General features: G+C 38.6%; 6 protein-coding genes and 1 pseudogene across 11 annotated transcripts in view; 4 read left to right on the plus strand and 3 right to left on the minus strand.

The window, feature by feature from the left end:
- Positions 1-7,205: 7,205 nt before the first annotated feature.
- LOC145503187 (venom prothrombin activator pseutarin-C catalytic subunit-like) lies at positions 7,206-8,642 on the plus strand. Its single transcript, XM_081482646.1, has 4 exons — positions 7,206-7,493; positions 7,641-7,755; positions 8,078-8,200; positions 8,347-8,642. Exons 1-4 carry the CDS (start codon positions 7,356-7,358, stop codon positions 8,508-8,510), a joined length of 540 nt encoding a protein of 179 aa, XP_081338772.1. The 5' UTR covers positions 7,206-7,355; the 3' UTR covers positions 8,511-8,642.
- A 591-nt stretch (positions 8,643-9,233) lies between these two features.
- Positions 9,234-13,002, plus strand: LOC145502140 (uncharacterized). The gene is made up of 3 exons (XM_081481414.1): positions 9,234-9,321; positions 10,744-11,325; positions 12,562-13,002. Exons 1-3 carry the CDS (start codon positions 9,234-9,236, stop codon positions 12,897-12,899), a joined length of 1,008 nt encoding a protein of 335 aa, XP_081337540.1. The 3' UTR covers positions 12,900-13,002.
- A 10,275-nt stretch (positions 13,003-23,277) lies between these two features.
- On the minus strand, positions 23,278-64,176 carry LOC145460654 (sugar phosphate exchanger 3-like). 4 transcript variants are annotated; one of them, XM_081445537.1, is made up of 26 exons: positions 64,010-64,176; positions 58,700-58,799; positions 51,595-51,627; positions 49,691-49,750; positions 48,549-48,580; positions 47,775-47,826; positions 46,007-46,085; positions 45,417-45,483; positions 44,591-44,657; positions 44,014-44,043; positions 43,607-43,691; positions 42,750-42,797; positions 39,712-39,765; positions 36,477-36,532; positions 33,840-33,929; positions 32,688-32,763; positions 31,797-31,862; positions 30,689-30,714; positions 30,315-30,390; positions 29,851-29,898; positions 28,924-28,988; positions 28,575-28,661; positions 27,727-27,792; positions 26,184-26,236; positions 25,452-25,546; positions 23,278-25,072 (listed from the first exon to the last, which is right to left on the minus strand). In XM_081445537.1, the coding sequence occupies exons 1-26, from the start codon at positions 64,153-64,155 to the stop codon at positions 25,065-25,067; spliced, it is 1,665 nt and encodes a 554-aa protein (XP_081301663.1). In that variant the 5' UTR covers positions 64,156-64,176; the 3' UTR covers positions 23,278-25,064. The 4 variants fall into 4 exon arrangements, 3 of the variants coding, with proteins under 3 accessions (XP_081301663.1, XP_081301662.1, XP_081301660.1); XM_081445536.1 differs by having other exon boundaries at positions 63,944-64,170; XM_081445534.1 differs by lacking the exon at positions 39,712-39,765 and having other exon boundaries at positions 64,010-64,169.
- A 13,695-nt stretch (positions 64,177-77,871) lies between these two features.
- LOC145502664 (uncharacterized) lies at positions 77,872-85,370 on the plus strand. The gene is made up of 4 exons (XM_081482009.1): positions 77,872-78,770; positions 78,988-79,127; positions 80,403-80,465; positions 82,082-85,370. Exons 2-4 carry the CDS (start codon positions 79,031-79,033, stop codon positions 82,549-82,551), a joined length of 630 nt encoding a protein of 209 aa, XP_081338135.1. The 5' UTR covers positions 77,872-78,770; positions 78,988-79,030; the 3' UTR covers positions 82,552-85,370.
- A 3,735-nt stretch (positions 85,371-89,105) lies between these two features.
- LOC145460660 (3-galactosyl-N-acetylglucosaminide 4-alpha-L-fucosyltransferase FUT3-like) lies at positions 89,106-93,734 on the minus strand. Its single transcript, XM_081445543.1, has 2 exons — positions 93,524-93,734; positions 89,106-91,471 (listed from the first exon to the last, which is right to left on the minus strand). Exon 2 carries the CDS (start codon positions 91,435-91,437, stop codon positions 90,238-90,240), a length of 1,200 nt encoding a protein of 399 aa, XP_081301669.1. The 5' UTR covers positions 91,438-91,471; positions 93,524-93,734; the 3' UTR covers positions 89,106-90,237.
- A 6,658-nt stretch (positions 93,735-100,392) lies between these two features.
- The window catches only part of LOC145460650 (neuropilin-2-like), an 80,426-nt gene continuing 36,639 nt past the window's right edge, over positions 100,393-144,179 (plus strand). For 2 of the 3 annotated variants that reach the window (XM_081445529.1, XM_081445530.1), the window contains exons 1-5: positions 100,393-100,762; positions 107,053-107,249; positions 107,568-107,741; positions 126,623-126,779; positions 133,965-134,299. In XM_081445529.1, the coding sequence (XP_081301655.1) occupies positions 100,684-100,762; positions 107,053-107,249; positions 107,568-107,741; positions 126,623-126,779; positions 133,965-134,299 (942 nt within the window). In that variant the 5' untranslated portion in view covers positions 100,393-100,683. Of the gene's footprint in view, positions 100,763-107,052; positions 107,250-107,567; positions 108,021-126,622; positions 126,780-133,964; positions 134,300-144,179 lie in introns of those variants that run through there. The other variant, XM_081445531.1, reaches the window with a different exon arrangement.
- Positions 128,213-131,895, minus strand: LOC145460666 (uncharacterized; annotated as a pseudogene).

Here is a 144,179-nt window from a genome sequence, read left to right on the forward strand (position 1 = left end):
AAAATAAACAAGATGATATTCTTATGGGTGATTCAGTAATTTGGGTATCTCGTGTTTTTTCTCCAGTTATAATCTGATTTATTTTACCCTTTCAACAGTGTTGAGTGTCAGCGACACTATAAGGTTTCAATACCCCTCCGGATCTCATGAGGTCAAGCATGCATGCACCTTTCATTTCTTCGATTCCTTTCATTTGCCTTGTTTGCTGACCAAGTTCCTTGTCTTTTAATCCCTATCATAATTGCAGCTTATTTTGAAAGGTTACTCATACATTTTGCCTTATTTTGAATGTGCTTTCTCTATACAAGCTTACATCAAGACATTTCAGTCCCAGGGAACGAGAGAACACTAGCAATTCTGTCTTACAGAGTTCAATTATTTTGATTCATCACTCTTTCAATGTGTGATCTTAACAAGCTGTTTGCAAACAGTAATGAAATATCATGCCCCAACACCCATCCACAAAAGGAAGTCTGGGAACAGGTAATAGCAACAATGACACTGCCAGGCTGGTGAATGTTACAAACTATTATGAACTCATGTCTGACAATGGTGAGTGACCATGAAACATGGTGCGGTGGAACTGAACAACCAGACTGCGAGTGACATTGTTAGTGTTAGTGGTGTGAAAGTGATTGCTAGCTGGTAGTGTCTGTGAACTTGGACCAGACCAGAAAAGAAAAGGTTCCATACTAGAAGTTGACTGAGAGTAACAAGTTTGTACTCAAAAACTGAAGAAGCTGCCTGTTCAGACCAGTCTTACAGCCAGCTTCATCACTACTTGTAAAGAGTTCCTGAATTGTGTATGTGGGAGGACTCCTTGTAACGACATATATGGGGAAGCTCTGCTCAAAAGTTTTCAGGCCTCAGATATAACTATTTAAGGGTAAGGGATTTCTGACAAGTTGAATTCAGGTGTACGAAAGAGTACAGAAATCTTTCTTTCAGGGATTTCCTTTCTTCTGGTTCTAAAATGTTGTTGATAATCTCTCATTTACTCTCCTGAGCCAGAATGAGGGGATTCTGATATATTGTTCAAAAAGATATTTTAACACTTCTTTCTAAGGGTTAAGAAAAGGGATACAGTATTAAGGAGTTGGACCTTGAGATGGAGCTTTCCCATTTAAAACTATGTAGAATACCTCCCAACCCACCTCCCTCCCCCCCCCCCCCCCCCCCTCTTTGCGTAACAAGATGTTCAAATTGTTTTCTGGAAAAAAAGCAATTAAAAAACAAAACAGTGCCAAGGGATTGTGTGATTATCAATGCGAGTTCCCATTTGAATTTTGAATTAAAATGGGCCTAATGTTATCCACAACAGTATAAAATAATAACCATACTTTGCAGCTTCATAGAGAGACTCAATCTGATAATGAAAACATAACTTTTATTTTCCCTCCTTCCTTTATACCTTGTGATATTTTTAGGGAAATTCTCAAAAAGTCCCTCTTCAAAGAAAAGAAAATATATAATATATATTTTATATTTTCCTAATAAGCAGTTTCTTCACAACACATTTTAAGATGATAAATAACCATAAAAATGACATTTTATCTCTGAGATCATTTTCAAGATTAAAAAAAGTTATTTTTATATATTATGACTTTTTTAATCTTGAAAATGATCTCAGAGATGAAAATGTCATTTTTATGGCTATTTATCATCTTAAAATGTGCTGTGAAGAAACTGGTTATTAGGAAAATATAAAATATATATTATATATATATCGATAGATCATACCTTTTCAGACTGTCTTTTTACTAAAGATTTCTTGTCAAAAGTGGTGCAATGGTTCAACAACTGTAATAACTCTTCGTTCAAACCGTCAAATCAAGAATTTTTATTTGGGATTTTTTCCAATCCTGCCAATAAAGAACTACTGAAAAAAATTTAATTACACCATGCTTTTTGCTCGCTACTTTATCTATACTAATAAGTTAAACAATAATTTTCTTCACATCACAGATTTTGTCAACAAAATCTCCTCTAAGTACAGGCTAGAAAATTTAGATTAAAATTTACATGCAATGATGCTCCAGATTTGGTCTACTCTGGTTAAGTCTTATGCTTATTATTAAATCTCTCTTTATTTTTATTTACTATAGCTTATAAATGTATTAATTTTGCAACTGTTAAAATTGTAGTTTATTGCATTGTACTGTATATAGGTTTATGTGTATCAATAAAGAATGTATTTTCACACACAAAAAAAAAAAAACACCACAATGAAGGATTTTTTATTTTTTCGAACATTGACCGGCTTGTTCTCGCTTCAATTCGCAAAGCGCTACGCTAAATTATTATTAAATAAAATCGAGAAGCGTGTACTTCAATGAGTTGATTTTTTTTTCTTTTGTATCGTACGACATCCATTCTTTTATTTTCAGCTCTGGCTTCTATCGCCGTGCGAGTCAAAAACTTCAAATGCCGGATGTATATTTTTGGCTCAAACCAAACTCCAACTGCGAGAGCGTTGACAATGGCAATCAAGATCAAGTTTCTCTACGCTCTACGATTGGCTTAAACGATGAAATCAATTAATTAGATTTTGAAACATTTAATTAGATCGATGTTAGCGTCTATAACAACTATGGCTTCAAGCGGCGAGCCAAAAAATACTCTATGCGGGTCCTCATGGTGCTGAACGGTCATGTAAAATGGGGTTGACAAGCCTTCGATTCACGACTCCTACGATTTGTGACATTTCAAAAAAAAAGCTCAGAAAAAAAAAATTACCCTCGACCCTCGACCCTCGACCCTCGACAAAAAGATAGACTCTTCAGCTAGAGTTTTCTGAAATCTGCCTGCCCCACCCCCCAAGCACTACGGTGCCTTTGATGTTTTGGCCGATTTTCGAAGTTTTTGCCAACTGGAAAAGTTGGGATCGCACTTGGCAATGTCCCCCGATGACAGATTTTGGCCGCAAAGTAAACAAATTCTAGCAAAAATTTGCCACGTTCGACCCACGCCAAAAATTGAAGGCTACTTAGAAAACACGGCAAAGTGTTATTACAATTTACGACAGCTGGCATTATTAGGAGACATTAAGACAACATATGACGTAACATTACAATCTGCGATAGGTGTATTAAAACAAAGCTTCTACAAGTAACAATCGGTATTGCCTATAACTTCCGACGGGGCATACCGTCTGCAAGCCGAAGTGTCACAACACTGCTCGCAGATGCAGTCGGCTCTCGCCTCCTCCACACATTACAGGTGTTAGCAAGACAACTTCCTTCTTGAATTGCCTTTGAGACGATAGAACTAAAAACGTCCAGCGCGGAGTAACCATGAGTTTTTCTGTGCTGTTTGTGTTGGTGTTATGAATTTCAATGATACCTCATCAATGTTATTCAGCGCTTTCGGAGGGTGAGTTCGAAAAATGTTCTCTATGCTCATCAATGTGCTTATTTTTTTATCGCGTGGCTACCAGATATACTCTCACATCCGGTATTTTTAAGGGAATTAGAATTTAAGAAAGAAAATTTTGGCATATTAAGAGTTTGTTTCTATAGAAGCGTTCCCAAGTCCCTCAAAATTCCAAATAAAAAAAAAACTGAAAGTCGTGTTCGTTTTCGTTTTTTGTTTGGCGAATGATCTTTATTCTAAAAAAAGTGAAAAAACCAGATTTGTTTTAGCTCTCCGCTTTAGATTACATTACTTTGGCGAGAGCGAAAAATGAATTTAAATGATGGTTGCTCGCATTTAATCGAGGTATCTTAACAAGAGGAAGCATTTTCATAATTATTCAGAATTCAACGGGACGTTTATCAAACAAACCGACATTTCCACAAATAGCTTTAAATGTATTCTGTCCGTTAACTTGTATTACCTAACGGTCTCTTTTTCATTAAAATCATAATTTTATATGCTACCGATTTTGGATAGTAAGTTTTTCAAGTAAGTTTTTAATAAAGAAAATTCATATAATGAGTCCCCAGAAACAAAAAACGAAATAAAATATAAACAAATTTGTCGAGCTTTGGAAAAAGACCAAGCATTCGTTTTGCACGGTTAATGTATAATAGTTTTAGTTTTAAGTATTTCAGTGTTGTAACCCGTTCTGCTGCAACTTACAGTTTTCTGTATAGAATTCCAGAAGCCCTTAACATTGTTTCACAGCATTCTGATGAGTTATGCTTTATTTCATTAATCAATAATAATGTTGTGTAGAGGGCCCCTTTCTCAAACAGTAGCCAGTAGTCCGGCGAAGATGACAAGGCAAGAACAAGCAGAATTAACGCAGGGTCGTCAGGAGCAATGAGTTAAGACACTATATGACAAGAGAAATAGCTGTCAAGAAACCTAGCTCGCTTAATACTAAAACACCTGCTCTAATGAACTGTAGAAGTCATATCAACGCCTGGAACCACCCGGACAAGTTTAAATTAAGCTAACACAGGATTAGCGGAAATTTTTCTTTCAGTTTTGGACCTTTTCGGTAAGGTTTTCTGTTTCTTTTGTTTTCTTTCAGTTTTTAGCCTGAACAATGTCAAAGTACACTAAACGTACGCAGTGGAAAACATTTTTATACAAGAAAAATTAATACTTCGGTTAGCTTTAAATTCTGGGTTAGCGTCAACCGGCTTTCGAAAAACCTGGCCCCGGAAGGTTATTTGAGGTGCCTCAAAACAGTTTCCAGCACTTACATTTTTACGGATGGTTATAACCACACTTGATGCTACAATCATGGTATCAAAAAACTGCCTAATCATTGGGGAACACGTTGTTATCATTTTCGTGACGAAATAGGTTACCATAAGAACAGTATGACCTGCTAAAAACACACTTAATTACAGCTTTAGGGGCTTATAATTCAAACACGGCACGGTGAATTTTTTTTATATTATCAAATTTTAATAAGTATAATAAGAAGCAACTTTTGGCAAAGTTTTTCGAAACGTTTTTTATACCCAATTGCATGCCACTGGAGTCGATTAAATTAAATTTTAGCACACGGACGACGGGGCGACAAATTTACTTGCCTAGGATTTTAGGCACAAAAGAATTGAAAAGAGTTATGCGTACTGCTATAACCAAATGTTGCTTCCGCTGAAAAAGAAAACATATGAACTGTTTCGTACGCCGCTTAGCACTAAAATAGCTTTTGAGCGCGACATCTTCAACTGTTATTTGATGAAAAACAAACTTTCTCGAAAACTGTAAACCCTTAATTGAAGGCTAGTTAGAAAACACGGCAAGGTGTTATTACAATTTACGACAGCTGGCATTATTAGGAGACATTAAGACAACATATGACGTAGCAACAGTATGACCTGTTAAACCACACTTAATTACAGCTTTAGGGCTTATAATTCAAAAACGGCACGGTCAAACTTTTTTAAATTATCAAACTTTAATAAGCATGATAAGACGCAACTTTTAGCAAAGTTTGAAAAAATCTGTGCATAGAGTTTAGAGCCACCTTAAAGTTTTGAAAATGTAAGGTGGCTCTAAACCCTGTGTACAGAATGTTTTTTTTTTAAGTGGTACTATGACGAAAATCGCATCTTTCCTATCTAAGCCATTTTAAAACATAAACAAGTAGTCTGTATGAGAAGAAAAATGCTGTTTACTATTTTCAAATATCTCTTTTCGTTCCAGAGATATTTAAGTTTTTAAAATATGCAGATTGGCTTAGTGATGATGTCATACACTCAACCAAATTTTGATCAAATATGATGAAGAAAGATATTTCAGCCAATTTGTATCAGAAATGTTTGATTCTTTGCAGTAAGATTCTACTTAATGTGCTCAGCAATACGAACTTAACAGTTTTGTTACCATGGTAACATACTGGGTTCCAGACCTCCCCAATATTAAAGGCTTTTCTGGCCACCTTTGGCATTCCATTTTGATATTTGCTAATGGTGCCTCATATACATGATCCAGCAAGCATATATATCTATTAGCTCGAGTTCCTCGTTTCGTTTAACGTTTTTCGAGCTGAAAATCACTAACATATTGAAATCAAGTGGGTGGGGACTGGAAAAGAGTGAGTTGCCATGGGAACAGAATTTTATATAACCGTAAACGTGTTTCCTGTAGAACTATTAGCCTACCAAGTTTCAATGATCCGTGTTGCAAATTGGCCAAGATAGCTCTATTTATATACTTGATATAATATTGGGTTGAGTGTATGACATCATCAGTCATCTCATTTGCATATTTTACACATTTTTCAAACTTAAATATCTTCGGAACTAATGCAGTATTTGCAAATGGTAAACAGCGTTTTTATTCTTTCATGGTATTCTTTGTGATACACCTAAAAAATCAAGGCGTAAAAATTTGATCATAGTACCACTTTAAATTTGCCAAAAGTTGCGTCTTATTCTGCTTATTACAATTTGATAATATAAATAAATTTCACCATGCCATTAATTATAAGCCCTTAAAGCTGTAATTAAGGGTGTTTTTAGCAGGTCATTATGTTGCTATGGTAACTCAATGTGTCACGAAAATGCTAACAACGTATTCACCACTTATTGGGCAGTTTTCTTGGTACCATGATTGTAGCATTGAGTGATAAAAGATTGGTTATAATAACCCACCAAAATCTAAGTGCTGGAAACCGTTTTGAGCCACCGTTAGCTCCAAAAATGAAAAATTTCCTTGGAAACGTAAACGAGAGCATTTCTTATTTTTCTTGTTATGAAGATTTTTAATCGGTTTTGATCGTATCGCATTTACTGCATTGTATAGTTTTCGAGTACTGCTGTGTTCTGACCTGCCGCCCTGCGCGCTCGACAAAACCGGCAAAACTCAAACAATATGTACACTGAAAAATGCAAATGCTCAATTAAACAGTGGATAAACATTGAAGTTACAAGCCTAGAGGAACATATCATTTACTTGTCGGAGGCATGACCAAAAGCCGTCGGTTTTCACAACTGTGCCCTAAATAACCTCTAATTTTTTTTTAAAAAAAAAAAGTAGTACTGAATCGAAATAAGGTTTCATTTAACCGTTACTCTCATTAGAGCAGTAATCAGCCACTGCTCTGGTCTTGCCTAAATGCGCTGCGCGAGTGGCTTAAAAAATTCGCGCCAATATACTTTGTCAACAAATTCGTAAAGTAAAAAGTAAAACCAAAAACCAATCGTGGCTCGCTCGCACGCGTTTTCCTGCGCCTTGCATGGCATCGACGACATTTTGGTTTTATGGTTTTACGACAATCAAATGGAAAATCGTTATGAATGTCTTCCTTATTATTTGCAGGTCTCTGCCGTCGTCTGAAATTCTCCACCAAGATTGATGGATATGCTCTTCAATTTCACGTCATAAAAAAATTTGATCTTTCCATTCATGTGGGACCATCAGTGCATAGTGCCTGTACTCATCGATGTATAATGGACCCCGTGTGTGTATCCGTCAACATCGGTCCACCAACTCACGAGAAGTTTATCTGCGAACTTAGCGATTCAGACCATATGAAACACCCTGAAGATCTTAAAAAGAGGGAAGGCTCTCTGTACATAGGCACTGAGGTGAAGACATTAATCTGAACATATGATATATTTTCGTGTTTTTTTTTAATTTTGACCCCAGAAACGCACGTAAATTTTAGGCATAGATGTAAAAACACTTCTGAAAAAGAATTAACAAACTGAATGGGAGTACTTTATTCTTATCAGAACCCGTGCTTCAGTAACCCATGTCTTCATGATTCAATTTGCCTGGACGGATATACGGACAAACAGTATCTCTGTGAATGCCAGTCTGGTTACACTGGGGAACAATGCGAAGAAGGTGAGGCTAACAGAACTAACGACTAATATTACTGCGTTTGCTGATTCACGCAAACTTTATGAACACTATAAATGTTTCATGAAGATAATTAGGACTTACTTTGCAAGACGCATATAACCCGAATAGTTAAAATTGATGACTTGAAATTTGTTTCAGGACTTTCAGAATCACCTTCTGTGTAAGCAGCGTGGACGAATCTGCGTTACAAAAATGTTGCTTGTTTGCTAATAGTTCTGCATCGGTTTTAACTGATATCTGAGGCTGGGTCCAGAGTTCATTGTTTATTTCCCAGTTGCCCAAGTAATTCATTATCTTTGTTCAGATATCAACGAGTGTGCCATCAAAACAGACAACTGCAGCCTCCATGCAATCTGTAAAAACACTGAGGGATCCTTCAACTGTAGCTGCAAGGATGGATTTAGTGGAGATGGCATCATTTGTACTGGTAACTATAAACTTCTTTTTGATAAATTTCTAAATACTGTCATTTGTTAAAATCATGACGAAAATGATAATGATAAAGAAGTATTTTGCGTAGAGTTGCAAATAAGACCTACTTAACTTCAGTTCACGTTACTTTTGTTTGTTTAGATATCAACGAGTGTGCCATCAAAACAGACAACTGCAGCCTCCATGCAATCTGTAAAAACACTGAAGGATCCTTCAACTGTAGCTGCAAGGACGGATTTGGCGGAGATGGCATCAATTGTGCTGGTAACTATAAATTTCGTTTCCATCTATTTGAGCACAACTGATTCATTTGTTAAATGATAACGAAATTGATAACGATAATGAAGTATTCTGTACCGAAGTAAATCGACCAGCTGGAAAATAGCAACTTAACTCTGGACTGAACCATCAATTAATTTGACCGTGAAGAGGTTATTTTTTGCTTGATCAATGAGCTGCATTGCCATTTCTTTTTTTATAGTCCAGAGAGATATATGTCGTCTAGAACAGTTTTTTCAAACAACAGGGTTCAGTGCACTTGGGTTGACGTTTCTCGTTTCAGCCTAAGCCGCGAAGGCATTTGTAATGGCGTCTGTCCATTTTGTGCCTGTTGCCCAGATTGCTGATGACGAAATTGATAACGATAAGGAAGCACATCTGTTCAGGAGTGCAAAATAACCTACGTTACCGGTGACCAAGACATACCTACATATTTTAAAACATTATTCCACGAGCGCGCGTTGGATATGAGATGGTAGATAGCCAACAAGCACGAGTGGAATAACTGTTTTGTTAAAAACGCCCCTAAAATATAGAAAAATAGACTAAAATAAAAATGAAAACGCCCCAAAAATCCACGCGTACGATTACCATATTTGTAGAGCATGGTATAATGGCTCATAGCCCATGATGGCTAAGCCAATGAAAACTCTCGAACTGCATTATTCAGTGACTCACGTTTTAATATTTTAAATTATCTGTAATGTCAACCTCAGACCGCGAATTCTTCCCCCCAATGAACAGTCGTGATGTACAAGTACCAATATGGAAAAGCAGCCTGTTCGCAGGTTAAAGTTACTCAGAGACTTGAGGATATGGTCGGTCGTAACCTTAATGGTACAGCTGATACCTGGTTGGCTCATTTTGCGAGGACTTTTATGAAGAGCTAGAAGTATCTAAATATATATTCCACTGAAAGCTAAGAATACCCACTACTTTTTTGTACAGCAAATATTTTGTCTTAACTATTGCGACAGCCTCTATTCCTAAGACAATTTTAAAAAACTTACGTCAGTTTTTCATGCGTCTGTCCTGTTATTAATCATGAATTTCGTCATAACACTGTCAGAGTAGCTGTGGATCCACGAGGCGATAGCGGAGCGGATCCGCAGCTATGAAAGATCATATATTTCAACTGCGGAGAAAGATATGAAGATATGATTGATAATCTCAGTTATATACACAACTTAAGCAGTTGTGAAATTAAAGCCTTCAGGCTTCAATTTCACAACTGCTTAACTAGTGTGTATAACTGCGATGATCAATCATATCTACAGATCTTTCTCCGCAGTTCAAATGTATGATCTTTCATATGTTCATTTGCATTCTTCATCATCTACGGGTATATTACGAACTCATGATCACAATGTGACCAGCTCCCAGTTGGCTTAAGGTGGCCGAACACAGTTTTCAAGAGCCTCTGCCTAATTCACCATTACTTTAAAGATATTTATGCTTTGGCGCCCGTTTTTTGCAAGAGTCAACGTTAACCACAGAAGGGTTTATTCTCACATTTTGGCTAAGGTGAGTGCTGTTGCCATGGCAACGGGGCTGGTTAAAAACAAGGCTTAAAAAATGGTTTTTGTTTATCTAAAAAAAATTCAGTCGTTAGATTTTTTTCATGATTTGCCCACTATGAATTGACATTAAATCCCTTCTGTCAACACTGTTCTAATAAAATTTTGACATAGGCGACTTTCGTAATTCGCCGTAAATCGTTTTCACTGCATGTTCTGTATTATTAAAAATTCCCTATGTCAAAATTCAGATTTTTTGCGATAGATCATTCGCGTGGTTTTTGAATTATTTTTTTTGCCAAATTTCTTGAAATTCTAACGACTGGATCGTTAGAAATCGGCAAGTTTCTGCAAAAGCAATCGGTCTCAATTTTTCGAGCAACTGCGCATGCGCTGCCTTTAACTGGGTTCTTTCGGTAACAAAGAAAAAGCTGAGAATTGCTGGGTTCTTTGCGTCGTTACCTTTTCTAACATAGCTTTGTAATAAAAGACTAAAGGCATCAGTACACTGCGTTCAATAATGGAGAAAAATAGCGCATATAGTGCGGGTGTTGAGTAACTGAATAAAATGATCGCTCTATTGAAGGCATGTTTTGCATCAGCAAAAGCGCGCGCGAAAACAGTGTTCGGCCACCTTAATAGCTCAGTTGGTAGAGTGCTGCACCAGCATCGCAGAGGTCATGGGTTCGAATCCCGTTCAGACCTTAATTTTTTTCAGGCTCTAATTTCACAACTGCCTAAGTTGTGTGTATAACTGTGAGGATCAATCATATCTTCATACTTTGCTCCCTTTATTACTTAGCTTTCAGTGCGATCTTTACAAATCTCGGTGCGAGTGGAAGAAATGGTCCAACAACACTTGGGAGTCACTACACAGGTCAGCATCATGACGGTCAAGTTACACTGTCTAGCGGTATTCAACAGTGGACTGTGCCGTACACTCGTGATTACAGAATAGAAGCAGTAGGAGCAGCAGGGGGGTACGATAGCTCTGAAAAGAGTGCTCAGTACCGCGGCAGAGGTGCAAGAATGAGCGGAACTTTCAGCCTCCCTAAAAGTGAAATCATTCAAATACTGGTTGGTCAAGAAGGAGGAATCAACAATAATAAGATTAGTTCTGGTGGCGGTGGTGGAACCTTTGTAGTGAGAGGAAGCAACTCGCCTTTGATAATAGCTGGAGGTGGTGGAGGTGTATCAAAGGTACGCTCAAGACATCCAGGGTGTGATGCCAGCACGAGCACAACAGGGAACCCTGGGTACAAGTCATGGTCAGGGGGGAGCAATGGACATGGAGCAAAAACCTCTGATGGTCAATATTATTCAGGTAAGAAAATATTATGTCATTAATTTTACTTAAGCAACATCAGTTTCAACAGGAATCTTATCGTTGAACTCATTAAAAGATAACGTTAAACACTTTTACTCCTTATAATCCATCTAGTCATGTATTAGGGTAAAATACCGTGGAATTCCGAAAGCACCGTCCCTTTAAAGAAGACACCAAAGGAGAAAGTCTCTGTTCTTAAGCGCAATGCAGATGGGGCAGCCTGACTGCAGGACTGACTGAACAACTTGAAGAGTTATTTGCGATTTTATTTCGCACTTAACTGAATTTTCTTGAACTATGATTACAAACCGTATTTGTCTAGCAGCAGACTCAAATGATGTACTGTAGTGTAATCAGTCGTACTGCGATATATTGCGACCATTATACTTTTGGCCTACAGTACCAACGTTTAGGGCCTTTTTTGTTGATACAGGCTGCTTTGATTATGTGGGTAGTTAGGAACATACATAAACGGAACTTTTAAATTCGTGTGTTACGCGTCCGCTTTGTCTGAAACGACGGTTACCGTACAAACGTTTTTTAACCATCCGAAAGTTACGGCTACCTGTAAGTAACAGCCCCTTTTGCCTGCTAAATTCGAAAATGGGGTCCGTTACTTTCGGAATTCTCCGGTAGTCGAAAACGTCAGCTCTGTTTCCAATATTTTATTGCTTTACATCCTCTCCAACGTTTAATATTTTGATTAATCTGAGGACAAGTATTATCATCTAACCTAACCTTTCAAAGCAAAGTCAAAATATTAACAAAGGAATGCAAGGGTAAAAATTTGTTGAGTGGGTGGGGGGGGGGGGGGGGAGGGGGAAGGAGGGGCTTTGCCCGAATCAAACTTGTTGGTCACAAAAGCAAGATGAGGATTTTTTTTGTGACGTCACGTTGCTTCGCCATACCGGGAGAGCACGAGTAATCAAAATATAGTGAAAATATTTTCGGTAAGTGGAGATCAACAATTCTAAAAGAATAATAAAAACAAACACGAGACTCCATTGGTCTTTATTTTACCATAGTTAGTTCAGATTCACTAATTCTACATTCTTTTCTACTTCTTTATTTATTGCACATTCAACTGTGAACCAATGACGTTATTTTTCAATTGTATAAAACGTTACAAAGAGATCATAACACGGTAATAGTACTCTAAAACGTATCAAAAACGTGCTTTCAAAGTATAATGCCTCATTAGATACAGGATGGAGTCTATTTTCCTTTTTTTAGGTGGCGGTGGTGGTGGCTTTTACTCCAGTGGAAGAAGTGGAATTAATTTTGGTGGTACCGAAGGAAATGGTGGAGAGGGAGGTAAGGGATTTCTCCGGGGAGGAGTGGGTGGAAGAGCCTATGGAAATGTCATGGGAGGATTTGGTGGTGGTGGTGGTGCGTATGGATTGGGAGGTGGTGGTGGAGGCGCTGGAGGGTACTCTGGTGGAAGCAGTGGAGATAATAAACGTGATTCCTGCGGGGGAGGGGGAGGATCCTATAACGCTGGAACAAATCAGGAAAATGATTGCTGCTACAAAACAGCTGGCCATGGTCAGGTCACCATTACATTACTGTAAAAAAATTTAAACTACTTATTACGACATACTGGTAATTAGACCAGATTTGGAGCGAAAGGAAAAATTCTTCATCAAACGACCTTAAATAGAGTCGAGCTTTAGTTGTCAGGCATTAGTAAGGCAGTCTAAATAGTTTGGAATTGGACTGACTTAATGTTAACGTTTTACCTCGTTTGATGTATTTTAAGTTTCGTAAATATAAATAAGATTTACATTTACATTTTTTAAATTTCAAAACATCAGATAGCTTTTCTCAACTTCTCCAAGGACAATTTACACTGTGGCTTTTAATACCGCTCTTTAATAATTGTAATTCGAGTTTTTTCCTAATGTTACGCTCCTGCTTAATAGCCGACTTTCAGCATTTTCAAAAGCCTCCCAAAATATACATGTATAGTCTGTATGAAACATACAGCAGAATACGGCATGAAGATATGAATTTATTTCCAAGCGGTAAAAACAATATTTTACGAACGAGCGTATCAAGTGAGTAAAATATTGTTTTTAACACGAGTAAAACTCGCATCTTCAAGACTCCATGTTATTTTCTTTTTATGATATAGACAAACCGACTGTTTTCGCAAAAAACCGTCAAAAAGCGGGAAAGACGTCATCAATTTGATTCTCACTAGCGAGGATATAATGCAATATGTTTGAAGAAGAGGAGTTTTATGTAGACACATTATGCTTATCATTCTTCATGGACTTAGAACAGTGTCGGAAGGCACGATGGCTTCATGGTTAGTGCGCTCGTCTTCGGATCGAGCGGTCCGGGTTCGAGCCTTGGCCGGGACACTGGGTTGTGTTCTTGGGCAAGACACTTTAATCTAACAGTGCCTCTCTCCACCCAGTTGCATAAATGGGTACCCTGCGATGGACCGGCATCCCATCCAGGGGGAAGTAGAAATACTCCTAGTCGCTTCGTGCAACAGAAACCGGGCTAAGCTCGGGCCTAATTGGCCACTTGGCTTGAATGCAGACTTTCAGCGACCAAACTTAACCCTAGTTAAGTTTGGTCGCCTGTGCTTTTAGCTAGCCTGTGCTTTTATAATTCCCTTGGTTGGGGGGAAAGGCGGGGGCTGGTCTCTTTGTACTTCTCCAAGTTTCTCCAAATGTTGCCATGCATTAAAACGTCTATTCACGTGACCTAAACAATTACCATACTAAAATGCTCCCGCATAAAATATATTTCGGCCAATGTTTAGCCATACTGACCAAGCAGGCTTGGTCAATAAAAGATTTTTATATAGCACACAGGTTTCCATATCTCGTTCAACGGCAAGGGATTTGGACGAGACGTGAAGCGTTTCACGGGTGCACAATCTTCCCACCCTACGGGAAAGACCAGCTGCCAGCATTGTATATGTGAACTTGGACGAAAACAGCTGTCCACAGTTGCGACCCTGCTCTATCGGTTCTTGTGATATTGGTGTCTCGAAACGTCTTTCACGTAGTATCAGCCTTGCAGTCTATTGTTTGTCATTATTTCTTTTGGCTGGTCAGATCTCTTGTAGATCCTACGTTGGCAGCGTTTTTCGTATGCGGTCCCTTGCAGTTTCTGGTTTCTCATTGTCTTCCGAGAAGAGCGAGTCTTGCCGAGACATTGAACAGGTACGACAAGCAGGAGGAAGAAAGATAAAGCCGTTTCTTAGAAAATGACTCAGAAAAAATACTCGAGCAGTCTCAGTGACAGTCGAGCGAGACTAAACCAAGCACAAAATTGGTCTTGGTAAGCCGAGAACCATTGCGGCTTATCTCGAATTTAACAAACCCAATGAACAAAATGTTTGCGAAATTAATTTATTTAAAAAATTCAACTTTTCTCAGTCTCAAAATAATTGTTGAAACACTGATTGATGTCAGGAATGACACATCAAAACATCACTTCTTAAAATCAGTTAAAGTAAACACATAACCTTGCTTTCCGATACGAATGTTCCAGTCCGTTTCAGGGCACAGCAGTGAGCACAGTAAAGCTCACTACAGCTCACGGCCAACTGTATCGCACCTAAAAGGTATCTCCGACACTATTTCAAACGGATTTGAGAATCACCAACCACGGAGGACACAAATTTCCACCGTCATTAACGCTCCTTTCATTCAAAACTAGAATCGAATGGCCTCCAGATTGGGGTAACCCGAAAACACTGATCCCCGGTCCGCGGACCCCCACTACGGACTGGGTCCGCGGACTACCTATGGACCGGTCCACGGACTGCCCCTACAGACCCCCTCTACGGGCCAACCCCCAAAAATATAATAAAAATTAGAAATAAATACTTCACTCATGGGTTGTCTAATAGATTACTCGTCTCGGCGAATTTTCGAGTATTACACTGTGCAAATGTAATTGACACCCTTCTTCCCCCCGCCCCCCCGAAAAAAAAGCCTATAAGCTTTATTCAGCGTAAGGAGATGCCGATGGCGAAAAGACGGAAAATTGTTACATTGCATTCGTGGCCCAATCTGACTATGGAAGATGAGTTTTTAGGTAGTTCAAGCTTGTTTGTATCCGTAACTGCGCTGAGCAAATTGTGAAGCCTGGAACGAGTTCACGAATCCACGTGAGAATGGGCTGAACAAAATGGTGGAGGGGAAAGAGCACAAATTCCGAGGCTTCCTGGAGGCTTCCTGGAGACTTTCACTGCCTTTCATATACAGTATGGCCACAGCAAAGGAAATGGCAATGTGCAATGATACAACTTGCGCCCGAGCTTGAACCCCACGAACGTTGAATTTGCAAAATGTAAAGTTTGAAATTTCAACCGACACAATCTATTAGACAACCCATAACTGAAATATTTCTTTCTTTTGTTTTTTTTGTTTTTTGTTTTTGTTTTTTCATTCTAACTTGGGGGTGGTCCGTAGAGGGGTCCGTAGGGGTAGTCCGTGGACCGGTCCATAGGTGGTCCGCGGACCGGGGGTCAGTGTTTTCGGGTTACCCCTCCAGATTGACCGCAACCCAGGGGCGGGCCCGCCCCTGCCGCAACCGCAAGTTTTCCCAGCGTATTTTTCAGCTCCTGCAATATTCAAGGCAACGTCCAAGCTTTCCGGCTCTCAGAGCTGCTCTGATGACAAAAACTGACTTGACTTTTCCAGCATTTTCTTTAAGATTTGTAGATTTCGCAGCTCAATTCTGCTTTCGCTGCAAGTTTTCATTCCATGAGAAGCGACGCTCGAGTCAAGTTTGACAGTGGCGCGATTTTCCTGGACCAATCACACTTTGCTACACATGGCAACCAATGAGATTGCTTCATTTTGTGTAGACAACAGATTACGTCAAATGGCTTTTTTCGTGTTCGCCAAAGTGGGCAAAGGCCTGTACGGGTCCGCAAATGATCCCAGGACCGCAAATGATCCCGGACCGCAAATGATCCCCAAATTGGGCCGCAAATGATCCCGGACCGGAAATGATCCCCGATAGAGACCGCAAATGATCCCGACTAAAAAATAAGGAATGGCATGGACGGTAGGATGGTGTAGATAGGGAATTGGCGTACGTGAATACCGATGTTTTTATTAAAGCCATCTTATAATTATAATGGCTTACAACTTGCCTTTTTTTTTTCATACTTTCGACTAAATTTTGTTGCTACCTACGATGTTATGAATATCTCCACTCAATCATCAAAACACGACTTGGCTTTCATTTCTTTGCAACTCTCAGTACAATTATGATCAGTGCAACATACGCTACATATCCTCCTTTGTTAGAGATTGATATTTCGGTGTTATAGTTAAATCACATTTTATGAGGGTGGTAAAGGAGAGTATAGATCACGTTTCACGGAATATCAAGTAGCCCTTTCACAATTCACGAAAACTACAACATTGGCATTTCACGCTTCACGGAAAATAAAAGAGAACGTTTTGGAAAATCACGGTTCACGGTGACTATGGCAATCACGATTCACGAGGGAAAAAATGGCTATTTCACATTTCACAGGAAATAAAAAGGGCCGATCACGGGTCACAAAAATACTCTTTACCACCCTCTTTTATCAGCCATTAACGCCACCCGTCTAAAGTTTTAAACTAAAATCTAACCATGAAGCAACTATTAAGAGTGAATGCCTATAAGAATGGACCTAAATCGCCTATCAATGGCACAAGTCGAAAAATTGGTTTCGCTTGTATTTTGTCCATAGATAGGTCCTAGTAAGAATAGAAACGGACCATAGTTAGTTTCTGCTAATACAGCTTTCTTTGGTAGAAATACGCCAAATACGATTTCGACCCGTCTGGGCTCAAAATCTACTTCCGGTTTTGCTGAATTTTCCGAATATTTGATTGCTTCGCGCTCCGCAGAACAGCTACTTGAGAATCTTTCAATAGATTTTATATTCAGTTCAGGTCTTCGTAGTATGTCTGAGCGAAAAATGAAATAAATCAAAGTTAGTTTTGGGCCCGAAAAGAGATAAAACTGACACGCAAAATTTTACAGTATGCCGCAGGAGAATTATTGCATAAAAACATCGCCATATTTTTCTATGGGCTACAACTTTAAATACCATAAAAACACTTTCTACGGGTTAAATATACACCCACCTGTTAGGATATCGAAAAATATCTCTGGGCAAATGGTTTCAAGTCGCCCGCCTTGGCCTGTGTTTCTCGTAGATTTTGCCCAAAATTCGCCGTTGGGATGTAAACAATTGCGTGACGCGGAGAGCCACTCTCGAGTAAAATATTCGTTTCCAGCAATCCGATGAAAGCAATTTTTGAAAAGTTGTGTGGATAAAATAATGGAAAATGTTTTTTTTTTTGTTTAAGTTAGTATAAATATATATGTTTTTTCATTTGCATTGGAACACCCACGACATCCCTAATAAAGAACGTTACTACAGTACTCCGAGAAATGATTTTAACACTTGTTTGTTTTATAGATTTCACTGATAACTTACAATACAGTGGCAGTTTTAGAGATATACTTAACCAGTCCTCTATGGTTTATGGCAATTGAATCATTGACTGACAAACAAGAGAAAATGACAGATAAAGTCAAGTGGAAATACCATAATTTCTATAAACTACTAACTGTGTGACGGCATCTCAGCTCTTCTAGCTGTGTAGAAAATTGTACCTACACAATATGCTCAAGCTAGAAAACCTGGAATTTCTTGAGTTGAATTGGCCGAGGAAGAAATTGCGTTTAAGTTTCAATCATACTGGGAAAAAAATCCATCTTTTCTACTTTGGTTGTTTGATCAATTACATGAAATTTGCAGATCATATCACTGGTAGACAAATCATGTAAACATTACAGTGGTCGATCTAGAATTAGGTTTACACTAAAGGAGTTTTTTTGGATTCGTAAAAGTTCCTGGATTCATCAATTTTAGAGTATTCAGATTAGTAGAGGTTTACAGTGAAAGGATATTCGGATTCTTAACCGTTTATACACGACGATAACTCCGGGAACATTCATGATGGAATGGTTAACAAGCAGTTTGTTGCCTCGACCACGAGAAACAAAATGCCTCCGAAAATAAGGCTAGGGGTAGGTTGAGACAGTCTGAAGCTTTCTTTCAACTCGCTGACCACGGTACTGTTATCCATCATGTCAGGTCCCTCCAGGTATTTATTCTGGTCTTTACTTAATATCTAGAACCGTCGAGGTTTTTCATCGTGCCATCGTCGTCATCTGCGCAGTAAAGTATAAATTGGATTTCTGAGGAGTATGGCATTACCCATTATAAAAGTGATTACCTACACCTGAAACAGCACGAGGTAATCGCCCAGCGACCGCCATCAAATGGCCATCAATATGACTACGACTCGACTACGACTGGATCATATAATCCGCCATTTTCGTTCCACCGCAAACTCAAAAGATCACAGACGAAAAAATATCCGGATTCGAGAGAAAATCGTTTACACGACAAAACTCTCCGGATTCAAAAGTTTTCGGATTCAAAGTTCCCACTTTAAATTCCGGATTCAAAAACTCCGGAGTCACGACCAAACCGGGGAGTTTTTATTTCGGATTCGTCCACTTTTGTGTAAACGGCAAAATCAATCCGGCACTAAAACGTTCCGGATTCATCACGAATCCAGAACAATTTCCTCTAGTGTAAACCTACAATCCTGGCCATAAGTTGTTGGGACACCTTCCCTTTTTGCGCGCTAAGACCCACGATTTCAACTACGTCCGTAACGTTTTAGAACAAAAGATGAATAGAAGCAAGTACAATTGACCCCCCTCCCCGCTAGCAATGTTGCATGAAAATGAAGCTATTCTGAAGACTAGATCGGATGTGGGAAAAAAGGAAAAAGGGACAATAGAAAGTGGTTAGATAGTCGTGTTGGAACCAAACGCGATTGCTAAAAAATCGCTATTATTGGAATAAGACGTGAATATCTATCTTATCGTCTCTTTAGTTCGACAATACTGTTCTAGGAGGCGAACAATTCTTGAAACGTGGCTATTCTGAAGCTATTATCAAGGATTTTTTTTTTCTTCAAGATTTTTATCAACATTGACAGGGGGGAGCGGGGTAGGCGGGCTTGCGCGGTTTTGGTCTTAAGAGAGGCTCCCTGTGAAGTCATCTGCCGTAACTGTCCCAACACTTTTGACCAGGATTGTAGTCTTAAATGAACAGCGAACATCCATCTTGTTTTGTTCGCGGAAGTCGGTCACAGAAGAGCGAACTTCAATGAAATATATATATAATTTGATTACGCAATTAACCAAAAATAGGTTGGCCGCCAAAACAGTTTTAGGGTTTAGCCTAAATCTAACCTTAAGTTTTAAGACTGAAGAAAAAAAGAAAAAAAGCATTGAGCATTTCAGTTGTTTGAAAGAGAAACATTCGCGCACAATGAACTATATGTATAGTACGTGCGTAACCTGGAAAGCAATGCGTCCAGCACAGTAATTGTTCAAATTAACAGCTTACCGAGACACTCGCACTGTCCATGCCTCTTATATATGATTTAAACTTTTAGGATTTGTTTACTTTACTTTTTCCGACTCTTAAGCAGGAGAAAAGGCACTAAATGTGCTGGTACAAATAAAAAGGTTTAACCGAAAATCGATCCGTCGTAATCAGCAAATACAAATTTAATCACTGTAGCGTTCCTTCAGATCACGTAAGGCTACAAACCAACAATATCAACTTGTCATTACGCTTAACAAATGAACTTAGAACGATTTTCTTTCTAGAACTCGTTCTTGTAATTAAAATGATCAAAGAAAGAACGACAGCCTAAAACGACATAGCAGTAACACCCGAACTCCAAGTAAATTGCTTTTAATTGGCGTTTTTAATTAACGAAATTTCCAAAGCGATGACTTTCAAAATATTAAAGTCAAAAGTGGTCCATTATGTTTTTCTTTTTTCACCCAAATGTTCTAAGACAGCCATCCGCGGTTTGTTGGAAGCGAATTATGTATTCAGGATGACCGCCAGCGTCACGCAATTGTTTACATTCTCACGGCGGTTCAGGGAAAATTTATGAGAAGCACAGGCCAAGGCGGGCGACTTAAAACCATTTGCCCAGAGATATTTTTTGATTTTCAAACAGGTGGGTGTACAGTTAACCCGTAGAAAGTATTTTTATGGCATTTAAAGTTATAGCCCATAGAAAAATATGGCGATATTTTAGTGCTATAATTCGTTTGAAACACATCGTAATATTTTGCGTTTCTGTTCGATCTCGTTTCGGGCTCAAACGAAACCTCGATTTATTTTTTTTTTCGCTCAGTCATACCATGAAGACCTGAGCTGAATGTAAAAACCATTGAAAGATTCTCAAGTAGCTGTTCTGCGGAGCGCGAAGCAATCAAATATTCGAAAAATTCAGCAAAACCGGAAGTAGATTTTGAGCCCAATCGGAAAAAAATAGTTTTTCGCAAATTTCTCCCTCAAAAGGCTGCATTAGCAGAAACTAACTATGGTCCGTTTGTTTACTAGCTAGGGCCAATTTATGGGCAAAAAATGAGCAAAATCGATTTTTCGACTTGTGCCGTTGTTTGGTCCATAGTTATGGGCACTGGCTCTTAAGGAAGACGCTGTCACCTGAGTAGACCCACAAGCTTACAACGCTTCATCACTCTGTGAAACCCCTAGTGTGTAGTACTGGAAATTTGAACAAATTTATTTTGTAATTTTTCCTTGGTCGTATTTTGGCTTTAATTCCTCGGAAATGACTACTTGAGTATTCTAAGAAGTCAAAATTCCAAGTTATAGCTATGAAGTTCAGCTCCATAACCAAGCAAGGGCAAGGCTTGCACTTCGTTTTGACGAGTTAGATGTTTGATAGATGTTTCATACTATCGCCACCGGGATTTCGAGAATGTTTACAAGAATGTGTTTATCTAAGACTTATAATTCAATAGATCGTCTTCACGTGACGTGTTTTTATCTTCATCAGGCATAAGAGGCGGTATATTTATATCTGTTTACAATTCGCGTGCTTCGTTTGGAAACAAGGGCATTTTGAATTTCAGGGTTATGGAGGTTGCGTGACAAAAGGCTACGATCGAGTTTGTTGAAAAATATATACTTGTACATGTTGTCACCTTCCTCTGATATAAATCCATGCCATTCCTTATTTTTTTTATCGGGATCATTTGCGGTCCAATATGGGGATCATTTCCGGTTCAATTTGGGGATCATTTGAGGTCCGGAATCATTTGCGGTCCTGGGATCATTTGCGGACCCGTACAGGCCCGCTTTCGAGTTATGTTGAAAGATTTTGAAATAAAAAAGCGCTTTATCCGTGGTAGTTTGTTGCGTTATTATATAAAACTAGCCGCTTTGCTGCGTGTACCCAGGCAGTCGTTATACTGAGAAGCACTAGCTATATTGCAATTGAGCTAAATGTTATACATTTGAAGTTGTATGAAATTCAATCGAATCGATGTGCTTAAGCTCTTCTGGTTTTGATTGCATTTCTTGGAATCGATTAATAGCTTATTACACGTTTGCAGGTCTTTAGGGCGTGAAAAGAGTCCAGGTCTTTATATCAGCCTATAACGTTTCAGTCTATTTTCCTCAGCCTTTGTCGTTGCTATTTGCGTTTCTCAAGCCTGCGAGACATTTTGAATTTCCGAGTTATGGCGGTGCGTGACATAGACCTACGAACGCGTTTGCCGAAAAACATATACTTATGTCGTGATTTTCAACCCAATCAGCAGTTAAAGTACTAGGAAAAGTGCTTACGTAAATGCTTGTTTGTTCAGTACAGTACAAACATTTCAGTCGCCTAGATAGCCAAAGTAGGCTCCAGATGTTTACACTATTTTCCGGCCGCAATGTTGGCGTACCGCGGAGGTACCGGTCTCTGTAAGTTTGTGCAAAATATTTCGACGAATATCTGAGCTTGGGAAAACGCACCGACTTAAAAATTAGCGAAGTGTCATCTTTATTAATCTCCCATAACATCCCAATTTCTTGATTTAATCCACTAAATGGTTGTCGAATAAATTTTTTATTGCGTCAGGATTGCGTGACAGTGCAAGCCAAGAATTGTTTTGCTTGGGTCAACATACATGTACATTAGTTTCTTTCAGCTTAAATGTACAATAATTCGCTTCATGAGTTTCACTCTTGTAAAGACACGTAACTCTGTTACAAGAAAATAACGAGAAAATATCGTTTAGTTCGAGACTTTATCTTTATTATACTTAACGAAGGTGTGCTCGGACAGATATATTCGTAAACAAATTTTCTAACCTTTCTGCTCTTGGTGCTCAGACGTTCTTGAGTTTGTGCTGGGATTCTACTTAGTTCACCATCATACGATGACGCTTCTGAAGATGCTTTTTATCAAGTTGAAGAGTTGATAGCTACGGTTGACGGCTCCTTTGGTATAACATGATTCTTGATAAATTCACTCAAAATGTTCGCTCGTAAATTGATCTCTCGTAAGGCTTGTAGACCGACCCGTTCCGAAAACGCTTAATGTCCTTTAGTGTTGGTCTATCTCGAACGGTGTGTTCGTTTGTATATGATTTCATCGCCCCAGAAATCATGGAATCCGTGCTAACTTTTCACGACGACAACTTCTGTAAATTCCATGTGCTGTACGCATGCACAGGTGACGCATGCGCTTTAGAGACCAAACGGCGATTTGTCACTGAACGAGGAAAAAACAAAAAAAAGAGAAGCCGAAATTTAAACCAAGGCCTCACTGCCTGGGTAAAAAATAGATTCCATGTTGCCGTGCGTCTGTTCAGTAATAGATCACAGAAGACGTCAAAATGTGGTAAGAACATTAGTGACACACTCGGCTATCGCCTCGTGTGTCACTTATTTGTTCTTACCACATTTTGAAGTCATCTGTGATCTATTACTGAACAGACGCACGGCAACATGGAATCTATTTGTTAATTAGATCACGACGTGTTCACACTTAGATGTAACTGACGGTGTAATCGGCTTGTAAAAATTTACTGTTTAATTTCAAGCAAAGAAACTACAAATAAAACCCTCAACAGTTTTAATACCTCCTAAAATAAATTATATAATAAGTCTGATATCGCATAATGTATATAGAAATGTAACGGCTACACACTGAAAAACGAAATAAATTAATAAAGATGTATTTTCAGTATAATCATAACAATTACAATTTCCTCAAATGTGATTGGTGCATAAACTGCTGTATTTTGCTCAAATTAATCTGCAAAGTTGTAATCGGACAGTGTAATCGGACAGTTGGCTGTAATCGGATACCTGTAATCGGACAGTTACATGACCCAATCATTTTACGTCCTCTCCACTAAATCCACCAATCACAACATTGATTACAGTCACAAAAGTAACCACTGACTGAGACTGACTTTGTGAAATTGTGGAGGTTTAGTCTCTGGTGACTGTTTTGAAAGAGACTTGACAGCAATTTTGCGAGCTGTTCTCCATATTTTATAATTATTATATTTAAAAAACCAATAAAAAGCTCTTTATCAAATGAAACTTTTACTTTTGTGGGAAATTGTAATTGTTATGATTAATTGGCAACAGGACATCGTGTCGTCCAATTCAGTCTGTAATCATACTCGTGATTAACAAATCGGACTCCCGCTTCGCGGTCGTCCGATTTTGTTAATCACTCGTATGATTACAGACCGAACTGGACTCCACTCAGTCCTATTACCATTATTAATTATCAAACATAAATTAAAAGTTTAGATGGAATGTATGCCGTCAGCTTTCAAACATGTGCCCTAGGTTTATTGTTTTCTATGGAGCGGACTCTTTTTTAAAGGTGTTTGCAGCTTTTCTATAATGTAAATATGGAAACAATTTCTTCACTCAACAACACACAGGTTTTAACCATTCACAGCGCTGTGACAGGGTTATTAAAAGAAGTTTCGTGCTAGGACTCAATACTTAATTTAACCAAGGCACACTTTCGAAAATTCACAGTATACCTAATAACAACTGAAAAAATAAAAAATAAATACAGGGAAAATATGTGTAAGAAAATCATTAAGTGTGTATCTACCACATAAATGAAACTAATCTTAAAATCTTAAATCTAAAAAGGAACTAAAACTGTTTAACCATGGAAAGATTTTAAAAACAGCAACAACGTCAATAAGCAGTTCCCTCAATCAATCAATGAATTTTAAAATTACAACTGAATTTTCCTGGACAAGAAAAGAATGAGGCAGTTCGAAATCTTTTTTTGCAAACAATTGCTTTTTCCCAGTTTAGTATTGTACATTACAACAAGATGTTTCGCTATAACCTGTTACGCCTAAAGATATTCTTCGCAGTGTTTGTTAAGTAATTTAACTACACGCAAAATTCTGTTATCTCATGTCAAGTCTTGGCTACTGGTTGACCACTTCAGGTGGTATTGGTATCTCTCATTCCAAGGTTAAACAAAAACGATATCCCTTTTTACCCTTCACTAGGAAAGAGTATTGAAGTAAAACAATCTACATAGTTTAAAAAATGTATTGGGGAAAATGTTAGCAATAAAAAATGACAAAACAGAAAAGTCATGTTCGTGAGCTATCATTTGTATGTTCACACGCAAAGATTTCAACAACAAACCGAAGAGACAGAATCAAGTTATTTAGCAAATTTCCTCAACCAAGAGCTGTGCTTTGTAATGTCGCTGTGAGGCCTACATTAACGACCACCCTTTCTTGGAGAAAATGAAAATACTACGATTCTCCAACTCAATGAAATTCAACTTTTTTGTCATTCAGGAATCTGCAAGAACATAAAACACGGGACAAAAAATGTTAACAAGGTCAAAAGAGCCAACAAATAATCTTGAGCCAACGAAAGCTGATAACCGAGTGAAATCTTTATCCTAGACAATCAAAATAGTTGTGTACCCTCCTTAATACCTTCACATGGTACATTGCAGTTGAGTAGCTGTTGGAAGATCAAGACAATTCGAATAATCGTTTTGCATTATTCTATCATTTCCTGCTTAGTATGTATCAATTGTAAACATATAATGAGCTGAAGGTCCACGTAACTAAAAATAATGCTGGGCTGGTTCAAAATTAACACGCAACGTGCAAAAGTTAACAACCATCACCTTTACAAACACCAAATCAAGACTTGCACCAATGTGACTTACTTGATATGGTGTTGTCAATGTATCTTTCAGGGGGGTACTCTGGGGCATCATTGGCAACTGTCACTTGATAGTAGGAGTATGGTGCCCGCCGTGCTCTAAAACAGAGAAAGAAACGTACAAGTTAACGATCGAATCTTCTGAATGGCAGCCGCCGGATCTTGACAATGCATTGCTTGAGATTGGCTTACATGGTAAATATGAAACCAAGGTGCAGTTTGCACAAGTAGTCGCTGTGATCCTTAAAAAAAGGTGTCTGAGAGAAAACCGCCAAATATCAAAGCAAACCCATAGAGTTTTATTCATATATTCCAACAAAAATGTACCCCAGTTCTCTCAACACGAGCTTCACAACAGATTCATTTAACTACCGCACAAATAAATGGCACTCAAAGTTTTCCTGTCACGCGCACAGTCTGCTAACGCAATCTTCACAAGATCAAATTCAGCCATGTGAAGTTGTAATGAGAAAAGGAAGGACTTGTCACGACGCTTGTACGAGCAAAAACAACTTAAGTCAGCTCGGGCACCTAAGGCTCATCAAAAAACGGGATGCCGAGACATAAACAGTTGAAGAAGGAAAATCACAAAACAGAAAGGGAATAGGAACTGGCCTGCTGTACTCAGGAGGCAACTCAAACTGGTCAGTGAATAGAAAGTTAAAATTATTTCATACTGAATGGCAGAGAATGAAGTCTCACTGCACTGAACAAATTCACAACAAGGATAGTTTACCTTACACACTTGATCACAATTGGTACAAGGAGACAAATAAAACTCAAGAAAGTCTGAAATAATAATAAGAAGAATAATAAGAAGAACAACAGTCAGAAGTAAGGTACAAAATATCTAAACAGAAGAGAGGAGACGGCAAAATCAAATACAATTAATATATTAAAACTAAGAGCTCAAGGTGAATTGCATGGGCAATAATGAACCAAGATTACATTACCTGTGACTCTAATTAAATTTAAGGTAAATCAATGTACAACCATAGGTATGAAAACAAGACAGAGTTGAAAATCGCTTTGGTCGAAATAGCAAAGTAGAAAATTCTGGACGGAACGGTAACTGAAACAGACAATAGATCGTTTTCACGTGACGTCATCACTTTCTAAAATCCAAAATTAAAGAGCCACCAAAGTTTTTATCCTCATCAGGCATAAGAGGCGGTATATTTGTATCTGTTTACAATTTTACAGCTCAATAGCGTGCTTCGTTTGGAATCCAGAGCATTTTGAATTTCAGGGTTGTGGAGGTGCGTGACACAAGGCTATGATCGAGTTTGTCGAAAAATATATACTTATCTCATGATTTTGAGCCTTTTTAGAAGTTAGAGCATTAGGAAAAGTGCTTAAGTAAATGCTTGTTTGATCAGTACTGATAATCAGTCGCCTAGATAGCCAGAGTAAGTTCCAGATGTTTACACTATTTTCCGGCCGCCATATTGGTGTACCACGGAGGTACACCAACATGGCGTTTTCATACTGGGCTCTGTAAATATCGATGAAACATTTCGACGAATATCTGAAGTTTGGGGAAACGCACAGGCCTAAAACTTGGAGAAGTGTCTTATTTAGCTGTCTTCTACAACATCATAACTTCATAGCTTTTTCCAATGGATGGTTTTTGATTTATTTTTTTTATTGCGTGACAGTGAAAACGATCTATTCCAATATACGCTGCAGTTGTATTTTCTACATGAAATATATTTTTTATTACACGACTAAGTCAGTTCAGAGGGCCAAAACCTAATTTCAACAAATCAGACTACTCAATATTCTCTAAATATTGGACGGGCGTTGTCCCGAAAGATCCCGCGTTACGATCACTCTTAAATATTTTCTTGTACTTTTATGGCTAAAGTTTTTGAAAGAACTTGCTTTCACGTAAAGAATCTTTTACTTTTTCTTCCAGCTCTCTTTCCCTTCTGTTTGGTTAACTTCGGAAGCGATGTTTTTACAGTCCGTGATATTCATGATCGTGGCATTTTTGAAACGTGTTTTGTAAACAACATGGTGTAATAAATTTCTTATTATCCAAGCTTGCTCGGGACCGTACTGGGAGAATATCAACCCTCCGCAGTTTTTGTACGGACCTCGCCGTCAAGACCACGGGTCGATATTCTCCCAGTATGGTCCTGGAGCTCTCTCAATAAGATACATGCACAATATGTGTGAGTCGAGGAATATGGCTTCACACTAGGCGGAAAGCTCTTTAATATTGCGTTTCATTCTGTTAAATTCTATCGATCAACAGACAAGAAAGCACTCCTTACCATCACCATCAAAAAGTAAAACACAGGCTTCCACCCACTGTGTGTATTTATTTCAGGAACAAGAAACTGAAATGAGACATAACATGTTACAATCATAACGACATTGACCAGTCCATTAGATCACAAGGTACTGGTTGTGGTTTTGTACAGTTCTTGCTGTGGCAGTGGCTGACTATTTAAAAATTAGAGGTGTCTATCACCAGATATAGTTGGTGAAAGGAAACGCCCTGGGTCAACTGTCAACGTCTGCAGAAACCGACAGCATTGAAATTGCTTTTTTTGGTATTGACGTTTATCTTTCAGCAACAATGTATGACAAGCACGGCCTCGCCAAAGGTAACTTAAAATTAAAAGCTAAAAGTCATTAAAAGATATGTGCCATGTACTCCAAAACCATCCACAATCCAAGACACAGTAGCTATTGTGTATTCTTAGGTTTTGTTACAGCAGATTCACTGTCCTCACCATATGCGACTCCTGTTGCTGCACTACAGGTTAATTCTTACACGCCTTATAGCATCTCCAATCCCTACTACAGCAGCTACAGTACATTTGCTGCTGTCCGATAACAGCCCACTGTTCTGTCCATCGGCAACCCCTGATACAGTAGCTAAGGTTCTTTCTTACCTGTCCTATACCAGTCCCCAACACTTTCTGTACCATCCACAATCCCTGTTACAGTGGCTAAGGTTCATTCTTACCTGTCCTATAGCAGCCCCCAACACTTTCTGTACCATCCACAATCCTTGTTACAGTAGATAAGGTTCATTCTTACCTGTCCTATAGCAGCCCCAACACATCTTGTACCATCCACAATCCCTGATACAGTAGCTAAGGTTCATTCTTACCTGTCCTATAGCAGCCCCAACACTTCCTGTACCATCCACAATCCCTGTTACAGTAGCTAATGCTTCACTGTTTGCGCTGAGAACACTCTGCCCAAAAAAAAGACACAAGTTTTACATTAGTAGGAAGTAACAACAACGACTGTTCAGACACTTTATGAACAAGGAACAACTTCATCCTGTGACATCAATTAATGATATTTCTGATATTTCTGACAATTTTTCTTTTGTTTTTCTAGGCATAAATGTTATAAAAATTTAGACTGAGAAAGTCCCCTAGCTAACAAAAAGGTAAAGAGAATATCCTGTAGAAAGGTCATCCAGAATGATGAATGCAGTAATGTTTTGTTACCTGTCTTCCAAGATCCGCTGATATGGCAGAACTTATCAGATTAGCAGGTCCACCAATCAGAAAACCTGTGCAGGAGTCAAGTAAAAGAAAGTCACAAAAGTACACTACAGAGTAATTAACAAAAGAAAAATTATATTACATTTGAAAGCGTGTGCAAGCCCATTCTACCTGTACAAATGTGGAAATAAATCAAATCTCTGAAAATAAGACTAAGGTAGAAATACACAAAAGAGATACTAATAACCCATAAAGGTAAGAGGATGGTTAAGGATACCTACCTACCTACCTACCTACCTACCTACCTACCTACCTACCTACCTACCTACCTACCTACCTACCTACCTACCTACCTACCTACCTACCTACCTACCTACCTACCTACATACATCCTTTATTATCTTTCCCCAAGGGGGTTTTTCGAAGACATTATGGTACAATACTACAATTACTACAATTAAATACTAATATACTAAAATTAATAATATTACACTCTAATTTAGATAATCACGAATTTAAAAACTCTACAATTAATTTACGTTTCAATGCTTTTTTAAAAATTGAAATAGTTCTACTGGGTTTTAAATTAAGGTCCAATGAGTTCCAGATGGTAGCTGTCCTATAATAAAATGTTCTTTGGCCAGTGGCAGTTCTGAATGGAGAAGGTTAACACAGATTTCAAACGACGATCTTGGAAAATTTAGGCCAAACTTTTCCAGATGCGCAAACCGTGACCTAGCTCCTTTAAGATCTATTTCCTCATTTAATCCTTTTAAATTTGGGTCTTGCCGGATTTTGTTCGATAATAGTTCTGCTGATAGTATAAATAGATATGGAAGAAATGGGCATCCTTGTTGTGCACCTCTTAAAGGCTTGAACCAGTTTGTAATAAAGCCACTGTTTGTCATTATAATTATAATTATTATTTACCAGTTAAACACATCAAGGCAGCATTCAGTGTGTAACCACCTCCAGTATCTGGAATAATTTATGATACAAACACACTGTAAGTAAATAACTAGTCATACTGTGTGTGATATGTGTGTATGAGATGGATTCACAATTGTCTTGCTACTGTCGCCCCAACCAAATCTCATATCTTCGATGGCTAACTGATCAGAAAGTTGATTGTCAAGTGGTATATCAAGTACGAGAGAGTGTTTCATCACAATTCCAGAGGGGGAATTTTAAGAGTTGAAAATATGATGTGTTACAGTATTTTTGACAATACTATTGAAGGCATTTGAAACATATCTATGTGATACAACACCGTTGCAAGAGTTTGATACATCTTTCTAATCTTGTGTGACAATATTGAACCACACATCATTGAAAAAGTCACAAATAAATCTTTAGTTTTCTTAATGTATTGTGAAAATACGCCTTTCACTTACTTCCATAAATAAAAAGCATGGGAACAGATAACACAAGCATTACTATGACCAAAGGAGAACGCTTTCCCATCAGATCCTGAGAGATAAAGTGAATCGTGATTTAAAAAAAACACTTAGCAACATCAAAATATAGCTCAAAACACGGAACTTCTAGCAAACAAAAGGAGTGCATTGAAAGATTAGGTTACTGTTTTTAGGTTAGATTAAATTTTATCGACCTTTTTATTCCTCTCGATTATCTTGGCTGTTTATGTGAGTCTTATTTAATCTCCACCGCCAAGGATTTACAATATCCTTTCTTTTCTTTTCCTGTTAATATTTATTTGTGATGCGCAAAGAAATAGTCACTATTTTCTTAATCATTTAATACTTACACTGATTAATCCTCCAATAATGCCACCTAAAAATAAAAAAAATTAAAACTTTTTAGTATATAAAATTGATGAATCCAAACTAAGCCAATTTACCAACATATAATGCTATCAAAAAGTACAATGGGAAAAAGACCTTCAGAGTATTACAACACAGGGCTTGCTGCACTCCTCTGTACAGATGAAGCAATTTGACTTTTCCATTGACAGTCCAATTTTCAAAGATGGCTTTGGTGAGAAAATCGTTTTACATCAATCTTGTCATTTGTGTTGGGTTCTCACGGTATAATTTGTATTTTTGTGACTGAAGACTGTGGATAAAGTTGATGTCCTCAAGGGGAGGTATAAAAAGCACCTTGTTCATGCAAGGAGTACAATGACAACTTCAAAGACAAAAGTTCATTACTTCACAAGAAAAACGCACATTATCCCAGGCAGCATGGGTGGCTGCATCAAATTATTTCTATTGGTTAAGCATTTTTCAGTGTCAATCAAAATTGTACATGTGCATTATCATTTAGCCAGTGAAGAGCCTCCGGCTGGAAGGGTCTGACCGTAGGTGGAAGGGCCAAGGAGGAACTGGCTGAGAATAAAGCGAGGAGGGGGGACGTGGTTGGGGTGGTGTGGTGTCCCCTCCTCTCTCTCCCCTTCTATCTCTTCTCTCCTCTTTCTTCTCACCCTCTCTTTGCCCTGTCCTCGACTACAGAGCTTGTTCACTGGCTAATTGTCGTGACACAAGCCCTTACCAGTAGGTTGCCTAAAAAAGTTGTCTATGATTTATAATATTTATCTTCATACACTTGATATCATAGAATCATCGTTGCATGTGTATAGAATATATGTAACTTGCAATTATTGACAGCTATCATAATTATCTCAATGAGTGTGCACTAATTTGGGGGGTTCAGTGGAGGGCAATTATGTTTACACAAGATAACATTTATTTGGGAAGGAAATGGATTTTATTTTAAATATGTCTTGGTTTCACATCCCTGCACTTGCCCAGACCAAAACACAGGTGTTCGTTATGTGCATGCAGTTTGGCTTACAGTATTATATACTGCTTGTATATAATACAAGTACTGGGCCACATTTGGATTATCATCATTACCAACAATTCCTCCAATGTCATAAAATGTTGAAACTTTGTCTGCAACTGTGTCCTTCCAGTGAAATTCTGAAACAAAAGTAAAAAAAATATTGTTATCATTGGTAGATGCTTAATATGTTCATCATGTATACGTCCAAGGGAGAATGTTACTTTTGACTCTGTACTTCAAGTACACAAAAGATTCTAATCTTGACTCTGTACTTTGAGGACACTGCGGGAGGCGCGGTGGCCTCATGGTTAGTGTGCTCATCTCTGGATCAAGTGGTCCAGGTTCGAGCCCTGGCCAGGGACACTGTGTTGTGTTCTTGGGCAAGACACTACTCTAGCAGTGCCTCTCTCCACCCAGGTGTATTTTATAAATGGGTACCAATGACCTTAATGCTGGGGGTAACCTTGCGATGGACTAGCATCCCATCCATGGGGGAGTAGAAATACTCCTAGTCACTTCATGCTACAGAAACCAGGATAAGCTCCAGCCTGATGGGCCACTTGGCTTGTATGCAGACGTAACCTTTACCTTACTTTAAGTGCATCCATCCGACAAATACCTATATACCATCTTACGTCTTAAAAGACACTGGACTATAAAGAAACTTTAGACTGTAGTGCAATTGTGAAATTAAGTATCAATCCTGTCATGCTCCAGGACTTGTTGTTGCTGACCAGTTGAATACAAGACTATCAATACAAGATTGGTGTAAGATGTGATAATTATTGTAAGGACAATGTGCTGTGTCCATGGGCCAGACACTTTACTCTCACAGTACTTCTCTTCGCCCAGGTGTATATGTAAATGGGTACTAGGTTTGAACTCAAACATTTCCCTTTTTACCAGCAATGTGATGCTACGTTACCAAGAAAATTAATACCAAAAACAAAACAAATACTTACTGTCTGATAAATAGAAAGGCAGCCAAAAGAAGAATGAGTAATTGACCAGTTTCAGACAGGCATACGAGAGTGAGTACTGTTGAAAAGGAATCCACATGAAACATTTAACTTTGTAAATAATGAATTTACAGTCAAAACAAGTGAAGCGTACCCCTCGAGATTACATTAATGCTAGTCATTTCAAGAATGCAATAATGAACTAATTATTGGAAAATTGAACCCACTGGTTGTTCCAAGAATACGGCTAATGGATTTAATGTAAAAAAAATCAATTTAATATTGATTTTTGAAATGACTAGCGAGTTCAATATCCAAATAATCAATACATTATTGCATTCTTGAAATGATTAGCGTGTTCAATATTCAAATAATCAATTCATTAATGTAATCTTGAGGGGTACGCTTCACTTGGTTTGACTATAAGCAAACTGCATGTGTGCTCTTCAATGTAAAATAATAACTGTTTGGCACTACTGGATTATTTAGGTCAGGGGCATCCCCAAACTCCAGCAGGAGTAAGATATTTTGCAGCATTTGTTTTTTTTCCTGGGTGCTTTCAGTTCAAATAGAGACTTCCTCAACATACCACATACCACAAACTGTACCTTTCAAATCGTATATTTTATGCATGTTCTCTAATTTTGCTAGGTCAAATAAATCCCCTGCACTTGGTATAGTATTACACCTCCTCCATGTTTTAAGCCCTTCCCACTTAATCTAGGAAATCTAGAAAAGAATCAGCCCCTTGGGGGTCTTGATATATGGAGCTTACTGATTTCATTGAAATTTATGAGCAGACTGTCAGATTGACAAAAGATGTACCTGTCCAGCTGATAACAGAAAACCACTTTTGTAATCAGGCCATAATAGAACAGCCAATCAAAATCGACCCTCCCTTAATTGTCAGTCAGCCCTCGCAACTGCTACCTCCATTGCTCATTTCCCATTATGAACAACCTGCTACAGTTATTGTACACAATGGCCAATTCCCTTTATGAGACATGCCTGCAAGGAATCATGGTAGTTGTATTCATCAAAACAAATATCCAGTCCAAGATGATGAATACAACTACCATGATTCCCTGCAGGCATGTTTCATAGAGGGAATTGCCCATTACACCATGCTAACAATCTCCATGATAGCTAACTTACAGGGATTACTCCTGGAAGTAACACAGCTTGACAAAAGCTCACAGCTTTCTTCTGTGGTTGTGTCACTGAGCGATATGATGCACTGGATGACTTCAGAAAACAAATACAACAAAGAGTTTTGAATAAATAAATCAATTAAACCATTTGAGAAGTAGTATAATCATCTGATATCCAACTAGTATGCCCCCAAAATATAGAAATCAAAAAATAAAATAAAAGTAAACACACCCTCAAAAACTATACAATCATATGCTTAACATATTTGTAGAGCATGGTGCTAAGCCAATGAAAATTCTTGAATTACATTATCAAATGATCCAGTTTCTAATTATTCCACATAAGATAGGATTGTTTTCAGTCATTGTCATCCATAGTTGGTCAATAACCATTTGCCAAATTAATTTTACATAATTAATTCTGGCCAATCTTGAACATAATTTTCAGTATGAACCATCCATATGTATGTATACAAATGTGATACAGAGCACATCTATTTGCATATTTTTTTTCTTCAGGTTACTGGTAGCCTTGTATACAGACTTTTGTATGGCTTGTCATGCACTGGGGAGGAAAAATTGCATGATGAACCCACAGAGTGTCTGCACAGGAGGCTATGTTACTGTAACATTCAGCAAAGTTAAATACTAAGGTACACTGTAACTTTCATAATTAACCAAAAAGTGATATGATCATTCAAACATAGATTGGACTATAATTAGCAATTAGACCATGCCACTGGCCCAAGTTTTCTATAAGCAAGTAGTTAATGACACATAGCCGAGTTGAGTATCACTCATAGAAAACAATGGCAAGTAGTCCAATTAATTAGTAAAATCTCCAAAGGAATACAGCACAAAGCCCATGATCTTGTGTATTTTAAAGCCTAAAATTATGAATAATTTTCAGTTTAGAGAGCAGCGAGTGCAATGATCATAGTCTATCAGCGGTTAAAAACTAGCGAGACAATCTCAGATAATGCAGAGTGTAATTTACGGCTCTGATGCAGTGGTCACACAGTTCCTCCTCACCCCTGTTGTTCTCTCCCTTGGTAGTCAACTAGGCTTTTCCCCTTTGCAGAATATGAAAGGACAAAAACTTGACAAGCCATACTCTTAGTAGTGTGTGTGTTTCATGTTTGTGTTTTGCCCAAAAATAACTTACAATTACCGTTTGTCAAGACAGTTTTAAATTTATTGTGGTATTTTATCTTGAGTTTCATTTATTTTAAATTCAATAATACGTAGAAGTAGCAAATGTTTGTAATTTGATACTTTTGTTTCCCTCACCAATGTATGCAACAAGATACCTTTGTTTCCACGAAAATATAAGAAAGATTTGTATTTTTTTAAACTCACTGCTGGGGATAAATGGAATATAAAAATTAAATATCTGCTGAAAAGTCGGAGAGGAACGATTTTGTTTTATTCAAAACATAAATTTTCATTTCACCAATAAATAAGAACTAATCGAATTATCAAATAGTCACGTCAAATAATGGAATGGTACACTCTAATTCTGTTGCCAGCCGAGTTGGTGTAAACAATAAAACCATATCAAACTAATACACAATGCTATCGAGTAATACAACTGAGGAGCATTTGAACAACAAGTATTGAAAGTAGAGATCTTTACTTGACTGAAATTATATCCCACATCGATAAGCGAGTCACCTCATCAACTGATGAAATTAATTGGAGGTTTCACTGAGTGCCACAGAGTCTGCGGCAATAATACCAAAGTTTCTTTTGTCACAAATTTACTAGTTTTACATGTAACTAACGCAGAAAAGTTTTGACTGAATATGACCTTTGGGCTCTCTTTCATAGAAGAGGAAACAAACAAGCTGCTAAGGAGAAGCATTATGTTTCCATTCTTTTTTTGAACCCTGGCAAACACACAATAGTTATAAAACAGCAGACAACATTTCTTGAATCGAGCTAAGGAAGATTCTAGAAGATACGCAGTCACAGTACCATTCTTTGTACTAAAAAAGGAGAACTGATATTACCTGAAATATAACTACTATCCCCAACCAAAATGAGAGTGTGATATCACTCATTACAAAAAATAAAAAAAGTGTGCATCTGAACTCGAGAATGGAGTTTATCACACTAGCAATGCTAGAACGTATGCGTCTTATATGTTATGTTTTACCACAAGGGAAAGCACTCAACATTCGTGGGTAGTCCCATATGAAATGTATCTTTCACCTAACGTATAGTCGACTTTGCCGCTAACTAATCTGTGCATGCGTTTGGAGCAAATTGCTTTTGTTCTTAAGAGAATGGCACCACAACGATGGAATGAGATTTGCAAAACCACATATATATTTTTGTCATGTTATCAAAGAAAGCAACGTAAGTATGACACGTTTTGCGTAATGCACTCAGGTACCTACTCCACCCAGCCCGCCTTCCCGCCAAGCTAATTGATTAATTGAAATTAATTAACTAAACAAACATTAAAGTTTACACCTTATGGCGTTAGTGTCTTAGCGAACAGCAGCCCCCTAAACCATCCCAATAGTGCACTCTGCACTAAAAAATGATGAAAGAACCAATCTGGTTGATTCAGGGATTTGCAACAGAACACAGCCAAGTGGCTACTAAAATATTGATATAATGTTATCATACTCACTTGTGAGAAACCTTTGTTGGCAAATACCTCCTGTTCAACTGCCTGCTCATCAAAAACTGAAATCATAATATTACTTGTTAATGGCATATTTGCAGCTACATTCCAGTACCATTCTGTTTATTATTCGCGTGTACTATTTTTTATATGATCAAAGACTGATGTTGCCTTTAAGATGGCTTGAGAACAGTTTTACACAGCTATGTTTTTTGTGCTGTTAACTCACACAGGTTGCACTATATACAATCATCTCTATCATATATTTTTTTTAATTTCTATCTTAATTATGCTAGTGTATATTATAGTGTACTGGGTTTTGAAATAAAGTAGCAGGAGGAAATCATAAAGTACATGAAGGTGGAGCACTATTGGGTTGCGAAAAAGCCGCCATGTGGGGGAAGAGTGCCAGAGTAGGTTATCCCCTCCTGCATGGGGGGCGGAGTGGAATGGGGTGCTGGCCCTGGAAAAATTTGAAAACATGTGTGCCTTTACGTGCATTCTGCTGCATTTTTAGCGCACAAAGTGATTTTGTTAAAGGCCATTGTGCAGTGTAGACACAGTTTCATGAAAACTTGTTCATTGCAAGATGAGTTTCTTTAAAATTTCACGTCTACAATGCTACTTAATCCTTTTCATCCATTGGTTCTTGTTATATTGTAGTATCATGTTTGGCTTTCAGTTCTATTTACTTGAACTGTAATAACATGAATCAACACGCAGCATTACAATTATTATTTCAATTAAGCAAGATCAAGAAAAAAGAAGTTTCAATATTAAGATCATTTTAGTTTTCATAATGAAAAAGAGCAGCAGATGAATCAGGTCCATTATGGTGAAAGAATTGAGGCGACTTCTGGTGATATCTTTATACATTATACATGACATATCACTTCAAAATCAGGGATCTCATTTCATTTCTGCTTCGATTTTTTGAGTTTTCATTTGTCTTAAATTCCAAACACTTGCATTGTTGAAGCTTCTTATTGTTAAGACACCTTTCAAACGGTCATTAGAATACATTTGGAGCACTTTTGACCTTAACAAAAAGGTGTAGAGGGCTGGATCAATTTGTTTTCACTTCAGCTCAATTATAAGTTGATTGTTTTATTATCATGTTCAAAACTGGAACAGCACATAATATTTGTTTTTAGCTATGTGACCGCTAAACATTGGCACTAAAAGACAACATAGTCTGTATGTTCCTTCTGCATCATCGTGGAAGATGCACACCTCCCTTCAGATCTGATGCATGCAAGTTTGAATGACAGCTCAGATTGCCCACCAAAATTTGCTCTTGATTTGAAGTTCAAAAGGTACCTGGAATACTCCATTTAGTTTGTCACCTGTTCACTTATTTTGTCAGAAAGATCGGATCATGATTAAGTTTGCAAAACAAACTTTGTATTAATTAATAAACATTGTGACAAAAAGTACCCAGCACAAATGCTTGAAGTAGCCAGTGACTTGAATCGGGCACCAGCTTATGATGAAAACCCTGAGTGTTATCATAAACTTTTTCAAACATTGTTCTTCTTTTCTCACTGAGTTTCTTTTGTGCTTTCTTACTTCGCAAATGCTGGCCTCAAAACAATTTATTAAGAGTAGCATCTGTTCTTAAGTTTTTCGTAGTTTTTTTAGAAAGATTTCTTAGTTTTCTATCTTCTTTAGTACCTTTTGAATCTTAAACCTCAAAGAATAAATAAATAAATAAATAAATAAATAAAAATAAAATTGAAACAATTTCAATATATTAGTTTTAAAAGGAAGCCATCCATGCCAGAGAATAGATTAATAATTTAACTGAGATTCATAGTAATTACATTTTTATCTTCATAGCCTGCTGAATACATGTATGTTAAGTAGTTCTGTAGTAGTCTGGTAGTAATGTAATGTATTGTACTTCAATGTAAGTAAATGTTGTTATTTATTTAAAAAAAGTTTAAGACCATTTACGTAAAGTAGAACTATTAACATCAACTGCTTCAAATATCCTGGATTTGAATTATATTCATTTAAAAAAGAGTATTAACACTACTTATTACTATGATTGTTATTTAATAAAAATTAATTGTTTTAACAACTACACGTGCAAATTACATTTTAGACACACATGCTGACCTTGAGGGGTGGCAAAGGGTCCTTCAAAACCCATGGGTCTTACAAAAGGAGGACGAATCACACCTCCCAAGATGCTTTTAATTAATTTGTGCGTAAAATCAATTGATTACCAGAAACACAAGGGAGCTGGAAGCATGCAGAAGCAAGTTTTCAGTTGCCAGGTTAAGGCAATCAAGGTCTCTTGTTCAGTGTTTAATCTTTGCTGTCTATTTGCTGTATTGGTTATTATTCTGACAATAATCTTTTGTACCCATCTTAGGTCAATATCTGGGAACTAATTGTACTTTCAAATGGCATAATAGCTGAATAAGCCCAAAAAATCAAGTTGAGTGAACGTTATGCTAATTACCTCCTTTATAACAGACGGTGGAAATAAGATAACCAGATAACAGTGGATGTGACTTGAACTTGGAAAATAGAGGAACCTTGCAATATCTGCATGATTTGTCACTGTAAAGTTTGGCTTTTTTTTACCTTCTCGTATCAACAACATAACTTGTGCTTGCAAGGTGTGAATTTCCAAATTCTTCGCTTTGTAAGAAACCATTTTTAAGCAAGCGTATCTAATCTAGCGATGGTATTTGGTATTTCTCTCAGTCTTCCATCTAATAATGTTCCATTTTAATCCTTTTTTAGATTGCAATTCTCATGGACAGATTAGAAAAGAGTTCTCATGTCATAACAGAAAGTACATGTATGCCCAACAAAAACAGAGAATGATAAAATGATAATGAAGCTGGACCTTCTAAGGAGGTAGAACAAAGACCTGCTTGAAGAACACTAGCATTTCACAGAAAAGAAATTATAGCCCTTTGCAAAAGGTACTTGATATTTTCCTTTTTCTTTGAGTTATCCTTGTTTTCATTGTTGAGATTCAAGAAGCTTACATTCCAATAAATTTTGAATTCTTAAAACTAGGAAGCTCTTATATCACTCTTGAAAAAGGCCAGTCACCGAATTCTTCAAAAAGCCAAGTTGGTTTGTTACCCTAAAAACCCCAAACAATTAATTCCTCCCAAAAAGAAAACATTGGTAGTGTTGTAAATGAAAAGTGAAGAGATTGCCTTAGTATGGTTTCTAGCTCAGTTTGGAGAGTTAAAGGAGCGGAGGAATGGCCTACCTGAGGTGGTCAACACGACTACTGGGCGAAAGCAGCAGGAACCGAAGGAACAACCTATCAAAGATCCAGTAAGTATGAACTTTTGCATGTTCTCATTTTTTTTTTAGCTTAAATCAGTTCTGGGAACTTTCCCAATGTCCATTTAGCTATTGAAAAGTTTTCAGCTTGTCTCTTACACTGTATTTGGTAGACTGGGAGGTGTATGCGCTGTTAATAACTAAAGCTCCCATGTAGCTACTACCAATGCATTAGATATAGCCCTGGAGTTACAATTATTATTTCTTTCTGTTACCAATTTAAGTAGTCAGTTTTAATTTTCATTTTTGTTTTCGTATTTTTTCTTCCAGAAACAAGTGTTTGTTGTCATGTAGTTATCAATCTAAGGAAAACGTATGCCACGAAGAAGAAAAGAACAGCCACCACACATGTCTCAGTATTAATGCTGTCTAATTAAAGACAGCAGCAGAAGCCATATGGTCTATCAGACAGGTTTATCCCGTACAGAATAATAATAAATAAATAAATATCTTGATTGACCACTGCCCCAATGGGGCTTTTCAGGGCCAATGAAACCAAATGATGAAACAGATAATGCAAATGAACATAACATGGTTAAAAATCCCAACTGGCAGGAGGCAGACCAGTTGGCTATTTACAAGCATGACCAAGGAGTTGAACTAGGGTCTACCAAGAAACAACTTCGGATAAGTGGTCAGAGCAAGACTCAAACCTGCGACCTCTGGATTTCAAGTCCGGCGTCCTGACCACTCGGCCACACTGCCTCCACACTAATTAACCTTCTGTGACCAGTATACATGTGCGTGATTTCACAACAGAGGTGACACAAGAAATGACAAAGAGATGAAAGAATGGATGTTTGTACATGTTCATGTAGACTATGTTTTCAGATCTTAGTAGAAGGGTGGGTTTGATACAGGGGTATGCTACTAGTCTTAGTAGCTCACTACTTGTTAAAACTTGTATCATCTTATCCCAAGTATCAACATACAAATTCTCCAAAACTACAGTCGAACCTCCTGTAAGTGACCACCCAAAATGCCAAGCCTTCGTGGTTGCTTACGGGAGGCGGTCGCTAACGAGAGCTTGCACCATATTGGGTCAAAATTCACCTCATTAGCATATGGAAACTGCAGGTTAAGTCTGCATGCGAGCCAAGTGGCCCATCAGGCCAGAGCTTATCCCAAGTTTCTGTAGCATGAAGTGACAAAGGGTATTTCTACTCCCCCTAGATGGGATGCTTGTCCATGGCAGGATTACATGTACCCCCAGCATTTAGTTCGCTGGTACCCATTTATACACTTGGGTGGAGAGAGGCACTGTGAGGGTAGAGTGTCTTGCCCAAGAAAACAATGCAATGTCCCCAGCCAGGGCTCAAACCTGGACCGGTCGATCCAGAGATGAACGCTTTAACCATGAGGCCACCATGTCTCCCTACAGAGTCTTGTTTAAATGTTTTATTACTGTGAGAAGTCGACTTCAACCAAAAATCCAGTACTTCTCAACGAGGAACTTCCATCTCTTGCACTACCCAGGAAAATGATAATGTAAACAAAACCTTATTATCCAATTTCACTCTATTATCTGTCAAGCGGTCGCTCACAAGAGGTTAAAAACAAAAGAAAATTTCAAATCTTAGCTCCAAAAGTGGTCACAGCTGCTTACGAGAGGTGGTCACTTACAACAGGTTCCAAATATAATGATTTGACTTTTGGTATTTTGGAAAACTGGTCACTGAGGAGAAGAAGTTCAGCTGTGCTGCTGTATGTATTTGCAACTGGGTTTGTTCTGCTGGAGAGAAATAGTGTATTACATATACATGTATGCGTAGCCATCTAGTGAATTTACCTAGTATGATAGATCTGAATTTATCAGTTAGATACACAGTGTATAGATTATAATTATATATAACTACATGACCATATTAGATGTTGAATGTCTGCCCTTCATTTAACAAATAAAGAAGCCTAATCCGTGTATTACACTGTGATAAAACATGTCGGGCATTTGAAAACATGAGGGAAATATGGAAAACAAGAGCCGCAGGCAAGTGTTTTCTACATTTCTTGAGTGTTCTCAAATGTACAGAGTGTTTTATCACAGTGTAATACACAGCTTAGGCTTCTTCATTTGCGTTATGATATAGAGGTAATGTGGTGAAAAACAATAAAACACGCTTTTTCTATGTTTTATACTCTGATAAAACATGGGTTTTCAACCAATCAAAGTGTGCACGTAGGGTCCTATCTATGTTACATGTATGATAGGGCTTAAAAGGATGGTTTGAAATTACGGGCCCAGGTTTACTCCTGACTTGATTGTGTTATTGTTAATGCTATCAACTTTTTCAGGCACTAATATCGTCTCGAAATGATCCAATCACATCACCACACAACTTTGATAATATACTTGGAAGCAATGCATTGTGGGATGCATGACTCGTCCTCCTTTGGCCTCGCAAAAGTTTCATCAAATTTCATGGATCTTGCAGTCTCGATTTTTTTAGCGGTTACGTGTGTCTCAGTCTCAATTTTTTCACAAAGCTGCTTCACAGTCTCAATTTTTTGCAAGGCTAAGAAAGTCTCAAAGTACCATGACGTCTCAATGTCTTAGAACCTGAACGTCTCAAGTTCGCATTTTAAACGTTTTGAAGTCTCAGTCTTGCAGTTGCCAATGTCAAAATGTCTCTGGCTCACAAAGAAAAAAGCTAGTGTCGCAAAGTCCCGCATTTATCATTCATCACCCCCACCTTGGCACTATCTCTTCAGATAAATAAGCCAAGAAATTAGTTCAAATAAGCCACCAAGTTTCCTTGCTACCATAAACCTAGCATAAATACTATTAGTAGGTGTGATGGCTCAACATACTTGCCTTGAAATATTTCATTTACCAAAATACATGTAGGTGATGAATATGATAATTACAGTCAATTTCTCCACTGATCAAAATATAGAGGAATAGATTTGATCTGAAAATCAGCTTACAATAAAATTAAAATAATAATCCAGTAACTGTTTTACCATTACTGCTTCCTTCTGGATGCTGATCATCCTGTGGTAATGGCAGTCCTGTTTGCAAAAGAAATAATAAACAGAGTACTTAACGGAAACTCATAAGCTCTTGTTAGGCCTCTCTCTATATTTGGATATGTATAAGCCATTCATGCCTCTCTTGTTTCTCAAGCTAGTAAATCTAAGATAATTTCTGAATTGCAGAACAGTTTCAAATGTAATTTAAGGTAAGTACATGCACTTTCCAAAGTTATCTGCCCACCAAATCTGTTATATAACTGTCACTTGAGGATACATGTATGTTATTAGACTGAACTAAATACAGCACAGCCTCGTTGATTAATTTTTATTTGTATAATACACGTAGCTGATTTATGAGTTGAATCAGCCATCATCTCCAAAACCTATACCCACTCCCCATCTCAAAGGAGATCAAAAAAATAAACCCCTTAGAGATTAACAGTCAAGCTTTGTTAAGTTAACCATGCATTTGTACTTTCAATACAACCGGCTGCCTGCTAGAGCTCCAGCAGGTGACTGCTAGTTAGTTGACTATATTATATGACTGTACATTGAGTAAACCTGTTATTTACGTCAAATCACCATCTTCAATGTTAGAACCTTTTAGAAATTAGCTCTCTTGTGGAAGTTGTTATGGACCCCTCTTATTACACTCTGACAGGTGCTGCATGGGTGCAGAGCTCAGAATAAGGTTCACTAGCCTTCCATGTGACTAGAGTCACTGTTGATAATTGCATCAAAATTGCATAATTACATGTATGTCATGTACATATTGAGTATAATTGCTCTCAGCAGGGCAGTTCAAATACAAGAGATGGCAGTTAATTGTAAAGAATATTACTTGCCTATTTCCTCAGGTGATGGTATTAAACAAAAGTAAATCAAGATACCAAATGCAAATAATACTGCAGCTGGAACAAGCATAGCAAACTGCAATGGAAAGATGGAAAATGTACAAAGCAAGATTAAAAAAAGCATTTCAGAAAATTAAATGCAAAGTATAACAGAATGTATGTGTACAAAAGATACTAAATTGCAGAGAGGGATGGGCATAATTCTAATCTGAAATAGTACGATACCTATTTTGACATTTTAACATTGTAACACTGTATTTAAAAATACAGCCTATTTTCACATTTATAAAACAAATTGAAGATCACACACATTATTAATTCAATAGGCAGAGTACTGTAATTGAGTCATGCCATGTATGATCTTCATGATACATGATTATATAATTATACTTACTGACCTCATATCCATAATCCAATATAGCTGCTACCTGAAAAACAAAAAAAAAAAGAATTTAAAAAATTTCTTTTTCACTATACATGTATATATTGTGGTTTAACTTACTTTTGGTTTAAATATTTTTTTAAAAAAAAAAAAACTTTATTTTGTTTTCCCCTTTGTTTCAAATTGATGGTCATGTGAAACATTTAAAACTGGTTTCCATTGTGAACTTTTAAACCGATAATTAATTTACATGTAAACTGCTGCATACACATTAGAACAACACTGCAATTTGTCCTCAAAAAGCCAATTGTAATGAGTTTGATGTTTTCTGTTTTCTGGATGCTGAACTCCCAGCACAAAGACAGAAAATCACCAAAGACTAGCATTGCTCACAGCCCTAACATGAGTCCAAGTATCCAAAGCTAGTTTCACTACACATTACATGTACATGTAACACTGTCTAGAGATTGGATGGAAATTAGTCATCAGATATTGTCCAAAATAATTAAACACACTGAACACATATGTACATGTAGGCTGGTGCTATTAAATAAGCTGATAATTTTGTACTAAGAAAAATGCACAAAGCTTACTTGAAGAGCTCCAATAATGTTTCCTACAGAAGCATTGGCACTCCATATTCCAAATACAATTCCTCGACTGCAGAAAGAATGACAACAAATTTATATCCAAGACACCAGTAATAAAACAAATAAGTTGAGACTAACAGAAATTATGAGCCTATTAGCTGAGTGGAAAGGCTGGATGGTAAATTATATATTTGTGTAGAGGTCATGAAATATGAGTTGACAACAACAGGGAAAGTACAGAATGACAGAAATGGTGTTTATTGGAAGTGGGTTTTGTTTTATGTATTATTTTATGTCTGGCAAGATCTAATGAAGCAGAAGTGAAATTGAAGTGATCTCCAAGCATGTCACAATAGAGAGAAAGGGCTAAACACTTTAAATGAAAGAAAAAATTAAAGTGCAGTTGTTGTGTATATTTAATACATGTAATATCTCAGAAATTTCAGCAACAACAGAGCGATTCAAGTCTAACAACGATGCTATACAATGTAGATGGGATTGACCTGGAACTGAGTAGCTGGGATTGCAATGCATGATTATATCACACTGTGATTGTTGTGCTAGCTGGGAATCACATGGTATTGGGCTAAACCAGTACCCAGTGTTCTGTGAAGAATTCCTCAGGAACACCCGACTCTGGTAAACCCATTGACAGACAGAGGGACAAAATCCTTCAAAGCTGACACTGTGTCTTCTAAATGGCCACCTAATGCTCAGACAATTAACTCTGTTCTTTATCAATCATGTTTTGGAAATTTTTCATTTTGTGGTGATATTATAATGAAGACATGATTGATATTATAGTAATAAATTCAATCTAGATGAATACCTTGATTTTCCAAACCAGTTTCCCATGACTGCCACAACACATGGCCAACCAGTAGATTGAAAGAGACCTGTAAAAAATGTATACCATCACAAAATGATGATAAATATATTGAATAACTCGTTATAAGGAGCAGGTGTAAAATTTATGGATGAATAATTCAAACTTAGTTTAACATTCATGATTCAGTGTGTTTCTTTGACTTCCCACAACATTCTTACTTGTTGACACTTAATGTTTCAGTTCCAGTTTAAGGCAAAGTTTAGGATTTGATTTAAAGAAACAAAAAAGTGGCACAAAAATGCATAATAACTAAAGCTGTGGAGCTGAACTACACAATCTTTGCTTTCCAAGGAAAGAAACCAAGCAATAGTGATTTATGGGTGCCACTAAATGTTCATGCAATAGCAAAAGTTTGTGGATGAGTCTGTTCCAGTCATGCAGTGTGCACAGTGTTTCAAGAAACCTTCAAACCACAAGATTCCTCTAATTTTTCATATTTTTTGCAACCAAGTTGGTTACAAACTAGTGTTTCACTGTGCGGCAAAGTTAAACTAGCATAGCATTATCAATGACTGGCAGGAATACCTCACCATTTAGTGCCATAAATACTCCATAATACCAAATGTTGTAAACTCCAATCCACTTGCTCACACTTCCAAACATTATCACCTGCAACAAGCCAACACAGGGATAGTTATACCCTCTTACTAATCGGGCATGAGGGCAATACTGTGGAATATTGGCCCAAGGTCAGACAGTACAGCTGGGCTGAGCAAGGTCTGAAGTGTACAAATTTTGACTGAGGGCCAATATTCCCCAATATGACTCAAGCAAGCTCCATGTACTTTTGAGTGGTACTGTAGGTTAGTAAGTAGTTTATTATATGGCACTTGGATCATGCTTGTATATTGAATTTGCCCACATTCACAAAGAAAAAATAAATGGCTTATAACCGTTTCTATGGAAATGGTCCATAAGGCAAAACCTCAACCAAGAAAGAACCAATCAAAATGCTTTGAATGTAAAAATGTATTCTTAATTGGCCACTCCCCATTGGGGCTTTTCAGGAGCAATGTAAACAAACAATGATAAATAAATATTCAAATAAACATAACTAGGTTTAGAATCCCAACTGGCAGGAGGCAGACCAGTTGGCTATTTACAAGCCTAGCCAAGAAGTTGAACTCGCAGCTACAGGGAACATCAGCTAGCAGTCAGAACGGGATTTGAACCCCGGACCTACGGATTTCAGATCTGGCACTCTAACCACTCGGCCACGTTGCCTCAGGACTATTTGCCATACATTGTATTATAAAGTCATGTATTTTAAGGTAATGTAAAGAGATATGTTGCCCCATATCCTCAGGTTCCCCCAGACAGTACAAAAGTCAGCCTTGTTCTAATTCCAGGATAACAAAATCAGTATTGCCATTGGGGATATTCCCCCTCACTCATCTGGATGGTGCTTTGCACTTTCTCAACTTCTTGCATTACACAATCAAATTTCTACTCTCCCGCACCATGTAATGTTCACTACCTGCCACTTGCTACCCAGGGCTTACCCCTGAAAGAATCCAGGGCAGGAAAAAAATGTGAAATCCAGTTGCCTAGTGGGCCAGTAAATTTCAGTTTTCAGTTACACCCACTAAAATATCACTCACTCAATAGGCACACATTGTTATGCCATATCAATTGCATCATTTACTAGCTACTGTCTATAATCAGTGATAGACTATAACAAGACTACTGTGGCTACTTTCACTTGCCCATTAGACCACCAAACTTCCATTTTCATTTGCCCAAGAGCAAAATTTACTTGCTCCAGGCAATCAGACCTGGGTCTTTTCCTGCCCTGTAGAGTACATATGGCATAGCATCCAAGGAGAATTAACACTTAGCTCCTGGTAGCTTTACGCTACAGAAACAAGCAAAGTATATTTTGATTAGCTCTGACAATGTGGCCTTGTTTGCTGTTCAAGTACAAAGTCTGCACATGAGCAGAGTGGCTCATCAGGCCAACACTTGTCTCCAGTTTCAGTAGCATAATGCAACTAAAGGTATTTCTACTCCCTCCTGGATGGGATGCTAGGCCATCACAGGGTTACCCACCAGCATTAAATTTAAATACTCGGGTGGAGAGAGACCTGCACTGTGAGAGTAAACTGCCTTGCCCAAAAACACAACACAATACATGTATGTATAATGCCCCTGGCCAGAACTCAAACACAGACTGCTTGATCTGGAGGCAAGCACACTAACCATGAACCCACCGCACCTACAATCACCTTACCAAACTTCACGTAGAGATTATTGTTTTTTCCTATCAGGAAAGCTTTCATAGGATTGTATATAACTTACCATAACTGCAGAAGAACACATTCCAAATGCTAGTACTTTTCTCAGGTTAAACCTATGTAAAGTACAAGTAGAAATTACAGAATTACAGTGTGCCAATAAAATACCTTGCCTGAATTTTTTGTGACATCAACTTTCAGTATTTTTGTGATTTTTTCAAAACAAGAAAAATGATGTTTTGATGGCATTTTACAAGCACTGAATACAAGAAATATGGTTTTCCGACCAAGCATGAGGTGAGGTTAAAAATCATCGTGCACTGAATCACACCACGTTAAATTTTGGTATCTCAATGGTCTCAGGACAAATAACATTCAAAACAAAAAATTATATTAAAAAAAATAGTTACTGTGCATGTATACAGTCCAATAGGTATGATTAAATGAATACAAAAAAAAAGTGAGTTTTGCCCAAATGTAGCCAAGATTCAGCAAGAGATGTTTGATGTAATATATCAAACACGAAAGACTATGTTCGACCACATTTCCAAACACCGAGAAGAGAGTTGAGAATACGACGTGTAGCGGAGTATTTTTGACGAACTTTGAGGTGTTTGGAAATGTGGTCAAACACTGTCTTGAGTGTTCAATATATCTTCTCAGTCAAAACTAAAACTAAGGAGAAAACGGGGAAATAAAATCGTAAAATCTATGCTAATTAAGATCAGATATCCAAACACCATCACGGTCATGACTTCCTTTGTTTAAACTTGATGAATCATTCATGAGTTTGAGAAAATAACTTCATGGCCATGTCATGACTGAAACATTCACATACCTATCACCCAAGATACCACTGATGTACAAGCCCTTGAGAAAAAGAGAATATGTCTCCTGTCACACAATGAATATATCATAGCAAATACCACAATAACACGTCTGTTCAACACTATCTACTGCAATCACAGTTAAATAGGAAGCTGGCAACTGATGACCTAATAATCAATTCAGGTACACATAGTTTACAAATGCATTTACTATACTTACTATTTAAGAAATAGGAAACATGTACCATGTTTCTATCGAGTTATAGAAACATGAGTGGAAGTTTGGGAGAACAAGAAATGCTGTGGGAACACGAGCCTAGTGTTTCCATTAGTTGACAGAAACACTGAAAACATGTTTTCTATTTCTTTTAGAAAACACCACGACGAAAAAAAGGAAAACAACTTGTTAACTTTGATTATCAAAATGTAAATTCTCTTTGCTCACGCCATCATCACATCAACAGCTTGTGCTAGTTCTGTGTTTCTATCGAGTTATAGAAAAATGGTTTTTCACCAATCAGGCCGCAAATTTTCTTAGGTCTGTTTTCTAATACATGTACTATTTACTTACAAGGAGGTGTTACCAACATTTCGCCGCTCCCTTGATTTACTGTGAAACTCAGAAAACCATGAACACTTTGATTTGATTCTGACAGGTCAACTGTGTACATTTGACTGATCACAATAAAGTTCAGGAGATGAGAAGAAACCTCAAAACAACAAACTAATTACCATTGCTGTTTGCGGTTTGTTTTCTCACACCTAATTGGCTATTTCCTCACCATACAACAACATTCCACAAGTATTTCTAGTGTTCACAGTTTTCTGAGTTTCACAGAAATCACCCTATCACAAGATAGGGAAATTCTCCAAATGGCAAAGAGCAAAATATGATAACATTACAAAATCAATGTGTACAGAGATTTCATTTGAGGCCAGGGGCCAGATGTTTCTTACAGTTGTTTAATTTACCATGTCATGTCTTGTACTTTGATGCCACATAATTGCATTCCTTTCTTTTTTGGCTTTAAAGCTTCTCATAAATTCCTCGTTAACTGCAGTATAAAAGCTAACTACAAAGATAACCCCCTTCCACCATTTTCGTATTAATTAATATAATGTATTGACAAAGATCTACATGTACATAGCTTACCACAGCATAGGCCAAGAGGAAGGTTGTATCCATTGCCCCGAGGAATACTTCAGCATGGTGCTGGACAATGAAACACAGAATTTACTGTTTATTCATCAAGTACTGTAGCTGGCTATTTACCACAACAAATAATACATGATACACATACTCACATTCAAAAGCAATTTCACTACACACACAGTTTCAAGTTTGCAAAACATGTTTCGGGTGACCAACATCCATCTTCAGTTACAAATACAAATAAACAGCTAGTCAGTGTGATATAAAGGCAAACTTTCATAGAATATATGAATACTAAATAACAGCATGAATATGAAGCACTAGAAAATACAATGGTTAGAAAGCAATGTGTTTTGTAACACGGAAAATTAAAATGAAATTGTTAAACATTTAACATCAACATCCGATTAGCCTACAAACAGGCTCCCAGTGAGCCCGAACGAAGCGAAGAAGCCTGTAGACATTCTATTGATGCCGCTGTTCTATGATACCAGATCCTGGTATCATGATATGATTGGTTAAATCGCTGATTGTTGACATCTTTGAGATGAATATTTGACAGATCTTTGAAAATTATACGACTCCAACGGTTCGTTACAATAGTGCATTTGCCATTCTCTTTTTAAGTTGCAGTCTCTTGACCTCTCGTTATTTCACAAATGATTCTGAAGGGTACTTAATGCTCTGTTACGAGGAGGAATTTTAAGTAGAAGCTAGTGGAGTGGAGCTGTTTGGCAGTGCTATAGCAATTTTTTTAGAGGTTTCAAAAACAAAGTCAACAGGCTCCCCTGTCCCTGCCCCGATCACTTTACTTTCCAAATTCTTCTGTTTCACGTTTGCCAAAATTTTTTCCGTCCTCACCAAGAGCCTGTTCGCAAGCTAACATCCGATAGGAACTTGCACATCTTTCAGCACATCAGTGAGTCAGAAACATACAAAGCTCTGTGCTCAGATAATTGCTTCTCACTCTTTGACACCACGTCCGCGCATTTGCAACTGAAAATCAAGGACACCTTACACATCTGGCGGGAAAAACCCTCATTAAACAAGCAAGTCAATCATGTTAATTTAACACTTTCACTTTAATTTTCCGTGTTACAATACACATTGTTTTCTAACCACTGTATTTTCTAGTGCTTCATATTCATGTTGCTATTTAGTATTCATATATTCTAAGAAAGTGCGCTTTTTGTCACACCGACTAGCTGTTCATTTGTATAATTTGCAACTGAAGATGGATGTTGGTCATCCGAAACATGTTTTGCAAGCTTAAAACTGTTTGTTTTTCTAAACGTTATTTCTCGTCTGCTGCCAGTTAGCAATTTCATTACAACTGAAAATTCCAGGAGATTCCTAGGAGTAAGTGGGAAACAAGAATTTTCATGAAGTTTTCCAGGGTCCTGGAATAAAATTTTGAAATCCCAAGGGTTTTCTGGGGATTTCAGGAGTGAGTGTCAGTGTACTCAAACCCCCTCACTTTGAGGTATTCTTTCTCATCCCTGACTCTTGTCTTGTGACTTGACCAATTTCTTTTGATCAATGTGTCCATACCAAAATTGGATGACCAAGCTGTAATAATCTGTCACATGCATGCCTGTGGGAGGGGAGGGGAGAGGCAAGCTTCCAAATTTCATTATACACAAAGAATAGGATAATGCCACATTGTTTTGAGTAGGCACAAAAATTATAATCATTAATAAACTACAAATTTGGAACTTAGTTAATATATACAGTGGAGGTCTACAAAATTTTAGCCAGTGTCCAAAAACAAGCCAGATATAACACACAATAATGCAATACGCAGGTTATTTTTAATGTGGTGAATGTAAACTTTGGATGATAAAGGGTTCTTTCTTGAAACCCATCACTAACAGAAAGAAATGAAAGAAAAAAAAATCACTCACCTCATCTTTGAAGAAATGTCTGTTTTCCCATACCTACAGTGTAGTACAAAGATTACAAAAAATAAGTTTTAGTTACTGAAAACAAAAACATATATGCCAGTGTACATAACAAAATTTCTATCACAAAAAAATTACATTTTCTTGAATGTAATGATAGCATGCTTGTGTGTTCTGAAAACATATTTTCATTATTTGTTGCTCAAGTTTAGCTTACAAGTTCATAAATTTTAAGGTTCTTCAGGATTCATAAATATTTTACTTTCAGGAAATGCAAGTATTTGTAAAACCTGAAGAACTTTGACCAGTAAATACTAGTTACAAACACAAAATGATGTACCAAAAGTGACAAAATGCGCACTCAAAAACATGCTTAGGTTAAGTACCTACTTTTCATTATTAAATTATAAAATTAGCACAGACAAACTCTAATTTCACTTGCAACTGCAGAAGAAGATCAACAATAGTTATTGAAATACATGTATGTAATGTCGTTGGTTATAAATTTAGGACAGAAAAAAATATACCAAAAATAGTAGATAACCACCTGCCATTTGTTAACAATTGTTTTTTCTTGTTAGTGATTGTTCGGTCTTGTTTCACTGATTATTCCGTCATGTTATTGACGTTTCTGCCTTGTTACAGATTGTTCAGACCTGTTCTCAAATGATTGACATTCCATCTTGTTACTGATTGTTCAGTCTTCTTACCAATTGTTCCACTGAACGCTTGATTTAAAATAAGTACCACAATAACTGCTTGCAAATCTGCCACTGTGCAATATAGTAACCCTTTGTTAATATTAGATGTGTACACCTCTCAAAACGTTAGATGCACAATTTTGAGTGCCATTAAATATGTTGGGTATGTGAAAAAAAAAATATTAGCAAGGTGCTTAATTTACATACAGTCATAATCAATATTTACCATATTTACCCGTGTATAATGCGTGACCTGTATAATATGCACCCTAGTTTAAAACGTCTCTAGTTTACGCTCCTTTCGAAGGTTTATTAAACAGAATTTGAACTAATTTGCATATATGACCTTTCGCCGCCGACATTGTCATGCTTTCTCTCATTTCCTGAAAACATACCTGTAGGGTCATGGCAGCTTAGTTTACCTTTATAGTTTAAATTTGCTCCCTCATGTAAAAGAAGAGGGTTTCTTAAATTGTTGCTGTTGTGATAACTTGTAGGATATAGCAGATACAACTGAAGAAGCTAGTCATAAATGGGGATAAGTGACGATTTTGGTTGCTTTTCTTTTTTCTTGCTCCAAATTAGCTGAATTTCTGCATGTGGTCTTCAATGTAATAGAAAAACGTGTTCCTGTATTTTTGCCGCTGGTTTTTGCTTCGCTTTATAAAGACGCCGCTAGGAAAACCGAGTGGTTTTTTGCATACGCAATATCCTGAAAACGAAGCAAGGTTTAGCGCAAAAACTATGGGACGTTGCTAAACATACCTAAACAAAACTCTATGCGAAATTTGGAGCGTTTTCGACAAAGTTCACTTTTGATTAAAATACCTAACGCCCTTTTCCCGCCGAGGCTGCAAATAAACGAAGCTGGGCCTTTGTTATGATAAACAGAGCCGATCCTTTGTTATAATAACCAAGCCAAGCCTTTGTTATAAGTCGAAGTCTCGCCTCGGTTTATCATAACAAAGGATCGGCCCGCTGCGACCGCAGGGACTTTGATCTCACTTAGAAAGCAGCAAAATGTCAATTTCACGCAACGTATAAGCTCAAAAATGTTGATTTTAGGTCAAAAAAGGTTTAAATGTTGATTTCACGTTAACGCGTGACGGCAAGGATGTTGGTTTCCCTTAGAAACCAGCAAAATGTCAATTTCACGCAACGCATAAGCTCAATGATGTTGATTTCAGGTCTAAATAGGTTAAAATGTTGATTTCGCGTTAACGCGTGACGGCAAGGATGTTGGTTTCACTTAGAAACCAGCAAAATGTCAATTTCACGCAGCGCATAAGCTCAATGATGTTGATTTCAGGTCTAAATAGGTTAAAATGTTGATTTCGCGTTAACGCGTGACGGCAAGGAGGTTGATTTCTCTTAGAAACCAGCAAAATGTCAATTCCACGCAACGTATAAGCTCAAAAATGTTGCTTTTAGGCCAAAAAAGGTTTAAATGTTGATTTCACGTTGACGCGTGACGGCAAGGATGTTGGTTTCACTTAGAAACTAGCAAAATGTCAATTTTACGCAGTGCATAAGCTCGATGATGTTGATTTCAGGCCTAAATAGGTTAAAATGTTGATTTCACGTTAACGCGTGACGGCAAGGAGGTTGATTTCTCTTAGAAACCAGCAAAATGTCAATTCCACGCAACGTATAAGCTCAAAAATGTTGCTTTTAGGCCAAAAAAGGTTTAAATGTTGATTTCACGTTGACGCGTGACGGCAAGGATGTTGGTTTCACTTAGAAACTAGCAAAATGTCAATTTTACGCAGTGCATAAGCTCGATGATGTTGATTTCAGGCCTAAATAGGTTAAAATGTTGATTTCACGTTAACGCGTGACGGCAAGGAGGTTGATTTCTCTTAGAAACCAGCAAAATGTCAATTCCACGCAACGTATAAGCTCCAAAATGTTGCTTTTAGGCCAAAAAAGGTTTAAATGTTGATTTCACGTTGACGCGTGACGGCAAGGATGTTGGTTTCACTTAGAAACTAGCAAAACGTCAATTTTACGCAGCACATAAGCTCGATGATGTTGATTTCAGGTCTAAATAGGTTAAAATGTTGATTTCGCGTTAACGCGTGACGGCAAGGAGGTTGATTTCTCTTAGAAACCAGCAAAATGTCAATTCCACGCAACGTATAAGCTCAAAAATGTTGCTTTTAGGCCAAAAAAGGTTTAAATGTTGATTTCACGTTGACGCGTGACGGTAAGGATGTTGGTTTCACTTAGAAACCAGCAAAATGTCAATTTTACGCAGTGCATAAGCTCGATGATGTTGATTTCAGGCCTAAATAGGTTAAAATGTTGATTTCACGTTAACGCGTGACGGCAAGGAGGTTGATTTCTCTTAGAAACCAGCAAAATGTCAATTCCACGCAACGTATAAGCTCAAAAATGTTGCTTTTAGGCCAAAAAAGGTTTAAATGTTGATTTCACGTTGACGCGTGACGGCAAGGATGTTGGTTTCACTTAGAAACTAGCAAAATGTCAATTTTACGCAGCGCATAAGCTCGATGATGTTGATTTCAGGTCTAAATAGGTTAAACTGTTGATTTCGCGTTAACGCGTGACGGCAAGGAGGTTGATTTCTCTTAGAAACCAGCAAAATGTCAATTCCACGCAACGTATAAGCTCAAAAATGTTGCTTTTAGGCCAAAAAAGGTTTAAATGTTGATTTCACGTTGACGCGTGACGGCAAGGATGTTGGTTTCACTTAGAAACTAGCAAAATGTCAATTTTACGCAGCGCATAAGCTCGATGATGTTGATTTCAGGTCTAAATAGGTTAAAATGTTAATTTGACCTTAACGCGTGACGGCAAGGATGTTGGTTTCACTTAGAAAACAGCAAAATGGTAGGAGCCCATGATGGGCTCCTGAAAATGGTAATTTCACGCAACGTATAAGCTCAAAAATGCTGATTTCAGGTCAAAAAAAGGTGTAAATAAAAATAAAATGAAACAAATAAACATTTCAATAAACACTTTTTCAAATACGACAACGTCTTCAATGGCTAAAAAATCACGAGATAAAACATAGTTTTCGACAAACGCGATCGTAGCTTGATGCCACGCACCGCCATAACTTCCAAGTTCAAAATGCGCTGGTACCTCTTATGCCTGATGAGGATAACAACTTTGGCGGCTGTTTAGTTTTGGATTTAAGAATTTGATGACTCCACGTGAAAACGCTCTATAAATAGGGCTGACAGATTAACAGATTAACCCTTCTGCGCAACGTACGGGTCTCCATACATCTGCATGTCCCCTGATCCCAGAAGCTCAAAACACTACAAATCATGCCGATTTGAAATAAAATCAACGCAAACTGGATCACAGATCTGTTACAATCGATCGCCACTTGTTGGCCATTATTATGTTTAAATCTAGTTACCAGTTCGAGAAACGTCCGCAGAACGTAATCGCAATGCATGCCGGGAAGGGTCTTTACACCTCGTGCGCGGGAAGACATGGCGGTCGATACAAGACAAATTTTATAAGTCTAAAACCAGTTCTCGCTTTCCAAACTTTGACGCTAGCAACGCTTGGCAAATGGGCCACAACTCACCAGAGGGTATTTTTCTTGGGCAAGAACTGCTCTTGGACTTTGCTACCTGGCTCGATCTGACTTCGAATGCCGATAACACGATTACGGTATATCAGCTGCCTTCGAAGTTTCAGAACACATTTTGATTCTTTAAAACGTGCTGATGACTTACGGGTTTATCGAGGCTTTATGATGCCTCTCAACCACCAGGTAGGCACACAAGGTACTTTAAAAAAATGCTTAAGATATTAGTTGACAGAGCTCTAATGCGGCACATCTCTTTTTTGTTTGATGGCATTTCGTTTGACGCTCGATCGATTCACGTGTTGTGTTCACATCACAATAACCGGTGTAAACAATCCGTTCCCAGATTTCCGCTCTATATGCTGTGGGATTTGGTTTTGACTTCATACACTATAAACAGTCTGCCTGTTTGCTGTTCAACAAACAAACTCCTAAAGACATGGCTAGGAAAAGCCAAGTTTTTTGCCTACGTTTTAACTCGAAAACAAAGCAAAAACCAGCGACAAAAATACAGAACCACATTTTTCTATTACATTGAAGACCACATGCAAAACTTCAGCCAATTTGGAGCAAGAAAAAAGAAAAGCAACCAAAATCGTCACTTATCCCCTTTTATGACTAGCTTCTTCAACTGGACTAAAGGTTACTGTGGCACAATCTCGTCCGCTGTGAAACTCACAGTGTCCGGTTTCCTCGAAGCGAAGCAACTCGAAAACTCGAAGCGTTGTTGCTCCAATTCGTGCAGCAGCAGTCCGGATAGTATTTTCAAAAGCCGCTTTCTCTTGTTTTCATGTCTTTTTTTACTTTATGAGTGTAGATATTGTTTGATTGAGTGCTGGCCATTTCACCAAGAGTCCCGATCATTTTGCGATCTAAGAACTCCCACTCGTTGCTTGCTTATATATAATATCCTGCAAATATCCAATTAAATAGACTAAAAAGCCCCAGGATCGACTCTACACCTCTTCATGTCTAAGGCTACTGTTATTATCTGCTTTACAGCTCTGAGATGTCCTTAAGATGTTTTTTTGGGGGCTTCGAACAGTAATCTCTTCTCCCATAATCACTCTAAATTTTCAGCACGGCATGAGATCAATACAACCAGTGACGTCACTAGGCTGTTTTGGCCGTGCCAAAATGGCCGCCAATTTTGGGCTGAACCAGCCAACTTCGAAAGGCTGAAAAAGCAGTTTTCGCTTACCGTATGCGAAAAAAAAGTTTGCAGTGTTTCCAAGTAAGGTTGAAACTTTATTACTAAGCAGAAATCTCACATACAAAAATTTCGTTTCAGTGGCACTTTAAATACTCAGTTTAATTTATTCATGGATCGAAATTGAAAACTTTGAATTGGTAGTTTATTTTACCATGTCAATTAAAAACCAATTACTGCAAAGCTTTTGTGTTTGTTTTCCTTTTATCTTATGCTAATGAGATGCAATGCGATCCGTGTATAATACGCACTGGAAATTTGAAGGTTAATTTCACGGAAAAAAAGTGCGCATTATACACGGGTAAATACGATAATCTAATCATGGATTAGCACTGGTCACCGTATACATGTATTACTGGCCTTTTAGACATTTATATACCTCAGTGTAATCTTAGATACTCAACCGATAAGAAATTGAAAATACGACATTATAATTTCTGTTTGTATGGAACTTGTAGATTGTTTCCAGTACAAGCATCATCTCTTTGGACCTCTTTGCCAAAGGATATACAATTACGTGAGACTTAAGATTGTTTAAAAAAAAAAAAAAAAAACAGTTGAAAACATATCTTTTTCTACAGGCATATGCCTATCATTTGTAGTTATTAATAGTACAGTGGAACCTCGATTTAACGAACCTCTATTTAACAAAGTCCTTGATATAACGAACAATATTCTACATCCCAGCCAAAGTTACAGTAAATATATGGAATAAAACCTCAGTGTAACAAACCTCGATATAACAAATTCTTCAATACATGTATAACAAACATAATCCGCAAGCCCAAACGTAAAATCTACCTCGATATAACAGATTACAATGTCAACACACAACGGAAGATAAACACTGAACAGATCAACAGTCGACAAATCCTTGTAATCCTTATGGTAAAGAGACAGCAACCTTTCAGTCAACAGCCTATTATATGTCACAGACATTGGCACTATAGTACTCTGACATCAATTAACTTGTGATCCATCTTCTTTGAAATCCACAAATGTTGGGTAGTGCAACATAACAACACTAAAGCCTGTTTCCTTGTTTACATAGACAATTTTCTGTATAACCTCTATGTTGCAACATTTTTAAATTGTTACTCTGAAAGTGTCGTTCTTTTGTAAACAAAAGCTGTGCATCTGCTCAAAAGTGAAAATAATTGATACTGAAAGCCACCATGCTTAATGAATTGCATCTCAAAACGCAGCACTTCTAGGTAACGAAAATTGCATTGAATTGCGTGACAGAAGTCACCTGTGTTACAAATCAATCATTAACTATGACCTCGATATAACAAACATGTTGGTCATTTCCCCTCAAATTCATTATATTGAGGTTTTCGATATAACGAACCCTCGATTTAACGAACAAATTTGGCCAGTCCCTAGTGACTTCATTAAATCGAGGTTCCACTGTACTTCAGTAATTAGAATAAGAATTAGAATATTATACCAGTGATGAACTTGAAAATTTTGCCTTAGGTTATATAATTTTATTTAATATAAAGCGCTTTTGGACATTAATGGAAAAAGCGCTATATAAATGATTAAATGATCATCATCATCATCATTATTATTATTATTATTATTATTATTAATTAAAACACTGTTCAAAATAACTGTATTTCTCACCTCTGGTGGGTCAAATGTATCAGAGTTGTTTGTCCATTCTTTTTGCATGGTATCCTTCACGTTACTAAATGCTTTCCTTGTTGCATGGAAACAGGAATAGCTATAAAAAAAGAACAAAGACAAAATGTGAACAGTTAGATGATTTAGTTAGTGTTACATTTCATAAAATTAAGCTATGCCAAGTTAGTAATAATTATAAATAATCACCCTTACTTACATGGTAACATTTCTCCTAATTACTCAATAGCACTTAACAATAACTACATCCAAGTTCTACTTAAACTGGTACTGACAGCATATCCCAAAAGTGGAGTTTTTCTAAATACTAGGTTTGTGTTCAGATCACAAGGCTCTCTAATCCAAACAATGTTAATGTCAGAATTTTGCATCTTTCTCAGATCCTTATTATGATACTTGCATGTAATTCAGTTACTTCGTGGCCAGTAACTGTAAGCTATTGCAAGCCTTGTAAATAACAGCATTTACTGCGACCACCATTTACTAAACCCTTCAATAACATGCAAGAGTCTCAATCAACAGTTTCGTGTTTTGCTGCTGTCAATCATCTTAGCAGACCTCTCAGGTGACAGAAGTTTACTTCAATGGGCTTAAAAGGTCACTCTGTGGGTTGTGCCATTATTTCTTTTTTTCAAGGTTGTCGTCATAATACTTAATGAGGCCAAACTTTGGTCATTGTTTTGTGTTTTCCCTGACAAACTCTTAACCCTGGTTTACACTTGTGAGATAAGCATGACAGAGTGAAAAAAGCACAAGCATAAGCACAAGAAAAAGAAACATTTTTTCTTGTACATAACTAGATCAAGTTTGGAAGTTCAATAAATCAACGATGACCAAAATAACCTGACACCTTTTGGAGATTTCTAAAGATTACCTGAAGACTTCCATAGATACAATTGCAAAGACTTCTGAACAATAATTTATTCTGAAGATTTCTAAAGACTTCCAATGATTTCAAAGATTTTCAAAGATAATCCAAAGATTACTGAAGGTTAACCAAGTATTTCTAAACATTTTTCAAAATTATTCTTAAGTTTGTGAAACTTTCCAGAAATTTCTAAACATATTTAGTAGAATTCTACTAGTATACTATCAGCCATTAGAATGCACTGGCTGGAGGTCGTCTGTAAAATAGCGATGTTTTCTTGTTTTTACAAAGTTAGGGAAGAACATTTAAATACAAATGGATAATTCAATTCCTGAGAAGACTAAACTTAAGGGTATTCACACTTTTGTGACTTAAACAAAAAACTAGAAAATGTTCAAAAACTGATGAGCGTTCACACACAACAGGAAATTACAAACGACAATTCAGTCCACATGATTTTTTTTTTTGAAGCGTAGAAGTTAATTGAAGGGGTGAGTGCAAAACCATGCTAAGTGACAATTTGGGTGGAAAAAAAATTTTTCACAAAAGGGCTTGAATTTTTGCATGTGGTCTTCACTGTGACAGAAAAACGTGGTCCTGTATGTTTCCCCGCTGGTTTTTGCTTTGTTTATGAAGACGCCGCTAGGAAAACCGAGTGGTTTTTTTGCATACGCAATATCTTGAAAACAAAGCAAAGCTTAGCGGAAAAACTACAGGACATTGCTAAACATACCTAAACAAAACTGCATGCAAAATTTGGAACATTTTCGACAAAGTTCACTTTTGATTAAAATACCTAACGCCCTTTTCCCACCAAGGCCTTCAAATAAACAAAGCCACGCCTTTGTTATGATAAACAGAGCCGATCCTTTGTTATAATAGCCAAGCCAAGCCTTTGTTGTAAGTCGAAATCTCGCCTCAGTTTATCATAACATAGGATTGGCCTGCTACAACCGCAAGGACTTTGATTTCACTTAGAAAGCAGCAAAATGTCAATTTCACGCAATGTATAAGCTCAAAAATGTTGATTTTAGGTCAAAAAAGGTTTAAATGTTGATTTCACGTTAACGCGTGACGGCAAGGATGTTGGTTTCACCTAGAAACCAGCAAAATGTTGATTTCACGCAGCGTATAAGCTCAATGATGTTGATTTCAGGTCTAAATAGGTTAAAATGTTGATTTCACGATAACGCGTGATGGCAAGGGTGTTGGTTTCACCTACAAAGTGTGTTGGTTTCACCTACACCTACAAATTGGTTTTCACCAACAAAATGTCGATTTCACGCAGCGCATAAGCTCAATGATGTTGATTTCAGGTCTAAATAGGTTAAAATGTTGATTTCATGTTAACGCGTGATGGCAAGGATGTTGGTTTCACTTAGAAACCAGCAAAATGTCAATTTCACACAGCGCATAAGCTCAATGATGTTGATTTCAGGTCTAAATAGGTTAAAATGTTGATTTCATGTTAACACTTGACAGCAAGGATGTTAGTTTCACTTAGAAAACAGCAAAATGGTAATTTCACACAACATATAAGCTCAATGATGTTGATTTCACATGAAAACGCTCTATAAATAGGGCTGACAGATTAACAGATTAACCCTTCTGCGCAACATACGGGTCGCTATACATCTACATGTCTGCTGATCCCAGAAGATTAAAACACTACAAATCATGCCGATTTGAAATAAAATCAACACAACCTGGATCACAGATCTATGTTACAATCGATCGCTACTTGTTGGCCATTATTATGTTTAAACAGTCTAGTTACCAGTTTGAGAAACGTCTGCAGAACGTGATCGCAATGCATGCCGGGAAGGGTCCTTAGACCTCGTGCGCAGGAAAACATGGCGGTCGATACAAGACAAATTTTATAAGTCTAAAACCAGTTCTCGCTTTCCAAACTTTGACGCTAGCAATGCTTGACAATTGGGCCACGACTCACCAGAGGGTATTTTTCTTGGGCAAGAACTGCTCTTGGACTTTACTGCCTGGCTCGATCTGACTTCGAACGCCGATAACACGATTACGGTATATCAGCTGCCTTCGAAGTTTCAGAACACAATTTGATTCTTTAAAACCTGCTGATGACTTACAGGTTTATTGAGACTTTATGATGCCTCTCAACCACCAGGCAGGCATGCAAGGTACTTTAAAATAATGCTTAAGATATTAGTTGACAGAGCTCTAATGCGGCACATCTCTTTTTTGTTCGATGTATTTCGTTTGACGCTCAATCGATTCACGTGTTGTGTTCACGTCACAATAACTGATGTAAACAATCTGTTTAAAAATAGAAGAACCATAGCCAGGACAAAACATATTAAAAATTTATAAAAAACGTTCACTGGCTATATAAAGTTAAAACTTTCAGAGCTTTCGGCTGCCAGACTACAGCCTTCGATGGATAACAAATGGAAAAAATACCAACTACAAAGGATAATGCTCTCATTATTGATGTATATCCAAAACCAACCCATACCAATAGGTATTTGGATTTCTTCTCCCACCATGACAAACAACATAAGATCAGTACAACTGAGACTTTATTACATCGTGCAACTAAACTGCCGAGCACGAAACAAGGAAAAGAGGCTGAACTTAATCATGTCACCGATGCTCTGCGTTCTAACAATTACCCCCAAAATGTCATCTCCAACATTCTAAAGAGGAAATCTTCTACTCAGCGCACAAATTCCATCCCAGCACCTGAGGAACTTGTTTGCATGTTTTTCAAATGGGCCACACCCCCCGTTTCCTCTAGTTATGCAGTCCTCCCCTCCATTAATGGAATTTCTCAGCCTCTAAATAGGCTTCTTCAGGAACATGATATTCGAGTTGTCAGCAAGCCAGTCAAGACATTACAACAGGCGTTTCCTTCTCCTAAATCTCGACCTCTAATTGAACTTCAACCAAATGTGGTTTACAAAATATCTTGTGCCGACTGCCCATGGAGTTATGTAGGCGAGACTGGCAGATGCTTTGAAACGAGAAAAAAAGAACACATGAGGAATGTGGTGTCTTACACAAGAGGTTCCAACATCGCTAAACACGCTTGGTCTTCAAATCACTCTATTGACTTTAAAAATTCCCAAGTGATTGACAAGGGTTCTTCACGTATTCGCAAGACGTTAGAATCATGGCACACCGCTTCGATAGATCATGCAGATAACAATTCTAGACCGCTCCCCAATCAGTACTCTATTCTTTTAAAAAAGAACAATTAGTTTATTAACACTTATATTTTTCCATTTTAATATATTCTTTTTATAGTTCCACCTATTTTTGTGTATATTTGTAGTTGTTATCTTTTCCATTTTTTATCCATCGAAGGCTGTAGTCTGGCAGCCGAACGCTCTGAAAGTTTTAACTTTATATAGCCAGTGAACATTTTTGTAAACAATCTGCTCCCAGATTTCCGCTCTATATATGCTGTGAGATTTGATTTTGACCTCATACACTATAAACAGTCTGCCTGTTTGCTATTCAACAAATTAACTCCTAAAGACATGGCTAGGAAGAGCCAAGTATTTTTGCATACATTATAACTCGAAAATGAAGCAAAAACCAGCGACAAAAATACAGGGCCGCGTTTTTCTATTACATTGAAGACCACATGCAAAAATTCAAGCCCTTTCGCAAAAATTTTCTTTTTCACCCAAATCATCGCTTAGCATGGTTTTGCACTCACCCCTTCAATTATGATGTACAAAAACCATTGGAAATGGTTAGACAAAGAAAATTTAAGTAAGAATTCTACTTGAATAATTAGATTATGTGCTCGAGATTTCTATGAGTTGATCCCTTTCGCCTCATCAACTACATGTATCACCTCAGAGAAATCTCAAGCTCATAATCTATTTGTTAATTAGAAGACCAAGGGCACTGCCTACTGCATACATGTAAGTATTCAATGTCTAACGCAAAGCTGTTAGTTACTAGCGTATCATAAACAAGTCATCACATGATTTTCTACATGCAACTTCTAATCAATACAAATTTGCTAGCCTTTAAAATTGCACTTAAAAATCATGTGACTGCCTATATCGTAATGCAACCTTAAGTACAATCACGCGCAACGGAAATGCGAAACTGAAGGTGCCGTGTTGCAGGGATAAGTTAACTTACGTTTACATCCATGGCTAAGATGTACAAATATAATTCTCAGATATCGTTAAAAAGCGGTCAAGGCAAAACGCTGGTCTCAATTTATTGCCAGTATAACGGGACATCTGGGGTTAGTTACAGTAAAGTGTTCGGAATTGTACAGCAATTGTGGTTTTCAGCATTTTTCGGCTACAGCGTTTCAGGATCGCATTTGTAGGATCATATCATGTTAACTAAATACCTACCTGTTTAGCCGTGTGAGGAGCACTATCTACACATATCTATCTAGAGTACATAGATAGTTCTCATACCTCAAAAATGTTAGTAAAAACACAATAAAGTGGTGGACCGTCCACTGACGAGGCTCCGCCATGTTTTGATGCCACACAGTCTGGATGCTACACAAGGCTGTAAAATACGGACCTTTGGGACCTGGGAACCAAGACTCACAAGACATGCGCAAAAAGTAAGACACTGTAGCGTTGAACTTTCGTCCTGCGTGGCAGACATGTCTAACACCTTTTGACCAATTGTATGTGTTGTTGTTTCTTCCAATGAAAATGCGTTGTGATCGTGTCCTCTGAGATTATTTTACTGGGGGACGGGACGGTGTTTGCCAGTTGAAAGCTCGAAACCTATCGATTGTGACTTTTATCGTGAGGGTGTTTTGCCGGATCTTTCTGCATGTTCCGAAACACATTTACAGCTGCCTTTGAAGCCTAATATTGTTGGTAAGAAGCTTTGTGAAGTGTAGTGTATTGTATTATGTTGTTTGTAGAAATGGAGTGAGCAATTTATATGGCTCAAGTCTACGAAGCCATTTCGACATGTTCATCAGCAATCTAAGTTTTGTTGATCGTGTTGCTTTCAAGCGGCACGAACTAAGCTGGCACTAGTTTGTATAGTCCACACTGTTGTGTTTTGAATTTTGCAATTAAGATCTGCCTCCGTCACGGGCATAAAGAAACGCTGTCGTGCAGACAGAGCAAATTTTCACTCAGCTTATTACCACCTTGTATCGCCAAATGCCACCAAATATACAGCTTAGTTGGATAAAAATGCTATAGAGCAAAGCAAAAACAGTAGTTTCGAAATAATGTGCAGGATTGCAAGGATTAAAATTGGTTACAGTTCAAGAAATTTGAGTTTAGTTCAGGATGTCAAGAAATGGAGTTTACCATTCTTGTGACAGTTTGAACTTTCGGGCCTTTATTTTGTCTGGTATTTCTTTGCTTCTATCAGTATTGGGAATGATTTCTACCGATGTTAAAGTAAGCTTAAAAGTAATCTCCTGGGCACAATCATGAAAACAAATGCACAATACATTTCCCTGAATGTTTCCTACCAAGCACAGTCTCTAAAAATAAATTAAAATAGGTCACCATGCTTGCAAAAGAGATATGATGTACCAGTCTTACCCTATTTTGCCAGGTCTTTTAAATAGTACTATTCATTTATTTTATCACTCCGCATTACATTTTGCGGTGGCTGGAAGGTACAGTTTTTTGATGAACTTTGATAGGCATACATGAATTTTTGAGCATAAGGAACAACATAATAAACAACTTATGCAAAAGAATCAAAAATAATCCAAATAACATACAATCCATGAGTAATGATTTTGTTTTTGATGCTATTGAATAAGTGTAAAATTCTGCGCTTGAAGCATTCGCAATATAGTGCTAAGGAATCACCAGTTAAGGTCAGGGTTGTTTGTCCTTCTGTTCTTCTTTTCCTCTGTTGTTGACTTGCTACCTTTAAGCTGTTTGTTACGAAGCAGTGTTTTGTAGACACGCAGTGTGTATAGTCATCATGTGAGGCTGCTTCAAGAAGTGCTTGCCTAGGTTTCCTTTTCTATTCGGCTGGTCCAATTAATACATATTATAGTTCACCACTGAATTTTCTCCGATTCTTATTGGTTTAAATTGATCACGTGATGCAATAGTGTTCATCCATGGAGAGACGCTATCAGCCCATAGTCCCTGTCTGAGGAAAATACCTGGATGGATAGTACTCATCCACGTAAATGTTTCTGTAAAGAAGCGGGCTTACAGAAAGTAAACAATTGAAATATATTAAGTGGGTTTTTGTCTGTTTTCTTTTTCAAATTTTACATTTGGCTTCAACGACCTTCCATGGCTTTGATCTAAAAAAGTTGAAAATAATTCAATATGAATTTTGAACTGGCACGTGGAAGAAAATTTAGTGGTGAACGATAAAGACAATAGAGTGTTTATGTCTTGGAACTATCGGTTGATAGTTGTCCCTTGGAAATTTGATGTTCTTAAAACTAGCATATTTGTTTTAAGAACATCAAATTTCCATGGGGCAACTATCAACCGATAGTTCCTCGACAGAAACTCTCTATTGTTTAAATAGGGATACATGCCAATACCTTGTCATGTCTTCATTAGGTGGCATTGCCATTATCTCTTTGTGCCAGCTCTTGTGTGAGGAACATTGCCATTCTTGTTATCTTCAGAAGAATTTATTCATGTTTTTGGATAATTGGTTTTTTTTTGTTCTTTTAATGTAAAAACAATTAAATAAGGAGAAAACGGTTTGTTTATCTACTTGTATTTTTATTCTCAAGGATGTCTTTTATCTCTTGGTAAATATATATGGGTTATTGACCAAGTGTGAGGTCAAGATGGCTGGATATTGGCCAAGTTCATTTTTGTGAGTTTATGGACCGAGACGGAGTCAAGGTCCATAAACTCGCAAAAAAAGAACGAGGCCAATATCCAGCCATCTTGAACGAACAAGCTTGGTCAATAAAGGATTTATTATATGGCTTTCGGGGAAATCTTTCTTGCGGGACACGGCAGGTAGTCCCGAGCAGGCAAGATAGCTCCATCTTGCCCACTCGGGTAGCCAATCACAGCGCGGGATTTGATTCATCTTGCCTGCTTGCAGAGCTAGCCATATAATAAGATGTAGTTCTCACCAGCTAAACTTTGCCACTAGAGATTCAGTCTGTTCTGTTTTGGTTTCATTGTCAGTTGAAATAGACTTTAAAAACCTAGGTCTTGATAAGATAGTCATACTCTTGCAGTTGTTTCTGATTGAATTTTGTTTTCTTTTAAATTTCCCTTTACTGAGGAACAGCTTTTAATCTACAAGGCTGTACATGTATGTTATTTTAAAACAGTCAGTGTAACTTAAAATATAATTGCATTTGTGTGATTTTGTGTTTAACAATAATGCTTTGAATTTCTGTTTTTGCAGTAATGGATGATCATCATGGGTTGGATGAGGGAAAACATGCACAAACTGAAGAAAGTCGTAGTAGAGAAGGAACTAGGGATGGTGAGCATCAGCCCTTACCATGATATGTATCAGTTGCCATGCATTGATAACTCTTTTAGAGTTGTGTCTTGCCAAAATAATTCATTTTTTTGTTACCTGTACGTAATTGGGTCTTAACTGTAATGGCAGCACTTTCTCAAGAATTTTAGGGCTTGTGTCCTCATATTATACTTCAATATCTGGTTAGCTTATGAGTTTTTTCTTGTACACTAAGTACTCCAGCAATACTAAGAAGAACATTGCAAACCAAATGTGTTAGAGGAAGCCAACTTTTATGTATTAGAGAAAGCCAACTATTATGTGTTAGAGAAGGCCAACTATTTTTCAAAACACATCTTCTTCACACCTGGATAAATTAGCCAGTTTCTAGTTTTTAATTCCTTTTCATCCCTGCTATGAAGGCTTAAAATTTAGCGCAGGGGGTGTTTAGTAGATGGAGTTTCAAAATCTTAAGGAAGAAGTGATTGTACAGTACCACGTTAATGCACAGCTTATTATTCTTGTGTATCCATTAAACTAGTCAACAACCCATTAGCCCCACTAGAACAAAATAATTTTGTTTTTAAAATTGATATAAAATAAAAGTCTCAACTTACCGGTAGTTTGGGAGGTTCTGTGGTATATTATAGGTTAAGGTATAGATGTATGGCAGTGATACAAGCAATCTTTGCTGCATGTTACAAAGAAGATATTTGCATATCATATGTAGTTACTCAAGCATTTGTCACATATTTTTTCTATTCTTTGTTGTGACTCTTATTTAAAACCCCAGAAGCTGTGAACAAGACAGCTTGTAGGAAGTTGAACTTTCTGTGTTAGCAAATGACAACCTTAACTTAAATGACAAAACTGGTAAACCATACATGTACAATTGCCCCTACTGTATTCTACATGTATACTTACAACCTGCAAAGCACTCACTTTCTTTCCTGCAATGGTTTGGGGCACAACAAACATAAATGAATTAAGAGAGGTTGAGGACTCGAGGAGGCAGAGTAAAGAAAACTTTTGGATGCCGCAAAGCTCTTAGAATGAGCTTGACGGCTATTAATGCAGTGTTCGACACTAACTTTCTTGCTAATTTGCCCTTTGGGCAACTAGTTCTGTTTTTGTTGGTTCCCCGTGTGTCTTTTTAGTTGCCTACCTGGTAGACTTTTGTTGCCCATTAGCACTCACGAGAAAATTTCAACTTGCAGAAATGCTCAGCTTTTTTATAAACTTGCCTTCTTGTTTTGGTGTTGCAACAGTGATTCATTGGGTGATTAATCAGTCATAGAGCACAACCCTCACAAGATTTTAAACATCCATGAACTGTGCCCACACATTTTGATGAGACTCCACTTTTCTAACAAATAGACCCAGTGAAGCACTTTTACTGGTCAAATACAATGAACCAACTGTCATGAATGAAAACATAATTCATACCCAGAAGCACATCATTATCATTAATATTATTGTTATTATTTTTGTTGTCATCGTTGTTGCTTTTATTGCTATTTTTATTTATTATTATTGTTATTATTAATAATTGTCTTTTTAACTATATATTAAGGAATGGCAAAAAGATGGCTCAGCCTGTACCTGTAGTGGCTATTTTGTATTTGTAATCATAGATTAATAAAACTGCTTCTCTTCCTCACCAGAGATCAGTCGGGGAGTAGCTTACAATCCTGACAACAGTGCCCCATTTCTTTTTGAGTCACAACAGTAAAACTTATAGCCAAAATGTTGCCGTACCGTACAATTTGTGTGGAAAGACTTTGACACAAAAGTTATTTCCAAATACTGCTGCAAAATGCATCTTTGAAAATTCAATGAGGTTATCAAGCATTTTATAGTATTTTAAGAACTAGGGATTAATGCTTTTTATGGTTCGCACGATCACTAATTGACTAGCCACTTTTATTTAACAAGCTTTGGGGCAAGCTTCTCACAAAATTTGGGTTCATGGCTTGTTTTGGAAATGAGAGTCAATTGTAGAAACTTTCAGTGAATGTTAGAGTTGAGTTTACATGTCTTTGACCTTTAAGTTAATACTTCTGAACTTCTGCTCAAATGATTTCCCCAAAACTTGGGCATGGTTCGTATTAAGTCAGAATAAGCTGGTTCCAGAAATTGAGTAAAAGTATGCCAACAAATTTTTTTTTACTGGTAGTGTTGTTGTCCAAAAAATGGGGTCCAGTCAAACACCAGTAAGAATAAAAATATTTTCCCCAGTAAATGGAATTATGTAACATTATCACCGAGTGAAACACAAAATATTTCCCAAAATTTCTTAGCCAACACTTCAAAGCCCCAAAATTTATGTTGCAAACTTTGACATGGGGTAGTGTGCCCACAATAACTGCAGAACCACCTTAAGTAATGATGAAATGGAATCAATAGAATAACCATGATAAGAATGGTGTTATCCTTTTGATACAATATTAATAACAAACAGTGGGGCTTGACTTTCCAAAATTACAGAAAAACTCAAATTGCATCTAGGGCCACCAGATCACAGTTTTCAAGCAACATACATTTAAATAGAAAGGAATTGTTAGCCAAATTAACTTTAACTAAAAATAACAGGCACTTTTTAAAAATAAAGTGGTTTGCTATTAAACAGTTAAAAAACAGTTCCTTTATATTGCTATATGTAGAAACAAAAAAAATGAAAAGGGTTTGTCAAACACAACTCGATACACCACCACCACCCACATAAGTTATGATACTCTCCCATGTAGATGTGGAAGGAAAACACCTTGTTTTCACTCTAAGAGGAACTGGAGTTTGCAAGCCCTGACAGCAAGCCCTGACAGTTGTTCAGATTGGTTTCTTTGGAGTTAATGACAATAAATTGATTAACACCAAATTAATTAAGAGAGCACTCGACAACCAAATTGATGGCATTTTGTTGGGTTCTTCATTAGGCCGTTGTTGTTGTTTTTTTTATCATGACAGAACTCAAAAATGATATTGTTCGTAAAATGCTTGACAGTGGCCTTATAAATGAGTAGTTTTATGGACGTTATTTTGAAGATATGCTGTTGATGGACAAACCAAATAAATCTGACATGTTTTACAGTCAACAAATTTGAAGATGGCTTGATCCATTTCCTGGACATTTCTCTGAAAAGAACATCCATTGACATTTATAGGAATCACACAAACACTGGACAGAATGTCTTGTTTTCTAGTCAAGTACGTTGACTTGCCAAAATTACTTGGGTTAGGCCTTGTTGCACCAGGCTTCTCATATATGTGAAATAGACTCTCTCATTCAGAAACAAAGAACAATGATGAAAACGTTCTGTTGGGGAATGGCTTTCCTAAATCTGTGGCTTCTAATCTTGTGAGGTGTTTCAGACACAGTAGCTCAGAACCTAGAACATCTTATCCCAATAACAACAAGACTATGAGTTTTAAGGATTTTAAATTCTAATGTGGGGTTTAGGACTGGCACTAGTTTTGGTAGGCTAATGATGTAATTTTGAAAGCAGATGGGAGCTCCTCTGGGGGCCTGTCCAGGAATCCCCATCAATGTCCCAGACCAAAAATGGCATGTGCTTTTAACTATTACTTCATCTCATGCAGGAAGGAAGTGATGTCTGAACAGTTTTCATTGAAGTGCCTTGAAACCAGAACCAGAGTATTGACAATATTACGAACAACGCAACAAAGAAAGTACAGGATGCAAAACAGAGCACAGTGATGCAAACCCAAATGCAAGTTAATTTTGAAACCAAATTGAAAATTGCTATGTAGAGTGAGACGGGTAACTGCAATCACAACTGGTGGTTTGCTATTTGCGTGAAAAATTAGCAGACATTAAGTTGAAGGAAGTGAGTTTATAGAGAAGTCCATTTGCATCATATTAATCAAAAACTGGTTTTCTTAGTCAGGTATAGAAATACAGTATGTTAATAAGTAGTTTCTTAGAAATCGATTTTGAAATAAAAACTAGCGCTAAAAAGTCACGACGTTTCGACCTCTACGAGGTCATTTTCAAGTGAGTAAATTTTCTACAATAGCATATAGCCATAAATATGTTAAAAACAACTTATAATAGATAAAAATGTGGCGAACGCTAAAATGTGATAAAATATGTGAAAAAGTGTTAAAAATATATAATGGAAAAATAAAATAATCTTAGCAAGAATTGCTCTAAACAAATAATTGGGCGCGAATTGAATCGCACTGTTTGTTTAGCATTGGTTTCAGTTCTATGATAAAAAAAAACATTTCAAAAATAAGGTAGCCAAATTTGTTCTGACACTTTCTTAAGATTCGAAAACTCTGTGCGATGTCTTCTGGCTCCATATCGTGCTGCTCTCTGAGGTGGTTTCCGATTGCCGATTCTTTGTGTTCTTCAATTCGTTGGTGTGGGTGTCGGCACGTGTAACCGACATAGCCTGCATCACACAGGCCACACTGAAATGAATACACCACGCATTGTTGACTAACAAGAGGCTGCTTGTCTTCCCTGACCTTAATTTCATCCTTGATCTTTCTACTTGTGTAAACTGGGTTAATATCTGCGTTGATCTTCCGACTGAGGTCAGCCAGCTGTTTACGTACTACGTTTGCAGATTTCTGGTCCTTGTAGGGCAACACGATTCTGACTGGGGCTTCTCTTTTATCAGCCACTCGAGTATGTGAATCCTCGGACACTTTTGATTCAATAAATCTGCGAATGATTGACTGCACAAGGTCGTCAGGATAGCACAGTCGGGAAAAGATCTCTTTAAGGCGATCACATTCCTCGTGAAAAAACTTCCACTTTCAAAATACAGTATGAATATTTAAACTCGGAGTAACAGCAAATCTTGCCTCTTCGTTATTACTCATATAATTTGAATTATAATAATATTACTGTTGTACTTAAGATTGTAATTCCAATGCTCTTTTTAAAAACTGATTTCAGTTTCATTAGGTAGTTTGGTGCTTTGGGCCCAAAGCAGCAGCCTGAAAACGGTCCTTGTAAGTTGACAAGCTCTTGAATAGCAGGAAGTTTCAAGAAATGGGCCCTGAAGAGGCAAAGGGCCGACTTAAGACACAACTTAAAGCGAGTTTCAATTAGTCCAGCAAATTTATTTCACTTTCCGTAGGAGGAAGGTAAATTCCTAAAGATAAACATGAAACGAATTACTACAAATAACTAACTGAAGACGGCAGAAAACTAAGAGGAAAACACAAACAGACGATAAACTAAACGGCTTACCAAAATGCTGGCAACGGGGTTCAGGGAACCAAGAAGATACAAGTGTACCGGACGATAAACTAGCACTAAACGAACATGAAAGGATAACACAAATATATACGCAACGAAATTTACATACGACGCGAGAAAAAAAGCATGCAGAATGTGAAAAAATACATTAACATACGGAACAAAAAAGGACACAAAGAAAACACGAAATAGCCGTAACAAGCCCCTTCACAGAAAGTTTCAGTTTTCCACAATATTGTTGTGTCTATTAATGAAGTAAATCCATCTCCATATTTTTAATAGCCTGGCCAAACCATACCTGGAGGCATTAGATGATATGATCGATGAGGAGGAGGGGGAGTTAGAAGAAGACAAAGAAGAAGAAGAAGGACAAGAGGATCAAGAAGAACAAGACAATGACGATGAACACCTCTACAGAAAGTTAATAGAGGATGAGTTTAGTGACAGTGATAAAATCAGTATTTATTTCGTAGATTTTTTAAATTTTTATCAGGATTTCTTTAACAGATGTATTAATAAGTAATAATTAAGTAAATAGAGGATGAGTCTGAAATTGTTTTGATTGTTCTACATTTACAACAGCTTATTCAAATTAGCCCAAGCTCAAAGGCTGAAGAAAATATGTCATTACTTTTTTTTTTTACTAAATGAACCACAAATCACTGTGTTGCCTGTGACTAGTTTGTTGGATCTAGATTTAAGGGACAAAAGAGTGACAGAACTTTTCATCTTTGTAATAAGAACCCAGCCACAGTCGTGCCTGACTAACTGTGTCCACCTTCCTTGGTTTAAATAAGCTAATCAAAATGCATGAATGGTGAAAATATCAAGCATCATGTAACCTGTTGATCAGTCGACAACTCCACCTTTCACATTTCTTTTCATAATTTGGATTTGCCAGATTTGAATGGAAGCCATAGGAAAGTTGTTGAAAACATGTCAAAAAATGATGAAAAAAAATTAGTTTGGTGGTCTGTGTTAGAAGTGCACCACTGTAAATGCAATGATAAGTATTATATTAGTATGTCCAAAAGGCATTTATCTGTCAAAAATAGAATTTCACAAACTAATTCTAACTTTGGTTATTTTGCCTTTGTAACAATACAAATCTCAAGATTATAGTGGTTTTACAACACAGGCTAAAAACATGCCCTAAAATATAATTTTCGAAAATGTTTGGATAAAGCAACGGTTTGTATCATACGTGAGCATTGCAGATAATTCAAGCCAATTAATTCAAGGTCACAAGTCAGATTGTTTTGGTTCGCCCGTGTGTAGAAAGATCTATAAGATTCCAGTTGATAGTGATAATGGTAATTATACCTGCTCATGAAAACACCAGTTCTATAAATTCCAGTCTAGCCATAAATAAATAAAAAAAGATTTGTAATCTTCTTTGTCATAACTGAATTATGTTATTGAACTAGTATGAGGTCCGTGTTGGTAAAACATTGGTCGAGTTCTTCGCCTTGCAATGTTACGGCGAGATCCATAGACTTGTTAAAAAAAGAAATACCCATATCAGTATCCGACTAAAGTTTCATTCCATGTTCAATGCTAAATTCCTGAGGGGTGTGCCTACAAACGAGGACTAACAATAGAGCTATAAATCAATGAACATAATAAATCCCTCTAAGATTCTCTAACCGAAACAAGTGATAGGTTGAGGTATCACTGAATTCCTAATTTTCAACCTTCTGCTTTCATTTCATCGTCTCTCCCGGTCAATAACACGTACCCGTTGTAGCTAGTTCCAGCCGATCCCAGGAATGCAAATCTCATTAGCAGTCAGTGCTCTCTCTGATAACCATAACGAGTACTTTTAAGGGTATCAAGTCTTATATCGGAGGTTCGGTGATATTTCTTTCTAAAAACAAAAACTGAAATAGTGTTCAACATAACCTTGCTCAGCACGTTTGCGAAAATCTATTGGTTCCTTTCAGAGGTTTCTTTAAGAGCACTCGGCTAACCTCCAGGTACGATTTCCGTACAGCGCCATACATTAATTATGTATGCAACTATCTCAAACTATCACATTATACTCAAACAGCAATCGTGAAAAGAACGAGTCAGTCAAAAAATTGCATGCATGATTAATGTAAGGGGTGGTGCGAAAATCTTGCCAACCTCCCTGTCAAAATAAGAGAGCCCCTCTGCCAGTTTTATCCACATAGTATAATTTCCACTGACAGAATCGCTATGATTACGATGACGACCACGAAGCGCTTTGTGGTGTTTTGAATAGGCCACAAAGTGCTTTGTGGTGTGAAAAGTTGGAAAAACCAAATTATTTCAGAAAATAGCTGTGAGATATTTGCGAGTCAACGAGCCATCCAGTTTTCAGTGTTAAATCCCAAAATAAAACACCACATAGCGCTTTGTGGTGTTTTGAATAGGCCACAAAGCGCTCTGTGGTGTTTTGAGTAGGCCACAAAGCGCTCTGTGGTGTTTTCAATAGGCCACAAAGTGCTCTGTGGTTTTTTGACTACTACTGCTGTTTTGTAAAGCAAAGCGAACTAGGAACAGTTAGAAAGCACTCCGGCCATAAAAATCTACTCGACAAGAAAATTTCTGTAATAAATGTTCGATGCTACAGGAGACGGCTTACCCAAAAAGGTTCAGTCAGCCTCAACAAACTTATACTGAGAAGAGGGCTTTCGCGAACCGGATTTCGTGTGAGTGACAAGATTGGGAATAGAGAAATATTGCGCAGATTGAGTGGTAGTTTTACAGCACCGAAACTAAAATTGGTTACACTGCTTCTCAGAAATTGTTTTGCCTCTGTAATATCATTAAACAATCTGAATAATTTGAGGATAATCAAAGCGCGGAGTTTAATATTGGCTGGCCGGGAACACGCAGTTCGCAAACCGGAGAGCAACCACTGTTTAAATCTTCGATCAAAACTTTCATGTTGAAAATTTGAAACTGAAAATACACTAAGTGGTCAATTTCCGATAGGAATCTTGTGAGGTAAATGCCATTCTTGCAAATAGTCGCTGCATATTTACGTTCAGAGTCACTCTGGTTCAGAGTAAAGACATACAAAGTCAAATACTGCTTCCGAACGCTACCCCCGTCCAAAAGACCGAACTGCAACGGAGTTTAGTTACCAGTCTTATGCTGCGTGTTATTAGATAGAACGCATGATATGATTGGCTCCGTATATCACATTACGTCAGAGGACATGTCTGCTACATAGGACATAACTGCAACGGTACAAGACTTCGCATCATTCTCGTCCCCAGTTCTACTCGTCCTAAAATGTTGTTCACGAGTAGCTCTGTATGCACCCAAAAATTCGAATTTTTTCATTGGCTGACAAAAAATGAATGCGCAGCAGAAGTCAAAATTACAAAGCTCTACGCATTCCATTTTACTTCCGGCCCGAATGGCAGCACCTTCGCTCAGTTGACACAGGCGCGCTTTACGAAAAAAAAGCAAAACAAATGGTGACCATTCCCGATCGATCCGAAGGAATCGTAAAATTTTTCACGTAACCAAAGAAGTACATCGCCTGCAACGATGTAATTCTCGATCGTAATCATCGTCCTTTGTTGTAGCAGCCGAGAAGGTGGGAAGAAACGTTTAAAACTCTGAGAATCAACCAGCTAATACAACAATTACTTTGTCGCTGACCATACCCCAAGAAATCATAAAATTAAATTCGAATCGGCAGTGGGTTTCAAAAAACGTTTGTCTTCCTTTATGAAAAGCTCAAAAGGAAACTTAGAACCTGGTGAAAAGACGAAGAAATATCACTGTTGCTGAGCAAATGTGGCACTGGAAATCCGAAGGTGAGTTTTCTCTCTCTGAAAGATCAAGCAGATCAGATTCTAGCAGTCCAAAATGTATTGAATGATGTTAAATTGCCCAAATGAGTCAAAGGTCCGTGTTATAATACTCTGCTATGTACTTGGATGATGTAGCAAATGGTCTGAACATGAAATTTGGTTTGTTTCTTCCACAGATTGTTATGTATGTATCTGTTACTACGTGTACCTGTTAAGAAGCTTCTGCTGTTATAGATATATATAATATCTGTTTTTTAGCTCCCCTCTCTTTAATTATTGAGACCTCCCCTATAGTCTCCCCCCCAAAACAAACACGAACAAACCTTTCCTCTCTCCCCACTTTAGTTAGGAAGCAACTGCAATTAGCAAAACTTTACTCCTTCACAATAACATTAATCAGTAAATAACAATAATTTATCATCAATGCAAATAACTGTGAACAAAATTAATATGGAGGCAATAATTATTATTTATATAACTGATGAACGAATCATCAGACTAGTGGGTTTCCAAATGTAATGTGGAAACTCTACTAAAAACAAATCAAACATTATAGGTGTACAGAGTTACATTCATATCCCCATAAGAAAAATATCGTAATCTTTTGGTTAGCCTTTGAAAGATTTTTTATTTCCTGCCATTATTTACTATTCTTTGTTAATTTTCAGACCATAATAGTGTAACACAAACTCTTCGAAGGATAACAATATATGGATAATTCAAATAGGAATGTTGCTCTTGCAGTTCAATAAATAATACTGACAAAAAGGAGATGGAGATAGAACCATTGTTAATTGTAAAGCTATGTGGTTGATGTTCTGATCAACCACAAGAAGTAGAAAGTATGCATTCGAGATTTGTTGTTGTACATGGTTAAATAACAGGCTGAAGAGCCTTATTATTAGCATGAAGTAACACGAATATTGCATTATTTCCCATTCATTTTGTTCATCCAGTTTCCTAAAAAAAAATCTTCCATAATGTGCACTGTGGCACACCAATATGAATCACTCTCTTCACACCAGGCACCTCTACATGTATACCAATGCCAAATACTAATTTTATGGTTACATCATTTTGGCTGTTTTATATTTTTGGTAACACCATGTACTCATATGGGAATACTGAAATAAATTGTTGTTATTGTTGTTGTTGAAAGCACCCAAAAGATTAAGCTTTATATAAGCTGATTGAAAGGTATAAAATGAACAAAAAAAATTATATCAACAAAAGCAGTGGGGGTTGGGGGAGAAAATGGTGGGAATAGCCCTATATCTAGTTTTGTGATGTCTCCAGTTGCAGAAGCTCAGGTGACCAGGCTTTTCTCAAGCCTGAATGTACAAAAATCATCATTAGATGTTCCAAATAAGCTAATTAAAATTGCTGCAGAGCCATTATGGAAGCCCCCAGCAGACATATATAACCACTCAATAACAACTGGCGTAGGACTTTTATTATTTTTTGTTTCACTGCGTTTACCTTAACACGGTAGTAACCACTTCAAAAACCAATTTTTTCCCTATACCCCGGTTACAACACACATACTTTTTTTTTTCTTTCCATAGCCATATGCAAAATAGATTTCTCTTCTCATATTTATTTAATTATAATACTGATGTAAATTAATTCTGTAAATAGTGCACAATAAAAGTTGATTGATTGATTTAATTTGACAGTTAAATGATTGTGTAAGACCCTTTTTTGTAAAGAAAAAAAACAGAACAGAATGGGGTTACTTGAAAAAATGAGGGCACGATAGATCATATGAAAGTGAGCACCTTTATTACATTCCTTGCAAGGAAAGATGAGCAAAACTCCAATACAACAAAACTTTCCTGAGTTCAACAGATTTTTTATTCCGCTGCAGCTTACAAACCTATGTAGATAACCAGGAAGTAAATAGTTCTTACCATTAAAAAATTCTCCCTTTATCTATCAGCACGGCGTATATTTAAATCCTCTGGTCAGTGATGCAATTTCCACGGCTGATTTTCACAAACGCTTCCGTGTGTCCATAAACAAATTTCACCGTGTCATCGATAGACGTAATACATGTGGTATCCTGATTACTTTGCTTGAAAGCTTTAACAACTGCACCTCGCTCTTTAAACTTCTCCTTTTTACCGAATATGAAGAGAAGAAACAACAAGAACACAGCTATCGATCCCTGAATTTTTCTAGACGGTCCACCACAAAATGCGCAGCGAAATCCGTTGGTAAAATATTAGACAAGCTTGCAATCGTGGTTGAAGCGGCGACGGCATTTAAGGCCGCTTTCTACTCTCTCTTTAACTTTAAATCACCTATTTAAACTACAGCGAAGTGAAAACACATGTCAATGTTCCGATCTGTTTACATCCGAAGAGTACACTCTATTCCTCTCTCCCCTCCCTCAGGATTAGTTTCTGAGCATGAGCAGATATGAAGGCCAAAATTACGCATGCGTTACCGGATGTCCGTGATTTACCGACATCCGGTAATGGCTGCTACCAGAACCAACCAGAACCCTCCGTTTCTCCGACCACGTGACCAAAAGAAACGGAGGCTCTGGGGACGAGAATGGACACTTGCCCCATTCTCGTCCCCAGAGCCTCCGTTTCTTTTGGTCACGTGGTCGGGGACATCTTAAGATGAGTAGCACTGGGGACGAGAATGCATTTACCCAACAAGGCTTTCGGGCGTATTTGTACATTTTGAAGCACGTGGATAATTTTGTTGCACGGGTAGAGAAACGAGACGTTCTTTCTTCGATTATTGGTAGGTTCTAGGTTTTCATAATTTTTGTCATTTAAGGTCTGTTAACAGATGAGGGAATTTGTGAATCCTTCATGAATTCTTTCCTTCCCGCGAGTTCAACACGGTTGCGTACAGTCTTCGGATACTCACAAGGATTCACACACAGCGGATACTGGACTTTATGAACCGCCTTTAACGGTTATCCAACAAAGCTACGTTCTGTAATCTTCTCTTACAGGCTTAGTTGACATAATATTCTCGATTCCTGTCTCTTGTTAACGATGGGTTCGAGATCAAAGTGCTACAAATGTGGAAAACCAGGACATTTTGCCAAAGAATGTACTTCTACGGATAGTAGTGGTGGGGCCAGCTTTGGAGGTGAGTGTCGATCACCTTTTCATTACGATATATCTTGCGTTAAAACGGCTTTGGTGTTGGAAAAAATTCATCTGAAACAGTAATGTGTATGCATATAATATTACAAAATATGCACATGGTTTAGAACGGGTAGAACCAGACACTTTCTACATCGATGCCACTATGCCATTGTGTTTTTGGTTACACGAGGAAGGCAAGCGTAAACGATTGATTTCATTCATTCATACCTGTATTGGTTTTCATTATTTGTTTTTCTTGTGATATCTGGGCACTGCAAGACAGACAACGAACGCTTGACTCCAAGGGATTCGGTTCTTAGGTCACTTTCCAGTACTGAGCTTACTTAAGACTTAATTACGTTCGGTTGTAAACGTGTTCCTAAGGAAGTAAGTGTAAATATTTAAATAGCTGTCATGAAATCGTTCTGATACGAATTTCTCGGCAACTTTGTCAGTAAAGCAAAGCTGTCCTCTTGCTTACGTATTTTCAAGTACAATCTTTGGTCGCGGCAGGAGGTAGAATTCATTAAGCAAGTGCATTACTCATGATTCACTAACAAAACATTTCCTGCTCGTACTTTATGGAGGCGTGCGTGTGTTGGAGCAGGTTGTTTGTTACCTTATGTTGAACAGTACCAGTACCCCATCTGTGGTAATGTCAGTAACTCTCTCAAGGGTACAGCTTTTGTTCGTGTTCATATTTAATTCTAATTTCTGCTTTATGTATCACAAACAAACAATACCTTCAGTCTGAACATGGTCTCCCTAGACTCTTGGGTTTTGCAAAGTCAAGTAGGCCTTGCTGCAGTTTGTTTCACCGTCATGATTCTATGATTAGACGGTCAACCACAACAAAGGTTAAAATTGATGCGTGTGATTTTGACTGACTTTTAAATGAGGCCTTCTGCCTCTTGAACTAAATCTACATGTAAGCTGTAAAATTATCACCATTTACAGTTACTATTAAATTCTGATAATAAGCCCCCCACTGAAAAATAATGACCTCTGTTACTTTAAGGGGCAGGGTGGTCTCTAGAGAAAGCAACTGAAATGCTTAGGCAAAATGTCAAATGTCTTGATACGTGCATAAAACTTCCCACTGCATACAAGATACCTGGGGAGAGCTTATTATTGAAATTTTATGGTACCTCCATGAACTAGAAACAAGTAGAGATGGAGGGAAGGTGTTATCAGAATTTTTTGGTCCTTTCATAAACTGTAAACAGTTAGACCTAGAGAAGTAAATTGTAACAATGATTGTTACTTGTTTTTGTAGACAGAAGTTGTTATTTGTGTGGGGGAACTGGGCACATTTCCAAAAACTGCCCCAAAAAGAAAGGTAAGTCTTGTCAATGAATTTTCTCCTCTTTGCTTTCTTTCACCCTGGGTTTGTAGGTGACAGTCCGTGACCAGCCTTAATTTAACTTTATTATTTTTTGGTTTGACGCAGTAGACTTCAAATTTAATGGCAATAAAGGACTACAATAGAATGGTTTTTGTACTTATTACCTTTCTTATTCTTCAAAATTTAAGTATAGTGGAACCCTGCCTTACTGTCACCTTGTTATTGCAGTCACCTTTTTTGTCGAGGCAAAATCCCCATACATTTTGTTATAAGAACACCCCATAAAGCAGCCACCCTGTTAATATGGCCAACAGCCACATTCTGAAATCCCAACTTGTATAATCCGTTATAATTTTATCTGTTTATACAGCCACTCAAATCAATTATGTTCATCTTCCATTGTTAATAGTGTATGTACTGATTGAAGTTTCATTTTTTTAAAAAGTGCATATAGCTGCATTCCAATGGTTATTAAAGAAAAGTTGTTTAGAGGAGTAATAATTAGCGTCACTCAATTTAGGCCAGTCATGAAACAACGCTACCCTGTTAATACGGCCACCCCTTTAATATGGCCAAATTTTCATGGCCGGTTTGGTGACCGTATTAAGGGCGTTCTACTGTACTTAGAAAGTAGAAGGGAGTGGATTTCATTCCCATTATTACTTGTTTGTTATTTGTTGGCAAAAAAATGGTTGGTTGGTCGTTGGAAAAAGACAGGTACAAAACTAATCACTCTGAAAGTTACCTTAGACATCTGCAGATTACCTTAGCCTGAAAATCATAAGAGTGCCATTTTTGATCAGCCAATACAAACTAGGAACAATGTATACCGTGTTTCCGCCAGACCGCGCCATTGTGGGAATCCCGCATTGCAATCAGAGGTGGCCCCCAGAAAAACAATACATCCTAATAAATGACTTTATTTTCCTTGGTACCCTGATGCATTTTTTCCTTCTGCAGCTCTCGATTTATTGGCCCTTTTTATTTATTGGCCCCTTTCCTAAAAAATTGGCCCCTAAAAAAGGTCTTCAGGTGCCACTGTGGCCCTCAAGTAAAATTTTCTGGCTGAAACACTGTGTATAGCAACCTAAGGCTGTAGGTGATAATAATAATAATCATTGACACTCACCTGAGAAGTTGTAATGTCTGACACTGACAGTGCAGTGAGCAAAATTAAATGTCATTTAGGTTTTGTCATAATACTTGCAATTTGTTTTTTAATTGCGGTTTAGCGTAAAACTGCATGTAAAATTTGCCGGAGTTTTGTGACAGCCCATTGTGAGAGGTGTGGTTGCATAATGTGTAGTGTGTTTGACTCTGGATCAAGCAGTCTGGCTTTGAGCCCTTTCTGGGGCCATTGTGGTTCTTGGATAAGACACTCAAATGTCATCAGATTGCCTCTTTCCACTCAGGGGTTTAAATGGGTACTGACAAATTTAATGGTGGGGTAACCCTGTGTTGGACTAGCATCTCATCCAGGGGGGGTGTGGAGTACTCCTTGGTGCTTTATCCTACAGAAATGGAAGAGAACTACCAGCCTGATAGACTACTAGATTAGAATGCAGACTTAACCATACCATGAAATTTACAACTGATGTTGTGATTGTCAGATTCTGAATGCTTTACTTGTGGGCAAAAGGGTCACCTCCAAAGAGATTGTCCAAGTGGTGATTCAGGTAGGGAGTGCTACACCTGTAGGCAAAAAGGCCACCTCTCCAGAGATTGCCCAGAGGCTGATAGTAGAGGAGATGACTACAAGTCTGAGAGTGCCTGCTACAAGTGTGGAAAGGAGGGCCACTTTGCTCGTGACTGTGGTGTAAAATGCTATCGCTGTGGCAAAACTGGCCATTTTGCTAGAGATTGTGAACAAGACAACACAATCTGCTACAAGTGTAACAAAGCTGGTCACTTTGCCCGTGACTGTACTCTTGAAAGTCAGACCTGTTACAACTGTGGAAAGCCTGGCCACTTAAAGCGTGACTGCACAGAGAAGAATGGCAATTATGACTGGGTTACGTGTTACAGATGTAATGAGGTTGGACATTATGCACGGGACTGTCCCAATGATGATGATGAGTGAGGTCATGAAAGCTACAGTTACTACTGAACGTATTCCATATTGACATTTGATTCCAAAGAATCTCTTATAACTGTGTCTGTGGGGTTTTGTGAATATTATTTTAAGTGATGTTTATTGTAGTATAAACATCTGCCTTTATGTGATAATCGTAAAGGGCTCTTCAAGACAATTTGCTAAAGTTGATGTAGCACTTTACTGATTTGCTACAGTTTAACATCGGCCTGATATATTGTTTGCCAGTAATAGAGAGAACAATAGTAGTATAGCCTGAGTGCTGCTTGTTTTAAACTTCTGAGTAGAGTTTCAGATAATTTTGCAGAGGATAATGTCTTGTTATGGTACTGTTTGACTCACCAGGTAGACATTTTTTTGTTATTTCAGTGCATAGTTAATCATCTAGCATTCGCATTTTGCATTAGATGTACTAGTACTTTCTTTTGACAGTTGATTTGGTGTCGACATTTTACCTGACAAGTACATTGGTTAGAATGATGTCCAGTGAAGGCTAAGTCTTTTTTTTTTTTTTTTTGGAGGAGAGGTTATTACCTTTTGACCTTTAAATCCTAATGAAAACAATACTCATTCTGTATCATGGGTCATTTACAGGTAAACTACTCAGTGCAATGCACTGCTTAATATTTGAGAGTGATTTTCAGTAATAGTAAACAAATGGTATTTTTCACTCCAAACTTCCAAATTTAAACTGAAATATTGTAATCCAAGCACATTTCTGGCTGATGCTGCTACCAGTAAGGCAAAGCACTTCCTCTTTCACATAAAGATTTACCTTTACTTTCACTTTGAATCACCCTTTGTCGAGTTAGAAAATAAACTTATCAATGTTTGACATTTCAAGTCAGGCTATGGCTACAATAATTAATGAAAGTCATTCTTGAATATGACCAGAAGTGTCATCACAAGTGAAACAACATGAATTAGTATGTGTAAGTTGTTTGCATTTTTTTTTTAACTTGTGGCTTTATTATTCTCTGGAAAATTTAACTTGGAAGTTGTAACAGTCAGCATCTCTCTGATGACCATTGTTTTCAGCTGCTTTAGGTGGAAATTAAATTATTATATTTGTATTGTCCCATAATAAGACAAGGTGGTGATTTTAGAGGTCGATCCTCAAGACATTGTGGCAATATTCATTTGCCACGTTTTTTTTTTTTTTTTTTAATAATAGAATGTTGAATTGAGGTGGAGAGATCACACTTTGTCCTGTTTGGTAACAGGATAGACTTGCATTAAAGTTTACCTTCCTTGTAATTTTGTTATGGCAACTTAATGATACATCGAGTTTTTTTTTTTTTTTTGAACAGTGATCTCAACAACTTGAAGGCATTCCATGTTTACATTGTAACCAGTTTGTGGCTTCATGTACTAGAACAGAATATTCAATTTGATGAGGTCATTTGTGGGGCATTATCCTTCTAGTGGAATGTTTAAATATGGTCTTAGTTATCTTGTGTCCAAAATATTATGTCATTATTTTAACATATATCAGGACTGATTTCTGTTTTAAGAGAGAGTTGACAATGCATGTATATTTTTTAAGTGTGATAGAATATAAAAGGCATGGTCATTATCTATGAGTCACCAACTTTAACTGAGATTGTATTTCCATTTTCTTTTAATTCCCAATTTAAATTATTAATATGGATTTGATAAAGTGCAATGTTCAATCTCAACACTCTTATTGGTTTTAGAGTTGGTGTTCACAATGCTACCAGCAGTTTAATTTCACATCATAGTATCCAGGGTAATTGATCAGCTGTAACACCAGATACAATGCTACAAATGAAAAAAACTGAGTTAACATAATAGAGATGAGATAAATAACTGCCATTAGAGTCTCTTTAAAACATCAAATTCATCTGCTAGGGGAGAAAAAGACATTTTCAACTGAAAACATTTATGAGTTTGATTTATCCATAGAAAGGCATTATCCTTTTTTTTCTTGTCTTCGACATTTTGGTTAGGCAAGACTATGGGAAATGAGCTGAGTAAACTATACCACTTATTATTAATTGGATAGTTGACTTGTTTTTCCTGTTGTCTGCATTTGATTTCATTCATGAACTAGATTAATGATGTTCTTAGAATTTAATAGGGAGTTTCAGCAATAACTTTGGCAACGCCATGGACGACGCCTAGTCAAAAATGAATTTATATTTTACCAGCGAAATTCGCTATGGTCTAGATCTGTTTAGTGAACCAATGGCTCTGAAAATGTGCTCAGGCTAAATATACAAGGACAGTATTCAATTCCAAATGGAATTACGAAAAATTAGCCATCTTTGTTGGCATTCTTCAGACTATGCAAAACTTGATCATTTCACGTTCTTGTTTTGCAGAGGAGGGCAAAGAAATGCACAGATTTATAACGCACATGCACAGCTATTGTTTTGCTCATTAAACCTTTTGTTTGGTGGCATTCTCGTTGCTGTCGTCATCGTGGTTTGCTTAAGCTCCCTAATGTACAGTTCATCTTCAGTTAATCTTTGATACTGTGAAGATGTTCACAAAAAAGAAATCCAATTGATTTGTAGTAATTACATTTCTCTTCCAGAAGTACGTAGTACACACAAAAAACCTTGAGAACACAGAGTGAGCTTTTATAAGAAGTTATAAATAACCTATTTGCATCCTTACAAAAATAGGAGTTTTTAGAATGTGTTGAGAACCAAAGTCAGAAGTGTATTTATTGGTAAACAAAAGAGAAATTTAATTATTTTTCAAAGTGTATTTCAAGAAGTTTGTAGGCTAAGTACAGGAAAAGTTGTCAAGCCGAAATAAAGTTGGCTCAAGTGCCGTGATTGTGTTTTGTTGGCTTTTTTGTATGTTTATGATTTTTTAGTAAATCTCTCTTGGTAATACCAGATTCTTGGGTCTTCAAGTTGTATTGTTTGTGTATCAATGGAGATCAATATTCATGGAGTGACTAAAAAAAGTCTTGAAATGTCTCAGAGCTCTCTTGCATGCACTTAATCACCGGTAAAAGAACAGAACAACAAACTTAAACAACAGGAGAATACTTCATTTTATTACATACAAATAGCCATGAACATCAAATTGTGGGATTGTTAGATATCTGCAAGACTGAGTATGAAACAAATTGCAACCACACTTGCAAACAGGAGATGACAGTAATATTGTGGATTGAACTTTTTTTCTTTCCTTGCTCAAACTTGAAAAACCAACAGGGACTAAAAAATACCAGCCTTATAAAATCCTCTGTAAATGTTGTTTTTATTATTATTATTATTATTATTATTATTATTATTATTATTATTATTATTATTATTATTATTATTATTATTAAAATAATGTAAGCTGATCTGCCCACCACTGACAAATCACAATAACTTGCTCAACCTCAACCAATAATTGTTAAATACTCCACAATCAGTACAAAAAAGAACTGCCCGTCACAAATGAAGTCAGTTCGGCAAACTTCATGCAGGCAAGTTTTCGGGACTAATGGATGTTAGCTCATGGAATGATTGTCTGACAAAATGGGTAAGGTTACATATGCTGTGGATTGAGACTTATTAACCCAGTGAGGATGCAAGGATTCTTGTGTTTTCTGATGTCGAGTTCCTTCCTATCTGTTACAATTACACAGAAGTGTCCATAGATACATCCCTTCCCAAAATGAGTGCATGCAAGCATTTTGTTCCAGTCAGTTGGACAGCATAAAGTCATCATCATCGCAGTCATCTTCAAATGCTACAGAGACAAACGAAATGCATCACATGTAAATAATAGTTTTGAAAAAAGAAAATGGGAACTGATGAAATGAATTTTTGATTTTTCTTTAAACTAGTTTGTCCAACTTAAACACTCACTATAAACTAGAAAATAACCACAGTTAAATGCACATCAAGTATAGTCTTGTTTTGTGCGTAACTATTTCTGGGACTATCAATCTGCATTGCCACACCCATCCACAAGGGTATTTCCAAGCTCCTTTTGCCTCTTTCATGACAAGTCCTTGGACAAAATTATTTAAATGAAAACGAGTTTGATTTGTTTGAAAATGAATACACAGGTGAAGCATTTTCAAATGAGTGGTTTAGCAATTGTAGAGACTTGTTTTGACACAAAGGCAAAAAAAAAAAAACTTGGAAGTGGCCCATTTCACTGCAGAATATTTATATGCCTGTTGTAGCTTACCATTAAAGAATCTCTCATGGACTGATACAGCAACTCGATTACTTTTCACTATGTCAACTTGTAAACAATTTTGCATACAGCTATAAAACTCTGAGACACATGGTATAGTTAAACTGTTATTTGTGCGATTGTTGTTGGTATCAGAGATGTAGAATTTGTAACAGACCTTCCCATTGCCTGCAGTGTCCTGTTGAAAGTTACAACCCAGTTCAGCTTCGCTGTAATCCCAGCCATTATTCCTTTCACTTTGTTTTTCACTCATTATTTTCCATGAAACTTTTTTAAAGCTGTCACTGCAACTGCATCTCTGAGATGTTGCTGAGAAAATAATAAAAATGTTGCTGAGGAAATAAAATAATGACATGGATTGTCTAAATGTCTTACTGATATGTGGTTTCTCAAAAATTGGGCAGGTCTAAAATATTGGGGTGGGGAAGGGGTAAGAGGTGGAGATGATGGGTGAGCAGTGTTGGCATTACAGCTTACCAGTATAGAGGTGTTTAGTTTTGAGCTTAGGAAAAAGGCATAATGTTAGATCTTTCTGTTTTGATCTCTAAGAGGGCATCAGTTTTCCTGGTTTACTTTAGCATAGGGTGTGATATGAAATTTTATGTTTGTCAAAAATAGGTAAATAAGTTAATAAATAATTAGATGAAAAATTAAACAAACAAATAAATAAATAAATAAAGCAGTACGTAATCGACGTTTAAGAAACCGTATGGAATTACCCCCAGGGTTGGTTCTAAGGTTCTGAAGGTTGTAAAAGCAGTGTTTTTCCTGGCTCGTTTATACCCCATCACTACTAACCTTCCAGAGGAAAATGGTGGCGGGGCTGTTCTCAGTTTTTCAGTAACATATACATTTTTAAAAATTATGAAACTTCTGAGCATACTGAGTAAAGGAAAGTCTATCGTACCTTTCAAAAAACTGGCATTGCCTGTGCGATCCACGGAACAAAGCTCTTTGCTCAAGTTTTTAAACAAAGTGACACGTGCGTTGATTTCGTCGGAATTGCACGATCCTTTTATCCTTGGCAGTTCCTTGGCAATTCCACTCACAGTGCAACCCATACGTGATCCTTAAGGTAAAAAGGTTTTTTCTGTTTCATAGAAAAATTAAATGGAATAGGAAGGTTTTCCCCCACTATTGTAATATGGACAGGAATAGGATCGAAGAGGAATAACAGAGGAATACAAAGGTACAATGGACCAAAACATTGAGCCCGCGGTGTCGGTAACTAGGTCGATTCGATCTCAACCGCTCGAGCCCAGAGTCTCTCTGACGTCGTTCTAGTCTCCTTCGCAGCCGTTATTAGGGTCGTCACGCAACGCTCCTCCCCACTAGTTAGTGGGGAGGAGCGTTGCGTTGCGAGGGAGACTAGCGTCGTTCCGGTTTCCACCTTTACTGATTGGGGAGGAGCTTGGCAACGACCAAAAAAAATTATATCTACACAAGAAAAACCGAGAAAAAAACGTACCTGCGATATGATTTCTTGTCAAGAATAATTGCTTAACTATCCCAGAAAAATGTAATGGTTTATAGGTCTAGGGTTAGAGTTCGGCGCGGGTGTGTTTTAATAATGGTGGCACAGCCGGTCGTAACGCCCCCGACATGATGTCCCCAACCTTTACCATACTTACTTCGAAAAGCGCCCTGGTGTTAAATTTTTTGACATTTTGGTCTGGTGTTTATTCTAGGATTCCAGTACAACAAAAGCGACGCCTTAGAATTCAAGTATTTCGAATATGTGCCGCGCCCGGTGCCGAGTTCTTCATTTGAGTGTGGTGCTTATTATATTCAAGGCGCTTGGCGCACGTGTAGCTGTACCCAACATCGAAGGAAAAGGTTTCCCAGATTTCCTCTGGGGGTGCGGAGGGTTACACGCGGGCATGATCTTAGCTATTTGACATTTTTCTCCAATCGCTCGTACTCATCAGACTTGCTCTACTCAGACGGTGCACTTGTATGGTGCATTCCCACTCACGTGTACAGCAGCCGGCTTTTAGATCGATCAGCGTACTGAGCAGATCTAGATAACTGTGAAATTCCAAGGCGCGTTCTTTGCGCATGCATCGCCATCCCCACTCAGTAATGTATCAAAACCACATGGGTAAGGGGAAGGGCAAGCTTTTGACGCTGAGTTTAAAAATATCTATCATAGGCGCTGGCGTATTTTGCGTAATTAAGTCAAATAACAAAGCGCTGAATGATGTCTTGGTTTGTCCTAAAATACCACTGTGCATGCAGGTGATTGGCTTTGAAATATATCTTACAATTTGGTAAAACTTGTTTGACTTGCGTACTTGCCATTTTAACAAGCGAAAAAAGTGAAATAAGTAAAAAAATAAAACAATAATATTTTCCAAAACCTCACGCAGTAACAGTTTTAGCATCAGAGTCTGTGGGGATTTCATTCTAAGCCACACGGGGAGCGTCTCATAGTACGGTACATGGAATAATCTCGTTTCAGTTTATTTGTTGAAAAAATTCAAGTCGCCTTAAGGTGCTGAAACGTTATATTTAGAACTTTCACAAAGCACAGCGGCTTGCTGAGATATTATAGTACCTCTTATGTGCGACCGCCTCAGGAATAATACTGATTCCCCAGAGATAGATCATCATGAACTCTTCATCAGAGATATTTATCAGCAAACATTACTAGACAATGCTATATTACAGTGAATGTGCTCAATTTGTATTTAACTGAACAGTACCGGATAACAAGTCAGCGCCAAAACCCTACTTACTCATAGTAAGCAATGCTACCTTCCGCTCATTTGAACTGATTTGTATTTAAATTGGTACCCCTGACTATTGTGCTCACTGAAGATTTTAACCAAGTTTTAAATAAAATGATTGATTGATTGATTGATTGATTGATTGATTGATTGATTGATTGATTGATTGATTAAACGCGCTTTAATAACTTCCATCTTAATGTTTCCTACAGTTTTTACAACTGATTATGGGAAACACTACTGACTTTTTCGCTCAAAAAAAGTTCTCAAACTACTTTTTTTAATCTCGAAATTTGTTATAGATACGATTAATTACTAACTGGACAGCCTGTCGTACAATTCGGAGAGAAATCGTGCTCGTTCGATTTTGAAATTACTTGCGCGATTCTAGCAGTCCCTGAATTGTACTCCACTCGCTCCAATTACTATTACAAATTGTAACTTAGGAGTTAGACGTGCATATATATATTTACTGATCTCCCGGAGTGAATACCTGCCCGGTGAACGGAACAATATCATAGGAATTCATTGGTGAACACAATGTGGTCTTTCTCCGCCACACCATAAGACTGAAACACTTCTATAACATATGATTAAGAAATCGAAATTTTGATTTAAATTCAATGATCCATCCGTCTGTCATTCCGCCAATCCGCCTTGAAGTTCCAATTGACAGGACCAATCTCGTCCCCAGGGCCTTCTCTTTGACAAGTGGAGAAGGTCCTGGGGACAAGGTTGAAGACAGGAGCTCTCAATTCTTGAGCCGTGTTCAGCCTCTGTTGATAATGTTCCAAACGCGCTCTTCGTTAACTTTGCACGCTCCTTTAATTCCCAGAAACTCTGACATTTTGTGATAAATTTTAGCCGGTTTCGTTGGATCATGAAGGGCCTTACACAATTGGCACAACCAAAAATTGTACTTGACAACCTTGTATTTGGTTTTCCACTGAAAATACTGGTTATAGGCCGTGTCATTCTTATCCAGATACTTCAGGTAATCCGCAAGATCTTTAACGGAATCAAAGTCGGCTGCGTTGATGAAAGAACCAGGAATTACCAGATCGGGATCGTATTGAGCACCTCCAAGAACTACAGGGACCAATCCTCTCTCAAGTGAATTCCTCCAATACTTCTCTGTTATGTAATCTATACACAAACTATTCTCAAATGCGAGGTAGAACTTGTGGCGCTGGATTTCTTCCTCGCAATCATCATCGATTTGTCCCTTGCGGCGGGGACATTTCCAAGTGTTATTCGATTCAAACATAGGGGCACATTTTCCATAGAGGCTTATTGGTATGTGTTTTAAGAGTGCCCGGACGTAAGAGAATCTAACTCCACGTTCGTTACAGTGGTTACTCACACCAAAAGTGGCCATTTTGTCTTTTCCCTTTGCGTAGTTCACATTTTCGCCGGGTTGTTCCGTTAAGTCGTCGTTATCTGATTTATTCGGGATTTTCAATGGTGAATAAGATCCATAAGGTACGAAAAAGTCCGAATCTAGCCGATAAGTTGCAGTCCAGTTATACACGCCGTCAGCCATATCTCCTATGGGATATACTCCCGGACTTTCCTTAGTGTACAAGACCCATCTCTGTGCGGGTGGCCTGTTGCTCTTTGCTTCGTCAATATTGAAATTCGGATGTCCGACGTGTACGAGCACAGCATCGCTAAAGTTTCGTAAACTTTTATCAAAAGTGATTTGACACCTGTTTTCTTCGCATGGAGTGCCATCCCAATCGGTAAATTTGTAGTTCTTGGATTCTTCAGCATTTCGTGGGCCCCATGGTTCGCTTGGATATGGAGTGTAAACTAAAATTAGTTTTCTTTGCGTCTCGTCTTGTTTATAGTACAATATTCTATAAAATGCCAAGGCCATCACGACTGTACTTAAGCAAATCCGAATGTTTCTTTTCTGTCTTCTCGTCAGAGAAAAGAAGGGTCTTAGTTTCCTTTTCACCAGATCCATTGTTTTTAAAATCTTGGTTTACTTTCTTCTTGTCCTGTGAAATGTAAGCCGAGAGTTATAATTAAAAGCCTCATTTTATCTTATTAAGCGCTCTTGCTGAGTTTAGGGCAAAATAAAATGTTTCCCCAGCACCCCGGACACCCGGGCCCCCGGAACGTGAAAGAAAGAAATCTATCAGAAAAACTCATGAAAAACAATCGTAGCAATGTAAAGGTCGAAGCTAACTTTAATTACGTTTACCGAACTCTCCTCATGATCTCGTTTTTGATGTATGTTCACTTTTGATTTTTGTGATTTGCAATCATTATAAGGAAGTGACATTGGTGTTGGTTGTTAGCATTGATATTTTCCGTCAGTCTTGTTTAACTTAATATCTCTCTCTCTCTTTTTTTTTTTTTCTTGTCGCCGACGTTACAAATGTATTAAATTTCACGGCTTGGCAACGGCATTTGCTTTGAAAAGAATGTCGAAGGCGACCATGAAAAGTCGACATTTCCACACATTATGCCTGCATGAGTTGGATGCATCAAGACTGTAAAGGAAATAAGCTATCCTTTCCCTTTTTTCGAAGACATATTGATTAGGTGCACTTAGCGCTACCTACATCAGTGTTAGTTGTTTGTTCCTGTACAATTTGCCTCGTGCATTTGTGTTTATTTAGATTATTTAAAAACAGCTAGCACTTTTACTTTTTTTATTTGATTATTACAATTTTTAACTGAACAGTGTTTTTTCCTATAATGTCGGTTCGCATACCAGATCGTAATGTATCCTAAGATGCAAACATAGTTAGTAGAGGGGAATGGTTATGAAACCCGGCAAACGTCAAAGGACGATCTCTTTGTTTAGGTTTTTGCTTGGTCACGTGATCGCGACCGTGCACAACAGAAACGCCAAGATGGCGTCCGGAGTCTCGTAGAAATTGAAGTTCGAATCAAAAATTCTGGATTTGGCTGTTAAATTTGCTGATAATTGATCGAGTATCATTATGCCGGGAGATAATTGTTCTGTGTTTGGATGTGGCACAAGTAACCATTCCCCTCTACTAACTATGATGCAAACCATGGTTGGTGTGGGGAATAATCAACAATTATTCCATTCGCCCTTGTTGGATACGTGACTGAGATAAATAATTAGGAAAGAGGCGCCTATAGCTAACATGACCGAATGGAGCGATTGCTTTAGTAAATTCTTCAATCGACTGGATGATGTGGACATTTTAGTTTGATTTAAACGAAGCTATGGTGCGAAAAGGCGGAAAAATTTGTCACGCGATGTTCACTTCTTGATGATATCTCTCACTGACCCTCACTCGCGAGAGATACCATCAGCATTGGGAGATAAAATTCGTATCCCTGTGTAATCATGTAATATCCTCTATATAAATCGGACGCCGCCACGACGATTAATACAGAGGCCTCTGCCTTCGTTTATGATGAACTAAACTATGTAGAAAACACGGTCGGCTCTTTAGTTTTGTGTCAATTTTGTTCACGGGAATTATGTGCGCGCCTGTTATTGATAATTATATGCGAATATATCTGAACGCAGGCGTCCAAGATGTTAGAGACCTTGAACGTATACGACGACGAAGGAGAGGACGATGCTTGTTAGAAAATGTATTATATTTTTCTTCAGAATGTCGCAGTTACCTAAACCACTCAGTGCGTCTGTCTGTACGGAACCTTCCCCCTGTTGATTATGTGGCCAATGCGCTCAGTTCCAAATAGAAATACGAAAAATTAGCCGAAGGGGCTCACATTCTCATAACCACTCGGTCATTTCATCAGCAAATTGATCATTTCATGTCGTTGATTTGCAAAGGACGGCTACGAAATGTCCAAAGGTGTAAACTTTACGTGAAGATCACTTGTTTCGCACATGTAAGCTTTTAGTTTGGCGACGATCTCATAGACGTTGCCGTCTTCTTTTGCGTAAGGTCTCTGATCCAAACCAATTCTGCATCGCTGCAGTCTTTATATACAAGGCTGCGGTGATCCGAAATTGGTTTCTATTCACACCCATGGTCCAGCAAATCAGAAACCTGAGAGAAGCTGAGAAATGTGGTACATTCAAAATGACTTACCTGAGCTACGTAGAAGTTATCCTGTTAAACGCCTGATCGTGGACCACAATACAAATGCCACGAAACCAAGTGTCGGTCAATTCCGCTGTGGGGCATAAAACTAGCCAAATTTAACTCTTGCTTGGTGTTGGTGCAACGATCTATCTTTTGATACCTCAAAAATACCTTAAGAGTGTTTTGTTAATTGTTGGTTGTATTTTTTGTTATCATCGTGGACGTGTTAACTGAATCCTTAAGACATATAGCAATTAATTAATAAAAAAAAAAAATGCAAATTTGCGAAGAGCTTGAAGCAATAAATTTAATTGGTGGACATATACGTAGGTACTACAAAGCTAACTGTCATAACAAAGCTTTATAATTCCCGTAAAATGAGCCTGTAAAACGTTTACGATGTTAATATTTATTACTGCTAAAGAGCAGCTTTGCTTTTGAGATCACTTCCTCAAAAGATCACAGCTGTGCGTTCTAGCTCACGCAAGATGGTGAAACGTACCGCTCTTTGAAAGGTTATGAGTTTACTTTGAATAAAGATAAATTTGTTTGAATTCTGCGGCTTTTTCTTTGCTCGATATTTTGGAAAACTTACCGTAAATACGGTGAAGGAATGACCTTAATTTCTCAACGGAATTTGCGGCTTAAAATTCAAATATTCAAGAAACCCGCTCGTACTGCAAACAGAAAACTTCATTGTGTGTGGCAGTAGCCAAGGCAAGTCTTCGCACGTACTGGGATTTTATGTTTAAATCATAACTCGGAAGTGTCGCGTTTTTTTTTTTTCGTTTAGTTTTCAAAGAATGGTTAAGGTTACCGTTAGCGATGTAGCGGCTAGCGCGCCCGGTTTAAATTGTAGATAACTTAGCCCCTTCCAGGCGTTTAGTTAGTTGGGGCGCAGAGTGAAAAACAGTGCGCTTCCTCTCGCCGCGCTTTTTTTTTATTTTTTCGCGCTCAGTTGTCCGCGCTGCGCCCCAACTAACTGAACGCCTGGAAGAGGCTAAGATACCTAAACCCCTTGCTCAGTTTCCAAACCGGCAAAGCGCTAAAAAATCGTGCTGCGTTTTGCCATGTTCAATTTCAGTGAAAAGTTACCGGAACAATTTCGGAAGGTTGGATGTAACACCGTTGAATATACAACAGCTTTCCTGCGTTCTGATTGGCCGTACAGTTTCTATGTCATGGTATAAAAAAGGTATCAGATACCTTCTTTTGTACCATTGACGATTGAAGAGTTCCACTGTAGATACTATCTACAGTGGAACTCTTCAATCGTTTTTTTTATCTCGGTGGCGAAATGACTTATCCAGCTTTGTTCGGTGTGACACTCATATTTCTTTCTTATGAAAAGTTATTAAATTTGTTCCAGTTAAGAATAATTAAATATTAGTACCTTTTGGACGTGCTGCATGGAGACTGTAAATAAAGTGTGTAAGCTTAACAGGAGTTTACAAGGGCATACAAGGGCATACAGGGGTAAACAATAGCTAACAGGGGTTTACAGCGGCATACAGAAGTACACACGAGTTCAATACAGGCGTACACAAGGTTGTATGAAGTTCAGAGTGGTATCCAAAGGTATAAAAGGTGATTATGTGGCGGCCTACATGAATTATATGCCCCTCTAAAATTTAAATATTCTCACTTTTTCATGTTTAGTTCTAAACCAAATAGAAGAAGGCTTTCCGTGTTTTCCAAGAAAATAGTTCACATTCGAGCTCGAGATCTATAGACCTCTATAAAAAGAACGCACTCGCGTTCATCTCATGCGTACACTAGCTGTGCATTGTTTTGTTAGAGACTAGTTAGAAAACATGTAACCGTCTGAGCCCGAAGTTTTTTCAGGTCTTATCGCTACTACTTAAATTTACTGCCCTGGCCTTTGTTCTAATGATATCTTTATTCCGTACAGTTCATTTGTTAAGTTCAGACATGGTTCAGCAGGGGTTTCAATAACATTAGTTATAAGTGGCCACTGAAGGTGTAATAGGCGGCTGTGACCACTAAAGGGGCAGTAAGGCCCCTTTCCCCTAGGGGGGTCTGGGGGGCATGCCCTCACCAGAAAAAATTGAAATCTAGAAGCTCGGAAATGCGATTTCCAGCGTTATGGGCATCAAAAAGCGTGCTGTTGATGGGTATTTTCATTGACCACAAAGCAGGATTTTTTTTTTGACAAACTATTAATTTTTTGATGCAAAGAGATGCATTTTGAATACCTTTCTAGGCAGATATCTCTCAGTGACACTTGATATCCACTGAAAGTTATTGTAAAAACTGACTTAAAACAATCTGTCGAAACCTGTAATCGGATTATTCTTTACATAAAGGTAATCAATCCAAAGAAATGATAATATTATTCCTACCGGTTGACGACGACTGGTTCCAGTTAGAGTTTGTCCCAGAGTCTGCTTTGTCACGATGCCGAGGCTTCAGTTTTTTAGTGTATCGCTAGACGTTGAAATTAACACGTGCGCTTCAGTTTTTTGGTCTTTGGGTCTGTTTTGCCCGCTTTTTTGTAGCATTTAAAAATTTCAGGGGTCGTCGTTGTTGTTGTATTTACTTTTCTTTTTTTATTAATATCATTTTTATTTTCATTAATGAAATCCAAACAGACGGCGGTAAGGGGTCCTACAGGCGGCGGTAGACCGCTGGTAACCGGCTCTTATTGAAACCCCTGGTTCAGACTATGGTTCAGATAAGCTTCTTATGGGCCGCCGTTACCACCAAAAATACAAGATTATTAAACGGCACAGACCAAACATAAATGATTTAGTGATGGTTTGCGAAATGGTATAAATGATTGACAAATGATACTGTCCAAATACAAATAGTTAGGTTATGTTAAACGGTCTACTGAAACAGTAAATGATTTAGACAATTTAGAAATGGTTCAGTCACCGATATCAAAATGGAACAAACTGATAAGAATCAGTTTATTTAAATAAGGATCTATCTGACTACGATACGTGGAATGATCAGGTCTGACAACAAACGGTCAAGTGTTCTGTTTCAAAATGGTGTAATTAATGGTGGGACGATTGAAGTAATCGACAAATCATTTAATTCACCAAGAAATGGTTCCACTCACCGACCAATGGTTTGGTGTAGTGCCAACTGATTTAAAGCAGACACAAATAGTGCAGTACGAAGTCAAATCATTCGTGCAAACAGCAAATAGCTTAACTTAATGTTGAGATGTTCAGTCATGGAAGGAATGGTCCAGTGTAATTAGACACGATTGAACGAAATTAAAAGTGATTTAGCGTGGCACGAAACGAAACAGCCTTCTTTGCCGAACCGCAAAAAATACAACAGTGAAGTGGACAAGTCAAGATTGAAATGGATCAGTTAATCAAATTAGCAGAGTGAATGACCGTGACTTAGGTCACACCGACTCGGCGAGCTTGGCCAAGCGTGTTGCGGACAACTTCGGTAAGTTTGCTTCTTTTTATTTCATTTTGCAATGCATTTCTGTCTAGAAGATATGTCTTTGAGAGTGCCAGAGGGAACCTAGGAATTATGACAATATTTATGAGATCAGATAGGATATTATATCAAGGTCAAAGAAGGTTAAAGTCACGAGCCTGAACGCAAAGGAAATGATAACACCTCCAGTTTACTCACCTTTGTTCTTTGTCTTGTTTCAGATTTAATATTTTTTGGACTATTTTCCACTATGGTACGGATTTTGCTCTATATTTTAGCGCTATATTTTAAATTAACAACGTTGATTGCATAGATATATGCTCAGGCAATTCGATTACATCAAAACGATTGTCGACGGAAATAGTGTAACAAACAACTGAGCCGCCTACTCACCTCTTTGCTGATCTTTATCTGAAATATGTGGTACTTGGCGATGCTTTGAATGAAAACTTTATTCACTTTACTCTAAAAGTTGATTGTCGTTAAGATACCTTGGTTCTTGGGCAGTCGCTTCATAGGAAAATACTGGTAAATTTTGAGGGGGTTGGGGTGTACGATTTTTTTGTACACTACTAATTGTCGCGCACGTGTTCTTCTTTTATCATTTTCTAGGATATTTCTTAACACTATTTTTCTTCGCCTGAAATTTTTCTTTTGCGAATTCCGACTATGAATTTCTTATTTTACGATGACTGCAGAAATTCTTGCGCGCTCATTGGCTAATTTTTATCGTCAACAAGCGGACAGACACTAGAATTTATAATTTATAATTATAATTTATTGACAATTTGTTGTCAGTTTTTCATGCGTCTGTCTAACTACTTTGACAATGTTACAGGACAGACGCATGAAAAAACTGACGTCAATTTGTTCAGTTTGTAATCCAGTATAGAAGAAAAGATGGCGGCTGCACATTCCGTCAAGTACAAGGAAGGCCATATTTTTGCACTATTTTCCCTTTGCTAACCACATTGTGTATTCTAGGTTTGAAGGTTTTGGAACGTTTCTGTGAGTTTTTATGAGCGCTGTTTAAGTTTCCTTGCGCTAAGAATTATGGGGAAATGTACCAGTCGCCATCTTTTTACCTACGGCAGATTGCTCAACCCCCTCCCGTCCCATCCCCTCCCATACTTGCAAAATTAATATGAACTACATCACGATTCGTGCTAGAAAGAAAACCACAGAGAACGCGGTAGGATAACGCTTGGTCAGGGAGGAAAGAAAAATTTTAAAACCATCAACTCCTTTTGATTTTCTTCATTGAAATTTGACCTATACTCTACACTATACTCTACACTCAGAATAATACGATGGATTTCCAACAACAACTCGCGTCAGAGTTGAAGGCAATTATTGAGGATCTTGAGAGAGGAGATCGGGGTCGTGGGTCAGAGCCAACTGCTGTGAGACTCGAGAGTCTCATTTGAAACTACTCTTCTCAATGGGGATATTTCCTTAGAATCCGTGGACTTGATGAATCAGGCTTGTCAACAGTTAACGACGGCTTCGTGTGGGGAACCATCATCATTCACGTATCAAGCACCCATTCAGAGTGGAGAAGGGCGACGTGGGAGACCTAAATTTGTGATTCCTGAACAGCAGCTCGTGTTTTTTAAAGGTTATTCCAAAACGAACAAAAGAAAAAAAAGTCATGTTTTCTACAGTCCATTTATGTTACACACACTGACAAAGACCATGAAATTAATTTTCTACAGAAAATCATTTCAGCCACCGAGAGATAGCTGCGATGCCAGGTGTGAGCAAGCGTACAGTTAAAAACAGGATTGCGGAGTATGAACTTACCAACCGGTCCCGCTTCAGTGATATTGACGATGACATACTGGACTCCTTTGTTAAAAATATCATGGTTAACTTACCTAGGTCTGGTAAGCCTTGTAAAAACATTATGCATAATTATTTGCAACATAAATCGAATGGCAGATTACTAGCCACGCGCAACATATTTAAATATATACTATAGATAAAGATAGACACCGTACGGACAGTGCTCGAGTTTCACGCACGAAGCGATCATCAGACTGTGATGATCGCTTCGTGCGTGAAACTCGAGCAACTGTCCGTACGGTGTCTATCTTTAATTATAGTATTCCGCTCTGCATGTATTTGCATCGAGCACTTCTACGATTGTGTGAAACCTTTTACATTTTTCTTTATTCAAATATATAAATATTTTATTTTATCTTATTCAGATAAAGCCTTGTAAAATGTATTCCCCATCAAGTACAGGGGCTGTAAATCCCACGGAAAGGGTAAAAATATGGCACACCGTAACAGCACATCGTCCTATGTCTCTTCATCGTGCCGTTATCCGATTTTTAAATTATAATTTCCTGAAAATTTTCCTCATAGGATCACGTCCTTTGTTGGTTACAGTTTCTCTTCTGTGCATTCTACTTTACCACTTTCGTTAATGACAAATATTTAGCCAGGTATAATTTACTTTTGAATCTACAGGGTTGAAAACTATAGAGGGCTATCTACATTCACAAGGAATACGTGTGCAGAGGGCGAGGCTAAGAAGCGCTGTCAAGAGAGTCGACCCTGACGGTCGGCGATTACGAGCCATTAGACCCATTAGAAGACGGGTTTTTAATATCCGTTCCCCTCTTGCCCTATGGCATATGGACGGAAATCATAAACTAATACGGTACCTACTCTTCGTCTAAATAGTTGATTTCTATTATGCAGCTCATGCTGCCATAAAACAAGTATTTGCTGCGAGATAACTTCCCGTAACAATGTTAGCAGCCGGAAGTAGCTAGGCTCTTGCTTCCTCTGCATATTGATCATTTGTATTTTACCAATTGAATGGCACCTTGGATTCCTGTGTAGGCCTGTCACCCCATTGTTATCACTGCATTCACTCTGCTAATTTGGCGCCAAATATGATGGTATTACGTCAGACCCCACATTGACTGATCCATTTCAATCTTGACTTGTCCACTTCACTGTTGTATTTTTTTTGCGGTTCGGCGCACAAAGAAGGCTGTTTCGTTTCGTGCCACGCTAAATCACTTTTAATTTCGTTCAATCATTTCTAATTACACTGGACCATTCCTTCTATGACTGAACATCTCAACATTAAGTTAAGCTATTTGCTGTTTGGACGAATGATTTGACTTCGTACTGCACTATTCGTGTCTGCATTAAATCAGTTGGCACTACACTAAACCATTGGTCGGTGAGTTGAACCATTGCTTGGTGAATTATATGATTTGTCGATTACTTCAACCGTCCCACCATTAATTACACCATTTTGAAACAGAACACTTGACCGTTTGTTGTCAGACCTGATCATTCTACGTATCATGGTCAGATGGATCCTCATTTAAATAAACTGATTCTTATTAGTTTGTTCCATCTTGATAATGGTGACTGAACCATTTCTAAATTGTCTAAATCATATACTGTTTCAGTAGACCGTTTAACACAAGAACGCTTAACTATTTGGATTTAGACAGTATCATTTGTCAATCATTTATTCCATTTCGCAAACCATCACTAAACCATTTATGTTTGGTCTGTGCTGTTTACTAATCTTGTATTTTTGGTGGTGACGGCCGCCCATACTTCTGGTCCTACGAGACACCACGATGTCGTTCTCACCAGTTCCCGCCAATTCTCCATAGTGATCCTATTCTTTATGTGATTGGTCAGTTCATGTCACGTGACATAACATACCATAGCGGACAGCGACTCGCGGACTCTCACGGATAGCAATGATGCGAAGTACGGGCATTTTCGCCGCCTTGTTTACTGCATTCCTTCCTCGTTTTGTGCAAACTATTCCATGGAAAGGTAACACAATCATATTATTAAAATTAAGGTTGATGTGGATGCTCCTATTGTAGCACTAGCAAAGTTCCTCGGTCAGTATAAAACGCAGACTGCGGACCGGGGGTAAAAGACTGAAGGTAAACTGCAGACTGCAGACTGAAGACGTTTTAACTGAATCGTGTTACAATTTCTATAAACTAAATGCGATTCCGAGACGGCAATTGTCGCATTTATATTGGTAGGTAGTTGGGAGAAATATATTTTCCTATTTGGGAAGCGTGTGCTTTGCGTAGCGACCGAGAGCTCTCAATACGAGAACAGTCTGAATAATCCTGTTTACAGTCAGCACTCGATAATGGAATAACACGATTTAGTATAATTTCCAGAGGTGAATATAAAAATTGGACATTCTGATTGGTTGAAAAGCTTGGCTTGTGACTCTATATTCACCAAGCTGGGGGGTGAATATAACATTTCTGAGCTTGGTTACTAAGCTCGCCACCTTTGCCATCTCAGTAGGTAAACATGGCAGACAGTTGCTGAATGAAATTTTCATTTATTCGAAAGACATCACTTCAAGTCCAGGATATTTGAAAGGATGGAGAATTTTCAAAATGACTGCTGTTGCCCTTGGACCAAACATCTTTTCAAGAATTTGTATTCAAGGTAGTTAAAGGAGAAGGTCAATCCAAAAAGCTCCCTTTTTTGTCTTCGCCTACAGAAAGTAAACATTCAGCTTTTCCACTCACCGAAGTTTCAGCCTCTGAAGTGCCAGATGAAATTCTTCTCGAAAGAAGCCACTTCGGAGGCCGCCATTTTGAAACTGTCTTGGCAGCCAGGCTGTGTTTATGTGACATCATCCCGTCCGACTCGAAATTGGCAGTCCGAAGGAGAAAAACCTGCAACTGACTTTGTATCTTTCACAACATCAGCAAAATGTATTTTTCCAAATGTTTATCCACTTCACTATCTTCAATGCTATCATTTCAGAGTTTGGAGCATGTTTGAGTCAAAATAATATGGTTCAAGGGCAGCAATAACCAAGAGTGGTAGTTAAAAGGCTTTTCGGAAGCCATTTAGACAAAATCTCTTGGACGGAGTGGTGCCATGAAAACGTTGCCTGGCTGCTGAGTTCTGTTCAAACTGGCGGCAACAATGCCAAATTTTGGGCTTCTTTTGAAGACAAATTTCATAAAGAAAACCTACACTTTAGAGGCTGAAACTTCAGTGAGTGGCTAAACTTAGGGTAAGGTTTTCATGAGCATTGATTGCCAGTGGATCAAATTGATTGACCGAAATTTATATATCTTCAAACTAAAGCTGCTCATTTTTAGATGATGATGACAACTGTGAATTAAATCAAAAGTGATAAAACAAAGGTACCGGATGAATTTATTTTTGTTGTGTTTCACTTGTTTGTTTTACTGCTGAACTTGATGAATAAGGCTTAAATTGATTCTCAATTGATGTACATATAAGCTTATTATTAAAAATATGGCTGCATACCTGTATGCAAACGAACAATAACAATCATGTCTGTGTTTTTATGTTTTGGTCCGGTATTTGATCCGGTATACATCTTCTTTGTCTTGGTGAATATTCATCAATGTTCACTTCGCCTTTGACGAATAATATTGTTGTTAAATATTCTTAAAAAGTCTGTAGTCCACAGTCTCCATTTGACACTCACCACGTAATAATATTCTTAATAATATTATTTAGAGAACATTTTACTGGTAATTTAAATTTGCCATCAGTTAAACGATTGAGCTATTTGCGTCAACAGCTAGTAGCTCTCACACTCTGGTTAAGAAAAAAAAATGACTTTCTTGACTTACCTAGTATTGCTGCACTTATTGGGGACACTGAAAAACTTTTTGAAAATCTCAACTGGTTGCAATTGGAGGCTGATCATTTTTTTTATTTAAAAGGTGTGAATCAAGCAATTGAATTCAGGACGACCGAACACAAATGTGTTGGCACTTTAATAGCAGAACTGTACATCTTGGCTGTATAATTTTTATTACTTTTGTCATGTTCATATATGATGTAAGCATAAGCAATAAGATAGTATAACAATGGAAGGAAAGTTACATGCACAAGCCCATTGGGCTTGAGAGTAACAAAAATGGGACAAGTTAAATGATGCTGAAGTGATGGATGAGGAAGAAGCACTGCTGTTAATTTTATTACACTAGATGCTATAGATTAAAAAGATGCTGAAAAAAAGTATAAAGCCGGGAAAACTTTATTCATTCAATAAATGAACAAGTCATGTAATCAGGGTTTTAAATTTAGCCAGCACCCGGCGCAAGTCACTGGCTACTTCAATTATTTGCGCTTTTCATATTCCAAATTTCACCAATGTAATCGTGATCTGATCTTTTTGAGAAAATAAAAGCTAACAGAGAAACAAAATAAATAAACGGTACAGCTATTATATGTAACTTTAAACTTCAAAGCAAGAGCATTTTTTTGGCGGGAAGTCTGCTCATGTGCTCGGATTGTCATTTGAACATGCATGTATCAGTGCGGCGGTAGATTTCTTCTCACGTGCACAGTTTCTAAGACTGAAGCGGAGGCAGTAAACGATGCTGTCTTTCCTTTCCTTAGGAATTTGAGTTAACAAATATTACTTGTTGTTCCAGTTCTGAAAGTGACGATAAAACAATCCATTTAGGCTGAATTGACCACAGTGTCCGTGGCTGTAGCCACGTTCGTGTGGTGCATGCGAAGGCTGTGCTCCTCTGAAAATGTTACTCATTATGGTCTTGACGCCACTAAATGTATTTTCAATGAAAGGTTGAAAGGAGTCTTGAAACTAAGTGTTTTCTCCAAAACTGAATTCAAGGAAAATGTATTCATTTTGTAAACTTCGCTGGTATTAGTATCAGTAATCATAGGTTTCGAGTTCAAATTGGAATTAATTTGCACAAGTGAGTTTTTCAAAAAGCTGAAATTGCACTAGCTGCTTTGGCGAGTGCAATTTCAGCTTTTTTAAAAACTCACAAGTGCAAATTAATTTCAAACTGAACGAGAAAAACTGTATGATTACTTATTAATAATATAAACATGAAAAAATTTGCGTGGAGGAAGTGCCGGAAGATCTTTCTTGAAGCCATTTTTTTCTCATTTGAGAAAACTTCTCTCAAAGTTTCCACACAAAATTTTCGTCATCATTTTATGTGATATCATTGGCTTAAAAAATTTCCTACTGTCTTTCAGCCAATCATAATCCAGAATTATGATGTGTAATTTGCACTGGCATTACCCTTTTTGCACTGGTTTTTACGCTTTTTGCACTGATGTTACACTTGAACTGCACTGCTCTTAGCTAATCAGAATCGAGTAACTTTTTCATGTATATTATTAGAGTGTAAAGAATAAACAGTAAAAATAATATTGTCACATCTACTCATTGCTTTTGTTAGATGCACCAGACATGGAAGGGTCTCATATACCCAGTACATCAGATGCTAAAGCTTTGAAAGCAACCAACCCTTGTCAATAAATGTTCAGTGGTCTTTAACAGAATCAGTCATGGGTGCACAAAAATGCACTGGAATAAACTTCAAGCCACCCTAATTGTCAATTTGTCTGGGAGAACACCCCATTCCCCTTTTCAGAAGGGGGCGTGCCTCTCCAGCATCCTACCCCACAAGGCCACTGTTATCCTGACGAGATAGTGCTCTGGGCTACTTTACAATTTCCTCCGTTATTTTTTGAATTTGAAAACCCTGTGTAATATCGTTTCTGACAAAAGAGTGATCTGGTGTGAAAATTACTCAGTGATTTGGGAGGTTTTTTCGTCAAAGTATGTGCAGATGACTAACAGGCATGTTCCCTCTTGAGACAGTAGGAGGAACAGTTAAGTCTATTTAAAAAAAAATTGCTGATATTAAAAACTGGTGACCCTTCATGTTTATGATTATGTCATCTGGCTCACATTTGCAATAACTTGATACAAACATGAGCATAAGAATGAGAAAAGCCTTGAAACCTAAACTTTTTGATTTTAGCTTATCAGGCAAATGAATTTAACTGTTTTTTTTAAATAACCCTTTATTTTATTTAGTCACTGAAGAAAAGTAACATACAATACAATTATAAAAAAAAAAAAAAAAAAATACAAAAATTAAAATGTAACAACTTGCAAAAAGAAATTACAACTGACCAGTGTAAAAAGCTAACTGAAAAGAACCATTTCACAAAATACATGAATTACGGTCTTATAAACACTCACAAGAATTGAACAAAGCAAAAGTGCTCTAAAGAGTAACAAGGTCTTGAATCTTCTTTTTGTTGATCCAGGGCTTGTTTTTTTAAAAATCTGAGATAGGAAGTAAACCAGAAGGGGTCTTCATTTTTTGCAGAAATATAGATGTGATTTCTGGCCACAAGCAAACAGTAATTAATGCCTAAGAAGGACTGTTTTCGGGGATAAAAAGCAAATAGATTATCACATTCATGGAGTTTGATTGGCATGTTACTTTTACAATTCCACCAAGAAGTAAAATCAATCCAAAATGCTTTACTAAAATCACATTCAACAAAGAGGTGCGTCAGTCTTTAACTGCCGCTGCAAAGATAACAGTTGTCGTTCTCTGTTATCCTATCTCTAAAGAGCCTTTTTTGTGTACAGAATGTTGTGGTTAATCTTAATTGAAAAACTGACTTTCTGACATCGAGAGTTAGTTTGAAAGGAAGCTCATAGATATGTGAAATTTTATCTGCAGAAAACCTGCCCTTTCAAGCTTTCCCACTGAGGTGGACTTCTCAAAAGTCTTTTTCGTCAGTATTTGTCTAAGCATCTTACTTCAAATATTTTGTGTATCAATAATCTTATTTTTGCAGTTGTTAGTTTCATTTTCCTCGTAGCTATTCTGGAGTTTCTTTTTCCAGCTCGTGGAAATAGCATTTAAAGCCCTTAATACTGCAAAAAGTGTACTTTAATGCTGAAGGTGTGCTGGAAAACATTAAGGTCGTGTTCTATTAGGATCAACTGTTTCAACCGCAACCGGTTTTTGTTGATATGGTGACATTTCTCAATAGAACACTTTTCCAATCGTTTTTGGTTAAAACTCGCTAACTCTTGGGAATAGTCCTCATGCGGGCTGCAATCACGTGACATAATCACGAAAATGCTTTTTGAACCGTTTCAACCTGGTTTCGTCTATCAACTTTATTAGTCTCATAGGTAAATATATGCTCATAAAATTGTATAGCAAAACAATAAGAAATAAAACATAAAGACCAAAAGGGATTGCATAAACAGGAAAGTATAGATAAGAAGTATTCAAATAGAGGGTTACTGGTAGGTGCCAATGGACAGCAAAGCAGGCAATGAACAAGCGAGTGTGGGCAAAATGCAAATTAAGGGGTAACCATGGCAACCTGGTTCAGTTCATCTCCCCCTTGGGCCTGGCATCTGTCACACTGAATTCTCAGTGGAGAATAAATGTTCTTACCTGGACGCAGAGCCCACCATGAACCAAGAGACCAGGGTTCGTACAGGTCCTAGAAAACCTGGAAAGTCCTGGAATTTTACTGTGACATTTTCCAGGACTGCAAAGTCCTGGAAAAGGGCTACTGGTCCTGTAAAGTTCTGGAAATCTGTTAAACTCAAGTAAAAATATGAAATGTATGGCAGACTGTAAGGAGAATTAACATTGAGATCTTGGGAGTGGAAGGGTTAATGTGAATTTTAGAGTCCTGGGAAGGTCCTGGAAAAGTCCTGGAAATTTGTTTCAGAAAAAGGGTACAAACCCTGAGAGACATGTGGAAGGGGGCAAACCAAAGGCAAAAGCAACAAAGCTATGCAAAGCAAGACCACAAGGGCCACAAGGGCAAACTACAGGGCAGTGACTTAACTATGCATGCGCGAGGGGATCATCTGCTGGCCAGCAGCAGATGTCCTGGTGAACTCTGATTATTGATAATCTCATTTTTTACAACCTAGAACTGTCAAACTTGTACATAGCTTCCTTTACTCATTTTTATAATAATTTACCAAGTTCATAAATTTAACAGTGTTTGTATATCTAATCTTATAATTAGCATAAAATTTTGCAATCCATTTTCTACTCACAGTTTTTGCTTGGATTGAGAAGACGTATCAAACACTTGAAACCATGAACATTTTACCCTGTTTCACAAAACCTTTAAAGTATATCAAAAATACTCTGCTGCACATTGTGTTTTTAACTCTATTCTAGTGCATGCAAATGTGGTGAAACACACTCTTGTGTTTGAGATCGTAATTTATAGAAGGAAGATGCCAGTAATAACACAGTTTAATGTCTTTTAATAAGATTGTAGAAAGCCTCTGTTCCTGGACCGATATGATCCTACAATTGCCTTGTTCAGTGCTTCAACAAGTGAAGATGACTACAGGAATATTTATGAGGCAAGAACATGGCCATATCCCTATCTTCAGAAAGCTCCAAATGTGAAGCATTCTGGCTGGTGCCCTAATTTTAGCTCTATTTATGGATATGTATATCTGGAGGTAAGCTAATTCTGTTATTTCTGCTAATCCAAATTTTTAAAAAACCCAAATTAATGTTGCACTGAGCTTTTGATTGTAAATATTAATTTTTTTACAGAAGTATGATTTTGTTAGTAAGCCCAGTGTCTTGGGTACCACAACGTTAACAAAATTTTAATAGTGACTCCTTTCAAACAATAGTGAGATTTTTTGAGCATTGAACATAAGCATATTTGAGTGTATTGTGTAAAACCCTAACATGATGACAATATTAAAAATAGTATTGATGAAATCAATTTGGATTTATTTTTATTTATATCATATTTTGTTCCATTACAGGCTGATCTGGGTATGATAACAGACATAACTGGATTTGCTACACAAGGAGAGGGTTATGACAGGAAATACTGGACAGTAAATTACACCTTAGATTTCAGTAGAGATGGAATTAATTTTTTTGCAGACACGCCACCATTGAATCCTCATAATGCTCCACGTTATGAAGAGAGACGGGTAATTATACATGCACTAATTATATATTGTTAGCCTAAAATTCATTCAAACACCAGATAATTGCCTGGCTTCTAGCTAAAATCTACATTCGTGATTTCTAATTAGATATATATAGTATACATGTATGCGTTATTTATGTAAGAACCTTGTGCTGTTGAATTTAATGAGAAACTTCTGAGGATTGGCAAAATTGTATTTGGCATGCTGCCTTGTCAGTATTTTTTTGCAGACCCGCGACGCTTGAATCGTTATAATGCTCCAAGTGATGAAGACAGACGGGTAATTATACATGTACTGATTATATATTGTCAGCCTAAAATTCATTCAAACACCAGATAATTGCGTGGCTTCTAGCTAAAATCTACATTCCTGATTTCTAATTGGATATAAATAGTATACATGTATGCTTTATTTATGTAAGAACCGTGTGCTTTTGAATTTAATGAGAAAACTTCTGAGGATTGGCAAAATTGTATTTGGCATGTTGCCTTGCCAATCTGAGGAATTTTGTCAATAATCCTGTCACCTGTTATTAACAATAGCATTGCTGGAAGGGAACCATCCAAATTATTTTTGTGTGGGACTTCCCACACTTTGTAAACGCCAGCGATATTTATTTATTTATTTCTCCACGAGAGCAAAGCATTTGTCACGTGGTTTCTACTTGACGTGTAGACTGGGTTCCATGAACAAAAGGTTGAGTGTTTTTGTGTGGTGGCCATTAGTGTGATTACTCTTACCAGGTGTTGTTTTTTTGCCAAATTTTGACTTGTTTTTGAGATTCGAAGGTAGTCTTAGCCCTCAGGTCTTCCAAAGTTTTACAGACAGATATAACATAAGGACAAAGCCCAGTCTTTTCCTGTGTATTTATGGTTAGCAAGTTGAGGTCCTATCAACTGATAAACCATGATTTCTTTATACATTGCGTGACGGTGCAGTTTCCGTAGACTCACAAGTTTAAAAGGACTAAATATTTACAATTGCCTTCAAACTTCATGCTAAACATTTTTGCATTTACTGGTCATGTTTAAGCACAAAAGCTAATTTCTTAAAGTATAATTTACATACAGTTTTCTCAGCTGGAAGCAATAATATTAGCTGACATTTGCAATTGGAGCTGATTTATCGTTAACAAACTCTGTGCAAACAGTGACTGATTCTAATATTTCCACTGATGAATAAAAGTAGACAACATTTCTATTGCCATTCTTTGGTTCAGGCTTACTCTTACGGCTTTAGAGTGCTTTTCCGAACAATTTCGACTGGATACAGACTGAACTTTTCATGAGGGGGGGCGGGAGTGTCTGCATAAGAGCTAAGGCTAACTGAACTATTTGTCTCCACTGGAACTAATCAACAAATCCCTGGAGAAATGTAGCCAATGAAATAAAGCTGTTTCCACAGTAAACATCCCCAAGCCAACACGATTCAAAAGTTGTGTTTGGGGACATTAATTGTCCCAGTTATGTAGCACGTCATCTGGCATCCTGATGAAACAGGCCACATTATTGTTGATTTCATGGTGCAGAATCACCACCAAAAACTAAACCGTCACGTATGCACTTGCTTTTTCGATGATGTCATTTGTTTTCACCCCTTGCTGCAAAAAACAAGCCTAGCCTGCGATATGTGTCTACTTCAATGACTCTTTCAATGACACCCCCCCCCCCACCCCAATAGCTTGGGGCTAGATATATATGTCTGCTGACTTTTGTTGTTGTTGTTTTTTGTTTTTTTTGCTGGGTTTTAGTATACATTGTGAAACAACAGTTACACAGGATTTGGCCACGGTAACAAAAATGGCACATGGAGGAAAACCATTTTTCCTTTTCGGTTACATATTAATGACAAATGGGGAAACATGATTTGCTTGTAATACCTTGGACAGCAAAACACCAATGCAGTTTACCACATTAAATGTCAAAGGTGCTGCATGTGATCTTTTTTATGTATCCATGGGTATTAACCATGGGAAATTTACCTCTGAAATTATTGGTCATACTCACTAAATGCAGTTTCCCGTGGTAAAATGGTCATTTACCACGGTAAAGAGTTCTGTGTAACGGAACCCTAAGGGAGCGAATTTCTTGGAAACTTAAAAGTCCAAACATGTTTCTCCAGTTACTGTTTTTTTGTCTGCAGCTTGGGATCTTATAAGCAGGACTCTACGGTATTTTTACTCAACGTTCATCACTACAACGTGACAAAATGTATAACAGTATTCACTGTAAAGCTACAATTTCTCTGATTTATCCATAGCACATCAACTTTTATATGACTGAAATCCCACAGAAGTTTGCATTGCAGACCAGCTATTTTTTAATGTGGATACTGTCCGAATGAAGAATTAATTTGGACATTTTGCATAACAAATACCTTTGCCTCTTAAAAGTGATTTTACTGCAATATTGGTTAGGTTTTGAAACTCTTTCTGTCATTGACTAGTATATGCTCTTGCATTGCCCATTGGGAAGAAAATCCAACTGTGTTAAATCTTAGCTACATGCCTACGAAATGGATGGGGCAAGAATACTCTCACTATATTGAGTGGGAGTTCACCAATTTTTACATCCACTATGGGTTACAGAGGTGTTGAGACACTTAGCTGTAAAATTCAATTTTCAATATTCAGGGAAAAAATTTTCCTACATCCCACGCCACCTCGTTGTACACCAGATTGAATGGGTGGCTAGCCAATGGTATCAGAGAAATATTGCTAGATGCATTTGAAATAGAACAAGGGGCTAAATATTATAAGTGTTTATCTATTGAATGAAGAGTGGTGTTCCAGTCACCAGGGATTATTGTTCTGGATGTGTTTGTTTTAGAGACAATATCTGTACATAAGTTCTGTGTAAACAAAGTTTGCTGTTGGGAATCACATGGAGCATAAATGGAAGCTAGAAAAAAATCTTTGTCACCTAGCTTGATTTTTGCGATAACCAATCTACCGTTTGGATCAATAGACAGACACTCTAAAGAGAACAAAGAGGTTGCAAGAGTTTGCAATATGCAAGTACCTTTGGAATGTTTTGTACTGTGTGAGAAAAGTATTTTCCCACCCCATTCTGAAGCCCAAGGGACTTCATCTTCCTTTAACGAAAAGCTTTCCTGAAGACAATAGAAATCTGCTTTTTGATTCTTGAGATACAAAAACAATGCCCTTCGCTTGATGTGATTACACAACCCCCTTACATTCAATGATAACATTTTGATGAATTTCTAGGTATTCTACCGAATAAAACCTAACACCAATTCTTAAATGCACAATAGCTATGCTAACAAACAGCAACAAAGGCTTGAGCCAGAGAAAAAATAAGAAGAAAAAAAGAAAACGAAAATATGAAGACAGACAAAAATACTAGTAAAGTTTAGAGATATAAATGAGCTACGCTTAAGAGACTAACTTAATTAGTAATCGCAAAGGTAACCAAGATGAACGAAAGAATGACGAAATGAAGTTGCACAGTAGTAGTATATAGGGGATTAACCAAATACCGTTTCGCAGAGGGAGCTTTATTTCACCTTATCGCAGCCCCCACCATCAAGTCCGGCCCTCACAAGCTCGGGCCGGTTGAACCTGGGGGCTGCGAAACGGTGAAATTCAACTCCCTCTTTGAAACAGTATTTGGTTAATCCCCTGTATACTACTAACAACAAAGGAGGGACCATATTAGAAACAAGCGAGCCCGCTGTTATACCACCTGAGCCGGCATGACTCAAGCGCCAAACAAGTGCGGGTGGCTGATGCAGGGCCAGAAAGAAAGCTGCGGAAAGTGTTGTCATGGGGCGTATTGCGGGCAGCACAACTACCAGCTGAAAAAAGGAATGAAAATGCCAGAGCCTTGCAGAGTTTGCGGAGTCGATCTTCTGTGCGACTACCGTCTCTGTAAGCCCTGCGGGGATAACACGCTAAAACAACATCTTATCTGCAAGCGAGAAAAAGCAAAAAAATTTTTCGAACTTGTTTTGCTCAAGCTGAAAGAAAGAAACACACCATTTAGAGAAATATATCTTAGGTTATAATGTAAGGCACTATGGCTTACAACAATCAAGAAAGACTGGAAGAAGAACTCACAAAAATAGATCCAGTGACATTGCAGTATTTGAATCAACTTCTTGCAGAAAATGCGCCAGCGGTAAGAAAGGTTGTCCAGAACGTGCTGGAGGAACCAATTTCTCAGGAAATGCAGGCGTGTCTGCAAAAGCCACTACTTCTGAAGCCTTACCAGGCAAAACCTCCTCCACGCCAAAGAAAGTCAAGAAAAACGCAGGAGCTTCTGAGGGAGTACGACCCCTTCCCTGCGTGGAAAATCAGAACAGTGACAGACTACCAGAAGGAGATTCTGGATATGTTCCACGATGCAGAGAACGAAGGGGAAGAGAGTACAGGCTGGCTTTACATTCGGTGGCGCTTCATCAGAGGTCTGGGGAGAAACCTAACACCAGACTATGGTGAAGATACGCCAAAGAGTAAGCACGTCATTCTATCTGAGGCACGTTTTTGCGTACCAGTTGTGCAACATTGAGGATGGAATGGTGATCGTGTACTACTCGAACCCCAAGGGCTCACAGTGGTTTAACAAACTGGAAGACGCAGAAAAATGGCTTATCACCCAGGAAGAACTGTGTCTCGGCAACGAAAGAGTTGAAAGGCCCAGCACAAAGTGGGTTTCCGAAAACTTTTTCAACGTTGACGTGAAGGTTGTGCTTGACAGGCAGCCGTTGGTGGGAACAGGGCCTTTGCCTGACTGGCTGTGCAACCTTGCCCATAGCCGGTTGATGGTATCTTTGGACGTATATAACGACAACCTATGCCTATGGCGGTGCCTCGCTGTGCACCGAGGGGCGCGCACAGATTGTTCCACAAAAGAAGCCCGAAGAATGGCTCAGAGTTTCTATAAGCTCGAAGCTATTCCACCAAACTTCAGAAAAACGTCTCTAGATGAGTTGGACAAGGTGGAAGCCCATCTGAACGAGGGCTCGCCAGTCTCATCTTGCCTCGGAAGATGTGTCTATGAGCCAGAGCATTTGGTAGGAGGTGAAGTGGTATGGCATCTCTAAATAAACCCGAACCCCAAAGTCAAAAAGATTGTGACAATAGGTGTCTACAAAGGCCACGCTTTCTTGATAAAAGACATCACAAAGCTGGCGAAAACCTATGCATGCACGCACTGCAGGCAGAGGTTCACACAATCTTGTCATCTGCAATAGCACCATCAAACCTGCAGCACAGGAAAAACGGTAATCTTTTGCCCGGGGACAAAAGTGGAAGCACCCCTGACGGCCTTCGAGAAAGTGATGTACCCCCCAAAGGGCTCAGCATCCATTCAAGCAATTCTGTGGCTGGAGCAAGAAGTGAAGCGCCGGGGAATCCACATCCACCACACAATGTCCAGGCATGGGGGTGAGAGATGGCTTCTGCGAGGAAACGGAAAAATGAAGGCCTCTCCTGTTGACGGGTACAACCAAGAAACGAGGACAGTGTTCCAATACCACGGCTGCCCCTTCCACGGATGCCCAAAATGTTACCTGCGCTATCGAGAACAAATGATTCTGAATGGTGGGAAAATGGCCAAAGAACTGTACCAAGCCACCCTGAACCATACTGCATTTCTGCGGAAGATGGGCTACGAAGTAATCGAAGCGTGGTCTTGCGAAGTTGGCATTCTGAAGGGGGAACTCGCGAAGAAGGAGAAAAGTACCCGCATACGATAATTTATGATTTCGAGTCGTGGGGTGACAAAAACTACTGAAAAGAGCCGACAGGAGTGTTGACGATCGAAAACGCCCACATCCCGATCTCAGTCAGCATTGGCGACACCCTCGAAAGAAAGCCCACCCACATCTGTGAAAGAGACCCCGCGGAGTTGGTTGGAAAGTTCATGAAAGAGCTGGAGAGATGCGGGAAAAACATCCAGGACCAGGTGCGCTCGGAGTTCATTCCAGAAGACGTGCACCTGCTTCCAAAAGAGCGGCGGGAAAAAATTTGCGAATGGTGCGACCAGGTACCAATATTGGGGTTCAACTCGGCCAACTATGACCTCAACCTGATCAAAAACTACTTTGCCAGTGTTCTCGCCGAGGAAGAAAAGAAGATCAGGGTCGCGAAAAAGGGGAACAAAGTCATGTTCTTGCTCACAAGGGGGGCCTGTTTCCTTGACATTATCAACTATCTGGGACCAGGGACAAGCTATGACAAATAGGTGAAAGCTTACGGATGCAAGACAGTGAAATCGTGGTTCCCCTATGAATGGTTCGACACCTACGAAAAGCTGGATTACCCCGGGCTCCCTGAATACGAGGCCTGGTATTCAAAGATGAAGGGCGGCTATGTTCTAATGCGGGAAGAGTGGGAGGGGTGCAAGTGGTTGTTCAAGAAAAGGCCATGCGCACCTTCAAAGACTGGCTGATTTATTACAACAATCTTGATGTGGAGCCAGGCTTCGAGACGCTGGAAAAGATGAGAAACTTTTACACCGAAAAGGGAATCGACATTCTGAAAGACGCGGTGGGCATGCCAGGGATCAGTTTTCACTATTTGCTCCACGGGGCATTCGAGCGCAGCACAGATCTTTAGAGCCCAAGCAAAGAGGCTTACGAAATGCTCAAAGGGGCAGTTGTTGGCGGACCGAGCCTGGTTTTCACAAGACGGCACGAGGCCGGTGTGACATGGATAAGGTTGCATCAGTTCGAAGAACCGCGTCTTTGCAAAAAGATTCTCAGTTTCGATGCCAGCGCTCTCTATCTCTCGACCTTTCTTAGAGAAATGCGTTGCGGGAAGGAGAAGGTCATGCACTACGACGATGACTGCCAAGCGGAAGCGGCCGAAGTTCTGATTTGCCGGTTGAAAGCCAGGGAGTGGTTCGGCTTCGCTGAAGTTTGCATAGAGATCCCAGAACGTTTTCTGGATTGAGTTCGAACGCAGCCGGATGATCACCCTTTGCTTGAAGTGCTATTTCGCCGACGAAGGAGAGGGGGGCGAAAAAAAGAAGTTCAGCACGAAGGGGATGTCAAAGAAGCAGAACGAGATCACGTGGCAGCGGTTCAAGGAAGCTTTGGAAGGTAGCAAAGATATGGCAACCAACCAGGGTTTCAGGATGCGGGACAATCTGATCGTTACTTACGAGCAGGAGAAGCTGGGGCTGAGTGCTTATTACGACAAGCGGTGGGTGCTGCCTGACGGGATACACACCGAACCAATCGAATATCACATGTAGTTCACGTCAGCTGGAGGAAGAGTAGTGTTTGGAGGGACAACCAGCAGTTCTTCACGAACAAAGCTGCGCTTGGGCCCGTCGCGAAGATAGTAGAGAACGGGTTGATCCGGTTTGGAAATAGATCTTTCAATACTGTAAACTTTCAAAGACCAGATTGGGTCTGTGGCTCTTTTCACACCCCCTTCAAGCCCACCGGGCTGGTAGAGATAATGAACTTGAACAAGAGAGGGGAGTATTTTTTCGTTTTTTCCAACAGGCCTCGAATGAGGTGTTGACACCCTTACATAAACAGCTTTTTCTCTGATGGCAACGGCTGGTTTATTGCCAATAAGGCTTGTGACCTTGTTGTTCAAAGCCGAAACAACTTCAGGAAGTCTTTTCACCGAGGAAGTGGACCGCTTGCCCTCAGGGAGTTGCATTTCCACAGCGTACTGGTGGCCAAACAAGTGCTCAGCCAGAGTGCGGTTGAAACGTTCAACAATGGCCTGGTCGCAGTGAATGTCAACCCGCCCGCGCCGGATATGTGTTTTGTGGTTGTCCATCTCTTTTGTGACAGCACCCATAAAATCGCGCGTGGGGTCAACCTGCAGCATTTCAGGCCATTCGAGAGGCCCGCGCTTGTAAATCTTCTGAAAGCAATCCATTGGTTGGCGCTGAGGCCGCTGCTCTTTGGGCTTTCGCCTTCTGTAGTCAGGGCGGGCTCAGGGGGCTCTGTGGCACCTTTCACCTTATTTTCCCTGAGAGCCCTATAAGCCTCGGTATCTTTCTTCTGTTGTTCCCGTGCCTGCCGCGTTCTTTCAGATGTCGCTTTGCCAGCAGCAACACGCTTCGGATTTTTTACATGCTGCATGGTTGGAGTTGGAGTTGTCACTTGCTGTGTGATATCGGCGGCAGGCACTGCCTGGGTCTCGATGTGAGGTGCGCTCTCAGATGGTTCGGTTGACATTCTGAAGCGAACGGTATTCTAAGCAAATGAAAAAAGTTTAATTAACAATTTGTCAGCACTCCCTCAGTAGTTGTTGATGAATGCTGACCAGTTATTCTGCAGTTGCTGATCTGGGTACTCTATCAACGCCCTCAAGCGGATATCCGTGTTCATCACAAGAATTGTGGCTCTGTTCCGGCAACTGTGGACTAAAATCAATATGTTTTGTGGTGATCAGCGCCACGTTGGCCGCAGCAAGAAACCGGCAGCACTTCAAAGCAAGGTTGCTGGCCAGATTGGAGAGCTCTTTGTTTAAGATGTAGTCGTTTCTGAGTTCTTTTTGGTAAGCGTCGATGTCTTTGATTTTGACGGTCATTCTGACCACTTTGGTTGATGGAAAAATAAAGCTGTCGATCAGGCTTTCTGTTGTCTTTGAGCCCAGTTACGTCTCGTAGCGTTTGGTGTATTTCTTGACCTCTTTGTCGCTCAGGCGCTTCACCTGCTCGTGGGTTAGCTCCACTCCGATGGCCTCTTTAGCTTTGCCTGTAGACACCAGCACGGCCAGCTGCTCGCGAAGAGCAGGAATGTCAGGTCCGGGGGCGGTTGGAACAAGGCCACCTGCTGGACCACTCGGCTCGGGCTCGGTTTGAAGAAGGTTCATAATGTCTGCTAATGCGGCGTCTTCTCCAGCCATTGTGCAAGGCTATATACAACATTCATTTTTTTAATCAAATAACTTTACCCCGTAGGGGTGGCGAAGTGAGAAAACGAGATAAGAGAACTTTCGCTCTTTCAGCTTTGAAACCAGACCTTTGTACTCATCTGGGAAGAGTTCGCCAGTGTAATCATCAAAGATGGCTTTTGTTGTCCTGGCCAAGGGGGTGTAAAAGACGATCGCCGCCACGTTCTCCCGGAAGGAAGATGTTATGCCGGTCAACTTCTGGGTCAGCACCCAAACGCTGATGCCCATATGGCGGGCAGAAAAGGCGAGATTCACCAGCTCGCCTGTACACCCTTTCACATCTTTGGAGGCTGCACAGTCGTCAAGGATTATGATTGTGTTGGTGCCCTCGGAGTCTTCTCACGAGCTTCAACCACTTTTCCACGTAGTGCTGTTCGCAGACTATCACATCCATTCTTGGATCGTTTTCGCCAAGCCAGTGGTAGGTCTTGTTGTGCGCAAACGTTGGACAGATGAGCACGATGTAGTTGAACTTTCTGCGGAAAGGGCCGTAGAGCTGGTCCACCACGAACCTCGATTTGCCTGAATTAGTTGGCCCCACAATGAGAGCATTGAAGGGTATCTTGCTTGGGTCCATATTAATCCTGTACAGATTCCTGCTGTCTGTCAATAATGTTGAACTGTTGGTCAGCGATGACGAATACGTGGCAGTTGAAATCGGCTGAGAATGCTTTCCTCTCGATTTCCAGCTGGACACCGTCTGTACTGTTCACAAGGTGCTTGCCACTTCTGTGCATTTCTTGGTCCGCCATGGTGCGCATATCAATTAGAAGCCCGAAATTATCTCCAGTGTAAAACTTTGTTGCATCCATGTGCTTCGTTTTATTTTTTCCTTCACGAACAAGTGTTGGGTCTCTTCCCACATGTCCTTGCCTTCGACACCGCTGTTCTAAATCATGTTGGGTGAGCTGTTGATCATGATGGTGACTTTCGTCAGATTCGGGAAGACGTATTTTTCTGAATCTCTGGTGCCATTAGCATACGGCTCTATGAAAAGTAGCAGGATGGGTTTTAGCGACCTTTTTTGGGCGTCGATTTTGATGTTCTTTCTCGTGTTGCTGTTTTTTTTGAAGGTCACCACTTTGAAACGCATCACGTGGTCATAAGGGAACTCTTTTCCACTGGAGTAAACTCTGTATGCCTCGTCTGCCAGAGTCTAGCTGCGTATCATTTTGTACTCTAGCTGGATGTTGGTCAGCTTGTATTTCAGCTGGGTTGTATCAGTTCCAATGACCACATGTTCAGCTTCAGCAAGGGTTACTTCGAATACGAGGTCATTGTAAAGGGCCTGGGGGTAGAAAACGCCGTGATCAGTTAGGATCTGATGGTCAAGCCTGATCTGGTACTTGCTTCTGTAGACCTTATTCAGCTTGTTTTCCACGTCAACGCCCGAGGTTTTCTTGTCTCCCGCGTCTGAGTGGATCTTGCATAGATCCTCGCTCTGAATCCCTTCGAGAATCCATTTGTCTCGTTCTTCCTGCGAAAGGAAAAGGTCATCAAATATTTTGTAGATGCTGTAGCTAACCGTGTCTTGAAGGGTAGTGCCTCCAAACCTCAAGTGCAGCCTGTCAATGAGCGCCCGCAGACGTTCTGGACAAGGAAGTTGTTGGCGTGCCCTCCAGAAAGGTCGATGCTAAAGATAAGCACAAGCGAGCCTGGCATCAGAACCTCGTTCACGTTCAGCTTGGGTACTGAAACATAGAGTGTGTCGCCGGGGTTGGCTTCAGTGCGGGGAAACGTGATCCGCTTGACTGCATGCTCGGCCTGCATGGCGAGTAATGTTTTTTTCCTGTACGTTGCGTGAAGATTCTCTGGAACTGACATTGTATAATACACCAACGATTATTTTCTAATTTAAAAAAAATAGGCTTGAAATATCGCTATGGCGGAAGGCGGCGACCAATTTGGTTACAAAGACCCGGCCGTTGACAAGCAGCTCGACAACGATGAACAAGAGGTTGACACAACCCGTCCTTTTAAGCCACGCGCGGTGTCCACTCCATACCAACCTAGCGACCCCTACCACGGGGGCGAACAAACAGAAATGCATACAATTCTGCACGAGCAGTCCGGCCTGCCTGACACTTCTTATGAAGAAACCCCTTTGTTAGGCACGGAAGGTGAACAGCAAAGATCATGGGACAGTTTCACGCGTCTTTTTCCGCAAGCAAGCGCAATAAATCTAGAAACTGAATACAGCAAGACCCGCCGACTGCAAGTCAAAATGAAGGGCTTTGGCAAAAAACTTTATTACCTCTTCACCAAAGACAAGAGTACAGGCAAGGAACAGCTAAACCCATATCTTCCAAAAGAGATCAAAGACTCTCTTGGCCCGATGGCACAAGAAGCTATTGATCAAGAAAAAGAGGCCATAAGGACCGTCCAAAAAGATTCGATAGACACTGAAAAGCAATTAAAAGAGGCGGAAACGCTCGCCGCAGAAAGGGAAAAAACCTCACAAGAGGTTCAGGAGCTTAAGCAAAGAATAGAGAGAACCCAAGCAAAGACTGATTCAATTCATGTTGAGCAGGGGTCCAATGTTGAAAGTGAAGCAGAACTGCGCAGGCAGAAGCAACTGCAAAAGAATTTACAAACAGATTTAGAAAATGTAAAAAAAGAGGTGGCGGCGCTTGAAAAACAAGCAAAAAACAAAGAAAAAGAAGAAGCAAAGGTCGACAGACTTAGAGCAAGCCTCGCGGCAAAAGAAAGTAAAAGAAATACACTTGAAGAAGGGCTGAACCAAACAAAACCGCTGGACGACCTGAAAGAGCAGGAAAGCGAGCTGCAGTGCCAAAATGAGGAAGACCAGGCAATCATCCAAGATGAGAATCCCTCGCCCTCTGACAAAGAAGATGCAAGAGAGAGGGTGGCAGAAAGAAACGAGGAGATTGCGCGTTTGCAAACTCAGATCGTGGAAAGGGAAAGGGGGCGCCCTCTCTTGGAAAGGGCCAAGGAAATCTTCAAAAAACATGGCGTGATGTTGTCCGCTTTTCTTCTCGCCGCCGGGACCACAATCGGCGCTGTAATCGGGGTCCTCACCAGAGGTTTGAAAGCCACCGGCAAAGCTTTGGGAAATGGCCTCAAAGATATTGCCGCAAAACTCAGTTCTCTGCTGCCCGGGCTGATTAGGTCGATTGTGAGCTTCCTCTTCAAAGCCGCCGGGCAAGTCGTCAGATTTCTGGCCGAGCATACCTGGCTGCTTATTCTTGCTGCGGTGGCCTTTTTGTTCGAAGAATATTTTAAGAAGCAGCGTTAACTTTACCTCCAAGCCATGAACAGCAACGCCGATAATCGAAGTACACCTACAATGACAGCTGTTTTGTTTATTTCATGTTGTGGTGTTTCATCTGGAGCCGTGGGCTCTATTTTTTGCACCGTTGGCTGCGCTTGCTGAGTTTCGGATGCAGCTGCTTTCCTTGATTCGGCTGTTGCGGCTTTGTGTATCGGGTTGGACGGATGGCTGTTGGAAGCGTTAATTTTTGATGGGCCGCCTGCCATTAGTTTGAGGCCAGCTTTTTTTGTCTCTGGGTTTACCTCGTTGTTCAACCCCAGTTTCATCCTGGAGACCGCCTGTTTGAGGTTGTTGTTGTAACCGATTGTGCTTGCAGTGTTGATTATCATTTGCGCTGGCACGAGCCAGGTCATGGGCGCAACAGCGAGATTTAGCCTGACCTTTTTTTGGTCCACTGCGAGCTGGTACCTTTGCACGCTCGCGGCCAGGTCGGGCTGTGTGATCACGCTTTCCACCAGTGCAAGGAACTCGCTCTGGGCTTCTCTTGCTCGGCCACCCGAACTGAGAATGCTGCTGCGGACGTTCACCTGCGTGCCTAGGACACAGTAAAGGAAAGCCTTGATTGACTGGTTGATTCGCGCTAAGCCCGCCTGCGTCAAACCTGATGCTGTGTTTGGCGCGAACCAGTCCGCTTGGGTATCAGAAGCGGCCCCGGCTCGATGTAATAGATCAGGTTTCCTTGAATAGCTTTGCCGCCTTCATTGCTGAATTTGTTCCATCCCGGGTATAGGTAGTCAGTTTTCGACGCACCGCTCGCATAGATGTAAACGCTACCCAGGCCGTGGTAACTTTGCCCCGTGTGTGAAGTGGAAATCACTTGAGGGGTCAATACTGAACTTGTTGCATAGCCTTTTGTACGAGGCAATGTCGTAATGATTATTGTATTGGTTGAAAGGCAGGTCTCCGGGCAAAGCACTCATGCTCTGAATTCCTCCTACCTGGAACAAAATTTGCCTGACTGTGAAATACACGTGGAATTTGTAGAAAGCTCTTATCTGCGTGGAGAGATTCATCCCACTGTCAAAGATTTCACGAGAAACTCCGCACCCCTGTGTCGTGCACAAAACAGCGAAGTTGAGCTGTTGCGGCCAATATTTCATGTCAGGCCCTCCTAACCAGTGTTTTGATTCGGCTGCAGAAGTGTGCCTCAGTTTGGTGTCTTGAAATATTTCTCGGAATTTTGTTGTGAAATATTGGTCAGGCGTGACGCAGATTTGGATTGCATCGTTGAATATTTTCTTCAAGCTTGGCGCTTTGCCGTCGAAAGGTATTGCAGGGATGAACAAAGAAATTTTTGAACCGAGCGGCGACAATTGATAAGGAAAACCACCGCTGTCTCCCAAACCGAGCGCTTGTTTCATTTCCTCGCTCCAATATTTTCTGTCTGAGCCGAAGACGCTTTGAAACGAGCCTTCGCTTTCTTTGAAAAACACCTCTGCAGTTACGTTTTTTTTCTCGTCGATCGTTGCTTATGAAATGAACCTGCTTCTGTCCGCTTTTGGAAAGCGGTTTAAAAAGTTTGTCCACGCCTTTTTCTTCACGGCATCTTTTTTCAAAAACTTGGGATCATCGAACCCGGGATCTTGATTGATATCGTCCCACCATTTCGGCATTGTATTTGAACATAATTTTATTTGTTGAATATAAAAATGGTTGTTCTCACTATTGTCACGCAACAGAATGGACAGACTATCTATTTCGAAGATCTGCTCCCAGAAGCAAGCTATGCCAGACTTTTGAGTTGTTCTTTTTTCAACTCGTGGCATAATATGAGTCGTGTTGGGAGAATATTTTTTAAAGGAACTAATGACATGATTGCATCATTACCTCAAGGGCATTACAATGTTGAAAGCATCGCAAAAGAACTGAAATCCAGTTTTGAATATTATAAGAAGACAGAAAAATTGGCTATAGAAACGAATAACCCCAATTCTGTTCTTAAAATTACAAACCGGGATACATCATTAACACTGAAAGAAATTTCAGTTGATTTTGGTTTGGCCAATTTTCTTGGAATTGGGAGAAATTTAAGGAAAGAAGAATATGTCAAAACGCTTAACAGCTCGAGTTGCTACTTTATCCACTGCGATCTCGTCGACTCGACAAAGAACTTTTTGAATGGAAAGAAGTCAAACCTTCTTGCCAAGGTTGACATCAGAGGAAAGCCTTATGAAAAAGTCAGCTATAACATGGACTCATTGCAAAATGCTTTCTGTGACTGCTCTATAGGCGAGTTCATAAATAGCATCACCATTAGCGTCAAAGATGAAAATGGTGAACTCTTTGATTTCAAGGGATTACCCCTTTTTGAATTAGAGTTAAATTAAATTTCTATATATACGCAATGTCTTCGGTGAATCTGTTGCCTCCAAGTGCGCCGCCTGACAAGTGTCTATCCAGTGGTGGCGGAGCCTTCTCAAAATTTCTGCTTGCAGAAGGTCAACGAGATTTCCAACACTTTGGGCATTGAGGGCAACCACTATCGCCTCGTTGCTAAAAAATACAAATGCGCGAGAAAGTTCGTTAATTGGGGCGCCACAGGCTCCAGTGTTCTCTCGGCAGCATTTTCCAGCGCAAGTTTTGGCTCCGCTCTGTCTGTGGTTGGCCTGCTGGCAGCAGTTCCTCTTGGCGGCGCTGGTGGATGCTTCACTCTTGTTTCGTCGAGGCTGATTGTCACAAGCAAAGAGCTCGACTCGAAAATAAAGAAGCATCAAGAGATCACCACGCTCGCTATTGCCAAGTGGGACACCGTCAAGAGACTGCTCTCAAACGCTTTGAACAACAACGAGGTGTCTTCCCACGAGTTTAACACCATCCTTTCAGAGTTTCAACAGTACAACTTTCTGAAAGACCAGGTCCGAGCAAGGATGCTTCGCCAACCATCAAAGAGAGGGCTTACCGAGGTTGATGTCAATAAAATGGAGAAAGACATCCGTGGCAGAGTTGAAGCGGAAATGATAAAAAATAAATGAATCCCCCCCGCTTCGAACTGACTTTTGGAAACAAACGGTTGTGGTTGCATGTTATAAAAACATGATTGTCTGCTTCCACTTGGTTGCATTTCTTGCCCACGAGTATTTCACTCCTGAGTGGCAAAAGAGGCTCGTCATATTACACGTGAGGTTGTTTCGGCTGTGGTTGAGGCGGATGAGGTTTTTCTCTAAAGCAGTATGCCGTTGGAAAGGAACAACTTGTGATAATCATTAACATACCAGGAACATGGTTTTAAAAAACCTTTTTACTCAGGGGTGGCTTCAATGAGAGGTATTGCCTCCATCTCACAGCTCAGCGACATTTCATGAACTGTCCCCTCATCCAAACAGTGGTAACATTTCCCCTTGAAAGGGCAGTCGGGATGTTTGAAACATATTATCATGGGGGGAATCTGCTGCTTGAGTTTGCAGAATGGCAGTTTTAAAATGTTCTCGTGCACCTCGCCCCACCCCATTTCCTTTTTTTCCTTTATTTTTATCGTGATGAACTCATTGAGAATCATCTCTTGAAGCTCGGGAAGGAGGTTTTGAATGGCCTCGGAAAGCCCGCAGCTTTCTTTCCGGCCCCGCATCAGCCACCTGCACTTGTTTGGTGCTTGAGTCATCCCGGCTTGGGCGGTATAACAACGGGCTCGCTTGTTTCTAATGTGGTCCCTTCTTTGTTGTTAGTAGTATATAGGGGATTAACCAAATACTGTTTCAAAGAGGGAGCTGAATTTCACCGTTTCGCAGCCCCCAGGTTCAACCGGCCCGAGCTTGTGAGGGCTGGACTTGATGGTGGGGTCTGCGATAAGGTGAAATAAAGCTCCCTCTGCGAAATGGTATTTGGTTAATCCTCTCTATACTACTACAGTTCTTAAAAAAAATACAAGACAAACACCGCACTCAGTAAACAACAACAACAAAAAGTGACCACGCTGGGAGGTTTGAGAGTATTTCCAATTTCCAAAAGAAAAAAGAAATTCTACTTCCAAACTTTAGTTCTGCAAAGGAAGGGAAGCAAAGCAAAAAAGTGCTACCCTTTCTCCTCCCCGTTCGATCTCATTACCCTCAAAATATGCAAATTTGCACTTCGATACGATATTTACAGTTTTTGTAAGATCTCCGCAAAACGGTTAATTACAAATTTTTAAGATAGTCTTCACTAAAGATCCTAGTGGGGGATCCATCAGGCAACATTTTTACAAATATCTTACTGTCCAAGGACCAACAGCTAAGAAGTAAACCCTCTCTCCGCATCTTGTTTGCTTGACCCATGACAAAGCGTTTGTGACCTGTGAGGTTTCATTAATAAAGATGCGATCTTTAAACTCTGGAATGGATACCGGGCATCTTGGAAATGCACTTGACATTTTCACTGTCTTGAACCTTGTTCTTGCTTTATATAGTTTGGTTTTAACTTTGTGGCTTCCAAACGTAACGATAATTGCGGTATTGCTGTTTCTTCTTTTAAGATGATGCAATATTTCTATATCATTTGATGAAATGTCAACATCTAACGCATTGGCGATTGTGAGGACCACCTCCTCCGTAGAGCTGTTTGCTTCTTTTGGGGCACCATAGATTTCCAGGCTGTTTTTTCTTGTATATTGTTCTAAGCTATCAAGGTTATCCCATAAGTTGTATATTTCATCATCTTGTTTATTAATCTTAACTTTTACCGTGTTGAGTTCATGTTCCAAAGCCTTGATCGTGTGTTTATGGTTGCAGCCCCAGTCTTGTGGAACAACTTTCCCTTGTCAGTAAGGCAAGCCACGAACGTTAACACTTTTAAGCGTTTAGTTAAGCTTCATTTGTTCACTAAGGCCTTTTAAGATTTTATTTTAAGTCCGATTCTAGAATATGTTATAGGATTTTAGGTCTTAAATTTTAAGATGCATGTGTAGTTTTAATTCTCAATTTGTAATTTTTAAGAATTTATCTAATTGTAATGCGCTTTTGACTATTTTTATAGGAAAAGGGCAATATAAGTAATAACTGTTGTTTTTGTAAGCGAAATGCCTGTTCTGCTCTAGTCAGAGCATGTCTCCAGAATTATAACCAAATGTTTTAGCGTTCTCACCTACTTTGTTGAATCACTCATTGTAGAACATTTGCCAAAATAAATTCCATTGCTACCGTATAAAAAAAAATTCAGATGAGCTCCCAACGCTAGTCTAGTATATTTGTCTCAAAACTAAAGGCAGAGGCAGTCAGTTATGAAATAAACACAATAGTAAAGCTTATGCCATCTAGTTCAAAATGACTTGTACACGTTCAAAATGTGAAATCTTTAACAGAAAACGGTAGTAGTTTACCTTGATAAAGAAAAGAGCATGCATTTTTTCGGGATGTTAACCAGATAGAGCAAAGGACAAATAATCAAACATTAATGCACTAAAAGTGTTCTGGTACTTGGGGGCCAGTGAAAAAAAGTGGTTTAACCGACATTTTTACTTAAGTTAGCTCAGTCTTACAGACGAAAAAGCAATAACAATACCTACTGAAGCACAAAAAAAAATGCTTAAGTCACCGCTTATTGAAACAAGACTATAACCGTGTTAAAAGTGGACAGCTATATGCGCTGCAGAACAGACTTGGAGTACAACAAGACAGAAGACTTAAGTGATGCATGACTTGGAAAATCTATCAGAACCTCCTTAATATAAATTTGCTAAAAGCTGTTGTAAAAGCATTTTAATCCTACTAACAGCTCATTTTTGAAAGCCTGGAGTCTCAAGCAGCTGTAAGAAGAAGAAGAGACGATGTTATTTGAAGTAATTTTGAAGTAATTTGAAGCTTGGGGGCCGGCTGAATTAAGATGAAAATTTACCTCAAAGTTGAAGCAAAATCAGCTCAAATTCAAAATTTACTTACAAAGAATTGTGTATCTGATGATCATGTCAATATACAACCCCGTGATTCATGACAATAAAGCTTCAACATCTTGAGACTAACCTGCATCATTTGTCTTCTTGTGTGAACATCTTGGTAAAAAGGTAAAGTCTGTATATGAGCCAAGTGGCCCATCAGGCCGGAGCTTATCCCAGTTTCTGTAGCATGAAGCGACTAGGAGTATTTCTACTCCCCCCTGAATGGGATGCTGGTCCATCGCAGGGTTACCCCCAGCATTAAGTTCGCCGGTACCTATTTATACACCTGGGTGGAGAGAGGCACTGTGAGAGTAAAGTGTGACTTGCCCAAGAACACAACACAATGTCCCTGGCCAGGGCTCGAACCCGGACCACTCGATCCGGAGACGAGCGCACTAACCATGAGGCCACCGCGCCTCCTGTATGAACATTTTGAAGTTCAGTAAATCAAATGCCAAGCTCCACTTCTTTGGGCCTTTATCTCATTCTGTTCACACTTTGATCATTAAAATATTCTTATCTGAACTCCTAACAAACATGAAGAACATCCATATTGATAGAAAATGGGGTAAACTTGTTACATTCTTTCATCTCTCTTGACAAGATCTTTTTCACAGGGTAGATCGCCCATTTCAAAACCCGCCGCAGTGCATCACACAAATTGCACCGAAATGGCGCACAAATGGTCAGCACACAAATGACGCTGAACTCATAATTATAACTCGATTACCTTCACGTATGAGCGAACAAAATACCCATGTTCTGGTACAATCTTGCTACCAGTTCATTGAGAAATTCTGTTACAGTAATAGACAATGAATAGAAGTATTTGATTGCCATTTAACCGTACTTTGCAGATGGTATTTTCTGGAAACAGTGATGCTGAGACTGTCGTCACTCACTGGTTTGCTGCTGATAGAAAGATCACAGCACGATTTGTTCGAGTTGTTTGCTTGTCATGCGATCCGGATTTGATTTGCTGTTTGAGATTTGAGGTGTTTGGATGTGATGGAGGTGTGTATATATTTTCAGTCCTTTTCCAGAAAACAAAGCTTCCTTTATTTCCCAGATCACAACCAAATGATGATTGACTACATAATTTACATGTAATACAAGGCAGCATTGCCTTTGCATCATCATTTTGGATGGTATTTTTTTGCAAGTGGATTTTTTTTATGCCTGTGGCTCAGAGAAATGCCCAGTCAATTTCTGGGGGTATGGGCACTAAAAATCTAGAAAATGAATTGGCAAACCCAAGAGAAAATGAGGGGACAGAGAGGGACATTGAGGGCGTTGGCTGGAATATGTCAATTCCACTAAAGTTATTTTTAGTTTTAGACGGAAACAGAAGTCAATTTCCCCAGACGTCCGCATAATGCCTTTCACCCCAGTGATCAGGGAATTTTGAAAGGGCGGTCTGTGTGGAAATACGTTTTGTCAGTAGAAGCGTCTAAAGAAAAATGATAGATTCCACAACCTCTTTGGAATAAAAACACTGGGTGGAAGAAATATCAAAGATTGTCCCCTGAGAATTTGAATTGAAGAAAACGGCGATGACAACAAGAAAGAATTTACATAACATAAAATAAAGTACTGTTTCAATCTGTAGGGATCCTCTAGACGCAGCGACGAAAGAAATCTTAGCCCACCAAAGAAAACTGTTTTGGTTCCCACGACAAAACTATTTTTGAACCCAAGTGACAAAATTGCTCTCAACCCAGCAACAGGAGTAATTCTGGCTGAGCTGCATGTAAAACAGTTTGGAGGGTGGCGAAAGTATTTTGAATCCAGAGACCAAAACAACTTGAAGCCTAGCGATTAGTGACAGAAACTGATTTGAATACTATATGACAACAAAGCAATTCCCAACCATACGACAGAAGGTTATTTGAACCTTAAGAGCACGGATGAAACAACTCGGAGTGTAGCAATCAGCCTACAAAATGACTCAACAAAACAACAGCTCGGAGCAACTGAAGTGATCAGCGACAGAAATAATGTTGATTAGTGGTACAGTGACAAAATAGCCTGAAGCCCCACTTGAAGGCACAGGGGATACGGACACTACATTTTGGTTATTGTGTCCAATTAAAAACGAAAAATTCCCATAAATACCACATTTGTATAATACCCAACCACAACAAGAAACATGTAGAGTTAAATTTTACATTTAGTCAAGTGGCTCTTGTAAATCACATGTGAGTACCGACACTACAGGATTTTGGCAACCATTTAATTAAGTCTCAACTTTGAAGTACAATAGACTTTTTTTCTTACTGCATAAAACTAGAACATTAAAATTTTTACCAAGAATATAGGTGTCAAATGCACTCAGAGGTATTTCTAGTGATATAATGTTTAACTTTTCGAACAAAACCTCTTTTTGGAGCTAAAGGTTCTAAAATACCATTTTGCATAAGGTGGTATGGTTAAGCAATCTGACCTCAGGTCAAATATATAACTGCATCCACCAAAAAATGTTTGGATTTCATATTTACACATATCTAAGAATCCAAAGAATTTACCCTCATTTTCAAACAATGCACAGTCATTACTTACAATGAAGCAGCCAAAAATAGAAAATTTCAAGTGGCCTTCCATAATTCTAAAATTCTGGCGGGTCTAAAACACAGGTCACAGGTTATTGTTTTACCAATACTGGAACAACCTTAAACCTTTACTAATACTAACCTTAAGCCTAAACATTGTCTTAGTGTTAAGTATTTAGGCCTAAAACATTGTCTTAGTGTAGTACTTAGGCCTAAGGTTAGTATTAGGAAGGGGTTAAGGTTGTTCCAGTATTGGTAAAACAATGACCCATGACCTGTGTTTTAGACCCTCTGACCTTCTCTACTTTTTTGACAATCCATATTACAGATGCAGTGTACTTAAAATGTTTGTCCCTGGACACCTTTTATGATAAAAGTTAGAAAACACTCAAATGGAACAAGTTTTTTACAGATTTTTCAGCCCGTAACATAGACACTGAACTTTGCCACCCTGATTGTGTTTTAGCCAAGTTTAATGCTTTTGTTACATCATTGTAAAACAAATTGTGCAAGATATTGCTTGGTGTATCAACATGCATGTCTCTCTGTCACAGTTTTCACATGAAAAATTGCAAGAGTGCAACTTGATTGTACTTTAAGCAATGCTCACTACAACAAAAACAATATTGCAGACTTGCCTATTTTCATGGGTGGTGCACACTATTAACTTTGTAGAGTTGGTCAATTACGTTGTTTGCAGCAATTGGGAGTGAAAGATTACTTAATGAATTTACAAATCTGTAGGCAGATTTGTTAAAGTGGTACTATGATGAAAATCGCATCTTTCTTATCGCAGCAATGTTAAAACATAAACAAGTAGCCTGTGTGAGAAGAAAAATGCTGTTTACTATATTCAGATATCTCTTTTCGTTCCAGAGATATTCAAGTTTTAAAAATATATAAATTAGCCCAGTGATGATGTCATACACTCAACCAAATTTTGATCAAAATATGATGAAAAAAGATATCTCAGCCAATTTGTATCAGAAATGTTTGATTCTTTGTAGTAAGATTCTACTAAATGTGCTCTACAATATGAGCTTAACAGTTTGGTTACCATGGCAACATACTGGGTTCCAGACCTCGCCAATATTAAAGGCGTTTCTGGCCATCTTTGGCATTCCATTTCGATATTTGCAAATGGTGCCTCATATGCTTGATCCAGCAAGCATATAAATATGTTAGCTCAAGTTTGTGGCCTCGTTTAATGTTTTGTGAGCTGAAAATCACAAACAATGAAATCAAGTGGGTGGGGACCGGAAAAGAGTGAGTTGCCATGGGAACAGAATTTTTTATAGCCGTAGGTGTGTTTCCTCCAGAACTATTAGCCTACCAAGTTTCAATGGTCTGCACTGCAAATTGACCAAGATAGCTCTATTTATATACTTGATATAAAATTGGGTTGAGTGTAATACGTCATCAGGCATCTCATCTGCATATTTTACACATTTTTCAAACTCAAATATCTCTGGAACTAATGCGGATATTTGCAAACCGTAAACGGCGTCTTTATTCTTTCATGGAATTCTATGTGATACACCAAAAAATTCAAGGGGGAAATATTTGATCACAGTACGACTTTAAGATGTCCTCCTCTTTCAGGAATAATTTTCTCACTTCTTGTTTTTCTGAGTTTTAGTGTGGTACAGCATGTAATCCTGCAGGACTTTTGTGCCAAAATTGATTTTTTTCGCTGTTTTGCACTAATTTTGGGTCGAATACTAAGAATCCAGTGGGGTTGAAATTTTCTTAACCTGTCTTCCAATGTTTCTGTTTACTTTAGGATTTAATTCATGCTACTGTACTTTATGCTAATTAAATGCAAAAAAAAGTTTTGCTGGTATCTTTGCTCTTACATTCAAGATACACAGACCAAACTTTATACAAGGCTTGCTCTTGATGATGTACGTTGTATGACTCAAATTGGTTACCATGGCAACCAGCGATGAAAATATCATTGACTCTTGTTAGTCCCATAGTAACAAAGCAGACGCTATTCACCTTCTTTCTGTTATGTATAATACTAATGTATAGTTCTGTTAAAAGTGTTCTTGCATAAAATGTGACTAAAGTTCTTATGCACTAAGAGTTTAATCCTCCTCCTTGGGTGTCATCTGTGAATGGATTGGTACAGTTTTTTCCAAAGCATTTGCAGTGTCATTTACAGCAGCTACAGCGTCGCTTGCAGTCTGACTTGCAGCCACATTTGGTAAGCTCGATAACAGCTTGGGGTGCAGGGAGAGACAGGCACATAATGGGAACGTATGCTCCTTGGTGTTTGCTCCAGCCATTCTCTTTAATGGGAGGAAGATCTGGGTAGCTGACGGTATAGCATTTGTTGTGCATGGCCATGAAGTTTACGTGCGTGATGTGTGGGAGTTAGGAAACATGTGTTGGAGGCAGCATCTCACTTTCCAAGTTCATGGATTGAAAGTGCTCCTACTGAAGTTCAGGAAGGGTAGTAGGACCTGCTTTGCAGTACACTTGGCAGACAAATTTTTCTAGTTCTTTAATCAACTTGAGTTGGCAGTTCTCTGTTGGCTATATGGTTTTGGATAAGACCCTCACCAAGCTCTCTGAAACAGTCGATCGCGGGATAGTCGTCACTGAGTGCCATGTAAGCTTTCACCCAGGTCTTCTTCATGATACGAACAAACTTCCCTTCCTAGTCGGCTCTGGAGATGTGGTACAATCCAATCAGACTTTGACACTTGTGTATTCCAGTCGCTTGCACTCGCTGAATAACATCAATCTCTCTGTAGTTTGCGCCCTTGCCTGTCAAAAATTTCAGGTTATTCAGGTTTCCATGATGTCCTCTGAAAACCAAGTCGAGCAGCTGGACTAGTACATCAGTGTTCAGCAAGGATACCCAAATCTGTTGCAACAAATGCTCATCTAGTGAATGCAATGCCTGGTTAGGGATCAGCATGTCTGCTTCTTTGTGGGTGTGTTCTTCTTCACAGTCGAGACATTTGATTTTGTCATCATAAACCACGACCAGCTCGATGACTGTGTTGCTGGAGAAGTGTGCTAATAATCCATTGGCGAACAAAGTGAGCAGCATGCTTTTGGACTTCAACAATGACAGAAGGTCCTTGATGGACATGGTGAGCTATCCTCATTTCCAGATGTATCTGGAACTCGACAGATGTTGTGGATCTTTTTCGGTATGTCTTGTTCTTCAGGGGGCTTGTTCTTCCAAGTAGCGATCAAACACTATTCGGCCTTCATCAAAACCAGACACCATTCGCTCAATATGCTTGATAAATGATTCTTGGAGGTCAGAAATCTTCAGGAGTGTGCTTGTTTCTTTCCGACCTGTATGCAAATCATAAACACAAAATTTTATACAAAATATTATTGTTGTTGTTGTTGTTATGGTTACCTTGAATGACAACCATATAGTATTAATAACAAGTATTTGATGTAGATTTCCTGTTGCTGATGGTGTTTCTAGTTGTGGCTGTTGGTTGGCCTCCTCTATCAAACATATCAGGCTGGCTTTGTCAGTTGAAATATAAAGAGATCCATTGACTGTGCATAAGGAATGCATTAACGCAGCACCACTGTCATTAATGGTTTCCTGGAGTCTTGGCACAAGCTCTGGCCTACTTTCTTGGATTATGAGAAACCTGAGTAACTACCATTCTTTAGGCAGTTTGATGACTTTGTCCCCTACATGAACTTTAGTTTTCTCCATCCAGTTTGAGAACGTCTTCAGTTTCAGCTTTTTCATGGCATCCCATAAGGAGTGCTTAGAAGATGGCAACAATCTGTCTTCAACAAATTCTTCAAACCGCTTTTGGCCTTTCTCTGTGTCGCCTGGGATATCTTCCTCTGCTTTTTTTGGCACAAGAGCTGATGACACCACACTCTTCAAGGGAGACTCAACTGTAAATGGGTTGCCTTCGCAGTGCAGTTTTATCGACTGGTGGAGTTTCATGCCATTTTCTTGCGTTCTTACAGTAACATCTCCAGAGAGCTGGTAGTGCTTGTTCCACTCAGGAATCTTGGATACTTTAGGAAAGCTGTTGAGATACGCTTTACCATGTGGGCAAGATGCAGTGACATAATAAGAAGGTGGTTTAGGGCGACTTTGTCTTGACTTAACCCACCCATACCCCTGTGGATCTCCTGCTCTAGTGTCTGATCTGTGAACAACCTTGTGAATGGGAACTCTGACTTTGCTACAACAAAATCCCCAGACTTCAATGCCTCCCATGTCATAGGGTCCTCATGCTTGAGTGCATTCATCTCCACGGCGTGAACTGGCATTACCCAAGTGTAGTTAAGGAAATTGTGCGCGAAGAAGTGCTTTATGATGCATTCCAACGCTGCCAGGTAGCCTTCCCAGTTCCCAGAGCGGCAAGCATGGATGAGCTGTTACAGGTTGCCCACTTGCTTGAGGTACTCTAACATAAATCGTGCAAGACCTCCAAGTCCTTGATCTTCATGCTCTTGTGGTTTGATCTTCTCAGAGTACCAGGCTGGATGTCATCGTAGACATTAACCATCAGTGGACTGCGCTCATGTAGGGCCTCTCTGAAGGATAGGAAGATTCAAATGAAGTGTTTCATTTTATCCAGATGTTCACCATTGTCTGTGTTAGCCTTGCCCATATAACCTCCATTACAAACTTGCCATCGAGAGGAAAAAACTTAACTTTATTATACCCATCAGTCTGTTTCCTGCACTCACGATTTTGATTTGGTACATGTGAAATGCGACATCTGAATCAAATGCTGCATTTTTTGATTTGAAGCGACTCAAATTGGTATTTGATTCGGCACATGTGAAATTCGACGTCTAAACCAGGCCTAAGTGAAAAAAAGCCATAAAACTCCACACTCTAGGCGTGTTTTCTCAGTTTTGAGCCCTAAAAAGAAACTTGTCAGCTTTAGCAGCACATGTAATCATTCATTGGTGAAAGTTTATTAAAAATGCACTGTTTTGCTTTAGAAAAATGAGAGTTCAAAAATCCAAGATGGCGGATCCAAGATGGCCACCACCAGTAATAGGTAGTTAATCCTGATGTCATCGCTGGTTGCCATGGTAGCCAATTTAAGTTATACAATGTGCATTATCAAGAGCAAGCTTCATATAAAGTTTGGTCCATGTATCTAGAGCAAAGATATTTGCAAAACTTATTTTTAGCATTTAGCTAGCATAAAGTGGCATAAATTAAAGCTTTAAGTAGCCAGACACATGGAAAGACGGGGTTGGAAAAGTTGAACACCGTGGGATTCTTATAAATCAATCCAAAATTAGTGAAAAATAACGAAAAATTAATTTCGGCAGGAAAGTCCTACGGGAGCGATTTTTGGACATGCTGAACCGCACTATTTTCACCACTTCAGATGCTGCATTCCATTCGATTTTGTCTCCTTACTGTTCCCCCCTTTTAAGTTTTACTGCCAACCAATTTCTTTGCCCAGTTAAGTACTATTTCATCTCACTCAGCTTGATTATCAGTTAGCTTTCAAGTTATTCTGAGTGAATTCACCTAATTTTCTGTTTCAAGTATCTTTTTTTTGTAGCTAAGAATGTTTCTGTTTTGGTAATAAAGTGTGTGGTTGTCTGAAGGTAGATGTCTGTATGCAAGCTATTTTGTTGCTGATATGATAACAAATCTTATGTATTCTGGTCACAGATACAAGAAATCCAGTTGGCTTAATCCATGGCCAGTTCTCTCCTCGATATGTGCAAGTCAACCAACACTATTTATTTGACAAGGAATATATTTACGCAGGTCAAAATGATCTTACCAAAGGATGGACAGTTCCTTGCTCTAGTGATGTTGGTCCACCAATCATTGAGTTAGAACTCAAAAGTCTTCATCTCTTAAGTGCATTTTCTGTTAGAGGCTGCACAGAATTTTCACGCCCACCTCTTATGATAGAAGGATTCATAAGGAACAATACAGAACGTCGTGTGTATGACTGGGTAGCACTCAAGAAATACTACAGTGATGTAACTTGGCATACTGTAAGTGATTACTTTTTTCATAATTATTGTTTATAACGTAGCTGACAGCAATTATTTAACAATATTGTTTACTACATATTTACTTGAAAATATTGGTTTAAGATGTCGACAGTGTACCATAAACCTCATTAAATGGATAGTGTGCACTTGTCTTATTTTCCTTTTGATTCTAGACCACTTGAGAGAGTAGAATTAACAATAAACAGAATCTCAGTCTCAATCTCATCGGAAGAATTGTATGGAAAAGTGTCATTTCCATTTCGGTTCAAAGCTTCATATGCATAAAATTTTTCTCACATCTAAATTTTAACGGCTTCAATTTATCATTCCTGAACTTAGCCAACAACCAACTTCCAACACAAGGATTTCTGATATTTTGTCTGTGATGAAGAATAAATAACAACCAGTAATTCCCTAAGCTGGTGCAAACTGTGAACTCCTGAAAGCTTCTTATAGTGTACAGTGTTTTGAATGCTCTAGTAACGTGTAGTGGCCATTTCTGGCTATGTCAAGCTGACCACCGCAACATTAAAGCATAGAGTGGCAAAAAAAAACTTGAACAGAAAGGGAAAAAAACAATAAAATATTGTCCAATGTCACTGATGATGCAGTCTGAACAAGATGGAGACGATACTCCACTGTCAAAACTCTAAAACTGCATGGAAAATGCATACTATAATTATCATAAGGCAGTCCAGATACAACACTGTATTATAATATAATACAATATATTATCATAAGGCAGTCCAGATACAACACTTGATCAAAGTTTGTCTAGAACCTGAATGCTAGCACTTTTGGAGAATATGACCTAACAATCCATACAGTTCTCAGCCTTCAATAGTCTTAGTAACTTTTAACAGTGACTCAAGGGGCTCCTGGATGTATTTATTTTTGGACTTCTCACTATGCCATCCTCCCTGCTGTTGGAACAGCCTATCAGATGTACCCAGGGCTGCTGCTGCTGATGTTTCTCCCTCTCTAAGACTATGGATATCGTAAAAGCCCAGATCCAGCCTTTCTTTCTGCAGCTCCTGCTTCGTTAGTTCACTAGCCTGACTATAAGACATGGGCTCCTTTCTGAGTTCCATGCTCTTCTTGGTCTTCTCAATTTGACAAAAAAACCTTGAATTGCTGTCATGCCTACCCATCTTTATGTACTTCTCGATCACTGTAACAGGGCATGGAGATATGTCGCTGTGTGCTATGAAAACCCAAGAACCATTACAGAACTGGTTATTCGTCCTCTGTGTATTCAGTGGTTTGACTACGATTTTCCTGCCAACTTCTGCTACCTGTTGGACTAATGGGTGATGGCGCACATCTGGGTAACCTCTTTTCTTATGAACCCACCTAGCTCCTTAGATGGCAGATTTGAACACTGAAAGTGAACTCCCTTGCTGGATAAGATGCACCAAGTACAGGGCAAAGACAGGAGGATCAGCTGGTAGGGTAACGGCATTACACTGAATAGCCTGTTTTTTCCACGTATGATAGGCCTGGAAATAACAACGTACTGTCTTTAATGCTCTATCTTGGACTAAGATACCTGGCAGAGACTTCGCCAACTGCTTCAGTTGAGGATGGTTGACAACCTCCTTGCTTAACCAGACAGACAGGTTCACTTCCTTCTGGACAGTCGCACTGCAATTGAATTACGCAGATAATAAACAAGAAATTCCAACACTTGCATCTATACTATTTCATCAACAATAACACTACCATCAAACAACAGGTGCAACATAATGCAGGTGTAGCTCCATCCATCCCAAAATTCCTCTGCTACCACATAACCAACACAGCAACATGTACTCTTGTGTAGAATACCATTCTTTCAGTAGCATGAGTAACCCCTTCACCTAATACTCCTAGAGGTAATAAAATGCTATGACCGCATAAAGCAATTTATTTTATGCCACCATATAGCCAACATGGCACTAGTGGTCACATGGCCTGAATAACCCCTTTGGCCAACACGGCTGGGGGTAGTAAAATGTCATGGCAGCATGAAACATTCAACTGCCATCACCATATAGCCAACATAGCAGTGGTGATCAAGGATGAGTAACCCCTTTGACCAGCATGGCTGGGTAGTAAAAATGCCAAGACAGCAAGACCAAACCAAAACAATGCTAAAACAGTGCAGACAACACCTCATCATAATCTCAGTACACTATGACAACACTTAGCATAATTCTTGACAGCCACACGCAATGATACCTGATACTAACATAGTCCAAAATCCCAACAATGATGCAAGGATCACTGCCTAGTGATTTGAACCAGAAATTATCCTCGCTTGGGCCACTCAGGAAAACAAATACGAAGGGCTAGAATAGGAAATGATGGAATGTTTGATGTGAATACATTGTTCACCGCAGATCCTCCCACAAAAATCCCTTGGTAAGGTTGGAATGTCATTGAGCCCCTAATGAAGGTTTTCCAAGATCCATCTGTGTTGACAAGGAATGACCACCACACAGCTGAGGGCCACTGAGGGAGAAGTAAGGTATCAATTTCACCTCTAGCTGACATGTGTTTCAGATCACCTGGAATAAGGTGTGGGGGAGGAAAAATTCAGATGTTTTCTTTCAACCAAGACACTGTAAATGTGTCAACTGCTTGATATCTTGGGTAATTGCAGTATCTAGTGCAGAACCTTTCTAGTCTGGTCTGCAAGCTTGCAAAATGATCCACTTTGTGAAGACACCACAATTGGTCAACATATCTAATGCAGGTGTTACGGTCTCGCTTGACCGCCAGAAAGAAACTACAAAACTCTTCTACAAACCCAACTTATTTATTTAACAATATGTAATATAATCTTAGCTACAAAGGAGCGATTTCTAAACAATACAATCTACTACTAAACTAAGTTAAGCCTACTGCTAAACTTGAGTCACCACTGACACAAACTCAAAACAAATCTCGGTGTCTCCTTACGGTCCACTTGACCTTAAACAAAGTTCCTCAATAGCTTTCACAATTGCAATATCACTCTATGGCTTTTCCACTCGTTCTTTGCCGAGAACTAACTGGGCTGTAGCTTCTTCTCTCGGTCTCTGCCGAGAACTAACGAGACAATCTATACTACCTAGATGATTCTTTATATACATTTATCAAATATTCTAGAACATTCTTGGAGCTTCTATTTATGTAACATTACATTATCATTACATCATTCGGTAGAATGTTCTAAAATGTTCCATAGCATGACAATAGAAGGTTCTGGCACAAACATTGCGTGACTAGACATTCTAGAAGTTTCCAGAAATAAATATTTACATCTGCTCTTCATAACACAGGTACAATCTAGCATGTAATCATTAGGGTAATTAATATTTGACAACTGGTCTGCTTCCACATTATAGTCCCTGCTCACCCACTCCACTGACAAATGCATATTTAACTCTCTACACAGTTTGTAAACTGCCACTGCTTCCTGATGTAACTCCTCTTTGCAGCTTCCAATTGATAAAACAACTTCTGCACTCCTATTGTCAGTTCAGTGAAGTACCTCCTTCCCTCTCACTTCTTCAGAATAAGACTCCAGTACCAAGCTAATGGCCTTCATTTCCTGCAATGTAGAGCTTTTCAAACAATCAGTAGAAGACCAGCAACCCCAGGCCACTGTATCAGAAAACTGCACTGCAAATCCTCCCTAGCCTTCTCCATTATCATCCGAATAAGATAAGGCTAGGAGACCAGATTGGACACCCACTGAAGTCAAAATTGTCCCTCCAGAACAGCACCTCCGACATACTGTCCTGTGACACTAAAAATGGCTTATCCCAGTAATTAGCCTGGCAGATATCTCTGTAGATGCCTCGTGTCCAAAGATGAACTACTGGACAAAGGGCAAGTCCCATAGAAAGTAGAGATCCTGACAAAGGAGAAAGGCATCTAGCTGAAACTATAAAGTGTCTGTCTATGATTTTGTCTATTAGCTGCTTAAGGGCTTCCGCCCTTCTTGCCAGAGCCTGAGGATTTCCATTTTGTAAACCCACTATAAAACCCAAAAGTTCTTCAAATTGTGAGGGGACCCACTGGCTTTTCTCCTCATTGGCAATGAAACCACTTGAAGCAATATCTTTACAGACCACTGTAGACATCGTCATAGCCTTATTCCTTACCTGATCTGCACCTGCCCCATCATCCAAGTATATAAATATTTGGAAGTCTTTACTCCTCCAGTGCTTGACAAGTGTTCCTTGAATCTCAGCAAAGAGATAAGAACCCACGGACAAACCAAATGGGAGAAACGTAAACTGAAAACCAAAAAAAATGAAAAAATCTAACCTCGCCTCTCTTTCACAGCAGGTTACTCTGCCTTGGACAAACAAACCCAGCATTTTGTCTTAGTGATAAATCTTTAAGACGGCACTCTCCATTTTGCAGCCATTATTGTTTTTTGCAGTAGGAAGTGAGCTTGTTAAAAAGAAAGCTGTAAAGCATCCAATCCTTTTGCATTGCTAAAACAACTCTCACACATCGGAAAATCGCCCTATGATGCATTGCAAACCCTTGACCATTGAGTATGTCATTTATGCCTGCAGATGGCGTCTCTTCTATTTGTTTTTTTACGTTCTGACGACTAAAAATTCGCATTTGGCACAGGGACCCAAACATTATATCAGCAGTAAAAATAAATGTGCTGTTATGGTACCTGGGTTCCTGTGTCTTTCTGAGTTGTTTAGAAGGGATTTGAATGAAGTGAAGGCAGTTTATGTTTCGAAATATTATCTCGCCTGCCACTTTGTAATTAAGACACTCCGGTTACATCTCAAGTTTCGATTAACGTTGTTAACTATTAACTCTCATCGGGGGGGGGGGGGGGGAGAGAAGGAGAAAAAAAAAATTAATAAATAAATATACATTTATATAGTGCCATTTTCCACGAATTGTCCATGGCGCTTTACAATACTTTAAAATTAAAATCCTAATTCTTTAAAAACCTAAAATCCTAAATCCTAAAAGTTAAAATCCTAAGAATTAAATACGCTATATAATACAATTAGGCTACAAATAAAAAGTAAAAACTACAAATCAAATGCACGCTTAAAAAGATAAGTCTTAAGATTAGCCTTAAAAACTGCCTCTGATGATGAAAGTCTGATCTGGAGGGGTAGTTTATTCCAGAGCCTTGGTGCCGCCACGGAAAAAGCCCTTTCACCATACGTTTTAAGATTTGCTCTAGGCTCATCAAGCAACCTGTTGTTTGAAGATCGTAGTGTCCGACCAGAAATGTTAAATCGCAGTGGGTCTCTAATGTAATCAGGGGCCAGTCCATTCAGAGCTTTGTAAGTTAGCAGCAATATTTTGAAAATAATCCTAAAATGAACTGGCAACCAATGTAAGCTCCTTAGTATTGGTGTGATGTGTTCCTGCCTTCTAGTCAAGGTAACAAGGCGAGCTGCTGAGTTCTGTACAAGCTGAAGTCTATTAATCAGATACTTTGGGAGACCATACAGTAGGGCGTTACAATAGTCCAAACGCGATGTTATGTAAGCGTGAACAATGGTCTCAGTAGTACTCTGGGATAGGTATCGCCTAATTTTAGCTATACTACGAATGCGGAAAAATGCGCTCTTGCAGGTTATTTTAACGTGTTCTTTGAAATCCAAACATTGATCGAATGCAACGCCTAAATTCCTGGCCTGTTTACTAGACTTGATTACTTCATCACCAACTCGTATATAGTCGAGGGGTGGTCGTGGACGATATTTAGAACTAATAACCAAAAGTTCAGTCTTATCCCGATTTAACTTAAGTTTGACAAGGGATGAAACTAAGAGACAAGGGATGAAACTAAAATGAGGCCAGTTTTATTTTGGTACCTAATTCTCTTGTTACAGAACAAAATCGGTCAGAATTTCACATCTTGATTGATAAAGCAGTTAATATTCAGGTGAAGTTGGATTTGTTTGCTTGGGCGTCTTTTTTTCATCTCATTTTTGAGTTGTATTTAGACACGGCTTTTCGTCTGATCTGTGAATACACTTGACTGGACCGGAAGTGCTTATAAAATTTGTTAGCATGTACTTCATCAAAGCAGTGCTATTGTTCTCTTGACAGACTCTTTTGTTAATGTTTGACAGTCGTGTGCATCACAAACATAAAACAGAACATGACACGCAGACTTTCTGGTCAGTCTCGGGAGATAAATAAATGGCGTCCATTCCTAGTATTAAAAACTGCGTTGAACCAAAATTCAAATTTTGAATAAACCAAGTTTTGATGACTAACTAGAAACATCTTCACTGAACCACAGCCTGGAGACAGGAAAACATAGGTATTCTCTAGCTAAAATATATAATTTATGTTGTCTTCAAAAGTTTGTTTTTTAACCAGTAAAATACCAAGCTTAAAAAAATGAAAATAGAAAAAATACAGAATATCAGTTGGCTCACCAGTAAACAACGTTGAAATTGCCGGGTATTGTTGATGAAAGATTTGTGCTCAGCGTGAAAATTGCCGAGGGAAATTGCAGTCAAAGGTTGCCGTCTATCATCTCGTGTTTGCTTGCACATATCCATGTAAGGAACCATGCAGGCTGGTCCACTCAACTGTAGTCACAGACTAGACGAAAGCTCTTGATAAATTTCATCCCTTGTCTCTTTTGTCTTTTAAAGCGTGGCAGTTATGAAACCTGAGAATCTCTCCCCCTTGGTGAGAGTTAACAGTTAACGATGATAATTGAAACTTGGGACATAATCGGAGCGTCATAATTACAAAGTGGCAGACGTGATAATGTTTGGAATTATAAACTGCTTTTGCTTCATTTAAATCCCTTCTAAACGACTCAAAAAGACACAGGAACACAGGTAAATAACAGCACATTTATTCTTACTGCTGATATAGTGTTTGGGTACACTGTGCATTTGGCAACTATTTTTTTACCACTTGGTCAAAATAGATTTAATTTGTTTTGAGCCCTGGTTTAACCCATGTAATGATTTTATTGCTTGATTCTCACTCCTTTAAGATGATAATACCAAACTTTAATTTAGTCTTATAATTGGAAAAAGTGAGATTTAGAAACGCTTTAAATTATTTTTTTTTACATTTCTGTTTCACACAAACATGTGTCTCAAGGATTTGTTTAACTTCCATGCTACTCTGTAAAGCAAGATAACACAGTGGCTAATATAAATAATTGTTTCCTTGACTAGTTTTCATTAAATTAATGCCACCTAAGAAAATCAATGATATTATGCCACTGACAGGTCTGAATGCTGAAAATGGCATTTCCTAGCTTCTATATTGTAGATTTCAAAATTTTCTGGGGGAAGGAGGGCATGCCCCAAGACTTCATAGGATGAGGAGCCTGCCGGCCCCTAACTTGTTACATCCATCTACTCTTCCCATGGCACATGCCTACTTCAAGACATTTTGAAACCCCTGCCCAGGCCCCAGCGCTGTGTGAGAGAAGCATTTTTCACTTACACTGTAATTCATTTCACTCAGCCAGTGAAAAATTACTCTTCCAAATAAAAACACCCTCTCTTTTGTTTTACAAGATTTGTATCAGTTTGGCTTGCTTCATAGGTATAGTCAACAGCGTCTTTGAAGTTTGTAGGTCGGTGAACATTTTATCCTTAGGTGAACAAACCAGTGGCACTTGGCTTTTCATTGTAATGACAGGTTTTTGACAACAGTAAACAGTTTTGTGCTCAAGTGCGACTTGCCCTAATTTGAATACCTGTCTATTATATGGATATGTTACTTTGTCCATGGAAAATTCGAAATGTATTAAGTATGAAAAGACCCTCAATAAACAGGGTTTCTATAAGGGCTGGGCATTGGGCAAATTAGTCCTGAAGATAAGCATAAAGTTGTTCAAATTGGTGATACAAGTACTAAATTTTATTTACTTGATCCTCTTCAGGCAAATAATGATATAAGATAAGGATCTACGAAGGAACCTGTTCACTTTTTATTGGCTGATGAAAAGTTTCCATATGTTTTATATAAACCACAGGGTCCCAATTCATCAAAAAAGCCATTTGAGCAATAGTGTCCTACGGCTTTTTGGAGGTAACATTTTTATACCATAATCTCAGAAAATGTCCTATGTAATTAAATGTTTTGAACTTTCAAAATGTTACTTATTCAAAAAAAGACATGAAAGTAAGTGTCCTGTGGCATTTTTGAGGTACTGTGTTATACCATTTTCACTCTTGATAGCAATTGCCCTTGCAGGAGCACAGTGCAGTGCAGGCAGGTTTGCCTTGGTGCATTTGCAGAGTCCCTGACATACACTCTTGCAACCACATTAATTTTGGTGAGCTTGTTGCATGCTTTTGATGGTTCAGGGAGAGTAGATCAGGTTAGTATCCAACCAACTGAAGAGAGATGCCATCCCCAGTCTGCTGCACTTGGAAGTTCCTGGATATAGGGTTCGTACAGGTCCTGGAAAACCTGGAAAGTCCTGGAGTTTTGTTGTGGCATTTTCCAGGACTGGAAAGTCCTGGAAAAAGGCTGCTGGTCCTGGAAAGTTCTGGAAATCTGTTAAACTCAAGTAAAAAATATGAAATGTATGGCAGACAGTAAGGAGAATTAACATTGAGATCTTGGGAGTGAAAGGGTTAATGTGAATTTCAGAGTCCTGGAAAAATCAATCTGAGTCCTGGAAAAGTCCTGGGAATTTGTTTCTGAAAAAGGGTACGACCCCTGTGGATAGGATCTAGTACCTTCAGACATGACCGGCTGGAAATGCTGCTCACTTGACATGTTATTCCAGGGCCGCTTGTGTTGGCAGAATACTCTCTGTGCTTCTGGTGTCTTCAGAAAACATGGCTATGCATTATAACAACAAAGCCTTCCAGCACTCAGAATTGCTCCTCAGAGAGCATTTGTCTGTGGTGATGATAGAGTTTGAAGAACTTCAGTTGCTTCAGGATAGGACGTCCATGTTTGAAATGTGGTCTTCTTAGCCTTTCCAGAGAAATATTACACTGTGTCGCATCCGGTAAGTGCATGTAAGAACGGTAGCCCTTCACATTTCTGTGTGGTAAGAGAGCCGGCTATCTTGTGGATTGGGAGGTAGGGCAAATGCTTGCCAATGCCAAAGGCAACCCACAGCTCCTCTACTTCCAACTTCTTTGCAAATGCGATTGCCAAGATAACCACGTCTGTATCAAAGTTTGTATGATGATTTTCTTCATAGACCCTTTTCATAAATGGCTGCCAATTTAAAATTCTTTTATATGCATTTAAATTAGCCTCACTAAACTCGTTTAGGAGTAAAAATTCTTTTGAATTAGCAACTCAAAAATTGGCAGCCATTTATGAAAACGGTCTATACCATTCACAGAGGCATGCTTTGCATGGATGAAGATACAGGTATCTGCCTCCTCATGGTTACAATGTGCCAGGCCTGCCTTGACTATTGTGGTGGAACAGGTTGCGTCCACGTCAGCCTTGCTTATTACTTCAACATTGGCAATGTGGAGGGATTGAACGCTTGCTACGAGATGCTGAAATAATTCCTTCTTGTTGTCATCCAGCCTCAGAAATGACTTCCAGTTTAAAGGAATTTCTGCATTGTTGCACACATGTCTGCTGGTTCCTGTGCCTCTGGTGTCATGAGTGCCTTTCTTTATTCCTGTCCACAAAGAAACAAAATTTACACGTTTTTTAGTTAAAATTGTTGATATATGCCTCTGATAATTTGGTTCACATTGTCCTTCAATTAGGGACTTTTCATGCACATTATACAAACCACAAGAACTTAGGAGACTTTGTAGACGCTACACAAAGTATGCAAGGAAACTGTTGTCCGTATCACTGGAGACCTTCGTTAAATGTACGCATCAAACTGAGTCATTGAACCACTGATGTTTTGACTTCACAGATGGATTTAAACATTCTGAATTGA

The sequence above is a fragment of the Orbicella franksi genome, chromosome 11, assembly GCF_964199315.1.
Source record: "Orbicella franksi chromosome 11, jaOrbFran1.1, whole genome shotgun sequence".
NCBI classification, from domain to species: Eukaryota; Metazoa; Cnidaria; class Anthozoa; order Scleractinia; family Merulinidae; genus Orbicella; species Orbicella franksi.

Excerpts from the sequence above, each read along its gene's own strand:
- LOC145460660 (XM_081445543.1), bottom strand. The coding sequence starts at position 91,437 with ATGGATCTGGTGAAAAGGAAACTAAGACCCTTCTTTTCTCTGACGAGA.
- LOC145460654 (XM_081445537.1), bottom strand. The coding sequence starts at position 64,155 with ATGTCTTGTGAGTCTTGGTTCCCAGGTCCCAAAGGTCCGTATTTTACA. Across the intron at positions 48,581-49,690 it reads TCCTCTTGGCCTATGCTGTG|GGCTTGTACATCAGTGGTAT; the intron begins GTAAGCTATGTA and ends CTTTTTCTCAAG. Across the intron at positions 36,533-39,711 it reads AGTCGTGTTGACCACCTCAG|TTTTTGATGAGCAGGCAGTT; the intron begins GTAGGCCATTCC and ends TTATGATTTCAG.
- LOC145502664 (XM_081482009.1), top strand. The coding sequence starts at position 79,031 with ATGGGTTCGAGATCAAAGTGCTACAAATGTGGAAAACCAGGACATTTT. Across the intron at positions 79,128-80,402 it reads TGGTGGGGCCAGCTTTGGAG|ACAGAAGTTGTTATTTGTGT; the intron begins GTGAGTGTCGAT and ends TTGTTTTTGTAG. Across the intron at positions 80,466-82,081 it reads AAACTGCCCCAAAAAGAAAG|ATTCTGAATGCTTTACTTGT; the intron begins GTAAGTCTTGTC and ends TGTGATTGTCAG.
- LOC145502140 (XM_081481414.1), top strand. The coding sequence starts at position 9,234 with ATGTACAAGTACCAATATGGAAAAGCAGCCTGTTCGCAGGTTAAAGTT. Across the intron at positions 9,322-10,743 it reads GGTCGGTCGTAACCTTAATG|TTGTGTGTATAACTGTGAGG; the intron begins GTACAGCTGATA and ends CAACTGCCTAAG. Across the intron at positions 11,326-12,561 it reads TGATGGTCAATATTATTCAG|GTGGCGGTGGTGGTGGCTTT; the intron begins GTAAGAAAATAT and ends TCCTTTTTTTAG.
- LOC145503187 (XM_081482646.1), top strand. The coding sequence starts at position 7,356 with ATGGACCCCGTGTGTGTATCCGTCAACATCGGTCCACCAACTCACGAG. Across the intron at positions 7,494-7,640 it reads CTCTGTACATAGGCACTGAG|AACCCGTGCTTCAGTAACCC; the intron begins GTGAAGACATTA and ends TATTCTTATCAG. Across the intron at positions 7,756-8,077 it reads TGGGGAACAATGCGAAGAAG|ATATCAACGAGTGTGCCATC; the intron begins GTGAGGCTAACA and ends ATCTTTGTTCAG.